We start from the raw sequence: 144,179 nt of genomic DNA, 5'->3' as shown, positions 1-144,179 counted from the left end.
TTTCTCCTGACTCATAACTGGTCTGTAAGAGTTTCCCTGATACGCAGCCGTTACATAGCAACCTGTCGTATCGACCGCTGACTGAGGGGGAGATCAGTTCGCAGGGAAACCACAGCAACGTCTGCATCGCAGAGACAAATGCAAGGTCAGGTAAACTGAAAGGTTGCACACAACCGATGTCTTGTTTATCAAATCAGGCATCCAAGCAAACTCATGATATAGTGGTATCCATGGCAACTGCATAATAACTTAACTACTTCTGGTCATTTTGTGCAGGAAAGCATTTATAAACCAAACTGGGGTTTCATGGTTTAGTAACCTTGGTGTGATGTGTGGCGGGCTGGAGCTCTGTGATTGGTCAGTCTGGAGGAGAAACTGGAACACAGGAAAAACCAGTGCGTCTGGAGGAAAAACCTCTCCTACAACAGAGATACAAACACATGCAGCATGAGCAGAAAGCTGACAGCGTGCACAAAAGCTACAGCGACTCGGAGCAAACGCACAACTTCACATCAAATTAAACAGATTTGCTGCACAAACAAAAGCATAACAAGCCGCTAGTTTTCTAACAAAGTTCTCAATAAATGTTTTCTTAATGTGCAGCTCAACTTCATGCAGATGTTGAACCTTATAGTCAGCCTGCAGACGTGATGTTTCCATGCAGACATGATGTTTCCATGCAGACGTGACGTTTCCATGCAGACGTGACGTTTCCATGCAGACGTGACGTTTCCATGCAGACGTGAAGTTTCCATGCAGACGTCATGTTTCCATGCAGACGTCATGTTTCCATGCAGACATGACGTTTCCATGCAGACGTGATGTTTCCATGCAGACGTGAAGTTTCCATGCAGACGTCATGTTTCCATGCAGACGTGATGTTTCCATGCAGACATGACATTTCCATGCAGACGTCATGTTTCCATGCACACGTGACGTTTCCATGCAGACGTGACGTTTCCATGCAGACGTGACGTTTCCATGCAGACGTGACGTTTCCATGCAGACATGATGTTTCCATGCACACGTGACGTTTCCATGCAGACGTGACGTTTCCATGCAGACGTGACGTTTCCATGCAGACGTGAAGTTTCCATGCAGATGTGATGTTTCCATGCAGATGTGATGTTTCCATGCAGACATGATGTTTCCATGCAGACGTGACGTTTCCATGCAGATGTGATGTTTCCATACAGACGTCATGTTTCCATGTAGACGTGACGTTTCCATGCAGATGTGATGTTTCCATACAGACGTCATGTTTTCATGCAGACGTGATGTTTCCATGCAGACATGACGTTTCCATGCAGACGTCATGTTTCCATGCACACGTGACGTTTCCATGCAGACGTGATGTTTCCATGCAAACGTCATGTTTCCATGCAGACATGATGTTTCCATTAGGGCTGCAACTAACGATTATTTTAATAGTCGACTAATCTGTAAATCATTTTTCCGATTAGTCCTAATTATTTCTGTCCCGCCCACCATCTGTGCTTCCAGTTGACGCAGCTCTTTTTACTGGTTCCAGTGTGTTTTAGCCAACTCTCTCCATCTGCATCATATGAACGTCCCCTGATTCCCAGTCAGTCCCAACATAATCTCCTTTAGTAAGTTAAAAGAACGACTCCTGAACCAGTTGAATATTAAATTTAAGCTTCACAGCTTACTACTAATTTTTTGTGAAACTTCCAAACTTAGTTATAGTGTCATATCCAAGCTGTACAGAATTTACCTCAAAAGGAAAACAAAATAAATAAAATATTTTAACATCTTAATTTTGGTAGAATTACATTGAAATGATTATTTACATCTTGAAAAAGCCTTTTTTGCAGGTAAACAAGAGAATCCTTTAAAACATTCCTGAATCCAAACGGTGATCCAGATCACCACCAACATTAAATCACTTTTTCCTTTTCACATTTCCAACAACTCCTGAAAATGTCATTAAAATCTCTCCATAACTTTCTGAGTTATCTTGAACACAAACAGATAAACGGCGGTAAAAACAGAAGCTCTTTGGCAGAGGTAACAACAGCACATCGCTATTCGCTAATGCTAACTTTACCATCTGGAACGCTGGAAACCATGACTCTGGGCTCCTTTCTTTCCAGATGCTCATGCATGACTGTCGCGCTGCCGTGGTACGCCAACTCTGCGCGGCAGAAGACACATTTCACCTGTTTGACACTTAGCTTAGCGTGAAATATCCCCAAACTTTGGAAACAGGTCGCGCCGCCGTCAGTTTCTTCTTCGTTGTTTAAACAAAGACACTGCAGGACGATGCTGCCCCCAGCACTTCCTGTGCTGCTTTGCGTCGTTTGCTCGATGTTTAGAGTTGTTCTACTGTCTGAAAAGCTGTGGTTGGTAAATAATAGGGCTGTGCTTTTGTTCCGATTCGGTTTGATTCCGATTTTTTGGGTGCCGATACGATTTAAATTGCGATTCTCAAAATTCTTTGATATTAATGACTTTTGATCAGATTAAAAACAAAATGAATGTATAAAACTGTTTTTTATTTTCTTCATTTTTCTTGATTTCAATCAGGAAAAAACAACCCAGTAGCCAGACCATATTTCTGCTGCTATAATCCCCAAGAAAACGAGTTAAAAGATCAATAAAAACAATAAAAATTACAAAAATTTTATAATGGATTATTTTTATTCATTTGGAAAAAAAAAAAGATTTTTTTTTTTTTTTTAACAATAAATTGATTTTAAAATTGTTAAGCAAAAAAATCCAGATTTTATTTTTTTCTTATCAATTTTCCCAGCCGTAGTAAATGGCATTAAGTTATGTGGTGGAACTGGAGATTCTCATTGCAGGACGCTTCATGTCAGTATGGAGCAAAATCTCAGGAATGTTTCCACCTGGTTGAATCTATCTCACCCAGAGTTAAAGCAGTTCTGGAGGAAAAAGGGTCCGACCTGGTACCTGGGGGGGGATCTGATAAAGAGAAAGTCTAGAGTAAAATCAGGATTGATCTGGAGTTTATAGCTTTTGATTTGTTTTGTATCGAGGCTGGAGCTCGATCAGAACATTCAGTCATTCATTCTGTGATGCATCTTCGACTGGTTTCCACTTTGCATTCCAGTAAGTCTGGTGTTTGTTTGGAGGACATTCCGGCTCCCACTTGACTGGAGCGACGAGTTGACGATGCAGAAGAGTCTACATTGTTACCACAGCAACGGAGACGGCCTACAATCGGGTTTAACATTTACATTTCATACAGTAGCAGCATTAAGGTCACCGCCTTCCAGAAATAGACCTCAACGTCATGACAGGACGAGATAACAGCTGATGAGTGATGACCCTGATGACCCCGCCGACCCTGTTCAGATCAGTAAAGAGAAACACGTCCACGTCACTGGGTTCTGTGAGAGTCAGCCTTTGATTGGTCCATTCAAACAGAAAAAGGAGGCTGATAAATGTTTATAGTAAATCACACACACACACACACACACACACACACACACACACACACACACACACACACACACACAGGCAGCGGCTTTTAGCTGTAAAACCATTAAGTATTAATTAAACATCTCTGTAAATGAGTCGGTCCCTCCACATGTGCTTACACCTGACATTTAGGTAAATGCCAGTCCCCGTCACTCAGTCTGGGCGTCACGGACAAGACTCGCCGACGCCCAAATTATACGGTTTGGGGCCGCCAGGTCTCACCCCCTGCACCTGATTAATTCTAAAAAGTCCGTCCGCGAGGTTTTTTCTGCAACGCTGGGCTTCATGGAGGAATATTTCTGAGGGAAGACCGTCGGACAGTTTATCCAAAGTCCATTTTCTCTCAGATTGGTTTCTGAGCACAAAGACGCTCCAGAGATGATGGGAATGTAGAAAAGGAGAAAATAATCATCTTTCGAGTCTTTAGTCCTTCATTAAAGAGACGTGCAACATGTTCTGTGTTTACAGGCCAGAATGGATGTCTGCGTCTATATGTGTGTCATCGTTGGTGTTTCGCTAATAATCTGACATGTTCTCAGAAGAATTTTAATTTGTTACTTTAAACGACGGGTAAGCTCGTAGGGAAGCGCCACGACAGTCTGCCATTGTGAAACTACAGCAGCCTGTAAGGGACAAATAGCAGCAACATGGAGGAAAAGAAGCTTTTTTCCCTGCGAGCCAGCACAAAGTGAAGGAGACGGCAGAGAAGATCAGCAAGAGGCTTTCTACCCTGAAGCCATCTTCACCATGACGAAGAAATACGATGGACCGGAGCGTCAACATGCAGACTAACCCCGGTGGAACGAGCTCCAGAAGAAGAAAGATGAAGAGATGCTGAAGTTGCAGCTTTCTCCCAGCTGAACTGCCTGAATCAGCTTTCATTGGGTTTTGTTAGACAGTGTTGCTCGTTACCATGGCAGCATAGCAGCAGATCCTGCTAAAATACACCAGCCTCGTTGCCACAACGTGGATGTTTCAGTGGCGCTTATGAAGCATTGCCATCGCCACTGAAAGCCGCCGTTTACCGCCACTATGAAGACACGTAAGAATAGCATTCCACCAGAGGAGGTGACTGAAGCATTGGATGACACGGCTTCATCTGTGCTGTCGAAGCTTTTTGATCCACGGTGGCGGCCGTTGTTGCAACAGGGGTTTGGAAAGATGAGGCGCTACAATGCGCTAGCCATTGGAATGCTATTTCAGCATCAGATGGGAGTAATTCTTACAGCAATGGCCAATATATAAAGATGTTAAAGACGCATTCCGTAACTTTCTGACCTTAAAACTCGGCGTCCGCGACTTGTTCGATGACACAGTGACATCTATCGTGTATTTCTAGATCCGCTGCTGCCCGGCAGCATCCTGAGGCTGAGAAACCGACAAGATACAATGTTAGATCCAGGACACAACCTGACGCTTTGTTTCACGGTAAAATAAGGAACTGGATGCTTTGAACACACAACGTTGCTGATTCAGCAAAGAAACTCAAGAAGATTAAAAGAGAGAAAGAGACAAAACAAGAGTCATGGTAAGATCATCCTTCTGCTGGCTGGCTGGGGGGGGGGGGGGGGGGGGGGGGGGGGCGTGGCAGGGAAAATGGATGAAGTTCTGTCATGTTTAAGATCAGTATCAGCAGATTTTTTTTAATACATCGGTCTAATAGAAAAGGCCGGGCCGACATTAACAGCCGATTTTTATTTCCAGCTGTTTGTGTTGCATAGACTGTAAAGAAAGGTGGGCGGAGCCTCCGTGACGTCACCCGTAGGTTTCTGAAGAGCTGAATTGAAGCTCGGTGGGTGGTTCCTACCATCACCATCTTGACAGGGGCATGCATGTCGTCTCGCCTGGAAAATACAAATATGGGCACAGATGTGGAGCTGAGAGGGGGCCTGTGAGCGTCATGGTGGATGATTGACATCGAGCGAACATCGAGCTTTCTGTAGCTAAGAGCTAACCGAGCTAACCCGGAGATAACAGGAGCTAACCAGCTAACGGAGGTAAGCGGGATAAAGCTAAGTCACGTTGTTAACCGGCTAAAAACCGCGGTTGTTCTACGTTCTTCGGACTTGAAGCAAGATATCGGGTACCTGTCAATCAAAAGGACACGCCCATAAATATGCCAATGCATTGAGTTTATCACAGCCGGGCTCTCCCTTAGAGATAGGGTGAGGAGCTCGGTCATCCTGGAGGAGATCAGAGTAGAGCCGCTGCTCCTCCACATCGAGAGGAACCAGTTGAGGTGGCTCGGGCATCTGGTCAGGATGCCTCCTGGACCTCCCTGGTGAGGTGTTCCAGGCACGTCCCTCTGGGAGGAGACCCCGGGGAAGACCCAGGACACGCTGGAGGGATTATATCACTTGGCTGGCCTGGGAACGCCTCGGGATCCCCCCCGCAAACTTATTGCGTTCCTTTATTCTTTTAGTGCTAGACTTATTGCTAATTGCGACAGGCTTATCACCAACAACAGGAAGCTAACGCTGCTAACTTTAACTTTCATCTTGCCTACAATCTGATCGTTTTGACCTTTAGGAGAAAAAATATGGGTAAATCAGTCATCAGCCATAATGACAACATGTGTAATTCTTACACAATGTCCCTTTAATGAAGCTGGTAATGAAATAATGATGCAACTATGTCTATGGATGATGAATCCTTCACCGGAGCCATCAGGAGGATCTTCGGCTTTTCTGGGTTTATTATCATAAGGACATTACGTTAAAGGGTTCCACCACTCTGCTATTAATAACAGCATTAAATAGTACCAATAATTAACTGCAAGAATCCCTCCATATCGTCTCTTTCTATAAAGAGTCACGTGTGAATCGTGACAGTAGATCAGAGAAACCTGCTAACAAAGTTCCATCTGTGTGTTGCTGCTTGTGCTGCCATGTTTTGGTTCCCTGTGAGCTGCAGAAGAAGAAGGTATTCCCTCCAAACAAAGAGATTAGTCGTACTTGTCTGACTTTTTTTGCTCTTATAATCTGTCAAAACCGGCTCATTAGCTGCAGATTATTAGCATCATTATTGCAAACAGAGAAAACATCCAAAGTCAGTGTAAGCCAACAGCGTTTTTATTAATCCAATAATGCTGCATGCTCAGTAAACTGGGATAATATAAGTCTGCAAATATCAAACTAGAAATAATTTTCAACAACCTGCCAGCGATGTGAACTGCCTCACAAAAAGCAAAGTGACTCAACAAGTCAAGAGCTGTAATGGAACAGGCGCTGAGCTCTTAATGCCGCTCAAATTAATTTCTGTTACCAACACAGAACTGATCAAATCTGAGTCATTTTCCAGGTGTTCGGTTACACCGCAGGGCGCAGTGCCACCAGAAGACAAGAGGCTGTTCTAAGACTAAAGCAGTCACTTGAAACCTTTTTTATGAATGAACAGAGACGTGCGCGGAGGCTTCGCCTGCTGCGAGCAACAGATGACAAGAAGGAGCCACAAGGTGCAGAAAAAGAGATAAAACAGACGTCTGAAGGTGTTTTCATGCTGTGTTATATCAGCTTTTAAAGACTTCACAAGCAAAGTGATGGACTGATAAGTGAATGTGCACAATTCCAAAGCATCCTGACGATGCCGAAACCCGGCTGCCGGTTTCTCCCAGCTGCAACAAACAAGTGGTCAGTATCGATATCCAACAAAGATCCGGTACCAAACCCAGACAATTAGCTGGGATTCTTCAGCTGAAACCGGCAGAGAAACTTAAAGTGAAAGAATGAAAACAAGGCCCATCCATCCATCTTCACCACTTATCCACGGTCGGGTCGCGGGGGCAGAAGTGTATAAAACTGCAGTTCCCCCTTCATCCACTAGGGGCTGCAAAACAGAGCAAATCCCCATAGACTCCCATGTTAAAAATACCAACTTGCCACGCCATCTTCATGCTGCTTATCTGGGGTCGGGTCGCGGGGGCAGCAGCCTAAGCAGGGAAGCCCAGACTTCCCTCTCCCCAGCCACATTTGCCAACTCTGTGGGGGGGATCCCGAGGCGTTCCCAGGCCAGCCGAGAGATATAATCCCTCCAGCGTGTCCTGGGTCTTCCCCGGGGTCTCCTCCCAGAGGGACGTGCCTGGAACACCTCACCAGGGAGGTCCAGGAGGCATCCTGACCAGATGCCCGGGCCACCTCAACTGGTTCCTCTCGATGTGGAGGAGCAGCGGCTCTACTCTGATCTCCTCCCGGATGACCGAGCTCCTCACCCTATCTCTAAGGGAGAGCCCGGCCACCCTGCGGAGGAAACTCATTTCAGCCGCCTGTATACGAGATCTGGTTCTTTCGGTCACGACCCACAGCTCATGACCATAGGTGAGGGTAGGAACGTAGATCGACTGGTAAATCCAGAGCTTCACCTTCTGGCTCAGTTCCGTCTTCACCACGACAGACCGGCGCAGAGTCCGCATTACTGCAGACGCCACACCGATCCGTCTGTCGATCTCACACTCCATCCTTCCCTCACTCGTGAACAAGACCCCGAGATATTTAAACTCCTCCACTTGAGGCAGGACCTGACTCCCGACCCGGAGAGGGCAATCCACCCTATTCCGGCTGAGGACCATGGTCTCAGATTTGGAGGTGCTGATTCTCATCCCAGCCGCTTCACACTCGGCCGCGAATCGCTCAAGCGAGAGCTGGAGATCACGACCAGATGAAGCCAACAGGACCACGTCATCCGCAAAAAGCAGGGACCCAATCCTGAGGCCACCAACACCTCGGCTGCACCTAGAAATTCTGTCCAATAAGTTATGAACAGAATCGGTGATAAAGGGCAGCCTTGGCGGAGTCCAACCCTCACCGGAAACAAATCCGACTTACTACCAGCAAAGCTCTGACACCTGTCGTACAGAGACCGGACAGCTCGCACAAGGGGGTCCGGTACCCCATACTCCCAGAGTACCCCCCACAGGACTCCCCGGGGGACACGGTCGAACACCTTCTCCAGGTCCACAAAACACATGTAGACTGGTTGGGCAAACTCCCATCCCCCCTCTAGGACCCCAAAGAGGGTATAGAGCTGGTCCACTGTTCCGCGACCAGGACGAAAACCACACTGCTTCTCCTCAATCCGAGATCCGACTATCTAACGGACCCTCCTCTCCAGGACCCCTGAATAAACATTAACAGGGAGGCTGAGGAGTGGGATTCCCCTGAAACTGAAAGGCCACTGTGTCCTGAGTCAGTCGACTAAGTTGGATGATCTGCATTGTCGTCTCAAACATGGGATTGGGGTCCATGCTTGGGCCTGGAGCGCCACCTACAAGGCTGCAAAACCTTTCAGTTTTGCACCTGTACGCCATTAGGGCCACGGGATCGTGTAAGAGACCGTCATCCATGAGAAGCTCAGCTAAAATGCAGCTTCCCATCACTTGGTGGCGGTAAGGTGCCAGTTTGTTGTTTAAGAACCTCCACGTGTGAAGAACATGTAAATTACACGTGGCCGACACACTGAACCACAGGTAAAGGTCACATGCAATCTACATGACATTCACACGTTTGTTATATGTGGATCACACTGAAATCGTTACAAATGCACGTGTTTTTTCTGTAAGAGAGAAAGATGATAGAAAGCCAACAGAAAGTCCAATCAGCACCAGTTCCTACCAAGATCTGCAGAACATCGTCTCTGAACACGCAACACATCCAAACAAGAAGCAGATGGTCTCCAGCAGCAGAAGACCACACTGTAGATACCAATATCAGTCAATACAAATATCAGTCGATACAAATATCTGTCAATACAAATATCTGTCAATACCAATATCACTCAATACCAATATTAGTCGATACGATATCAGTTGATGCCGAAATTGGTCCATACAATATCATTCAATATCAATGTTGGTCGATGTCAATATAAGTTGATCTGATGTCAGTCAATAAAATATCAGTCGTGTTGGGGGAGGGAGGGTATGCATGTATATGTGTGTGTGGTTTGGTGGTGGGGGGGTGGTGTCCTGTACCCGGGGAGCGCAGCTGGTGCAGTGGGGTGCGACCTGGCTGCCACTAGGTGGCGGTCTGGGGATCCTGGTCCTCCATCGGTGTGGGCTGTGCCCTCTGCTTGTGGGGGCGGGGGGCTGCTCTCGGGTTCTTGGGGCCCTGGGGCCTGCGCTCTGTCTGCCCTGGGTGGCCGGTGCCCGGCGGGATCGGCCCTTGCCGGCCTGGGCCTGCTGGGGCCTGGCGGGGTCACATTGGCATGATCACTCTTCTCTGAACACGTTCCACTCTAAATGTTCTGCATGAATGTTCTGCATGTGTCACAGTCACTGAGTCATCCAGCAAGTTTATTCATTAACAGCAGGTACCTCTCTCTCTGTCTTTTTTATTTAACTTGCTAGTTTCTGGTCCTCCTGATTGTCAATGGTTTTGTTCTCCACAGGGACCATGAATCTAGAGTTGGCTTGTGTGGGTGTATATATTTATGTGTGTGGGTGGGTATGTGTGTGTACATATGTATGTACGTATATGTATGTATGTATGTGTATGGATATGTATGTATATGTATGTATATGTGTGTATTTGTATGTATGCGTGTGTGTGTGTGTGTGTGTGTATATATATGTATATGTATATATATATATATATATATATATATATATATATATATATATATATATATATATACATATATATATGTGTGTATATATATATATATATATATATATATATATATATATATATATATACATACATATATATATGTATGTATATATATGTATATGTATGTATGTATATCTATCTATATATATGTATGTATGTATGTACGTGTATGTATGTATATATGTATGTATGTATATATGTATACATACATATATACATATATATATATGCGAGTGTATATACATGTATATGTAGGTGGGTATGTATGTGCATATACGTGTATGCATTGATCTCTTTCTTTTGTTTTTTATGTTCTCTTTTCTGTTCTCTTTCTCCCCCTTTCCTGTCCTTTCCGGTCAGGTCCAGCAGCATAAACTCTGTAATACAAACTATTATCCAAAGCAAATAAAAAAATAAAATAAGAATCAAGAAATACAAGGGGGTCATTACATCTATAAAAGTTCCCCTTGGCAAAATAAATTTGCTCAGCAGAACACAGCATCCAGAACATCAGTCTGCTTGCTTAAATACTGGACAAGACAAAAAACAAACCAAAAAAAAACATCAGTATCAGTTGATACCAATCACAGTCGATACAGATATCAGTTGATACAAATATCAGGCGATACCAATATTGGTCAGTATCAATATTAGTTGATATGATATGAGTTGATACCAATATTGGTCAACACCAATATTAGTAGATGCAATTTTAAGTGATACGATATCAGTCACTACCAATGTCAGTCGATACCAATATTAGTTTATGCAATATCATGTTGATGCCAATATTGGTTGATGTGATACCAGTCAAAACCTATATTGGTCAATTCCAAAATCAGTCAATACCAATGATATCAGTCAATACCAATAACAGTCGATACAAATAATCATTGGTACAACAATATCGGTACAATGATAATATCGGTACGATATGATATAGTGTCGATAATATTTTTTCCCTTTTTTTTTGCATTTTTTTGTTCAATATTTCGCGCCGCTGTGCTTATAATAGGTGTAGGAGATCATTTCTTCTTTGTGAGGAAAACCGTAACTTCCGGCCTTTAAACGGCTACTTTTTTCACACGACTTGAATCCTACGAAGCAGATTTTAAGCTTCATGCACACACAGTCATCATGAAAAACACACAAAGAAAAGCATACGACCGGAGTTAAAGCCATCGATGTGGCGGCTGAACAAGGAAAAAGAGCAGCTGCAGCTCGGTGAAGGTGCCTTTATAGCCTGGAAATCAACTTGAAATTAAATAAATCCGATTTTTTTGCACGACTGAATCGACACATTTATCAGGTTTTATACGTGATGGTCTGATCCGTCACAAAGCTGTTAACATGCGATCTTTCCAATAAACAATCCCATGAGAAGGATTTCACTTGATGACAGCTGTCTGAGTCAGAAACATCAATACTTCTCTCCGCTCAGACCTTCTAAATGTCAGAACGACGGTGACACTAATGATGAAGCAAGTAAAAGCTTTTTACATCTCAGAACGCATTTCCAACGTTCATGATGTTTAGAAAAGAAGAAAAATCTCATTTCAAACCGTTCTGATCCTTTAAATAAAACTGTTTACCAAACAACAGTTCATGTAAATAAATGTCTGCATCAAATCGCTGGCGGCATCCCAGAACCCCGTCGTAAAAATCAGTAATAACTCGTCTTCATGTGTGCATGGAGGTTAAAAAACATGCAAACATTTGTGTTTTTAATGATTTCATGTGGCTCACATGTGAGTCACATCATTCAAACACACGTGATTCACATTTTTTTTCCCTTTTTATTCACATGTGAACCATGTTATCTACATGCGGTTTTCAGGTTCTTCACATCAAAATGTTCCACAAACCCTTTGAGCCACATGTGCATGCACACGTGACATGAAATAACATGTGAAAAACGTGATTGCACATGAGCCATGTGGTTTCCCGAGGCTTGTAAGCGTGCTGGAATTAAAGGGTTAATAATTCTTATTTGCTGTTTTAACGGGACAACAAACGTCTCCGGCTCGGTTCGCCTCGTCCCACCGGCTCAGCACCGTCTGCTTTGGGATGTAATAAAGCTGCGTTTTCAGGAGCAGGTTGCGTGTTTCTTATTGATCCTGAAACCTTTATTTGTGCAGATCAATGTTCAGCCATTAATAGCAGCGACATTTGGTCTGACAAGCTGTGACTCTTTCCTCCTGAAAGCAACTGAGTGAATACGGAGACGATGGATCCAGAAGATTGTTGGGTCGATTCTGCAGCTGATAATCACTTTTACTTGTTGTGGAATCGTTCCTTCCCTATAAAGACCTAACGGGACGTTTAAACAGAAAAATATGTGTTCAATAAAACCAAACAGAAACGATCTCCTGTCAGCGTTTCCCTGCTGCCGATATCAATATTTAATCTCAATCTTTCAAGTTAAACATAGTCCAACAAGAAGGTTTGTTCTTATTGTAACAGGATGATGTTACATACAGTCGTACTCATTTTATTCATATTTATTCAGACCCTTTCATTAAAGAAGGAAAACAACAGCTGCCTGTAAAATAAGCTGAAATTGACTAAAGTAATAATAAATAAAAATTTTATTAAAAAATCATGACATTATTTTCTAATTCTGGTTCAATAGATTTTTTTTTTTTTTAAAAGCAAACAAATAAGATAATTTATTACATATTCCATCAGTCATAAAGTAATATTTAGTGGAACAATCCTTTAATGTTTCCGCTCCAGTCAGGTGTTTTCTGTTCCTCTCAGTCAGACTTCTGCACCTGTTGACAGGTATTTTGTCCCACTGTTCAACAGAAAAGTCTCTAGTTTGTCCAATTTGTTTTTTTTCTTTCTTTCTTAAACTCAAATGAAAAAAACATTATCTTATATTACTAAATTATATTTTTGCAAATTTTTAGTCATTGTTCCTTTTTTAGGTCTCCAGTTATTTGAGTGACTGCTGTAAATTCAGCTTTGAAAGGGGGGTGAATACATATGAACACAACTGTAGATAGATAGATAGATAGATAGATAGATAGATAGATAGATAGATAGATAGATAGATAGATAGATAGATAGATAGATAGATAGATAGATAGAATGAAAGGGGATGAATACATATAATCTTATTTATGATCCATCACACGATATGTCACATCAACCTTTTGTCTGAAAACAAAACTCATATCAATAAGATAAGAAGACAAAATGAAAATCTTTGTGCCATTAATTTCAGCCTGATTAGTTTTCGGAACGCTTTTGGGAAACCAAACAGTGATCCTACTGTGGGCATACGGAGCCACCTGATGGAGGGGACACACAGAATGAAGGAAATTATGACCAATATTTCACAATAATTCCCACCAAAAGAGACAGGTTTATTTGTAAAGCACCTTTCAGGTACAAGACAGTTCAAAGTGCTCTCCATTAAAACATTAGAATTACAGATGGTGTAAAAAATACCATAAAAGACAACACAAATAGCAAAATCACAATAAAATCATAAATTATATTTAAATAGTTAAAGAAGGAGGATATATTGGTGCAGTGTGCATGTTTGAATCGTTCTGATCTAAATTTTGCTGCATAACTGCTACGACTGACTATTTTCCCTGATTTAACAGAAAAGAAAAACAATTAAAAATAAGAAGGAGCCCGTCTTTGGAATGGTGACTTCTCAACATCTAATTCCCTAGAAAGAGCTGTAAACCCCACCTTTCCCTCAAACCTTCCACTCATTCCACCAACTCCACTGAGACCTCCCACTCTGCCAAATATCCACCTTCAGACACAATCAGCAGCAAAACACCAACAGCAAAGTCTGGACCAGGATGAGTTGATCCAGAAGTACCAGTCAGGGTGATGCTGCCGCTCCATCAGATGCTCATTCTTCCACCTGCCCTGGTAGGACACCATGCGTCAGCATCACGATACCAGCTCAGCATCACGATACCAGCTCAGCATCATGATACCAGCTCAGCATCACGATACCAGCTCAGCATCATGATACCAGCTCAGCATCACGATACCAGCTCAGCATCACGATACCAGCTCAGCATCACGATACCAGCTCAGCATCACGATACCAGCTCAGCATCACGATACCAGCTCAGCATCATGATACCAGCTCAGCATCACGATACCAGCTCAGCATCACGATACCAGCTCAGCATCACGATACCAGCTCAGCATCACGATACCAGCTCAGCATCACGATACCAGCTCAGCATCACGATACCAGCTCAGCATCATGATACCAGCTCAGCATCACGATACCAGCTCAGCATCATGATACCAGCTCAGCATCATGATACCAGCTCAGCATCACGATACCAGCTCAGCATCATGATACCAGCTCAGCATCATGATACCAGCTCAGCATCACGATACCAGCTCAGCATCACGATACCAGCTCAGCATCACGATACCAGCTCAGCATCATGATACCAGCTCAGCATCACGATACCAGCTCAGCATCACGATACCAGCTCAGCATCACGATACCAGCTCAGCATCACGATACCAGCTCAGCATCATGATACCAGCTCAGCATCACGATACCAGCTCAGCATCACGATACCAGCTCAGCATCATGATACCAGCTCAGCATCACGATACCAGCTCAGCATCATGATACCAGCTCAGCATCATGATACCAGCTCAGCATCACGATACCAGCTCAGCATCACAACACCAGCTCAGCATCATGATACCAGCTCAACATCACGATACCAGCTCAGCATCACAACACCAGCTCAGCATCATGATACCAGCTCAGCATCACAACACCAGCTCAGCATCACGATACCAGCTCAGCATCACAACACCAGCTCAGCATCATGATACCAGCTCAGCATCACAACACCAGCTCAACATCACGATACCAGCTCAGCATCACAATACCAGCTCAGCATCATGATACCAGCTCAGCATCACAATACCAGCTCAACATCACGATACCAGCTCAGCATCATGATACCTGCTCAGCATCACGACACCAGCTCAGCATCAAGATACCAGCTCAGCATCATGATACCTGCTCAGCATCACGACACCAGCTCAGCATCATGATACCAGCTCAGCATCACGATACCAGCTCAACATCACGATACCAGCTCAGCATCATGATACCTGCTCAGCATCACGACACCAGCTCAGCATCAAGATACCAGCTCAGCATCACAACACCAGCTCAGCATCACGATACCAGCTCAGCATCACGATACCAGCTCAGCATCAAGATACCAGCTCAACATCATGATACCAGCTCAGCATCACGATACCAGCTCAACATCACGATACCAGCTCAGCATCATGATACCAGCTCAGCATCATGATACCAGCTCAGCATCACGATACCAGCTCAACATCACGATACCAGCTCAGCATCATGATACCTGCTCAGCATCACGATACCAGCTCAGCATCATGATACCAGCTCAGCATCAAGATACCAGCTCAGCATCACGATACCAGCTCAGCATCACGATACCAGCTCAGCATCACGATACCAGCTCAGCATCAAGATACCAGCTCAGCATCACGATACCAGTTCAGCATCAAGATACCAGCTCAGCACCATGATACCAGCTCAACATCATGATGCCAGCTCAGCATCACGATACCAGCTCAGCATCACGACACCAGCTCAGCATCACGATACCAGCTCAGCATCACGATACCAGCTCGGCATCACGATACCAGCTCGGCATCACGATACCAGCTCAGCATCACGATACCAGCTCAGCATCACGATACCAGCTCAGCATCACGACACCAGCTCAGCATCATGATACCAGCTCAGCATCACGATACCAGCTCAGCATCACGACACCAGCTCAGCATCACGATCCCAGCTCAGCATCACGATACCAGCTCAGCATCATGATACCAGCTCGGCATCATGATACCAGCTCAGCATCATGATACCAGCTCGGCATCATGATACCAGCTCAGCATCATGATACCAGCTCAGCACCATGATACCCACTCAGCATCACGATACCAGCTCAGCACCATGATACCAGCTCAGCATCATTATACCAGCTCAGCATCACGATACCAGCTCGGCATCACGACACCAGCTCAGCACCATGATACCAGCTCAGCATCATTATACCAGCTCAGCACCATGATATGAGCTGAGCATCATGATACCAGCTCAGCATCACGACACCAGCTCGGCATCATGATACCAGCTCAACATCACGATACCAGCTCAGCATCATGATACCAGCTCAGCACCATGATATGAGCTGAGCATCATGATACCAGCTCGGCATCACAACACCAGCTCAGCATCACGACACCAGCTCAGCATCACGATACCAGCTCAGCATCATGATACCAGCTCAACATCACGATACCAGCTCAGCACCATGATACCAGCTCAGCATCACGACACCAGCTCGGCATCATGATACCAGCTCAACATCACGATACCAGCTCAGCATCACGATACCAGCTCAGCACCATGATACCAGCTCAGCATCAAGATACCAGCTCAGCATCAAGATACCAGCTCAGCATCACGATACCAGCTCAGCATCACGATACCAGCTCAGCATCACGATACCAGCTCAGCATCACGACACCAGCTCAGCATCACGATACCAGCTCAGCATCACGATACCAGCTCAGCATCACGATACCAGCTCAGCATCATGATACCAGCTCAGCATCACGACACCAGCTCAGCATCAAGATACCAGCTCAGCATCACAACACCAGCTCAGCATCATGATACCAGCTCAGCATCACGACACCAGCTCAGCATCAAGATACCAGCTCAGCATCACAACACCAGCTCAGCATCATGATACCTGCTCAGCATCACGACACCAGTTCAGCATCAAGATACCAGCTCAGCATCATGATACCAGCTCAGCATCATGATACTAGCTTGGCACCATGATACCAGCTCAGCATCACGATACCAGCTCAGCGTCACGATACCAGCTCAGCACCATGATACCAGCTTAGCACCATGATACCAGCTCAGCATCACAATACCAGCTCAGCATCACGATACTAGCTTGGCACCATGATACCAGCTCAGCATCACGATACCAGCTCAGCGTCACGATACCAGCTCAGCATCATGATACCAGCTCAGCATCACGATACCAGCTCAGCATCATGATACCAGCTCGGCATCATGATACCAGCTCAGCATCATGATACCAGCTCAGCACCATGATACCAGCTCAGCATCATGATACCAGCTCAGCACCATGATACCAGCTCAGCATCATGATACCAGCTCAGCATCATGATACCAGCTCAGCACCATGATACCAGCTCAGCATCATGATACCAGCTCAGCACCATGATACCAGCTCAGCATCATGATACCAGCTCAGCATCATGATACCAGCTCGGCATCACGACACCAGCTCGGCATCATGATACCAGCTCAGCACCAGGATACCAGCTCGGCATCACGACACCAGCTCGGCATCATGATACCAGCTCAACATCACGATACCAGCTCAGCATCAAGATACCAGCTCAGCATCACGACACCAGCTCAGCATCACGACACCAGCTCAGCATCACGATACCAGCTCAGCATCACGATACCAGCTCAGCATCATTATACCAGTTCAGCACCATGATACCAGTTCAGCAGAATGATACCAGTTCAGCAGAATGATACTAGTTCCACAGAATACCAGTTTATCAGAGTGATACCAGTTTATCAGAATGGTACCAGTTTATCAGAATGATAACAGTTCATCAGAATGATACCAGTTTATCAGAATGATAACAGTTCAGCAGAATGATACCAGTTCAGCAAAATGATACCAGTTTATCAGAATGATACCAGTTCAGCAGAATGATACCAGTTTATTAGAATGATACCAGTTCAGCAGAATGATACCAGTTTATCAGAATGATACCAGTTCAGCAGAATGATACCAGTTTATTAGAATGATACCAGTTCAGCAGAGTGATACCAGTTTATCAGAATGATACCATTTCAGCAGAATGATACCAGTTTATCAGAATGATACCAGTTCAGCAGAATGATACCAGTTTATCAGAATGATACCAGTTCAGCAGAATGATACCAGTTTATCAGAATGATACCAGTTCAGCAGAATGATACCAATTTATCAGAATGATACCAGTTTATCAGAATGATACCAGTTCAGCAGAATGATACCAGTTTATCAGAATGATACCAGTTCAGAATGATACCAATTCATCAGAATGATACCAGTTTATCAGAATGATACCAGTTCATCAGAATGATACCAGTTCAGCAGAATGATACCAGTTCAGCAGAATGATACCAGTTTATCAGAATGATACCATTTCAGCAGAATGATACCAGTTTATCAGAATGATACCAGTTCAGCAGAATGATACCAGTTTATCAGAATGATACCAGTTCAGCAGAATGATACTAGTTTATCAGAATGATACCAGTTCAGCAGAATGATACCAATTTATCAGAATGATACTAGTTTATCAGAATGATACCAGTTCAGCAGAATGATACCAGTTTATCAGAATGATACCAGTTCAGAATGATACCAATTCATCAGAATGATACCAGTTTATCAGAATGATACCAGTTTATCAGAATGATACCAGCTCAGCAGAATGATACCAGTTCAGCAGAATGATACTAGTTTATCAGAATGATACCAGTTCAGCAGAATGATACCAATTTATCAGAATGATACTAGTTTATCAGAATGATACCAGTTCAGCAGAATGATACCAGTTTATCAGAATGATACCAGTTCAGAATGATACCAATTCATCAGAATGATACCAGTTTATCAGAATGATACCAGTTTATCAGAATGATACCAGTTCAGCAGAATGATACCAGTTCAGCAGAATGATACTAGTTCCACAGAATACCAGTTTATCAGAATGATACCAGTTTATCAGAATGATACCAGTTCAGCAGAATGATACCAATTTATCAGAATGATACCAGTTTATCAGAATGATACCAGTTCAGCAGAATGATACCAGTTTATCAGAATGATACCAGTTCAGAATGATACCAATTCATCAGAATGATACCAGTTTATCAGAATGATACCAGTTTATCAGAATGATACCAGTTCAGCAGAATGATACCAGTTCAGCAGAATGATACCAGTTTATCAGAATGATACCAGTTCAGAATGATACCAATTCATCAGAATGATACCAATTCATCAGAATGATACCAGTTTATCAGAATGATACCAGTTTATCAGAATGATACCAGTTCAGCAGAATGATACCAGTTCAGCAGAATGATACTAGTTCCACAGAATACCAGTTTATCAGAATGATACCAGTTTATCAGAATGATACTAGTCTATCAGAATGATACCAGTTTATCAGAATGATACCAGTTCAGCAGAATGATACCAGTTTATCAGAATGATACCAGTTCAGCAGAATGATACCAGTTTATCAGAATGATACCAGTTCAGCAGAATGATACCAGTTTATCAGAATGATACCAGTTCAGTTCCAGATACCAGCCATGTCTACGATCCAGACCCAAACTACCAGAAGTTGTTCGGTTCTTCTACCGACACAAACAGCAGCTGCACGTGCGGACGGCCAGCTGTGGACCAGGTGTGGATCACCGTGGAAAGTAAAGATGCTTCAAACTCCGCGTGAAGCGCAGCAGCGCCGCGAGACGCAGCGGAGAAACTCACCTCTTCTTCCCGTGTTCCGCGTCTCCTCACGCCGCTCCGTGGCTCCGGGCGCACGCGGCTCTGCCGGTGGGGGGGCGGAGGAAAACACAGCCAGGTCGGGGGAGGACGGACCGACACTTTCACCCTGATCTCCGTTTGGGGGGGGGGGGGGACAGAAACCCGAGAAGCTCCGCGGAAATTCAATACGAGGCGGCGACAGCCACTGCGCGCGGCTCCGAGCAGCACGTCTCCCCGCGTGCCACGGAAACACCGAGCCGGAGGGAGGGGAGAGGGGAGGGAAGGGGAGGGGAGACAGGTGGATGTGTGCGCGTGAAAACCAGGAGCAAACAGTGTCCCAAAGTGCGCGCGCAAGATTTTTTTTTTTTTTTTTTTTTTTTTAAAGTGGAATTCCAGGTCATTGAGATCCATATCTGCTGCAGTTTCCATGTAGTCCTGCTCCAACACAGCTGGATCAAATGGATCCAACAGCCTGTTCTGTTGGAGCAGGGACACATGGGAAACCTGCTGGATTGTGGACCAGATCCAACTGGGTTCAGTAGTCCTGCATGTATAAAGTCAGCTGATTTCAGGTTTGAGGGGACTGAGGAGAGGAACCTTTCTGGGGTTTCATGAAGCTGGAGAAAGGTTCCAACTCAGGCAGACAGCTGGACAGAGGGGACAGCGGGTCAGAGGGGACAGCGGGACAGAGGGGACACCGGGACAGAGGGGACAGCGGGTCAGAGGGGACAGCGGGACAGAGGGGACAATGGGACAGAGGGGACAGCGGGACAGAGGGGACAGCGGGTCAGAGGGGACAGCGGGACAGAGGGGACAGCGGGTCAGAGGGGACAGCGGGACAGAGGGGACAGCGGGTCAGAGGGGACAGCGGGACAGAGGGGACAGCGGGTCAGAGGGGACAGCGGGTCAGAGGGGACAACGGGACAGAGGGGACAGCTGGACAGAGGGGACAACGGGACAGAGGGGACAGCTGGACAGAGGGGACAACGGGACAGAGGGGACAGCTGGACAGAGGGGACAGCGGGACAGAGGGGACAACGGGACAGAGGGGACAGCTGGACAGAGGGGACAGCGGGACAGAGGGGACAACGGGACAGAGGGGACAACGGGACAGAGGGGACAGCTGGACAGAGGGGACAACGGGTCAGAGGGGACAGAGGGGACAACGGGACAGAGGGGACAGCTGGACAGAGGGGACAGCTGGACAGAGGGGACAACGGGACAGAGGGGACAGCGGGTCAGAGGGGACAATGGGACAGCGGGTCAGAGGGGACAACGGGACAGCGGGTCAGAGGGGACAACGGGACAGAGGGGACAACGGGACAGAGGGGACAGCGGGACAGAGGGGACAACGGGACAGAGGGGACAGCGGGAAAGAGGGGACAGCTGGACAGAGGGGACAACGGGACAGAGGGGACAGCGGGTCAGAGGGGACAGCGGGACAGAGGGGACAGCGGGTCAGAGGGGACAGCTGGACAGTGGGGACAGAGGGACAGACGGGAAAGAGGGGACAGCGGGGACAGCTGGACAGAGGGGATAGCGGGGGACAGCTGGACAGAGGGGACATCGGGACAGAGGGGATAGCGGGGGACAGCTGGACAGAGGGGACAGACGGGACAGAGGGGTAAGCAGGACAGAGGGGACAGCTGGACGGCGGGGACAGAGGAGACAGCGGGACAGCGGGGACAGAGGAGACAGCGGGGACAGAGGAGACAGCGGGGACAGACAGGACAGAGGGGACAGCAGGGACAGACGGGACAGAGGGGAAAGCTGGACAGAGGGGACAGCGGGACAGACGGAACAGCCTAAAAACTAAAGGCAATGTTTCTGACCTGAAAACTACTTCAGACTGGTTTTTCTGACTGGAATGTTTGAGAAAATACAATCTGCAGCTGTTTCCATTGACCAGTTTTCCCTGCTCCAACACACCTGATCCAAATCAAGCTGGTATGACTTTGAATCAGGAGTGTTGGAGCAGGGAAACAACAAAACCCTGCAGGACAGCGGTCCTTCAGAACCAAAGATGGACATCCCTGAATAAAAATAACAGTTCTATCAATTTTTAAATCTATTTTATACATAAAACTTTATTTTTTATTTTATTTATTACATATTATATTTTTTTTTTATTTTTATTAAAATCAGATTGATTTTATTTTTATTATGTATTATAATTTTACTTTATTTTTTATCATATATACATATATATACATATATATACATATATATACATATATATACATATATGCTGGTTTACTTGCTGCGACAGGAATTCTCTACCTCTGATGTCAGGAAAAGACTTGGACACAAACTAAAGGGCAGGAATCTGTCAGATCCCAGATGGAGGATCAGACCAGCTGATCCACCTGTCTACTGACCCCCCCCCCCCCCCCCCCCCCCACACACACACACACACATCCTCTCTGCGGCTGCATGTGTCCCAGAAACATCGGAGACAAGAGCCCCCTCCCCTGCAAATAAGCGGTCATTACCATGACAACGCCGGTAGAAGATGGATGATGTTGATCATGGCAACGGTGGCAGGCAGCCAGACCAACAGCCCGGCTCTACCCCGGAGGCCGTCTGAACTCCAGCTTCTCAGAGTGTGTACACACACACACACACTGACACACACACACACACACACACACACACATTTTTATTCCCAGAGCAAACATACAGACGGCTTCGGAGGCAAAAGAAAATCCCGGGAATGGAAACCCAGCGACAAGCTTTTCCCTCCATAGTAGATATGAGCGGATCAGAACCGGATCAGAACCGGACCACCACGGTGACGTCAGCTGACCCGTACTCAGCTGGTTCATGATGGAGATGTGGATGTCGGCCTTTCCTCTCGTTCCACGGCGAGAAGCTGTCAGACGTCTGACTTCCACCGGCTGCAGGCCGCTCCTCATCAGCCAATCAGATTTAAGAACATGGACTTTATTTCCTTCCCATCACAGTTATTCAAGTCGTTTTACTGAAACCAAAACCAGACGAAGGAACTTTAATGGATGAGAACGTCGCCGTCGCGACTACTTTTATCGACATTCGAATGAAACTGGATGCACCTGCAGCATCCTGCAGGACTTCCCTCGGTCTTCTGGACTTTCAGTCTGAGACTGAATCCATCGTGTTGTCTCATCCAACCAGGAGGAAACTAGGCGTCGCCATGGCAACGAAGCCTCATCGCTATTAAATGTCTTCAACACGTTTAGAACAAAAACAGATTGGAGTCTGGGTCACCTTATATCAGTCTGGAGTTCCCCAAGGCTCCATCTGGGCCCCTTCATCCAGCATCCACGTCCAGAGGGTAAACCAGCCCACAGTCCCAGACCAGAGTCTCAGTCCAGAATCCCCAACCACAGTCCCCAACCAGAGTCCCAGACCAGAGTTCAAGTCCTGAGTCCCAGTCCAGAGTCCCAGTCCAGAGTCCCAGACCAGAGTCCCAGTCCAGAGTCCCAGACTACAGTCCTGGTCCAGAGTCCCAGACCAGAGTCCCAGTCCAGAGTCCCAGACCAGAGTTCAAGTCCTGAGTCCAAGTCCAGAGTCCCAGACCAAAGTCCCAGACCAGAGTCCCCGTCCAGAGGGTAAACCAGCCCACAGTCCCAGACCAGAGTCCCAGACCAGAGTCCCCGTCCAGAGTCCCAGACCCCAGTCCCAGATAAGCAACAATACAGGAAACCAAAACACACATCATGACAGAGTGTATGTTCAGCCAGAGGCTTCTTCAGCTCGGGACGTCATACCTGTCAAGTCCAAAGTGTTTATTTATTGTGACTGAGGAGACATAATTAAAGAATCAGAATTACTTGTCCTGTAATTTCCTGGTGTTTCTGGGAGCAGGTCCAGACTCTGGCTGTCAGTCCAGGACTCCAGTTTTCCTGAAGCCACCCTGTTTTCCTTTCCTGGTTAATGCAGGTTTGTACACCTGCAGCCGTAAGAACCTGCATTACGGCAGGTTTTCTTCGTGTCTGCTGCATGCAGCGGAGCAGGACGGCCGGGTGGAGCGCTGCCTGGCTGACGGTCCGTCCGCCACATGGTCTGACAGCTGACTGGGACTTTGGGACTGCAGCTGAAAATCATGTCTATGAGGGATTAAACATCTCTTTTATGATTCATTAACTGTCTTTTCTACTGAAGAAACTGTTTCAACTCTTTAGTTCTTTAACAGAAAAAAGCTCAAAAGTTTTGTTTGAAGTAAAAATGAAAATCTGATTGAATTTATTTTTCTTGTTTTCACCTTTTTAGAATTTATGTTGATTAAAATTATTGGTTTATGATACTCCATTTATATCCTCGTTTTTTTTCCTCAGCTCCTTGGGGGAGAGGGTCCGACAGGTGATGGTTCCGGTTCCTGGAGCCAGACCAGGTTCAGGCAGAACCTTCCGTCTGACTTCCGTAAACTGCTTCTGCATGCAGAGTTTCCAGCTGATGAAGATGACTTTCTAACTTCGATGCAGGTGAAGCTGACTGCAAGCGCCCTGACCTCAGCCCTGTAAGTCCGGATTTACTGGCCCACATCAGAGCTGGATCTCATTAATTGTCCTGCTACTCAGGGAGAGCCAATCCCCCGATGTCAGGCTGAAAAATCAGCTGTAAAACAACTACAGACTGAAACCAAAATGAGTGGAGGTAAAAGGTCGTGGCTCTGGAACAATCACTTCCACACACTCTTCGGCATTTAGTGTGTGATTTCCTCTGGACCTGACAACGTTGTTCTGTGATAAGAGATGTTTTATCTGAAGGAAATGAGTTCATACCAGAATATTCCACGTCTATGTGTTTCTGTAAACTCTGGCTCTGAATGAAGGCGTTTATTAAACAAACAAACAAACACAGCGCATCAGTGCAAAGACCTCGTTCCAACAGTAAAGCACAGTGGTGGTGGGACGATGATATAGGCTTGTTCTACAGCTGCAGGACCTGGACACCTTGGAGTCATTGAGTGGACCATGAACTCATCTGGAGACCAAAGTCAGATGTGATCCCAAAACTAGCAGCAGGTCTACAACAGGATCAAGGTGCTGACAAGATCCAGTCAGGGCGAGTGTTCCAGAGTGTTCCAGGGCCCCTTCCCGACCGCAGCATTGTGAAAATTGTAAATGAAACACTGTGAAACAACATTTCTGACATCTCTCAGCCATTAGCAGTACACTAGACACTGTGGTGTAACTATCTGGCTTTTATATACATTTTGTTTGGATCAAGCAACGTTCTGGATACTACCATCCAGAACAGGAATAACATTCTGGATACAATCATCCAGAACAGGAACAATGCTCTGGATACTGCCATCCAGAACAGGAACAATGTTCTGGATACTACCATCAAGAACAGGAACAACATTCTGGATACAATCATCCAGAACAGGAACAACGTTCTGGATACTGCCATCCAGAACAGGAACAACATTCTGGATACGACCATCAAGAACAGGAACAACATTCTGGATACAATTATCCAGAACAGGAACAACGTTCTGGATACAACCATCAAGAACAGGAACAACATTCTGGATACTACCATCCAGAACAGGAATAACATTCTGGATACAATCATCCAGAACAGGAACAATGCTCTGGATACTGCCATCCAGAACAGGAACAACAATCTGGATACTACCATCAAGAACAGGAACAACAATCTGGATACTACCATCAAAAACAGGAACAACATTCTGGATACTACCATCAAGAACAGGAACAACATTCTGGATACAATTATCCAGAACAGGAACAACGTTCTGGATACAACCATCAAGAACAGGAACAACATTCTGGATACTACCATCAAGAACAGGAACAACATTCTGGATACTATCATCCAAAACAGGAACAACATTCTGGATACTACCATCCAGAACAGGAACAATGTTCCAGAAACTACCATCCAGAAAAGGAAGAAAATTCTGGATACTACAATCCAGAACAGGAACAACATTCTGGATACTACCATCCAGAACAGGAACAATGTTCTGGATACTACCATCCAGAACAGGAAGAACACTCTGGATACTACCATCAAGAACAGGAACAAAATTCTGGATACTACCATCAAGAACAGGAACAAGATTCTGGATTCTACTAACCAGAAAAGGAACAACATTCTGGATGGTAGTATCCAGAACAGGAATGACATTCCAGATACTACCATCAAGAACAGGAACAATATTCTGGATACTACCATCAAGAACAGGAACAACATTCTGGATACTACCATCAAGAACAGGAACAACATTCTGTATACTACCATCCAGATCAGGAACAACATTCTGGATACTACCATCAAGAACAGGAACCATGTTCTGGATTCTACCATCCAGAACAGGAACAACGTTCTGGATACTACCATCAAGAACAGGAACAACGTTCTGGATTCTACCATCCAGAACAGGAACAATGTTCTGGATACTACCATCAAGAACAGGAACAACATTCTGGATACTACCATCCAGAACAGGAAGAACATTCTGGATACTACCATCAAGAACAGGAATAACATTCTGGATACAATCATCCAGATCAGGAACAACATTCTGGATACTGCCATCCAGAACAGGAACAATGTTCTGGATACTACCATCAAGAACAGGAACAACATTCTGGATACTACCAGCAAGAACAGGAACAACATTCTGGATACTATCATCCAAAACAGGAACAACCTTCTGGATACTACCATCAGGAACAGGAATAACATTCTGGATACTACCATCCAGAACTGGAAATGTTCCAGAAACTACCATCCAGAAAAGGAAGAAAATTATGGATACTACAATCCAGAACAGGAACAACATTCTGGATACTACCATCCAGAACAGGAACAATGTTCTGGATACTACCATCCAGAACAGGAAGAACATTCTGGATACTACCATCAAGAACAGGAAGAACATTCTGGATACTACCATCAAGAACAGGAACAACATCCTGGATACTACCATCAAGAACAGGAACAACATTCTGGATACTATCATCCAAAACAGGAACAACCTTCTGGATACTACCATCAGGAACAGGAATAACATTCTGAATACTACCATCCAGAACTGGAACAATGTTCCAGAAACTACCATCCAGAAAAGGAAGAAAATTATGGATACTACAATCCAGAACAGGAACAACATTCTGGATACTACCATCAAGAACAGGAACAACATTCTGGATACTACCATCAAGAACAGGAACAACATCCTGGATACTACCATCAAGAACACTAACAACATTCTGGATTCTACTAACCAGAAATGGAACAACATTCTGGATGGTAGTATCCAGAACAGGAATAACATTCCAGATACTACCATCAAGAACAGGAACAACATTCTGTATACTACCATCCAGATCAGGAACAACATTCTGGATACTACCATCCAGATCAGGAACAACATTCTGGATACTACCATCAAGAACAGGAACAACATTCTGGATACTACCATCAAGAACAGGAACAACATTCTGGATACTATCATCCAAAACAGGAACAACCTTCTGGATACTACCATCAGGAACAGGAATAACATTCTGGATACTACCATCCAGAACTGGAACAATGTTCCAGAAACTACCATCCAGAAAAGGAAGAAAATTCTGGATACTACAATCCAGAACAGGAACAACATTCTGGATACTACCATCCAGAACAGGAACAATGTTCTGGATACTACCATCCAGAACAGGAAGAACATCCTGGATACTACCATCAAGAACACTAACAACATTCTGGATTCTACTAACCAGAAAAGGAACAATGTTCTGGATGGTAGTATCCAGAACAGGAATAACATTCCAGATATTACCATCAAGAACAGGAACAATATTCTGGATACTACCATCAAGAACAGGAACAACATTCTGGATACTACCATCAAGAACAGGAACAACATTCTGTATACTACCATCAAGAACAGGAACAACATTCTGTATACTACCATCAAGAACAGGAACAACATTCTGGATACTACCATCCAGATCAGGAACAACATTCTGGATTCTACCATCCAGAACAGGAACAACGTTCTGGATTCTACCATCCAGAACAGGAACAATGTTCTGGATACTACCATCAAGAACAGGAACAACATCCTGGATACTACCATCCAGAACATGAACAATGTTCCGGATACTACCATCAAGAACAGGAACAACAATCTGGATATTACCATCCAGAACAGGAACAACATCCTGGATACTACCATCCAGAACAGGAACAACATCCTGGATACTACCATCAAGAACAGGAACAACATTCTGGATTCTACTAACTAGAAAAGGAACAACATTCTGGATGGTAGTATCCAGAACAGGAATAACATTCCAGATACTACCATCCAGAACAGGAACAACATTCTGGATACTACCATCAAGAACAGGAACAACATTCTGGATACTACCATCAAGAACAGGAACAACATTCTGGATACTACCATCAAGAACAGGAACATTCTGGATACTACCATCAAGAACAGGAACAACATTCTGGATACTACCATCAAGAACAGGAACAACATTCTGGATACTACCATCCAGAACAGGAACATTCTGGATACTACCATCAAGAACAGGATCAACATTCTGGATACTATCATCAAGAACAGGAACAACATTCTGAATACTACCATCAAGAACAGGAACATTCTGGATACTACCATCAAGAACAGGAACAACATTCTGGATACTACCATCAAGAACAGGAACAATGTTCTGGATACTACCATCCAGAACAGGAACAACATTCCATCATTGCAAGAGAACAAACATGCAACAAACACCACAATGTGACCAAGACACTTTGGATTCATTATGAATAGATCTGGAATCTGATAGTGGATCAGAGTGCTTTTGTACTTTTAATCCCATTACTGTCCCGGTGCTGTTCTACTCGTCGGAGATCGTTGTCATCTGTGATAACGGCAGAACCTTCAGACCATCTGGAGGTCTCGAGGTGGAGATATAAACAATGAGCTGATCAGGCTCCTAAACCATCAAAAAAAAACTGCCTCTGGACTCAAATAAAATAGATCCAACAAACTATGAAGTTTGCAGGATAACCTAATTATTTAAGTCAGGTGTGTTGGAGCAGGGACACAGAAAAAAATCTGCAGGTTTGTGACCGGAGCGGGACACCCTGTCTTACAAGCTGCTGGAGTGATTCTGAATGTTTTTACCCGGTATGATAACGCGTTGCTGGAAAGACCTGATCAGGACATATTAATCATCTGATCACTTTGTCCTGGAATATCAATCTGAGCTGCAGTTTCTTCTGCATGACTGTAAACACGTCGTCACCCCCGCGGACCGTCGTGCTCTGACGGGAACGGTCAGGACCATTAAAGAGCAAAACAAGATCTAAACAAGTGAAAATGCATTACTGTAACAATAACTTTCCCAACACACAACAGGAAATCCTCCACACACACTCCGACATGAATAAACATGTACTAAGAATCAAGGACCAGAACAAAACCTCACCAGCAGCTTCACAGCTTCTCCTGTATGTTTCTGTGTGTATGAAATGCATTCAGAGCTCATTATTGTGGAAATGAAAGAATCTTTTTAATTTTTTTTCCAGAGAAATTCCTGCAGGGGAGAAAAAGAGCGAAACTGACTTAATCTGAAGGAGAAATGTGGCAATTAGCAGAAGCTTCTCCACCCAGCAAGGCTCTGCCCTGCATTCCCTCTTTGAAAAGTCGAGTTTTTCTGGGTGCCTGCACATGTAAGTAAATAAACAATTAAGATCTGGAATGTAAGATGAGAGGAAGTTGCTTGTGCTGATCTGTACCATGGTAACCTCACCCTCTATGTTGGTGTTTTCCTAAACTCTCCAGCTTTCTTTCTGGTTTTTATCGTCTTCAAATCCCTCTGATCACATCCATCACGACATGGTGCTGATGTGTGATGTTTATCTTTGTTTACACAACCATCTCCTTGCGTATTTGTTTCTGAAGGAAGTTAGATATATGTACGGTTACATGATGTCTTTAATTTTAAATGATCAATTAGGAATTATTATTCTCCTACAAGTTTACATGGAAATACTAATTCTGAAAGGTTCACATGAAACACATCCTTACTTAATTCCTCTGTAGTTCTGCAGGTTGGGAAGGGTTCTGATTGGACAGTGACGTACTTACGTTTACCGTTAAAGTCGGTAAAAACATAACCTCCTTGGTGGAGGTAATTATGCTACCATGTAAAACTTTCTTTATGAGGCATCAATATCATATTTTTCAATAAACACCTCATTGGCGTAAAATTTATCATTTAGTAGATTATTCACTGTGTTAACATTATTTATAAACCAGTTATGTAGAAAAGTGTTTTGTTTGTGTGTAATATATACGTGTTGTTCCACAGAAAACAGTTATGTGGGGAAACTACGTCGACTCTGCAGCAAGACTCGAATCAGAGACCCATCCAATATGGCGGAGACCCATCCAATATGGCGGCAACTCATCCAATATGGTGGCGACACTTGTTCCCTCTCCAGTGCACAATGAGGAGTCTATGGGTGTTTCTCAATTCAGGGTCTGCACACACCGAAGTGCGCTTACTGCCAGTAAAATGAGACGGCCTCTCTAGTGGATGAGAATTACCCATAGTGCTCCAGTCCTCCGTTGTCTGGCAACTACATATGACAAGTTCATCTAACTACTGATCCCATTCTTCCACAAAAAGACACAAAACTATTTTTAAATGACAGAAAATGGTGCCAGTAATTAAACTTTGATTTATTTTTATTTTCCTCTGTGTGTAAATAAGCAACATGAGGCGGTTTAGACGAGCTCTCCTCTGGCTGACAGCTCATCCTGTCAAGCTGACGGTAACTTCAGGGGAAAATAATTCTTGTTAGACACATATACAGAAGTGTGCGGACCCTGAATTGAGAAACAGCCAATGTAAATATGATGTCTCCGGGTCGTAACATGGAAAACTACGCAATAAGAACTAGTTTCACTGTTATTCTGATTTTTTTTTTTTTATTATTTTTTTGCAGAGAAGGAAGACTATCAAACACAGGAGACAAAACCACAGACATCATATATATGTCTTGGATATGATGTCTACGGACAAAACAATGTGTGGAATATGTGCATCATCAGGACGGGACGAGGTAGGGAGCATGTGCAGAACAATCGGAACAAAGGTTTACGTGACAGAAGAATGAATCAGTTCAGATTAAAAATGTGAATAAACCAGCTACGTACTTCTGAATTAAGTTTAATTCCAAATTAACTTTTTCATTCGGAATTAGGTGTTTATATGCTCATTTTTCACCAGTTTAAAGTGGAATGAACTTTTATTTGAAATTAAAGAGGACTTAAAACTTCCATGTAAACGTGGTCTATGTGGCACATGACACATTTAACATGTGCTCCACATGTACAACCCAATAAGAACCACTGGTTTTTGCAAACTTGTCGTAATCAGTGTGTGAATCACATGTTCTTCACATGTCAAACACATGTTTTTGGAACATTTTCATGAAGAAAATGTTGATCAAATGTAAAAAGATAAAGCACATGTGAACATATGTGAATAACATATAGATCACGTGTTTGAAACATTTATTTTACATGTGATTCAAATGTTTTTTACATATGTGCAACATGCGACCCACATGTACCATTTTCATGTAATACATGTGAAAACATGTGAATAACGTGCTTGCCATGAACATGTGAAGTACATGTTTTTGTAACATTTCATGTCACCCACATGAAAGGAACATGTGAGTCATTTGTAAAGAGCACAAGCAGTTTACATGTGAATCAAATGTGTTTTACACATTGGTCAGGTGTTTGACATGTGAAAACCACATGTAATTTACATTTGATTCACATGTTATTTACATGTTCCACATGTACATGCAAATGTGAACCATATGTGAAGATGTATTTTTGGACCCTGAAAACCACACATCAACCACATGTGAACCACATGTGCATCTCATTTAAAATGCCAAAACCACACGTGGTTCTCATGTGTCTAGACATGTGAATATAGATCTGGAAGCTGTAGTCCGCGTGTGGTTTTCTGAAAGGGAAACCATAACATGGCTTTTATATTCTATGAGCTGGCAGGAATAATTTACTCATTTTAATGTTTTATGGTTCAACCGTCACATTCAGAACACTTCCTGCCATATTTTATTCATTTCTTCTCTTATTTTGAACCATTTTTTTTAAACATTTATGTTTGAATTATTATATAACATGAATACACAAAGCAGATCTGCACGTGAGGTCACCAGAAGATCAAATGACATGATGGGAAATAATAATTTAGTGATGGAATCAGTCACTGAAAGCCGCTTTACCTTCAACAGTTCCATTCATTCTTCCTCAGCATGAAGAGTTCAGGTAAAAGCAGACACTAGAACTTCAAATCAGATTAAACTAACATGAAAAACTTCAACCTTCTCCATGTGACGGCCCCTACATGAACAGCACAGGCCTAATTTCATCTTCATGGACGACAATGCTCCTGCTCATCGAGGCCGCGTCATCAGGGAACGGCTGTTGGAGACTGGTGTACCTCAAATGGAACGGCCTGCACTCTCTCCAGACCTGAATCCCATTGAAAACCTGTGGGATCAGCTGAGCCGTCGTGTAGAGGCTCGAGACCCTGCACCCCAGAACCTCAATGACCTGAGGGCTGCCCTTCAAGAAGAGTGGGATGCCATGCCTCAGCAGGCAATAAGTTGCCTTGTGAACAGCATGAGACGTCGTTGTCAAGCTGTAATTGATGCTCAAGGGCACATGACCAGATATTGAGACGTTCACATTTTTTGTTGTGGTGTAACTACCATTGTTGTTACCTTTTGTGTTGGATGAATTTTTTGAGATGAGGAAATCAGTAGTGCATCCTTCTACTTAAATGTCTTACTTTTATGATATTATATCACTGTAGCATGAACATATTGCATTTTCCATACATTTCCCCTGAAAGCCAAATATCTCTAACTTTTTGTGAGTAGTGTATATGTGTGTGTGTGTGTGTGTGTGTGTGTGTGTGTGTGTGTGTGTATGTACATGTATGTATATACATATGTATGTGCATATACATGTATGCATTGATCTCTTTCTCTTGTTTTCTCTGTTTTCTTTTCCGTTCTCTTTCTGTCTCTCTTCTGTCCTTTCTGGTCAGATCCAGCAGCATAAACTCTGTAACACAAACAATTATCCAAAACAAATAGAAAAATAAAATAAGAATCCAGAAATACAAGGGGATCATTACATCTATAAAAGTTCCCCTTGGCAAAATAAATTTGCTCAGCAGAACACAGCATCCAGAACATCAGTCTGCTGCTTAAATACTGGACAAGACAATTAAAAAAAAAAAAAACAGCCAGTAGAAGTGTAAAAACTTGTTAGCAATATTTAAATATTTTTCATGTGTATGTCTTTCCATCATCAGTTATTTATCGCGAAATTTAAATTTCGCGCAATTCTATCTTATGTTAAACTGATACCTGATTAAATAAAATTCTGTTTATTTGTTGTCATTGCGATCTGATTATACCATCATCTTTTTTTAAATAAACTTTAATAGTTTTGCCATTTTAACTGCGTCTATGCCCCCCCAAAAAATATTTCTTTCTTCTTTTTTCTTCATTATTTCTTCACAGTTTATATAAATATTACTCTGTGTTAACAGCTGAGATAGGCCTGGATTAAAACTTGAATTTCTACTCTGAACCACATCCATGAACACTTCTTGATGAAAAACGTCCGACTGACTTGTTTGCCCCCCACCGAGCTCCAGAACCACAAGCCCCCCCCCCCCCCCCCCCCCCCCCCCCCCCCCCCCCTCCCGGAGCTGCAGGTGCACCAAGGGTTCATTAGTCAGTAGTGATTTAATGCAGCGTTAAATTAGGTTGTAAAGTACGACACACACAGTGTGAGCTGCTGTACTGTCACACAGCAGGCCGCTTGCTGTTTTCTTTCCTTTTACTATCAAACTGCTGTGTTTAGAGATCAGTGAACATCCCAACTACACACACAGTGTTCGCTCAGTCAGAAGCCACAACTATGTCCACAACTTTCAACTTTGTTCAACATTTTTTGTTCGAGGGTTAGCCTCGAAATAACAGGATTGCTGGTTGAGGCGGCAGATTATGGACTATGATCCCGGTTAGAGAATCAAGGCCATTTTATGTTGTTTACAGGCCAAAATGGACGACTGCATTTCCATACGTCTTATCACAGGTGATGACCTCCAATCATCGGACACATTATCAGACGCAGAGAATTTTAGATTTGTTTCTACATGCGACAGGTGAGCTGGTCAAGAAGCACCATAACAGTCTGCTATCTTGAAACTACTGCTGCTGTTAAGGGACAAACAGCACCAATGTGGAATAAGAAGGCGTTATGTTGACTGGTTAAAAGCTCAGAGCTTAAATTTAAAGTCTTTCTGAACTAAAACATCTTATTGAAAGGGAGAAGAGGATTTTATGTATCATTCATCAACATTAGTGGTGACTCAGCAGATTTCTGACTCTCTTAATCAGCCGGTTTAACATCGGTGATGGGCCGATGGTCGGATGCTTTTGGGTGTTCGCAGCTGTTTCTAGGTGTTGATGGACAAAATGTACACTTGTCCTCAAATGTACTCATATCGTTTCATTAAAGAAAAAGCTCAATTTAAAACAGTCACTGAAATAACCAGATACCAAAGTAATGAACAATAACTAAAAATGTGCAAAATTATAATTTAGTCATAAAAGAAAGTGTTTTTAATTTAATTTAGCTGAAAAAACAAAACAAACACATCAGTTCTGGACTAAATAAAGCACTTTTCTGATAAACAGTGGGACAAAATACCTTCCAACAGGTGCGGAAAACACCTGACTGGAGTGGAAACATCAGTAGATCTTTCAACTAAATATTAGTTATGAGTAATGTTACATTTTTTTACTTTATCATTTTTGTTTACCTTTAAAAATATTTCTATTTAACCAGAATTGGAAAATAATACAGTGATTTCCATAAATTGTTTATTTATTATTACTTTAGTCCATTTCAGCTTATTTCCCAGGCAGCTGCTTTTTTTCCTTCTTTCATGGGAGGGTATGAATACATACGATGACGACTGTAATATTTATTTACTTGTATTTGAGGGAAAATGATACAAGTTTGACTCTTTATCAGAGAATCTGATAACTCTACATGACTGCAGCATTATGTTAAAAAGAAAAAAATCTATTCAAGCTTTAGTTAGAAATCAGATAGACAGTCTAATTTACATTTATTTAGAAAAAAAATCACAGTTTTTTGGAAGACTACTGATGTTGTTGTTGATAAAGAGGGTTGTTGGTTTTGAGCATAGATTAGAAATAAGCAACCAGACAGACAGCAGATCCATCTAGGTGTGGCAGCTCTATGTTACCCTACAGGGCTTGTTAGGTGTGTTCATCTCACATCAGGCAGAAAGTCTCATCAGCTGGTGATGAGACGCTCCGAGTGACGTGCAAAGACAACGGAAGCCCGTGTTCACATCCTGAGTCTCATGCGGTTACTTACCGCCAACATGTTTAATTTGACTTGGATGCCGTGTTCGGTTCGGAGTTTTTCTAATAAATACTGCATCACCGCACCAGTGTGCTTACTTTAACTATCACTTTGTGTTTCCTTAGGAGGATATTGATGTTGAAGGAACACTGCTGTTTTATCAGGTTTTCCTCCACAGAGTAGTGAGCAAGGCGTCATGATGCAGGTCGTTTACTACGACAGGAAATGATGTTTTCTTCTCCAACGCTGCTCTGATACTGCAGACACATGAGAGGTACATGTGACGTAAAACATCTCTGCATGAATAATCTGGAAAGCAAATGGAAATATTTTCAAGGTAAAAATATGACGCTTGATATGAAATAAGGGGAAACATGGGGGTGGACTGGATCCTTGTGTGGCTAGCTCCACATTAGCAGCTGTCGAGCTGCTGATACTGGAGTCTGTCTTGTCTTTTACTAAAGAGTCGGGTACATCTGAATTTTCTCTATATTCTTATATCTCCCTCAAGACTCAGATGGTTACACGAAACATTTCCTTCACATTTTCATGCTGTAGCTACTTTAAAACCAGCCAGCAGCCTTGCTAACCTTCTGTTTAAATTAAATAGGATCATATAGTGCTAGCTTAGACAATGCTAAGCTAATAGTTAGCATCTTTATAGTTTATTTTCAGCTCTAATGTGAACTGAGTTCATACACTGTCCCTAAATACACTCACTGAAAACTAAATAAGAAATGGTTTGTCCTCATTAGCCTACATTATTTTAGTGCTAGCATAGAAACATATTAGCACGACTTAGTATGCATATCATAAGTGTTTGTACTTTCACAGGACAAAATGTCATTTAGAAACATTAGGGATGTTTTAAAAGGGTTGATAATTGAACTAATTTAATATTTACTTTAAACTGGCTAGTGCCACCCACAGACTGTATATAAAAGATGGGCGGAGCCTCCGTGACGTCACTCGTAGGTTTCTGAAGAGCTGAATTGAAGCTCGGTGGGCGGTTCCTACCATCACCATCTTAGCAGGGGCATGCGTGTCGTCTCACCCGGAAAATACAAATATGGGCAAAGAGGTGGAGCTGAGAGGGGGGCTGTGAGCGTCATGGTGGATGATTGACATCGAGCAAACTCCGACCTGCCTGTAGCTAAGAGCTAACCGAGCTAACCTGGAGATAACGGGAGCTAACCAGCTAACGGAGGTAAGCGTACTAAAGCTAAGTCACTTTGTTAACTGGTTAAAACTGGTTGTTCTACGTTCTTCTGACTTGAAGCGGGAGGTCGGGTACCTGTCAATCAAAAGGACACGCCCCCAAATATGCTGCATTTTGAGAATAAATTACTTTTAAACGGGCGAGTTAGAAAAAATTCACTCCCCCCACAGTTGTCATGTAGGTAAATCTGACCTATTAAACCTAAAATGGATTTTTGAATCAGGCTGTAAACATGTTTATTCCTGCTGTAAACATGTTAAGTTCTGCTGTGAAGTTGGTCTTTTTAACATGGGAGTCTATGGGGATTTGCTCTGTTTTGCAGCCCCTAGTGGATGAAGGGGGAACTGCAGTTTCATGCACTTCCACATAGGCTTCACTTTTAACCACTGGAAGTTGCTGCTTGGTGCCACCCTGGCGAACCCTCCAGCTCCGCCTCTGGCTCTGACTTATAAGCATACAAGAGTGACGTATTTCTGAGGGGAAAAAAAACAATTTTCTTGTTAGATATTAGGAAAAATCGATTTGATAAAACAGGGGCTCAGATTGTTTTTACTCTTTTGATCCAGATCTGATGATGAAAGGAATTTAACAGTCTTCACCTGGAGACTTTCTGAGCTGCTGCATCGTTTTACAACAATCTTCGCATCTCAACCTTTTTTTTATTTATTTATTTTTTATTAAATCTCTTTCCTAGAAATCCCTGCGCTCCTTTCTGGCTCAGACTTTCTCGGTGTATAAATATCTTCTGGACCTGCTTTATCATGTACAGTAGAAGGAGTTTGGGGTCTTATTGGTATCCAGGGAGGACACTGTTGCTATGGCAACTAATGAGCCACACTGGAAGTGGTGGGGGGGTCATGCATGTAGTAGAGGAGGTAAAGCTGCTGAAGTGGGTCGTTTTACTTAATATTTCTATGGAGATCGATGATGAAATTAAACCTGTGATGGTTTTTATCACATTAGCATGTTTAGATTTCTGGACAGCAGGTGGTCGTTTCCATGGCTGCATAAGAAACTGTAAAACCACAGCCTCAGACCGACAAGGTGTCTGTAAGGACATGTCCGCAAGCAAAACCAATTCCCAAGGCGATGAAAAGCAGTCTGATGGCTGAGAACGGTGGAGCGCTGGATCACAGATGACCTAACACTCCCTCTCACATCCAGCAGTCTGCAGAGCAGGAGGGATCTCCATGCAGCCGTCTCTCAACACCCGCAGCAGACCTAATTCCAAAGTGGGACATTATATAGGGCACACTGTAAAAACTGTAGAGCTAAAACAGGAGCAGAAGGTGAGAGAAGCAATGCAATGAAGTGTTGCATCCAAACAAAAAGCACACACAGGCACATGTAGCGGAGTAAAAATGTCTGTTGCAATAATAATTTATTATGAAAACTGTTGAGTTATTTTATTATTGTCAGACCGTCCATTTGTTTCGTACTGTTACCACGGTTCCTAGGAACCGGTTGTAGTGTGGGGGCCGTAATTAACGATGCACCATCGCTGCATGTGTGACTTTTTGCAGCTTTGTGGGAAAAGCTCGGAAATCATTGCATGGGTAAGATGTGCTGCAGTTCCGTCTCTTTTATTAAACTAACTGGATGAAGGAAGTCTTGTATTAACGTAAACTTTCGAAGGACGCAATTGCATTACTGCCGTTCTGTTCCTTTGGTTTTCTCGTACGCTTCGGTCGGTACAAACGGCTGCTAACGTAGCTAAACGTGTCGGGAACTATGCCTCGTTCCCCTCTGAGCGGCTGCTGGAGACAGAGACCATGTCACTAGCTGTGTTTCCATTACACCTTGAGTTACGCAAAAAATATCACAATAAAAAATACAGCAAATGAAGAAAAACCTACATTTCGAAAAAAGACTGAAATGTAGCTAAAATGTTTTTCCGCTCTCATGATGAGGTTTTTCGGACGTTTTGAAATAGAAATGTATTGCAAAAGTGAAATGGAAACCCTTTTTTCACATTAACGTGTCCGAGACGTGATGTGGAGGGTCATGTGACCAGTTTATTTTCGGTAAAGATGACGCGGTGCGGAAAACAATCAGCAGCAAACTTTATAGTTTTAGAAAACAAAATGAGGGAGAAAAGCTTCAGAAAGCCGCAACAAAATCTCTGCAGCAAGTAGAAAACCCCAAAATAACGCGACGAGGCTACCTCGCATTAGCTATAGTTCTCGTAAAGTCTCATTTGGCCAACAAGATTTTCAGAAATTTTAGGTTTTTAAACACTGTTTAATGGAAACGCATGCAAATCGCAGTTGCTTGTCAAAACTCACAAATGTTGCTTTTATTTTGCAAAAAAATGAATGGAAACGCAGCTCTTGTTTGAGACTTTACTGCACCCTTCATGCTTTACGCACCTGCGTGTTACGCTACTTAACCGTTGTTCCCGTTATGTGTCCTGTTGTTCTGGACTGCACAAGCGAAGTCGGTGACTGTTAAAGGAAATATTTAGTCGAAAAAGAAAACTCAACATTGAGCACAGACATTTTATTGTTTTGTATCATCTTTTCACCTATTTTAATGTTTCATCTCATGGTATTTGGTCTAAAAGATATTTGAAGTACCTTGATGGCTTGTAAGTTACTCTTTTATTTCTATTTTATATTATTAGATGGTTTATTAAAAAAAAGCAGCTGGGAAACCATAGTATGGGGAGCAGAGAGAGACGATGCCACTGCATCTTAACTGCACCCCTCATGCAGAATAAATGTGCCGACTCTGATCCCTGGTGTGGCGTTGTTATCTGTCAGCAACCATTCAAGAGCTGCTACACACAGGTACCATGGTAATGGTTACCAGCATCTTTACTTCAGATGATCCAATATAGTCATTTACTTCAGATTAAAGTCAGAATATCATTTTATTCATAGCCTGGAAGGTCATGCTGGACATGCATCTCTTCTTCCAGGGACTTCTAGTGAAATTAGAAACAGATGAGACTGGTTCTAATCAGATGTACCAATGAGAACACCAGAGCTTCAGGTAAAATAACATTTTACTTTATTTACTTAACATAAAGTTAGAAAAACACAAACTATAAAATCCCTCCAGAGGAAGGGAGAGTCAGTAGCAGCCAGCTAATCAATACTCTGATTACCTCTAAAAGCAGAAGTTAGCATCAGCAATGACCCCAGAACAACAGCTGTTGCTGGATGTGAAGGTTTAAGGCCTTTTAACACCAGGACCGACACGAATACACGACACAAAACTGCAAACATTTTGGAGGTGAAATATCGCCGTTTTGTCTGAGTGGTGAATTTATGGAGATTAAATTCCCACTCAGAAAGTGTGTTGTTATGAATGATGGATGAAATCAGAGCAGACTATCAGCTTCACAAACCCAGAAGACATCAGAGATCAGACTTTCGATCAGATGTCACTCCAGTAAGAGACGATCGACCCGGACCGGATAATTAATAAAGATTTATTACAATATGGTAGAAATACAAGCTTGTATTCTCACGTTGGGAAGCAGAGAAAAAGCCTCACAGAAACGGCACATTTATCACATTGCTTTTACACGATCTACTCAGAGTCAGGTCACACTGCTCTCCTTGATGCTGTCCATCTGACTTAAAGTACGCTGCCAGAAAAGCATTTTCTACAACATCTGCGAATAAATGAAGAAGATTCTCATGTTCACATCAGCCTTTCTGATCCGAGTCCGTTTGCTTGGAAAATCCACTTTCTGTGTGGAAATGTGAATTTACAAAACTAATTCTGATTTGGATCAAAGAACTTGACGTCTATAAACTATAGAATGTATATAACGGAACGGCGTTGCTGCTTTTGAAAAACGAATGGTAATAATAAAAGTATCTCTGCTGGGTTTTTACCACAGACTGTATATAAAAGATGGGCGGAGCCTCCGTGACATCACCGATTAGTTTCTGAAGAGCTTAATTGAAGCTCGGTGGGCGGTTCCTACCATCTCCATCTTGGCAGGGGCATGCGCGTTGTCTCGCCTGGAAAATACAAATATGGACAAAGAGGTGGAGCTGAGAGGGGGGCTGTGAGCGTCATGGTGGATGATTGACATCCAGTGAACTCCGCGCTTTCTGTAGCTAAGAGCTAACCGAGCTAACCCGGAGATAACAGGAGCTAACCAGCTAACGGAGGTAAGCGGGCTAAAGCTAAGTCACGTTGTTAACCGGCTAAAAACCGCAGTTGTTCTACGTTCTTCGGACTTGAAGCAAGATATCGGGTACCTGTCAATCAAAAGGACACGCCCATAAATATGCCAATGCATTGAGTTTATCACAGCCGGGCTCTCCCTTAGAGATAGGGTGAGGAGCTCGGTCATCCTGGAGGAGATCAGAGTAGAGCCGCTGCTCCTTCGCATCGAGAGGAACCAGTTGAGGTGGCTCGGGCATCTGGTCAGGATGCCTCCTGGACCTCCCTGGTGAGGTGTTCCAGGCACGTCCCTCTGGGAGGAGACCCCGGGGAAGACCCAGGACACGCTGGAGGGATTATATCTCTCGGCTGGCCTGGGAACGCCTCGGGATCCCCCCGCAGAGTTGGCAAATGTGGCTGGGGAGAGGGAAGTCTGGGCTTCCCTGCTTAGGCTGCTGCCCCCGCGACCCGACCCCGGATAAGCGGCAGAAGATGAATGAAAATAACCAAATATAAAGTCATCATAAAATAATTATAATTTAAAAAAAAAAAGCTCAATAATTTGGATTCAACCAGTAAAATATTAAAACAAAACATCGTCTCCAGTAAAACCAGAATCTTCATCATGACATCTGATTGGCTGGAGCAACATGCAGCTGGTTTTTACCTCCGTCAGCTCAGAGTCGCTACAACATTTACAGCAGAATTTATCCCAATATTTTGACTGATAGATATGAAAGTATCGATACACCCATACCAGGCCAGAGGATGGAAGGTCACACTTTGTTTGCAGATGTACTTAAACTTTAAATCTGCTAAACTTTCCTGCATCTATTAACCGGTTCCCCAGCGAGCATGCTGTTTGGGACCACGAGGATTAAACATCTCCTCGTTCACGTGGAGGAGGTTACCGTTGATGCCATCCATCCTGTGGTTGCCAGGGTGATGAAAGTGGGACGACTGGTGATGGTATCTCAGCTGATTTTCTGCCTGCTTCCATGGGGTCTTCAGCTAGTCTGGGTGGACTGGCAACGACTAAACAGCAGCAGAAACTGACATGTTTTGTGTTTCACACACACTGAGGTCATTTTTTCGCCACCAGCAGAACACACCATCGTCTCTCTCCATCCATCTCTGAAAGCACATTAATCACAGCGGTCTCCCACGTTTTCACCTCCACCTCCTCTCCACCCCTCCTCCAGTCAGAGGACTGGTGCAGGAGGCAAGTGGGTCACCAGCAACCAGAGGACCGAGAGATAGATGGAGGGCTGCAGATCTGCTTTCATGAGAGCCGAGTCTGAGCAGCTCGGGTTTGTAAAGGCGGTGATTCATCTCCATCAGCAGCAGAAGCCTGAACCAGGACTTCATCACGTCAGTCAAACCATGGAACTGAGATTTATTTCACCTCTGATCAGAACCTAAAAGCCTTTTATAGCAGGAGGAGCAGAGGGTTCCCTGAGGAAGACCCACCCTTCCTCTAACAGGACATCATGTCGTACAAGTCACATGAGAGAGGAAAGAGGAGGAAGCTCTTCATTAATATTCATGACTGAAGACTGGCCTCAGAGCCATAAATTAGTGATCATATCCTGGAAAAACTGGGAAACTGGGCCAAGTCCGTAAGCAGAGGAGGAGACACAGGACTCACCTCTTTGACTCGCCCATTTCAGGGCTGAGTCAGGTGAGATTAAACAGAAAAGCTTCCACTACATGTTGGTAGACTTCGCCCTCTGGTGGCTTCATGTGGACATCACATCCAACATGAAGTTTCCTCGCCCATCCATGTTCTAGTCCACATGTTCCAGTTCAGGGTCAAGGCTGGAGTCTAGCTCAGGAATCACCAGAATCTGGTGTAGAGGACGGCTTCAGCTCACTGTCTACATAAAATCGACACTGTTTGCATCTCTGAGGTTTATTACAAACTGTAAAAGCATGACCCATCATTGTGAATGTATTCTAGAGTAGGATGGCCTTCGTTGTCCATCAGGAGACCGGAGCATTGGTATATTTTTATTTATAAGGCTGCTGCCCTATATCTGGGATTTAATCACACAGAGATGTGTTGATTCTTAGTTTTTGCAATCGAACGATCATTTGATGCTTTCTGTTCCATTTTCCGGCACAGAACTGGGAAAACGGGTCTTTGTCTACTCCGCTCTGTCTACGTGGAACTCTTTGCAGAGACTGGAAATCGTCCCAACTTATACCTTTGAACAGTTTTAAGTTTAGAGTGAGAGATTTTGAGATGTCCTCCTTTAGTTGTTAGTGCTTTTAATTATTTGTTCTGTTTAAGTGGTAACATGTAAACTGCCTGGAACTCTTGGCCAGGACTCCCTGGAGAAAGAGGTTCTTAACCTCAATGGGACTTTCCTGGTGAAATAAAGGTTAAATAAAAAAATAAAGATGAGAGACGGGGACAACCTGGACAGGTGAGCGGTCCAACAGAGTGAGACAACCCCTGAGTGACCAGGCAGCCTTCTGATACGTCTTTGGATGGTGGGAGGAAGCCGGAGAACACATCTGTAGGAGCCATAAATGTAGTTTATGTGGGGAATTATCACCTGGTGGATGGTTGGTGTTACTGTTGTCATGGTAATATGGATTGGGGTCGTGTGGATCGGTGTCGGGCTGAGAAGTTAAAAGGGCACTGTCAGCCAGTCACTCAGGTTCTACTGGAGAGGAGGGCTGGGAGGCTGTAATTTTTGTTGAGCGCTCTAGTTGGTGCATATTTTACGTTGCTCACTGACATATTAAACTGGTGAAGTTCCATCGTATCCAATAATCAGGCGGTTTATGTAACAGTTTCCAATAAACAAGTCTACTATATCTGTGACCTATGTGCGTCATTTGGGAACCACCAACAGCGCGTAAAACACACAGACCGGACCCAGTCGTCGCCAACATCCACGAGGAGAACGTGGAAACTCCACACAGCAAGGCCGCCGCTCGAGCTCAGGGCTCCAGCTGACTGAAACCTCCACCTCCACCCCACCTGGTGAAAATGGAAGCAACACATCCACCAGGGCAACATGCTGTAAGAACAACGTCCAATGTTCTTCCATTATTACCATTATTATTACTGCTATATTGATGTTACACACTGTCCAATGCCAGTCGTTCTTCATGTTTACACACCTGGACTTCATCTTGCACTTGTCCCTGCCTTTTGGCCCATCATGGCTGGGATAGACTCCAGCGTCCTGCTACCCGGTTAGGACAATGGATGGAAGGCTGGATTATCCAATGGGCTTTATGGACACGGGCCCAGGGGCCCACACACCCTTAGGGCCCATGTAGGGTATAACCCAGCAGTTCCATTTTACTGGAATGGATCTTGGACAACTGAATAAAATAATATCATCAATGTAGGCTCTATTAATGTCTGGAAAATGCATTTTATTTAAAACAGTAAAAAAATATATATATTCAATTCTGTTCTGTTCTACAGTGATACAGGAGATGCTTTTCTCCAAAGCGACCCACATCTGAGAGGGAGAACAACACAAGCAAACAGTAGAGGATCATTAATACGTTAAAGTCCAAGTTAAAATACAGATATTTTATCACAGGATGGTAGTAAATAAATTCTACGCAGTTGGTAGGAACTACTTTTCCTTCCGCCTGCCATTCATCTGTGAAATAAGCATCAAGTTAGCATCAGAATATTGTGTATACAGTGAGGTCATGATGAGGAAGAGGAGGAAGGAGGAAGAGGTGAGGTGAGGGTAAGCTAGACAGAGTCTTTTGAGACTGAAAGCAGGTACTATTAGTTACTAACTGGTACCACCAGGAAGAAAACGTGGAGCTGGGATTTTATGCCGTCAGCCAGGTTGAGGAGTTTTAGTTCATTTTTCAGACCAACACATCCTGTTTACTTGCGTGAAGTATGAAATATGTTTTAGAAGTAGTACTACAGTAAATATCAGTATGAGCTCAGCTTGGAGTGATACTGTGTGTGTCAGTCTGTACGGATGCTGCAGAGGCTGCATGTCATTAAATAATCAGTAAAACAGACGTTGTGGGGATTAAAATAAATAAAAATATGGCTAAAAAATATTCAACATGCAAATATTTCCCCTCAGGGATGAATAAAGTAGCTTTGATTTGATATTGTGGCATTTATATGATTTTATTCTGTTTTTTTTTTGTTAATTTAAGTTTAAATCAGAAATTATTCTCCACAGATGTACCCATCAGTATTTTTCCCTTCAATTTAGGCTGCTTTAAAGATCAAGTATCTGCATGAGCTCGGTATCGCTGATACTAGATTGGTGGTGATACCAGGTGATGGCTTTGTTCTCGGAGTGTGAAATGGTTTCTGCAGAACAGAAACGCTGAAGCCAGCCTTCCTACCATCTAACATCCACACCGACGCTTTAATTTAGCAACGTTCAGGTCGATACGGGAACAGCGATGCCTCCAATACGTCCCAGATGGATTTTCATGCTATAATGTTGATATTTTAGTCAGTTTGAGACAAAAATGAGATTCGCACGTTTGTTTTCTTTACAGTTTGTGACTTTATCGGCCAAAATAAAACTCAGTTTCCTGACAGAAGAGAATTTAATCTTTCCTGAAGTGGCTTTGCTTTGAGGTTCTGCACTGCAGGTCAGAAACCGCTAAATAAAAACAGGAGACAGTGAAGAGGTCTTCAACAGAGTTTATTGTGTTGGAGACATTAAAGTTCACCTCCAGTCAGTATTGCACAAAGTTCACGTCGTCATGGAGACGACTGCGTCGCTAACTCTTAAAAACAGAGGCAGTAGACAAAATATGTCCTTTTTCAGTAGTTTCTTTCATAAATAGATTCAATGTTTTCGCCCAACTTTATGTACAGATCATCGCCCCAGAAACCGAGAAGTCCGCCATTATTATTAATATCTTTAAATTAAAACAACATCAGCAGGAAAATATACAGTCAGAGAAGATATGAAAGGCAAATATACACACCTACTGTACAGCAAACAAATACAGGAAAACCTTAAATCATACAGTATGTACTTTTGTTTGAACGTATACCGCGGTGTCCCGCCCGTTAGCGGAGCGAGACGCTCCACCGGCTTTCCAGGTTAAAGGTGTCGCACTTCAGTGCATAGTGTCAACTCAGCATTATGATTCTGTGCAACGTACGAACATCAGGCGGGAAAACGACGCAGCAGCTGCTGCCAACGTTTGACTTTTGGGTTTGACAGCTGAGGAAGGCATCGGAGATGGAGAGGTGACTAAAAACAAGCCCGACTGAAAAACAAAACGCTTTAAGGCTCGTTTTACCTGCTGTGAGATCAGGAGGGAGCGACGGCGTTTCTCTGTGGCTGTAAAACCGAAGTGAAAGCACCTCCTTTCTGCCTCGCCCTGCAGATTGTGTGCATGAAGTAAAAGCGTGTGTTTGGCGTTCCTACAAGCCGCCGGAGAGGCACATGAGGACGAGCACGTGCAACGTGAGCAGATACGCCAGGAAGAAGTAGCGCGAGCGGGCGCGGCTCGTCAGGAGTCTGGAGAAGTAGAGGCTGCGGCCTCGGAGCCACCGGCGACACGCCACCACGCCGCCTTTCACCTGCAGGAGCGAGCAGTGAACAGGTTTAGAGGAGGAAGAGGATGCTGTCAGTGCACATGCTGAAGATAAGATGCTGCCGGAGCAACACCAAACAGAAAAATGTCATTTTCATTTTCATTTTCATGACAAGCTGCAAACAGATTTCCTGCAGAAATCCAGACAAAACAAACATGAAATAATTTTATTCTTCTGCAGAATAAAAACAGCAAATATTCATAAAAACTCTCCTGCACCAGTTTGCTTTGTTTCTTCTTCTCTGTTTTCTTGCTGCGACTCTTTATCGCAGAAGAAGAATGAAGCATGCACCTCCACCACTTCTCTCATTCCCAGGTTTCATTCATTCATTCAACATCCTAACCGCTTATTAGGGCGAAAGGCGGGTTACACCCTGGACAGCTTGCTAGTCCATCGCAGGGCTCATTCCCAGCTTCTAAAATCTAATCCAACTTTATTTATAAAGCACTTTAAGAACAAAATGTTGCATAAAACAGCAAAAACTAAACAAATAGGAGCCAATAAAATCAGATCAGTAAACAGGCTGCGGGTCCTCGGAGCATCCGATCGACTGATCTGAAACATTCTGCAGCATCAATGAGCTAAAAAGAGATTTTATTTTCTTTGCTTGGTTTGAACCAAAGCTGCATGAAGAAAACTTCATGCAGAAACTTCATGCAGAAAAAAGAGCCAAATTAAAAGGTATCATGTTGGATAACGTCAAATAAACAATGAAAAATATAATAACTAGGATGGAAAGTGTCCTATCAGGACTCTGTCAGCAGACGCCTCTGGAGCAGCTATCCTGCAGGTTGTTGTTCCTGCGCTGAAACAAACCCGACTGAAATCAACGTGAAGAGATTGACAACAAGCTGCTGGATCCATCTGACCTGAATGAGGTGTGTTAGAGCAGGGAAACAACACACACCTGCAGGACAGCGGCGATGGAGGACCAGAGTTTTGACTCGGAGGCCTCCAGTGGTGGAGGCCAGGACTACCGTCTCAACATGCTGCTTCTGATTCGTTGCTGCTTTAAGTGGAAAAATCTCGTCTTTACGACCGTTTTTATCGACTATCAGGCTGGAAACCGTTTGAGGCCCAGGTGTCTGAAGACCTGAAAGCTGAAAGAATGTGTGAATTCTTCTGTACCTTCCGGGTTAGCAGAGGCTGGTTTGGGTTGAGACTGAGAGTTTCCCACTCCTCCTCTGTTTCCATGTCGATGCTGAAGTCCCGCAGAGCGTCTCTGGTCGGGCTGGAGGCGACGCTGAGCCACAAAGACACACTTTCAGAACCACGACAGTCTATCATGAAACCAGGAGGCTCCTATCGACTCACCTCTTTGCTCGGTCTTCAGCGAGACGCAGAGCCTCCTCAGTCGTCTCTCTCCTGGCTCTCTCTTCGGCCAAACTCAGCTCCATTTCGAGCAGCCTTCACACACAAACATTGATATTTCCATGACGTCAAGCAGTTCAGAGACAGTCAGCGGGTTAAAGGAACGAGGACTTATATGGTCACCTTTCTCTGAGCTGAGTGGCTTCAGCAGGATCAGGGATCACAGAGTCGTTGCTCCTCTCCTGTGGAGCTCCTGGAGCAACTTCAGTATATGCTGAACTCTGCTGGGAGGCACAAAAACAGGTATGAACAGGTAGGAACGGGTAAGAAACATGTAGGAACAATCAGGAACAGGTAGTAAATAAGAAGTAAACAGGTAGAAAACAGGTAGGAACAGGCAGTAAACAAGTAGGAAACAGGGAGGAATAGGAGGGAACAGGTAGGATTTGGTGGGAACAGGTAGATAACAGGTAGGAATAGGTGGGAACAGGGAGGAAACAGGTAGGACTTGTTGGGAACAGGTAGGATTTGTTGGGAACAGGTAGGAAACAAGTAGGAATAGGTGGGAACAGGTAGGATTTGTTGGGAACAGGTAGGAAACAGGTAGGAATAGGTGGGAACAGGTAGGATTTGGTGGGAACAGGTAGATAACAGGTAGGAATAGGTGGGAACAGGGAGGAAACAGGTAGGACTTGTTGGGAACAGGTAGGATTTGTTGGGAACAGGTAGGAAACAAGTAGGAATAGGTGGGAACAGGTAGGATTTGTTGGGAACAGGTAGGAAACAGGTAGGAATAGGTGGGAACAGGGAGGAAACAGGTGGGACTTGTTGGGAACAGGTAGGATTTGTTGGGAACAGGTAGGAAACAAGTAGGAATAGGTGGGAACAGGTAGGATTTGTTGGGAACAGGTAGGAAACAGGTAGGAATAGGTGGGAACAGGTAGGAAACAAGTAGAAATAGGTGGGAACAGGGAGGAATAGGTGGGAATTGGTAGGATTTGGTGGGAACAGGTAGGAAACAGGCAGGAATAGGTGGGAACAGGGAGGAATAGGTGGGAACAGGTAGGATTTATTGGGAACAGGTAGGATTTGGTGGGAACAGGTAGGATTTATTGGGAACAGGTAGGATTTGGTGGGAACAGGTAGGAAACAGGTAGGAATAGGTGGGAACAGGTAGGAATAGATGGGAACAGGTAGGAAACAGGCAGGAATAGGTGGGAACAGGTAGGAATAGATGGGAACAGGTAGGAAACAGGCAGGAATAGGTGGGAACAGGTAGGAAACAGGCAGGAATGGGTGGGAACAGGCAGGAATAGGTGGGAATTGGTAGGATTTGGTGGGAACAGGTAGGAAACAGGCAGGAATAGGTGGGAACAGGTAGGATTTATTGGGAACAGGTAGGATTTGGTGGGAACAGGTAGGAAACAGGCAGGAATAGGTGGGAACAGGTAGGAATAGATGGGAACAGGTAGGAAACAGGCAGGAATAGGTGGGAACAGGTAGGAAACAGGCAGGAATGGGTGGGAACAGGCAGGAATAGGTGGGAACAGGGAGGAATAGGTGGGAACAGGTAGGATTTATTGGGAACAGGTAGGATTTGGTGGGAACAGGTAGGAAACAGGCAGGAATAGGTGGGAACAGGTAGGAAACAGGCAGGAATAGGTGGGAACAGGTAGAAAACAGGTATGAACAGGTAGATGGAAAGATCCTCCATGGGTTTCAGTCCCGAATCCCATGGAGGATCTTTGATCCGATACCAGATCTTGGAGAAAAACTACTGCAGCTGGATGGAAATAAATCTTGTGAGGTTGCAGAATTTTCATAGAGAAAGATGCTGGAATCAAAGGCGGTCCAATCAGATAAAGAATATTTGAGGTCATGAGGCCTATGCAGGTGGTGAGAGCAGCATGCAGGTGTTCCATATTTTTTACCTGTGCTTGGCCTTGGATCTGGCTTTCCAGCCAGTGGCAGCGGTTCTGGGTGTCCCTCAGCGTTTGGGAAACGGCCCTCAGCTGAGCTGCGACAGAACCTCTCTCCTCCACTGCCTGCTGCAGCTGCGAGGAAACACAAACACTCCATGGTCAGTGATGCTGCTGCATCCTGATCGACATCGACCGAAGATCAGCAGAAGATCAGCAGCAGATCTGTTCTCAGGCTAAAAAACCACCCTACAACTGGTCAATATGCAGAAGCATCACGGTAAACTGTTGATTTACAAATTGCAGCTCTTGATACAACCTGTCAACCTGATTCTAATGACCAAAATTTACCTCCTCAATTATCTTATAATGAATAGTTTCTCCTTTTGGTTTTTTAACTTTTCTGAGCCTCCGTTGACTAAAACTAAAATTAATACGCATTTTCATCCAAAGAACACGGTTTCCTACCTTGGTGTTGATCTGCTGCAGGTACTGGTCCCGCTGTTGGATCTCATAAATACAGCGCTGCAGGTCTCGATGCAGCTGGATCCTCTCCGCCTCCTCTAGTCTGCCCGGCGCTGCCGAAGCGACGGCTTCCTGCTGCGTAGAGGGGAGAAAAAAACCACCATAAATAATTCACTTCATTCTCCAGCTCAGAAAATACAGATAAAAAACTATTTCTTTCATATTTAAACATGAAACTGTGTTAAGGGTGTGACATGAATTAATAAAAATCCAACCAACTCGACACAAAAACATGGATTAGTTTGATTTCTGCGAATGCGCCGTTAGTTTGAGTCGGGCGTGTTGCGGCTGAGAAACCTATAAAACCTGCAGGATCTTTGAATTCACCGAGTGAAAGAGTAAAGTCGAGGCGGTGGAAGATTTCAGGCTCTAACAGAGATACTCTGCATGAACTGTGAAGCTTTAACTGTCGGTGCAACAGACACACTGTCCCAAATATTTCACTCAAACTGATGAATATAAGTTTATATCTGGTAAAAAGGGAATTATGAGACGTGGAATAAAAGTAGTTTAATTCCAGTGGATTTGTTTTGTATCTGATGAGCACGACGAGTCACCTGAAAACCTGCAGAACTGGTGGGACTGAATTTTTCATTCCTTTATTCTAGCGGATTTTATAGCTTGACGTAATGTCTGGAGATCTGTCTGTAAATAAAGTTTATCATGGAGGAAAATAAACTTCACGTAAGAAGAACAAAACTGAAAGACGTGCACGGATCTGCAGGACGAACTTCTCTGACGACTTATTCACATCATTATCGACATGAAGCGACTCAAAGTTCTGCTGGGAGGGAATCCAGAAGCTTCTCTGGTGGAAACCAGTAACCTTAACCAGTTTAACTCACCTTAACTGGAGGAGGTTCCTTCTTCTCAGCCTCAGACCTGCAGAACAAAAAACCTTCAGTATCATGAAAAGTCAATGTGTGGCAGACAACCGCTTGCAAAAATATTACAGTAGATCTGGGAAATGAAATGAAATAAAATTCAATTAAAACATGTAAAATAAAAAAAAAATATTAAAAAGTTGTTATGTAATAAATTAAAAGAAATTAAGTATATAGATAAAAGAAAATAAACAAATACAGGTACCAGACAGAGATAAATAGAACTGATCAGTAAAAACAGATGAACAAATCAAAATAATCAACTTAAAGCAGGAAATAAATAGGTGAATAAAGAGATGACTAAAATACAGAAAGTCAAATGAACAAAACAAAATAAAAAAGAGGAACAGAGGAAAAATGAGAGAATCTACAGAAGAGTAGAGAAAAAGTAAATGCAGGTACTGGATAAACTGATAAATAGAATAAATAAATAAAAAGTAGATCATTTGAACAAAATATAAAATATAAAAACCAGATGAATAAAGAGAATAATGAATAAATACAGTGACTCATTAAACAAACAAGTAGAAAAATAAAAATACCGACAAACACATTTAAAACCACTAAGTTAGTGGAAAAGAAGAGAAAAATAGAATAAAAGTTGTTTTTACTTCGTCTCTGCAGCTTCCTGGTGTCGGCTGACTTCAAGGTGTTGCTCTTCGGCCTTCGGCCTCCTCTCCTGCAAACAGCAAACAAACAAACGATGTGAAAACGCCGCGGCGGTCCGAGAGGAAGCGTCCAGCAGCGTCCCAGTGAACAGAAAGCCCATGCCAGTGGAAGTGATGGTTCGTCTGCAGACCCAGCATGCCGGTGATGGAATGAAGTGCAAGCAGGAACAACACCCAGATGAAGCCGAGGACTCGACTTACCGGCCCGCCTTCCCGACCGTCCACGCCGCTTTCCGGGCCGGACCCCCGCTCCGCCTGGGCGGCCCGTTTGGCGCCCGCCAGCTCCTCTACCAGCCTGTCGCGATCGTCTTGCAGGCTGGCCATGGACCTGGAGAATGCCGCCAGCTGCCGGCCGTAAGCGTTCTTCTCTCCGGCCAGCTGGTTCAGCTCTCGCTCCTTCTCCGTCAAAGCCTTCGACGCCTCGTCCAACAACCTGCTGAGCTCTGCGTGCGCGTCGTCGCTCCCCGCGGCCTGCAGTCTCTGAACCAGGACGTCCCTCTCTTTGGCGAAGACGGCGGCGTCCTGCAGGCTGCGCTCCGCCTTGTTCAAGGCCGTCCGAGTCTCTCTGAGCTCTTCGTTGTACTTGTTCCTGAGGACCTTAAAGTCCTGGATGAGCTGGTCGCGGTCGTTCTGCAGGGCGGCCATGGCTTTGCACAGCGCCTCGTTCTGAGTCTTTGCGTCCTTGTTTTGGGATTTTGCCGCCGACAGCTGCTGCTCCACATCCAGCAGCTCCTTGGCGAGCTCGGCCAGCCTGCGATCCGCCGTTTCCCGCTCGTTCCTCATCAGCTCCACGTCGCGCTCAAACCTCTGCAGCCCCCGGCTGAATCCACCCTCAGCTTCGCCGAGCTTCTTCTGGCTTTCGTCCTCCGGCTGCTGCAGCTTCTCCTTCAGCTGGTCAGCCGAGGCTTTCTGGGACAGGAGCGTTTGCTGCAGGTCGTTGCACTCCGCCGCCTTGGCCGCCACGGCCTCCTGCAGGTCTGCGATCACCCTCCCCTCCTCCGTCGCCGCTCTTTTCTTGTTCAGAGTCGACATTTCCGCCTCAAGCTTCGACACTTGAGCTCGAAGCTTTGAATTCTGGGTTTTTAAGGCGCTGCCGGCTTCTTCTTCCCTCTGGAGTTCCAGCTGCGACTCTCGCTGCTGCTTCTCGGCCGCGGCCTTCTGGGTCTCCAGGGTTCTGATGACATCTTGTTGCTTCTTAAGCAGCACCTTCAGCTGGTTGTCTTTGAGAGACAAAACCTGATTTAGATCCTCTCTGTAGCGAACCAGCTGAGCCCTGAGCATGGCGTTCTCCGAGTTCAGGTCGTCCATTTGATGCAGCAGCTTCCGGATCTCGTGCTTCAGGCCTTTGTTTGCACCGGTCTCCCCATCGGAAGAGCCTTCTGGACCCTTCAGACTCAGCTGGCTCTTCGCTTCCAGGATTCTGTACTCGGACACGAGCCGCTCCCGCTCGCTCTGCAAGGACGCCATCGAGTTCTTGAAGGACTCCATCTTCGCTGCCATCTGCTCCTTTTCCTGGACGGATCTGTTGGCCTGGATTTGCAGACTTTTGACCTTGGCCTCCAGCGTTCTCAGCTCTTTGTCGGTCTTGTCCTTCTGGTAGCGTAAAGACGTCAGCCTGTCCTCGTAAACGGAAACCTGGCGGCGGTAGTTGGCCTGGAGCTGCTCCAGGTACCCGGACATCTGCCCGTCCCTGCAGGACAGCAGCGAGGAGATCTCGGCGTCTTTGCTCTGCAGGAGCGTTTTCAGCTGCAGGGAGATTCCCTCCTGCTTCTGGAAGTCGGCCTGAACGCGGTCGTGTTGGGCTTGCAGGAGGCGCAGCTGAGCGTCTGCTTCGGCGCTCGTTGTCTCCATCTGCTGCAGGAGAAGCTGCAGCCGGGAAACGGCGTCTTCGCTGTCGGCGAGCCGGCGGTTTATGGCGTTCTTCTCTTGCTCTTTTCTCTCCACCTGAGCGGCGAGCTCCTTCTCCTGCGCCGCCATGAGCTCCGCCGTCTCGCTCAGCTCGGCGTTGGTGGCGCTCAGGACGAACAGCTGCCTCTGCTGGGCGGCGGCGGCGACAGAGTACTCGTTCAACGTCCTCTCCAGTCGCGACTTCGTGACTCGTAGTTCGTTCGCCTCCTTATCTTTCCTCCTCATGTCCTCCAGGAACCGGGTGATCATGAAGCCTTGCTCCAGGAGCTGCTTGTCCTTCTCGTGCAAACTCTTTTGGTACAAATCGTTCCAGAGCTTGGCGGCGTCGGCGCCTTGAGGAGCGGCAGATAAAGCAGAGAGCTTGGCTTCGGTGCTTTCGGCAGCTCGTTTCAGAGTGTTTATCTGCAGATCCTGATGGTCCAGCTGCTGCGTCAGCTCCTCAACTCTCTGACTTTCCTTATCTTTAAGATTCTTCAGCTCGTCCAGCTGCTGCTGCAACACAAACTGACTCTCAATGAAAGGCGGTTCACCAGGACTTTCTGGTGGATTCAGTCTCTCCGGGGTCTCGGACCGTTTCTGATGTTGGGATACCTCCGAAGCCAGCTGGTCTCTTTCAGATTCCACCACCAGCATCCTTTCTTCAGCCTCCTGCAGGAGCTTCCTCTGTCCGACTAACTCCGCCTCAGCTTGTTCACTTCTCTCCTCTAGGGTCGATATCTTCTCAGAGCTGGTCTTCAGATCCTTCTGCAGCTGTTCGCAGGTCGACTGCAAGCTCTTTAAGGAACTCTCCAGGTCTAAAATCACCTCCTGGTATCGGATGCAGTTTTGTTGCAGCTGATTGATCTCCTGGTGTTTCTCCTTCAGCAGCTCCTGCAGCTCTCTCCTCACATTCTTGGAGCCTTCGTTGCCTCTCTGAACGTTCTTGAGTTTCTCCTCGAACTCCCGGACCAGCTTGAGCTGCTCCTGCTCCTTTTCTCGCCGGACTCGGTCGGTGGCGTCCGTAGCAGCTGCAAGGCGAGCGGACAGCTGCGCGTTCTGCGTCTGCAGGGCGTTGACGGACTCCGTCAGCTCGTCGATTCGCTCGGAGTTCTTCAGGATGACGGTTTCCAAATATTCGTTTTCATTCTTCACTTTGTCGGAAATCTCCTGAGCGTTCTCCAGCTCCTCCTGCAGGAGCGTCTTGTCGTCCTCCAGGATCCTCACCGTCTCGTTCAGGCTCACCGCCTCCTGGCTGTGCTTGGCGATGACGTCCTTCAGCTCTCTGACGGCATCTTCTTTCGCTACCAGCTGCGACTCGTGATCATTCTGAATGCTTTCAATTCTTTCCGACAGATGCTGCTTCTCTTTTCGTAATAACTCGCTGATTTCCAGCTGGACGCCGAGTTCCGTCTTCTGGGCCTCAATCTGAGCAGACAGGGAATTATTTAAACTAAGAGCTTCGTCCAGTTTAAGCTGCATGTCGCTTGCATACGAGTTGGACTGCAAGCTCCTGTCTTCCAGCGAGCGGCTGGCTGCGGCCAGTTGTTCTTCCAGTTGGGCTTTTTCAGCCTGAATCTCGGCTACTTTCCCTCGGAGATCCTCTCTGAGTTGGCACACTTCTGCTTCCAGTTGCTGGTTTCTGTCTCCCAGCTCAGTCAGATCCCTGTTGTGGTTTCCGCTGAGCTCCGTCAGCTCCTTCCTCACCCTCTGGTTCTCCACCTCCAGCTCCTCCACCTTCTGCCGCTTCTCTTTGGTAAACTTGTGCATCCTCTCTTTAAGTCGGAGGTTCTCGTCCTCTGCGTCTCTGGCTTGCTTCTCCAGATCGGCCACCATGGCCTGGTGGTGGTGCAGGTTTCTGAGGGCGTCCTGCCTGTCCCGCTTGGCTCCCTCTAAGAGCTGCCTCATCTTGTCCATTTCACTGCTGACGTTTTCGTACGCCTCCAGCAGAGCCTCGTACTCCTGCTTCAGCTCTGCGTGCTTCGACTTCCACTTGGTCAGCTCCTCCGTCTGCGAGTCTTTCAGGGATTCCAGCTGGCAGGAAAAGGCCTGTTTCTGCTGAGTGATGCTTTCGATGGTGAGTTTCAGGCTGTCGCAGGCGGCAGAGAGGCTGCGGTTTTCCCCGCGGATGTTCTCCACCTCCCGGCTGAGTTTGTCTCGCTCTTCGCCGACGGACGATGCAGATCGTTGCAGCTCGGCGTTTTGTTCCTTTAGCTTCAGCACAGACGACTCTAGATCCGAACACTTGGCTTCTTTTGCGTCTCGCCTTGCAGACAGATTTTCCATCCCTTCCTTGAGCGTGGAGTTTTCTTTCAGGAGTTCTTTCCTGGAGACCAAAGCCGCCTGAAGCTTCCTGGTTAGAAGAGCCACTTTGCTTTTGCTATCCTGATCGTTCGCTCTGCTTCCATCTTCTTGAGACTTCTGGATCCTCTCCGTCTCTGCTCTCATGTTTTCCAGAGTAGCTTCATGCATTTTCATCTGCTGCTGCAGCTGCCGCTCCAGCGCAGCCATCAGCTCTTCTTTTTCTGACATTTGAGCCTGAAGAGCTCGCAGAGCATCGTCTCTTTCCTTCAGCTTCGCCTCCACGCTGTCGGCATGTTCGCAGGAGTTCCAGACGCCATCTTGGTCTTCACGTGGACGTTCCCAGATGCCATCCTGGTCTTCACGCGGACGTTCCCAGACGCCATCCTGGTCTTCACGCGGACGTTCCCAGACGCCATCCTGGTCTTCACGCGGACGTTCCCAGACGCCATCCTGGTCTTCACGCGGACGTTCCCAGACGCCATCCTGACGTTTCTGTGACTGGTTCAGCGCCGCCAACTCGTCTCGGAGTTTACAGATTAATCTCTCAGAGTCTTCCCGTTCCTGTCTCAGTGAGTCCAGTTCCGCCTGGGACTCGGCAACACGCCGCTGGGCCGTGTCCAGCTCCTCTCCGAGCGTCTTCTGGACGGATGAACTTTCTGTTTCCAGCTTTAACTGATTCATTTGGTCCAGAAGAGCCTTCCTCTCTTCTGCTACCATCTGATTCTTCGCATGTTTTTCCTGCTCCAGTTCAGCCTGGCGGAGGTCCAGCTGGGCCTGTAGGGCTGCGTTCTCATCGGCTTTCCACTGCAGCTCTGTGCGAGCCGTCTCCAACTCCTTCTGTGCCGACTGCAGTCTGGATTCGAGAGCTTCCGCTCTTTGCTGCGTCTCTCCGAGAACCTCGTCTTTCCTCGCCGCTTCAGAAGAAACACTTTCCAGTCTGGAGCTGAGATCTTCCAGCTCCGCCTGGAGGTTCGGCAGAGAACGGAGCCGACTTTCCTTCTCCGCCAAAGTTGTTTCTAAATCTCTCAGAGTTTCGTCTCGTTCTGCAACAAGCTGCTTCAGAGTGTTTAACTCATCCAGATGGGAGGAAGAGGCGTCGTGGAGGTCCTGCAGCTGCCGGACCTTCTGGTCCAGAGTCAGCTGGACGGCGTTGAGCTCGTTGGTCTGCTGGCAGCGCTGCTCCAGCAGAGCCTTGTAGTCGTCCTTCAGCTCCGCCAGCTCCTGACTCAACTTGGCCTCCTCTTCTTGAGCCTTCTTCATGGTTTCTTTGCGAGCCAGCAACGCAGCCTGCGCCTTCTTCTGCAGCGTCGCCTTTTCAAGCTTCAGCTGTGCCAGCTCGGTTTCCACGTCCACCACGCTCGCCGTGGAGGAGGACTTGTCTTTCAGCTCGTCTTTACACGTCTGGATTTCGCTCTGAAGCTCCTCTAATCGCTGCTGCAGCCGCTGCAGGACCGAGTCCTTCTCCCTCAAACAAGCTTCTCTCTCCTTTAAGGTGCTTCTCAGGGTTTGTTGTTCCAGCTCCAGCTGCGCCACCTTGTTTCCACCTTCTGCTTTGGCTTCTAACATCTCTCTGTCCTTCTGAAGAATCTCCGTTTCCAGAAGAGAGACCTTTTCTTCGTACCTTCGGGCAGCAGCTTGAGCCTGTTCGCCCTCATGGTCTCGTTGCTTTTCGTACTCTTCAACTCTCTTCATCAGGTCTTTCCTGACGAGCAGAGCGGCTTGAAGCTTCTTCTTCATCGCTTCTTTTTCTTTCGTCGCCTTGGCGAGCTGGCCCTGCAGATCGGCCTTTTCCTTCGCCAGCTGAAGGTTCTCTGAATTCGACATTTGTTCTTCTAGCTGCTGGGAAACGTCTGCGAGCCTCTTGGTGGCGGCCTGCTGCTCTCGCTCCACGCTTTCTAGCTGCCTTAACAGCGAGCAGTTCTCCTCGCTGAGCTTCAGCCGCTCATTTGAGGCCGACTCCATGACCTGGGCGATGGATGCGTCTTTGTCCTTCACCTGCTGACTAAGTGAGGCGAGCAGCTCCTTCTGCTGACCGATCTGAACGCTCAAACGGACGATTTGCTCCTCCTTCGCCTCCAGCTCAGCGTGTAAAGTTACAGAAGCTGCTTTTGTTTCCTCCTCTTCTGCTTGGAGGCGAGTCTGTAACGCCTCTAAGGTCTCTTGCAAACCGGAGATCTTCTCCTCGTCCTCCTGCAGCTGTGCAACGCGTCTGTCCAGCTCCCCTTTCAATGCTCGAACCTCCTCCTGGTGACTTTCTTGCAGCCGTCTTATCATGTCCCGTAAACAGAACTTTTCCGTGTCCGAAGCAGCGGTCCTCTGAGGTGCAGAGTCGCCGTTGTTTCCTCTCATTGCAGGATGCAGCAGCTGGTCTTCTGCAGCTTTCAGAGCCTCCTGCAAGCCGCGCTTCTCCTCCTCCTCTTCTCGGATAGCTGCTAAAACCTTCTCCAGCTGAATTCTGGAGGTGGATGCCTCCGACTCTTTGGCGGTCAGCTGATCGGAGCCGCGTCGCACGGCGGCCGAAGCTTCGGACAGTTTCTCCTGCAAACTCTCCAAGTCTTGTTTCAAAGCATTAACTTTAACATCTTTAGTTTTCATCTCATCTTCAACCCTTCCTAATTGTTCTGAAAGCAGGTTTTTCTGCTGCTTCTCTCTATCCAGCACTAACAGCCACTCCCTCTCAGAATCCTGCAGGATCTGTTCTATCTTCTGAACGTTTTCTTTTAAGCGGGAAATCTCTCCGTCTTTGGCACTAACCTCGGCTTGAAGGCTCTGCTTCTCGGACTCCATGCTCTCCATGATTAGCTTGGTGCTGCTGGACTCCTGCTCCAGTGACATCTGGGCTTGGCGACGGCTCCTCTCCAGCTCCTCCTTCTCTGCAACGAGCTTCCGGACTTCTCCCTGCAAACATGCCTTTTCGTTACCGACCTCCTGCTTGGAGGAGCGGAGCTCCTCGCTGAGCCGCCGGTTCTGCTCCTGGAGCTTCTGGATCTCCGACAGCAGCTGCGCCGCCTGCTTGGCCTGCGCGGCGTACTGACTGTTTATGGCGTGCAGCGCCATCTCTCTCTGCTCCAGGTTCTCCGTCAGCGCCTTCATTTGCGTGGCGACCTGAAGATGTTGGGATTTGAGTCTTTCTATTTCGACGGTCAGCAGAGACACGCTCGCCTGGTGAGAAGCAAACGCTTCGTCCTTCTCCTGCGCCAGGCGGCGGTTCAAGGCTTCTGCTAAGGCCTTCTCCTTCCTCATGGTCTGCTCCTCCTCTCTGGACTCCTCCAGCAGCGTTCGCAGGCTGGACACCTCCTCTGTCCGTTCGGAGAGCAGCTGGCCCAGCTCCTGCAGCTCCTCCAGCTTAGCGGCGTGTTGCTCCTGCAGGTTGCTGAGGGCTCGCTGCGTTTCGCCTTCAGACGTGGTGAGTTTCTGGATCTGACTCTGCAGCTGCGACACCAGCTCCGTGCTTTCCATCAGCTGAGTTCTGAAGAGCGAAGCCTCGTCCGCTCGCCTCTGGACGTCCTCCAGAGACGTAGACCGCTCCAGAAGCGCTGCTTCTTTCTCCTCCAAGGCCTTTCGGAGACGTTCGGCTTCGCCGGTTTGGACTCGGAGGGAGTCGGCGAGCTTGGCGGCGGATTCCTCCAGGTGTGAAATCTGCTCCTTCAAGCTCTGGCACTCTGCCTGCTTGTCGTGCAGCTGTGAGCTGAGGCTCTCCACGGTGGCCGAAGAGCGAGCGTGATGTTGGAGACTAGACTGCTCGCTCGCCTCCAGCGTGCGTTTCAGCGTGCACAACTCCGCCGTGAGGCCGTCGACTTGACCTTCCAGCTCTGAAAGCCGCCTCTGTGAGGCGAGGTTGTCCTGGGCTTTCTGCTGCAGCTGCTCCGTCTGCTGGGAGACGGCTCCGTTGAGCCGCTGGATCAGCGCCTCCTGCTGCTTCAGGGCCTCGTCTTTTCCCTGCACGGCCGCGCTCAGCGCCGCCTTCTCGCCGGCTTCTGCTCGGAGATCAGCGACGAGCCGCCGGGCTTCCGACAGCTCCGTTACGGTTCTCTGAAGCTCAGACTCGATGCTGCCGTTCTGCTCGCGGAGAGCCTGGATGCCGTCTCTGAGACGGAGGAGCTCCGCCTCCTTCTGGTCCTCCTCCTGCTGCAGACGGAGATTTTCTGCAGCGGCGTCCTGAACGGACTCCTTCAGCCGGCTGATCTCTGCTTCCATGTCGGCGGCGCTGTCGTTCACGGCCGCCAGCTGACCGCTGAGTGACATCACAGACTGGTTTCGTTTGTCCAGCTCATCTTTCTGGTCCTGCAGTTCTTTAGTTACCCCCCTGAAAGCCTCGTCTCGGCCCTGAATGTCTCTCCGGAGCAACTCGACGTCGCTGTGCAGCTTTGATATGACTTCCTTCTGCAGCTCCACTTCGCCGGCTTTCTGCTGGAGCGCCGCGTCTTTCTCCATCAGCCCCGACTTCAGGACCGCCCCCTGCTGCTGAAGCATAGCCAGCGTGTCCTGCAGCTGCAGCAGCTGGTCCTGCTGAGCCTGCGCGGTGGCGTTGAGCTCGCCGACCCGCTCCTGTAAACGCTGAAGCTGCGTCTCTTTGTCGCTCAGAGTTCGGGACAGATGAGAACACTGCTCGGTTTTCTCCAGCAGAGCTGCAGAGCTGGACTCTTCGCTCTCCTTCAGGATCTTCTTCAGCTCCTCCTTCTCCCTCCGCAGGCCCTCCGTTACTCTCTGACTGTCTGAGATCTGGGTTTCCAGCCTGGACGTCATCTCTCGGAGGGAACTCCTCTGGGCGGTCAGCTCCGACACACATTTATCCTGCGTTGCGAGCTCTTCCTGTAATCTCTGCTTGTCTTCTGCCAGGCTGCTCAGCTGCTCGGCCAAGCTGGAGTTCTGCTGGACGGCAGCTTCAAGCTGCGACTTCAGGTGGGAAACAGCCTGTACCTGCTCCAACAGCTGCGTCTCTCGCTCCGCCTCCTCTGCTCTCCTCATTTCAGACTCGGACTCAGACTTTCTGCGCTTCTCTTCCATGACTCTGAGTTGCTCGCTGAGAGACTTGACCACCGCGTTCCTTTCATCCAGCTCATCTTTAGCCGTCTGTAACGTTCCCTCGCTGTCTCCCAGTCGCCGCTGGAGGCGTGAGCGCTCCTGGCTGAGCGCCTGGGCTTCGGCTTGCAGCTCGGACACAGATTTCCTCAGAGAAACCACTTCATCCTGCAGCTTCTGGACCTCCTCCTGCCTCCGGTTCAACGCTTCCTCCAGCTGCCGTTTGGCTTCCAGCTCAGCCTGAAGCTCGCCGGCAGTTTGCAGCTTCTCTGAGGTTAAACTCTGCACGCGTTCCCGCAGCTCGCGGACCTCCTGGTCCCTCTCTCTGAGCAGCTGGTCGAGGCGACGGCACTCGTCTGTTTTAGCCAGCAGGATCTCGGAGTTTGAGTTGGAGCTTTGCTCCAGGACCCGTCTCACCTCGCTCAGTTCCTCCTTTTCTCTTCGCAGCGCTGCCATGATTTCCTGGCTTTCTGAAAGCTGCGTTTCCAGAGCAGCTACGGCTGCTTGCAACGAGCCCAGCTCAGCGGCGGCGTGTGAGAGGTCTGCTGCTCGTTGGGTTGCCTCCACCTCCAGCGCCTCCTTCTGCTCCGCCAGCCGCTGCAGCTCCTCCTGCAGGCGGCGGCTCAGCTGGACGGCGGTCGCAGCCTGTTGGTCCAGATCTCCGGCTCGCTGCCTCTGCAGCTCCAGCTCCTCGCTCTGCCCGCTCAGCTTCTCCTCCAGCTCCTGCTTTTCAGCCTTCAGGCTTTTCAAGAGGCTCTTGACTTTAGAGAAACTCTCCGTCTTGCTCTTCAGTTCTTCGCTCAGTCTCAGCCTTTCTGAATCGCTGAGCTGCAGCTCCGTGTTGAACTTCATCCTCTCGTCCTTCAGCTTGTCTTCCAGTGATGCTGAAGCCTCCAGCTTCTCCTGCAGGGCCGTCTGGAGGCGCTCCTCGCTCTCCTTCTGCTCCTCTAGCTGTTTGGACAGCGTCTGCAGCTGCTTGTTATATTTCTCCACCTGAGCCAGAAGTTGGTTTTGTTCCTCCTTGCAGGATTTCAGCTCCTTCTCCTGCAGCTGCTGTTGATGCCGGAGCTCCTGCTGCAGCTCCTCGTTGCTCCTGTTTCGCTCCTTCAGCTGGGAAACGAGCTGCTCCGCCTCCTGGAGCTTCTGGCCAGATGAACCCAGCTGCTCCTTCAGAGACGAGACGTGTGTTTCACATTCAGACAGATGATTACGATGACTCCCCATCTGTCTCTGGATCTCCCCTCGCAGCTCCTGGATGGTTCTCTGGTCCTCCTCAGCCTGCTTCATCAGCAGCGTCGCCTCCGCCGCCTGCACCTCCCGTTCCTCCTTCACGCTAACCAGCTCCTCCTCGGCGTCTTTCAGTTTGCCGACCAGCTCGGCCAGCTTGCCGTTCAGGCTTTGTTGGTCTGAAGTCTGCGAGTCTCGGATGACCATGGCCTCCCGCTCCGCCCTACTCAGAGCGGTTTCTACCTGGACCAGGCTCTCCTCTTTGGCCTTTATCTCCTGCTTCAGAACGGTGACCTGCTCCGCGTACTCGGCCATGTTGCCAGCCAGGCTCGTTATCTCCTTGTCCTTCTCCGACAGAACGTCCTTCAGACTGTCGATTTCGCGCTCGCAGCTCTGAAGGTCGTGGATGAGCTGGGCGCGCTCCTCCAGGTGGGCGGAGTTTAGCTTGTCCAGGTCCTCGTTCGTCTGATCCAGCTCCGTTTGCAGCATTTCTATGGTGGCTTCTTGTTTTTGTGCCTGGAAACAGAGAAAATAAACGTCAGACTGAAAGATGACGTGAAATAAAGACGTCCCCCGACATCTTTACAGCAACAACTAGCATGAACGTTCGTAAAACTTTTCCCCCACTGGTGCATTTTTAATCCTTTGTGGCCAAAAATGTTGCATAAAACATAAAAATCCTCAGTATTCTGATCAGAGTCTGCTGCGGTAAGCTGGCATTGAAGGGTTAAATGAGACAAAGGGAAGCCGACCTTCTCCTTCATCAGACTCAGCTTCTGCGCCAGGTCAGCAGCTTCCGTCTTCAGCTCAGAGCAGCGTTTCTCCGAGCTGCTGCATTTCTTGTTCATGTCCTCCAGCTGGAGGGAGGAAAACGGGAGAATTAAGCTTCGCTGGAGGCGGAAGAGTCTCTTCATAAATAAACAGGAGAGGCAGCATCTTACGGCGAGTTCGGCCTGCAGGAGCTTCTCAGACAGCTCTCTGTGCTGGGTTTCCTTCTCGCTCAGCGATTCTCTCATGCTGCTGATGAGCTCCAGCTTCTCCGACGTCTCCGCCAACGTGTTCTCCTTCTCAATCAGGGAACTTTCCAGGCACTCCTGTGTTTCCGTCAGGCTGAAAACAACAAACACAGGATTATTTAGACTGTTTGCAGCCGAGAAGGAACGTTGCCTGCTCGACAGATACGTTAAATCTTCCTCTCATCCAAACCGACTCCAGACAGTCAGCGGTTACATGAAGAGCAACTAAACTTTATATTTCTCATGCTTCTACATGGATGTTTTCCTTCATCTGGGACGAGGAAGAGGAGCTAATGTTGCTTTGTCGAGGGAAATAATCAGATCTTTGACACATGAAGATGCAGAAGAACACGGTTATATTTTTAATGTGAGATAAAATGAACTGTTTAAAGCCTGATCTATGAAAAACTGGGGAAAAAAACTCTTTTTTTATTTTAGGTCTTTATTTAATCCTTTAACAGAATCTAAAAACAATTTTGGCTGAATTCGAACTGTTTAACCAAATGATTGTAGTGTGATGTTCTGCTTCTGGTGTCCATTAGCATCACATAAAGTACAACCATGTTTTCAGCCGAGTTTCCACCATAAAGTCATGCAAAATGTCTCAGAAACTACATGCAGGTCAGTTTGGCTTCATAGGGTTGAGCTTTGAGTCAAAAATAACTTCTTTGCTTTGTCTGAGGGATTAAAAGATTTAACCTTTAGAAACTATTCTTATCTGTGTGCTTCAGCGACGATGGTTTAAACGTGTGTTTTGACCTGGTCGAGCAGAAGGAAGTGTCGAGAAGACACAGCCATGTAACGCTGCGCTTCGTCAGCAGAACTCTGGAAGTTCCTGCTCTGCTTCCAGGTGGTGAAAAACAAGAAGGATGTAAAAGGAGTTGGGCCTAAAACTGAGCCTTGGGGAACGCCATACATCACCGTGGACATCTTGGAAATCAATGCTTCGGCAATAAAATTCTCTAAGATGAGACCCGAACCTTTTTAAGCCGCACCAGAGAGACCAGCTTGGTTCTGGAGTCCACAGTCAACATTTACAATCCATAAATGCTTAAAAAAGACTATTTTTCTCAGAATAATAAAGTGACATAACGGTCAGGTGTAACCAGACCAGGTTTCCAGCGATGCAGTGCCCATGCCAGGTCTCCAGGGGGCAGTAAAGCTTGCAGACGACACATCCAGGTGAGCGTTGTATTCTGATCAGACCGGAAAGCACAACAGAAGCGTTGCGTACCAACCATGAGTTGTCTCACACATGTAAACTCTGCGTCTAGCAGAAACAGGTTCTGCTGCAACTGAACCAATGAATTAAGTTGCAGCAGTGCCAACGTGACCCAGAGATCCATTGTTCTGTGTAGGGACGCACCAATCCACTTTCTGGGAGATCCGATACCGATATCTGCCAATACCAGATGTGTTTATGTGAACATTATTATGGTTATTACTGCTGTTATAACTGTGTAAGATTTCATCAGGTTGTAATAAACGACCCATCCTTTCTGAAGTTACCTCACCAACACAAATAAAATAACATTACAGATCGAACAATTTAAACAAGTTTTATTCTAAAACACACATTTTACCTAAATACAACTATAAATGTGTGGTTTTGGAACAAAGATCCAGCTTTTAGTGCCGTGTTCCTCATCGCATGCGGCTCACCGACTCTTGCCTTGCGGCTCGTGAAGCAGCCTCTGGCTTTCTGGAAATGCATCTAAACAAGTCATAATGATCCTAAACGCTGCAGTTCTCTCCACAAACAAGAGCTGCAGGCTGCTTGCAGAAACTCTGCTGTCCTAACGGCCCTAACTGACCCTGTCAGAGTTGCCAGTTCTGGATGATTTCAGCTGCAGCGAACTCCACCAAAGAGCTGCTCCGTCGGTAGCTCCGTATATATAATGAAAAAGAAACGCCCACATTCTGGATTATTGTATTTTCACCAGATACTGTTGCATAAGAATGCCATTACTCCGTGTAATATTTAGGATAACCATTCCTGCTAAAAAGCTGAATTGGCAACGTAGCAGGATGCGTAGTGTGGGAACGCTTTGTTTGTGGTGTGGCGGCTCGCCTCTTGTCTTGGTATATTGAGTTCAGCTCTTGTTGAATTAACAGCGAGGATCACTGTTTTAGTGGAACAAAAATGTCACATTTTAACATTCAAGGGTTTTATTTCTTTTAAAACACGTCTTAAGTGCCAAACACATCTGCGTTGGCTTGACTAGTGTGGTATCGGTACACTTTTATTCATACCAAGTACGAGTACACACATGGTATTGAGCCGATACCAGTATGGGTATGGGTATTGGTGCATCCCTAGTTTTGTGCTTCTCGCGGGTGAATTATTCTGTTCATACTGGTGCAAGCTGATGTGACAGACGTCAACTTCGCCAGTTTATGCAGAAACCTCCAGGTTCTGCCGGAGGTTTCCTTCCTGTTAAAAGGGAGTTTTTTCCTTCCCACTGTCGCCAGTGTGCTTGCTCAGGATGGGAGATTGAGTTGGACTCAACTCAATCTGTTGGTTTCCTTATATAGGCTGTTATGAATTGGCCTTCATTATGTTTTTTATTCCTGTCTGTAAAGCGTCTTGAGATGGCGTTGCCGTGATTTGACGCTATATAAATAAAGTTGAATTGAACTGAATTATTCACTCTGTTACCATGGAAACGAGAGCCAAAACTCTCCCGTCTAAGAGCGTCAGCATTAAATCTCCTGGAAGTAAACGCAGGATGGACCAAACGTTTATCTGACGGCGCCGCTTACCCTTTCAGCTTCTCGTTCAGGCTGGTCACCAGCAGCTGATGCTTCTCTGCGTCTCGGCCTTGCTGGCTTCGGACGCTGGCGAGCTGGCTCTGAAGCTTCTCGCTCTCGTTCTGCAGCGATGGAGGGAAAAAAAACATCAGTATGAAACGATGAACCTCTGGGAGCGCTGAGTGAAGCCAGCACCGCACACAGACAGACACTTCGCCATGTTAAATAAGCACAGCACACCGTTAGCGGTCACCGCCGGAGGTGTTCTCCAGCGCACACTCACATGAGCGAGCCAACACACCTGCGAGACCCAACATGGCTGCTCATCTTCATCTACATCAAACGTCACCTGTGTTGGAAGGGTCAGTTACAAAATCCAGTCCTTGGTGGAATCATGCTGTTACTGATAGCTAGGTTAAGGATAACTAGGAAGGAACTGCAGCGACACGGTGGAGTTACCTGCAACGCCTCTATCCGCGCCTGCAGCTGCAGACGGTCCTCCAGGTCTTGGCAGCGCTCCTCCAGGCTCAGGATCTGCTCCTGCAACTGGTTCCGCTCCAGCTCCAGTTCCTCCACGACAGACCGCAAGCCGTCTGGAATCACCGTGAGACGCAGAATGAGCATCTGAGGCTCAACAACAAGCCGATACAGACCACGGGGAACGTACAGCGACAGGCAGAAATGTTTCCACAGCAGCGCGTTTACCAGAGCAAGATTTCCTCTACAGAAGCGTCACCGTCAAATTCTTCTAAACCAGCAGAACCGGAAGTTATCTGTCAGGCGGAAGCGGCGTGAAAACCATAGACCGTACATGAAAGATGGATGGAGCCTCCGGCGGTTAAAAGTGAAGCCTATGTGGAAGTGTATAAAACTGCAGTTCCCCCCTCATCCACTAGGGGCTGCAAAACAACGCAAATCCCCATAGACTCCCATATTACCAACTTGCCACGCCATCTTCATGCCGCTTATCCAGAGTCGGGTCGCGGGGGAAGCAGCCTAAGCAGGGAAGCCCAGACTTCCCTCTCCCCAGCCACATTTGCCAACTCTGCGGGGGGGATCCCGAGGCGTTCCCAGGCCAGCCGAGAGATATAATCCCTCCAGCGTGTCCTGGGTCTTCCCCGGGGTCTCCTCCCAGAGGGACGTGCCTGGAACACCTCACCAGGGAGGTCCAGGAGGCATCCTGACCAGATGCCCGAGCCACCTCAACTGGTTCCTCTCGATGCGGAGGAGCAGCGGCTCTACTCTGATCTCCTCCCGGATGACCGAGCTTCTCACCCTATCTCTAAGGGAGAGCCCGGCCACCCTGCGGAGGAAACTCATTTCAGCCGCCTGTATACGAGATCTCCTTCTTTCGGTCACGACCCACAGCTCATGACCATAGGTGAGGGTAGGAACGTAGATCGACTGGTAAATGGAGAGCTTCGCCTTCTGGCTCAGCTCCTTCTTCACCACGACAGACCGGCGCAGAGTCCGCATTACTGCAGACGCCGCACCGATCCGTCTGTCGATCTCAGACTCCATCCTTCCCTCACTGCTGAACAAGACCCCGAGATATTTAAACTCCTCCACTTGAGGCAGGACCTGACTCCCGGCCCGGAGAGGGCAATCCACCCTATTCCGGCTGTGAAGACCAACTTCACAGCAGAAATAAACATGTTTATAGCCTGGTTCAAAAATCCATTTTAGGTTTAATAGGTCAGGTTTACCTTCATGACAACTGTGGGGGGAGTGAATTTTTTTTCTAACTCGCCCGTTTAAAAGTAATTTAATCTCAATATTCGGCATATTTAGGGGTGTGTCGCTTTGATTGACAGGTACCCGATCTCCCGCTTCAAGTCAGAAGAACGTAGAAGAACCGCGGTTTTAGCCGGTTAACAACGTGACTTAGCTTTAGCCCGCTTACCTCTGTTAGCTGGTTAGCTCCTGTTATCTCCAGGTTAGCTTGGTTAGCTTTTAGCTACAGAAAGCTCGGAGTTCGCTCGATGTCAATCATCCACCATGACGCTTACAGCCCCCCTCTCAGCTCCACCTCTTTGCCCATATTTGTATTTTCCGGGCGAGACGACGCGCATGCCCCTGCCAAGATGGTGATGGTAGGAACCGCCCACCGAGCTTCAAGTCAGCTCTGCAGAAACCTACCGATGACGTCACGGAGGCTCCACCCATCTTTTATATACAGTCTGTGGTAAAAACCCAGCGGAGATACTTTTATTCTTATCATTTGTTTTTAAAAACGAAAAGCATCAATGCCGTTCTGGTAAACACACAGGACTCATCGCTCATTAATGACAAAAATACAGAATATTTGCAGAGTTCAGAAGACAATCAGCTACATGGAACTTCTGAGTTTAGCCTCAAGCAACCAAAAATTACACAGAGAATTCTCCATTTTATAATTTATTACTTGAATGTTTTGGACTCTCTGCTGCCACTGCTCTGCTTGACAACAATCTTTTTATTTATTCACCACCTTTCTTTTGATATGTGTGTGACTGCAGAACAGCAAATGACCCCTCAGGGACAATAAAGACTCTTTGAAAGTCTCTGATGTAGTTTTTGGTTTGATGACAAATGACAAGACGAGAGGAAATGAGGGAAAAAGAAGCCAGACAAGTGAACAGTTAAACCAAACCAACTTACCACAGACAGAGCATCGTTCCACCTACATTTAACACCAGTCCTGCACTCTGACAAACACTAGCCAGCTCAACCAGCATGCACGTGTCGAAATAAAACTGATGAGCATGACAAGGCGACATGTAAATGTGTAAATATTACCAAAGTTACATTAAACATGACTGAACTTAACGTGACCCAGAGTTCACAAACAGAAAGAGATGCTGAACCGTGTTATGGAGTCACAACAAGCCAGATGCAGCCGGATTTCCCAGTGATGTGCAGATGACCGAGTGCATGCCGGTGACACCGTCTAGCGGCTCTCACACCTGGGTCAGGGGTACTGTACTCGGGCCACCAACCTCCCATGTTCTCTCCCTCCATCGGGGTCGTGCTCTCCGAGGCGCTGCGAGGGTCCTGGAAGGGGGAATGTCCATCAAACTCAAAGTCCTCCTGCAGGTGGGACAAAGATCACAGCTGGGGTTGTTTTCAACGTTTCAACGTGACGGTTTGGGTAGAAAACAAACCATTTCCACTGCTCTGTGCAAACCAGAATAAGACGTAAAAAGGATGTTTATCTGGTGTAAATTCCATCTTTTTCTAGCCTCCAGCTCCTCAGACAGATCTGTTTCTGACAGAAGTCCTGTCCCCTCTTTAACCCCGAAGCAGAATATTTAGCATATTTGATGCACGAGATGTGTGCACGGGATCAAAATATTTCTTTTCAACAACTGGATCGCCAATTCTCGCTCCCTAAAGAACAACTTTTTCAGATTTCATCCGTAGCTCGTTCCCAAGCTTCCCGGTTCTTCCTGGATACTCAGGTACGGACACATTCCTGAAGCCTCTTCCTTATTAAAGGGGACCATAGCTTCTATTTATCTGGATATCTTTAACCTCGTCAGGGATCTGCTTCCACTCTAAAAAATAGTTTAGGGGACAGACCTGGGAGAGGCGATTGGGGATGTTGAGAGTACACAAGTCCTCAATCTGTGCTGGACACAGCTTCATGCGGTGCCAAATCCTCCATCGAGCTCTAAAACTCGGCTTGCCAGGATATTTAATACGCTGTCCTTATGTGAGGCAAGCCACTGCAAATTACTGCCACTTGTTCTGGAACTGTCCCTCTTTGACTGGGTTCTGGTCTAAGATCTTCAGCACCTTCTCCAGGTAATCAGTAGGGAGGACCCTCTTACTGCCCTGTTGGGGGTACGGCCCTTCGCAACAACTCTTTCCCTCGCTAAAAAAGACTTGATAGTATTTACAACTCTTTTGGCGAGAAGATTGGTATTAAAATGAAAATCCCAGTTCCAGGTAACTAAACACACTGGGTTAGAGAGGTACTCCATTTTCTCAAGATAGAAAAATTTAGACTGACTTTGACTGGAAAGGCTGCTTCATTGGAGAGGACGTGGAAGCCCTTCAGGGGTGCCAGATTACTGTGGACCAAGTTTTTTCCCCCCTTTCTTCCATATTAATAGTTTGTCTTTTAACCATGTATGTTCGTCTACTGGGCTTGGTGCCCAGGGTGGGGGTGGGAAACTTATCTGTTCTGTGATTAAATTTACATCTGCGAGTACAAACAATACATTTCATGGTTACCTCTGTATCGAATGCCATTACTGTTCACTGTGTAAACTTAAATAAACAAAGTGTCAAAAAATAAAAAAATAAAGAAAATGTCTCTTAAAAGCTTGTTGTATGATTTGAGTTTTAGTTGTGGATGTAATCTGATGCGACAGCTGCTTATTGGTTGAATGAAAGCTGTGTAAATTGCATATTTTTAATAAACATATGAGTCTTTACTCCACAGCAGAACAGAGGTGCCGATGGCGCCGGCGGCCCACCTACCTGCAGGCTTCGCTGGGCCGGAGCTGCCAGCTTCTTGGCTCCGTGTTGGCCGAGCCCCCGAGCCTGAGCCAACTCGTCCTCCAACTCCTGCTGCCGGGTAGCCAGCGCTGGATCGGAGCAGCCAGGAAAGAACCAGTCATCCTCAATCAGTTTTGTGCCACAGGGAAAGGGGGGGTTTGGTTGGATGGATGATGTGTTTGTGGATGGGAAGGGTTGTAAAGAGGAGGGGACAGAAATGTTGCAGAAGGAAGAAGCTTGTAGACAGAATGAGAGAGACGGAGATGATGGCGTGAATGGTGTCGGTGGACATCGTGGCGAGGAGATGAGACACATCTGACACCGCAAATACACTGAAACGGTTTAAACCAACACTGGAAGCAAAGAGCGAGATGGAAAGACTGCAAGAGGAGGCAGGAGGATGGGAGGATCGGGCTTTAGCTACGTTTTCACTCCTGTAAAAAGGTTTATGAGACACTTCAGAAGCAACGTTGTGGTCAGAGCCATGCACACCTCATTTGCATATCAAAGGAAAACAGCGTTCAGACATGTGGGAGACGAGGAGTACAGGGTGGCGGTGGGAGGAAGGACACAGCTTCTGTGCTTCGTCTTGGTTAACCAGACAGTTATGCAGAAACACAGCAAACTTCTGGCACTTTCTCCCCCGAGCAGCGCGGGATGCAAGCAGGCAGACTGACAGAACAACACGTTCCCATCTGTTTTGTGACAACAGGCTGGATTTGGTGCGTGAAGGAGGGAAGGAAGGACGCAGCTCGAAGCAGAAGGGTGAGGAAGAGGAAGGAGTTCAGTGTGTTAAAGCGGTTATCACAGCGGGAGAAGCAGAAGCAGGCCACTCGGACCGCGCTGAAGGAGAGAGAGGGTGCGTTAGAGCGAGTCCTTCCAGCAACACAAAACACTCCGATTGCAGGCGGTGAAACACACACACACACACACACACACACACACACACACACACACACACACACACACACACACACACACACACACACACACACACACACTCTTAAATGTTTCTGATCATGTTTCCCTTCCAGAAGAGGTCGCCACGGCGAATCACCCGTACCGAAGCCACGTTCAGACGGTCGTACTGAGGAAGGCTTTACGCCGAACGCCCTTCCTGACACAACCCTCTGCTTTCAGCCGGACTGGAAGCAAAGCCGGACCTGCAGATCCGGGACTGCAGACAACCACAGCGAGTCAAAGACATGGAAACGGGGATGTCATGATTACTTCTTTTCACATTTAAACCGCAGCCTTAAACGCCACCATTATTCTTACAGATTGTTCATTATCGTCACTTTAAGTCAGTTCTGAACCTGAACGGCGGACCACTACAGTCCAGTTAACTGGGACATGGCCGCCAACAGGCTCTTTATGCCCCAAACCCTCCAATGTGGCTGAAAACCAAATCCCTCCACTGTGAAAATCCTTCAGGTTGGCTCGGACATGAAATGGTCGTTAAATAACGGCTTCATGGAGTCTGTTTGAAACTTTTAGGTGACAAACGTAAAAAAAAAAAAAAAAAAGGTTATTTATGGGAAAACTGCTGTTGTCAGCACCGTCAGGGAGGACAGAGGAAAATGTGCTCGGTATGAATGGATTTATGAGCTTTTCTCCTTCCAGACGTGTTCGGATGGACATTCTGGAAAACCAATGTGTCTGCGTATCGTTGGGAATGTAAACCAGTAAAACCATTTGGGATAAAGGTTGCAGAACATGCAGAAACTGGCAGGTTATAGTTAAACCTAAATCACCAGGGCTGCCTTGTTGGGGGGTGATTCATGGTCACACAACCTGATGATTTGTAAATGTTCAGAAACTACTTTGAAATGACAGAAACATAGATTCAAAGCGAGGCAGGAACATAAAAGATGCGGATGAACCGGACGCTTTAAGGACCAGAAGTCCGTCACCGGAAGGCAGGCCTCTTCAGATGGCGGCCCAGAACCAACCTCCATGTGGCCCAGCTTATGTAAAAGAATAAAGACATTAATAAAGAACCTTCAGTCATTCCTTCGCTTATTAAGTAGCCTATAATCCTACAGTTGTGCAGACCATGAATGCAACGCTTGGTTGCCTAGCAACATTAACCCCAGTTTTGTTGTGTTTTGAAGTTGTAGAGTAGCGCTAGCTAGCATGTCGCTCTCTGTCCCAAAACTCATAATTAACAACGAAAACTGCAGATTTCACCCTGCCTGGACTGATAAGTATTTATTTTTTATCCGTAACATTTGAGCGCCAAACCGACGTGTTTAATATGCAATGAGTGTGTGGCGGTGTGTAAAGATTATAATGTGAGGAGGCGCCACATCGAGAAGTTTAGTTGGATATGACTTTTTTATGTTAAAGGTGAGGAGAAAAATTGTCTCTGACTGGAATTTTTATTATTTTATTTTGTGCATTTGTCCTTTTCATGTGGGACTGAATTTAAAATAGAAAAATGAATAAACTACTTATTTTTCTAAATGTAAATGTAAATTTTTTTCAAAAAAATTATTTTTACTGATTCCTTTTCCCTTACTTTATTTACTCTGATCATTTTTTTTTTTTTTTTTTTTTTAAATCTGGCCCACCTGAATATCTAATTGAGTAGTCCTGCCTTAAAGCGTCCAGGTGGCAAACAGTAAACAGCAGAGCTAGCAAGAAGCTAGCAGCTCGCCTTGCAGCTACAGAGCACCAGATTTCCTCATCGGGTCTGAAGGCAGCGGTTTTATGGACTTCCTGCATATGAAGCTGTTTAAAGCCAAAATAAAATCTAATCAAACCAGCGGCAGCAGCTCCGTTCAGCCCAGTTAGAGGAGCTGCTTGTTCCAAACCACTGCCAACAGTTTCCCTGAAGATTCCCGGGAAACATTTAAAGACAACGTGAGGATTTATTTCTGGTTCCACATAAAGACAGGACAGTGGAGGAGTTTGGTAAGTTGCATTAGTGGATCCTGACTGGAGTATAGTCGTATGAAGGAGGAAAAACCTCAGTGGAGGAAAATCCTGATAACTGTTTAATAAAGTCGTAGCTCCTGAGTCGTAATGGAGCCGTGAGGTAGCTGAGAAGGAAAACCTCCAGGGAGTTAAAATCTGCATGTTTAAAAGCAGGGATCCCCGAGGACCAAAGATAAACACACACACACACACACACACACACACACACACACACACACACACACACACACACACACACACACACACACACACAGGTTAAAAAAAGGGGGATTTTGTTTCTAAACGACATGCAAGCTGCCATTCCTGCAGCCTGGTGGCAGCAGAGACGTGGATGAAGCTCATCTTAAAAGCCTAAAAGCAACAAACACACTCCACGTCTGCAGACACAACCACCTTCCTGCACATCACCAACTTTTACTAAAAACACAGCTTTTAATTCTCAGTACTTATCCAGAGTCCTTTACTCTCTTTATTTACTCCTGTAATTAAATAAGGAACCATTAACACACACACACACACAATAAAACTCACCTTAATGTTAAAGAGATTGTTAGTGGTTTTATTTCTACTCTGATTTGGTTTTATTTACTGGATCCACCTTAAAGTCAGGACAGCTGATAAATCCCTGCGTGTTAAAGAGCCAAGCAGGAACTTATGTCAGCTTCACATCCCAGAGTTAGTGAGAATTTTACCACAAAAACACTGACGTTTAGCCAAATCTGGCAGCAGAATATTGATGTTGGAGGAGCGTGTTAAATGATTTTAGTGTGTCCACACCGGAAACCAAAGGACAGACAGGAGAAAGGGTTAAACAGAGGACAAGAAAAGGGTAAAGAAATGTAAAGGGAGGGTGGGACTAGAGGAGCAGACTCTACGGTGCATCCTGTCACTGCACTGCCTGCAGCTCACCACGACGAAGACAAAGCTCAGGGCGGCTGCAGGCAGTGCAGTGTGCACGAGCTGCACCAGATGTTTGGAGGAGCCTGCGTGCACAAAACTGATGGGAAACCATTCTGTGTGGCTGCCCCCATCCGTGGAGCAGGGGCTGGAGAGGGAGTCAGGGGGGGCGAGGTCCACGAGATGGGAGGCAGCACAGAGTAAACCAAGTCTCCCACATGACAGCGGTGAGGGCGGAAAATAAAGCAAAAACAAAGTAAAGATGAGTCAGGACAGTAGAAAACATGAGCTGCACATCTGGAACGCTGATGCACGTTGCAGAACATCCACCGTCTCTTTACCGAAACGTACCGTCGGCTCTTTACCGAAACGTACCGTCGGCTCTTTACCGAAACGTACCGTCGGCTCTTTACCGAAACGTACCGTCGGCTCTTTACCGAAACGTACCGTCGGCTCTTTACCGAAACGTACCGTCGGCTCTTTACCGAAACGTACCGTCGGCTCTTTACCGAAACGTACCGTCTGCTCTTTACCGAAACGTACCGTCGGCTCTTTACCGAAACGTACCGTCGGCTCTTTACCGAAACGTACCGTCGGCTCTTTACCGAAACGTACCGTCGGCTCTTTACCGAAACGTACCGTCTGCTCTTTACCGAAACGTACCGTCGGCTCTTTACCGAAACGTACCGTCGGCTCTTTACCGAAACGTACCGTCGGCTCTTTACCGAAACGTACCGTCGGCTCTTTACCGAAACGTACCGTCTGCTCTTTACCGAAACGTACCGTCTGCTCTTTACCGAAACGTACCGTCGGCTCTTTACCGAAACGTACCGTCGGCTCTTTACCGAAACGTACCGTCGGCTCTTTACCGAAACGTACCGTCGGCTCTTTACCGAAACGTACCGTCGGCTCTTTACCGAAACGTACCGTCGGCTCTTTACCGAAACGTACCGTCGGCTCTTTACCGAAACGTACCGTCGGCTCTTTACCGAAACGTACCGTCGGCTCTTTACCGAAACGTACCGTCGGCTCTTTACCGAAACGTACCGTCGGCTCTTTACCGAAACGTACCGTCGGCTCTTTACCGAAACGTACCGTCGGCTCTTTACCGAAACGTACCGTCGGCTCTTTACCGAAACGTACCGTCGGCTCTTTACCGAAACGTACCGTCGGCTCTTTACCGAAACGTACCGTCGGCTCTTTACCGAAACGTACCGTCGGCTCTTTACCGAAACGTACCGTCGGCTCTTTACCGAAACGTACCGTCGGCTCTTTACCGAAACGTACCGTCGGCTCTTTACCGAAACGTACCGTCTTCTCTTTACCGAAACGTACCGTCGGCTCTTTACCGAAACGTACCGTCGGCTCTTTACCGAAACGTACCGTCGGCTCTTTACCGAAACGTACCGTCGGCTCTTTACCGAAACGTACCGTCGGCTCTTTACCGAAACGTACCGTCGGCTCTTTACCGAAACGTACCGTCGGCTCTTTACCGAAACGTACCGTCGGCTCTTTACCGAAACGTACCGTCGGCTCTTTACCGAAACGTACCGTCGGCTCTTTACCGAAACGTACCGTCGGCTCTTTACCGAAACGTACCGTCGGCTCTTTACCGAAACGTACCGTCGGCTCTTTACCGAAACGTACCGTCGGCTCTTTACCGACACGTACCGTCGGCTCTTTACCGACACGTACCGTCGGCTCTTTACCGAAACGTACCGTCGGCTCTTTACCGAAACGTACCGTCGGCTCTTTACCGAAACGTACCGTCGGCTCTTTACCGAAACGTACCGTCGGCTCTTTACCGAAACGTACCGTCGGCTCTTTACCGAAACGTACCGTCGGCTCTTTACCGAAACGTACCGTCGGCTCTTTACCGAAACGTACCGTCGGCTCTTTACCGAAACGTACCGTCGGCTCTTTACCGAAACGTACCGTCGGCTCTTTACCGAAACGTACCGTCTGCTCTTTACCGAAACGTACCGTCTGCTCTTTACCGAAACGTACCGTCGGCTCTTTACCGAAACGTACCGTCGGCTCTTTACCGAAACGTACCGTCGGCTCTTTACCGAAACGTACCGTCGGCTCTTTACCGAAACGTACCGTCGGCTCTTTACCGAAACGTACCGTCGGCTCTTTACCGAAACGTACCGTCGGCTCTTTACCGAAACGTACCGTCTGCTCTTTACCGAAACGTACCGTCTGCTCTTTACCGAAACGTACCGTCTGCTCTTTACCGAAACGTACCGTCTGCTCTTTACCGAAACGTACCGTCTGCTCTTTACCGAAACGTACCGTCTGCTCTTTACCGAAACGTACCGTCTGCTCTTTACCGAAACGTACCGTCTGCTCTTTACCGAAACGTACCGTCTGCTCTTTACCGAAACGTACCGTCTGCTCTTTACCGAAACGTACCGTCTGCTCTTTACCGAAACGTACCGTCGGCTCTTTACCGAAACGTACCGTCTGCTCTTTACCGAAACGTACCGTCTGCTCTTTACAGAAACGTACCGTCTTCTCTTTACCGAAACGTGCCGTCTGCTCTTTACCGAAACATACCGTCTGCTCTTTACCGAAACGTACCGTCTGCTCTTTACAGAAACGTACCGTCTTCTCTTTACAGAAATGTACCGTCTTCTCTTTACCGAAACGTGCCGTCTGCTCTTTACCGAAACATACCGTCTGCTCTTTACCGAAACGTACCGTCTGCTCTTTACCGAAACGTACCGTCTGCTCTTTACCGAAACATACCGTCTGCTCTTAACCTCCTTTACCGAAACATCAACTTCAGATCCGTTATAATAACATATTCCATTCACACTGGCGCGACACTGCCTTGCGAGGGTGGAAAGGTATACGGTCGAGTGAAACAGACCAAGTGTTTGTCTTCTTCGTGGAGGTCTTTTTCCAGACTGTTTCTGACTGATCAGATCGTCGACGTGAGAAGAAGAAGAAACACCCGCCTGGACAGCTTCCTACTCAGGATGCCGTCTCTCGCCTCCGTTTTCCCACCTGCAGACAGAAAACAGTCCGTGTGGTCGGAGAAGCGGAGGCGAGGTGGGAACTGCAGACCCTGTACCGGAGCACAGCTTCGACGGCTGCAGGAATCCAGGCAGCTCGCTGCAGTTTCTGCACAGCAAACGGGTAAAAACTTGTTCCCTGTTCGCGTCATGTCGACGTCTGATGAGTCAAAAACACAACTACAGCGCTAAAAAGCACAGAACTGGTCCTAAGCCTGACCGGGGTGTGGTGGGACTGACTGTCTGAGAGCAAACAACACATAAATGGGGCTCGCATGCATTTTTAACAACAGAAAAAAAAGTTTCTCCAGTCAGAAAATGTTTCAATGAATCTTCCAGCTCAGCAGAATTCTTTTCAGATGTGAACGATGAAAAACATCTCAGAGTTTTTCAGCAGAACCTGGTCTGATGCGGTAAAGGTTCCTAAAAGTCGTGGAATCGTCCTTTAAATCGCAAACCAGAAGCCAACTTCAGCATCGGGCTGCCTCTCTGAACAGTTTTCATCCAGGTTGCACACTGGAGTTTAATAAAATCATTTTCTTATTTAGATGACAGCGTGTCCTTTCTCAGTTCTCCTCCGCTCCGATGTGCAAAGGCGCGTGCACGTGCAGATGAAATGTGGCGTGAATAACAGATAATTAAGCCTGTTCCATCCTCCAGGAGAAGCCAGAACTTTATTCTTGTTCTCGAGGCTCCGAGAAGAAAATGATGTAATTTTGTTCTCGCAGACGCGTTTGAAGACAGTTCTCGACACATCGGGCTGCAGAAGTTTTTTCTTTCGGGGCTCCGAGAAGTACCATGTGATTGGTCGGACATGTGAGGTGGGCGTGGTTAACACGGAGAAAGCAGGAAGCGGAGTTGCTGCTTCCGCATGTTTGCTGTTGCAGGTATAAAGGATTGTTCTGATAAAACAGCTGATCGAGGTGGTGAGAAAGTACCAACATTTTTACATGTAGCATTAAAACACTCGGATCCAGCCGCGTGCACGACCCGCCCCGCCGCCGCGTGCACGACCCGCCCCGCCGCGGACGAAGCTGCTCGTTAAATATGAAACTAGAAACTCGGAGAGCAGAAACCTCCGCCGAGCACGATGTTAAAGAATCCTTTTAAAACATTCCTGGATCCAAACGGTGATCCGGATCACCCCCAGAATTTAATCAGTTCTTCATTTTTACATTTCCAACAACTCTAAAGTTTTTATAAAAATCCGTCCGTAACCTTTTGAGTTATCTTGAACACAAAGACGGCGGTAAAAACATGACCTGGTGGAGGAAACAACCGGGTTCATGGCACATAAAGCAGACATCGCCCCCCCGCAGTGACCCCTCCCCGCTGCAGACCTGCTTCTCCTGGAGGATGGATGGACCTGCCGAACAAGAATGTTTTTCTTCTTTTGCAGCTTCGAGAGACAGAACTCAGTTCTTGTTTCTCGTGGAGGATGGAACAAGCGTCCCCAGGCTTACACATTCGCCCCCGTCCTGCTGATAAAACTGACGTATCGCAGTTTAATCCCAGTTTTATTTAACGTTTACAGGAAATCATCAAGTGGTCCGGAGTTCAGCTGCAGCTGGATCTCATCTCATCAACTTCTGATTGGTCATCGCTGTTTAACCGAGAGCAGATGTGCACGTGCAGACATGCACGTGTGCAAACGTTACGGGAAGCTTCAACGTGTCTGCAGGAGGAAACTGCATTCAGCATCTGTGTTAAAGGCAGAAAAGATGAAGAGAACGTCTTTTCCATCGTTCTGCTTTTAGTTTCTGGTTTAAATAAAAAAATGTTGATAAACTGGAGTTTTCTGTTCAGCAACGGCTGCTGGTTTAGAAAGTCCACCTCAGTGGCAAACTGGAGCCTACTGGGATGAGCTGCAGCTCAGAGAAGACGGCGTTAGCATCACAAACGGCTTGTTTGTTGATGTAAATGATTTCTAAGCAGATGAGACATGCATCAGCTGGTTTCTCCTCTTTCGGTTTTATTCTCACCCTTTCCTGCTTCTAGTGATTCATCTACGGGTGTGCATGTCCACCTTACCCTCTCGCTCCTCCTCCATGTGGCTGATGCGAAGCGCCATGGCAGCCTTCTCCTCCCTGGCTCGGTCCCTGGCGCTGACCGCCTCTGCGACCATCTCCTGCCACTCCAGCACCTGACTCTGAGCGTCCTCGGCGCTGCCCGACTCGCTGGCCTGCGGTCAGGAGACCTTTCAGTGACGCCGTTCTCCCCGGATACGTTCAGATACAACCTGAATCCCTGACCTGAGACGCGGCCCTCTTGGTGAACTGCTCCAGGTCTGCCTGCAGCACTCGCTGTTGCTCCTCATACAAAACCAGCTTCGTCTCCAGCATTTCTGAGAGAAACACAACAAGAGTTTCTTCCACCGAATGAAGACCAGGTGTGGCAGACCGCCTCAGGTCTCATCGTACTACCGTTGTTTGCTTTCAGCTCCTCGTACTGCTCCACCTTCCACTGGTTTTCCTCCCGCTCCTCCTCCAGGGCCGTGACTCGACTCCGCAAGGCCGTCAGGTCAGGAGGAGCAACTCCAGCCTAAAGGCGACGGGGACAGAAGATATCTTAAACATGAGAGGAATCACTACTTTAATATAAATCATTTCTACTTTTACACATGTTTATGTGCTGCGACGTGTTTCGAGCCGGTTTGACAGGAAAGCAACTTGGACTGAAGATAAACGAAAAGGCCAAAATGTCACCAAAGAGAATATTCATCAGGAGGTCTGTTTCTATCTGTCTCCTGTCTGAAAGGACATCCTGACAACTTAAAGGGCTGTATGTTTAACCCTCGGCTGTCCAGAAAGCGGAGAGATGACACATTACTACAGAAGAATGAAGATGTGTCACTCTGTCACCTGAAGGAGATGTAAATATATACGTTATGTGGAAAATAGGTTTTATGGCCATCAACATTGGTTCTGGGTATGTAAAGGCTGATTAACAGGGCTGGGGGGGGGGGGGGGGGGGGGGAATCGATTCACATAAAAAAACACGATTTTTTTTTGTTTCATAATTTTAATAAATTTTTGTCTTTAGGTTTATTTGTTTTTATTTTGTATATTTATGTTTCTATGTTTAGAAGCCAGATGGAGAAGAAGTTTTGGTTTTTCTCCAGCAGGGGGCGACATGTTTCTCTCCGACCAGTAACACGACATTTTATCCGTTTAGGAAAACACATAAACAGAAGATGGAGAACGGCGACAACCTGCAGAAATGTGCAGATAAATCCTCCACCGTCACATTTTAAGTCCAAAGTCTGGACACATTTAGGATGTTTAGCTCTGAAGGGAAGAGCAGAGCTGGACATGTGGACAGCTGTAAACTCTGTAAAGCACATGTGGCGTCCAGCGGTAACACGACTAACGTTACCGCCCACCCAGCAGGACGCCGTCCTGAGCTAAATGCAGAGCTAACAGCTAAACGTAGCGCAGCAGGAACTTCATCAAGTTCTTTTTTTTTTTGCTCATTTTTTATTTCAACGAGGGAAAAAAAACAACACAATAGCCAACCATCATTCTGCGGCTATAAAGCCCAAGAACACAAGTAAAAAGATCAATAAAAAAATTACAAAAATTTTATTTTTGATTTTATTTGTTTATTTGAAAAAATAATCAATTTTTTAACAAAAAAATCTCTTAAAATTGTGAAGCAAACAAACCCCGATTGGATTTTCCCACCCCGAGTCTGCTGTTTAAAAAGTAAAAATCAGCAAAACGGAGGAATCGCAATTTAAATCAAATCGGCACCAAAATAAATCAGTAAAAGTGTAACAGAGAGAAAAGTGTATTGTTAAAAATCTAAATCTAGCGTATCATACCAGACCTTTAAAAAAAAAAACCCAGAAATGTAAGAAAAACCTCTGCAGAGAAACAATGGTTTTAAATTGTTGCAGGCTTTCAGGCGGCTCACCTGGCTTTTCTTCAACTCGTCCTCCAGCTGTCTGATTCGAGATTTAGACCACGCTTTCATTTTGAGGAACTTGGCCTCCGACCTGCTGGCTTCTTCTGTTTTCTGCTTTGCTTGAGCTGAAAGGAAATGAGGAAATGTCATTCCAACAGGCTGAAGAACTCGGCCACATCTGCTGAAGCTAGCTGAGACGTCAACACGCAGACCTTCCAGCTCCGCCATCCTCTGGACGGAGGCGGAATCGGCGGGCAGGTTTCCGCTCCCCGACGTCTCCTGACTGCCAGGTGGTGCCGTTAAGGAGGCTCGCTGGAGCTCCTCCAGCTGCCCCAGCAGGTCTTGCTGGATTTGCTCCATCTGCGCTTCATGCTGCTCAGTCATCAGTTGCACCTCAACCTGTTGCTTCTCCATCAGGTCGCGAAGCTGTGCTCGCATCACATGCTTCTCTGCCTCCATCTTGGATTCAAGGCTCTCTCGCTCTACTTGTAGGCGCCGCAGCCGCTCCATGAGCTCCTGTCGGGAATGAAATGGAAAGTTAGAGGTCAGCTACGTGTCGTCCAGCTCTTCTCCAGCAGGCGGGTTTGGAAAGTGAGGACCTGACCTTTATCTGCTGGTCCCTGCCATCCACCTCTCCCTGCAGGACGTCGATGACCTGGGTTTTACCCAGCAGCACCTCCTCCTTCTCATGAAGCTTCTGCTTCAGCGCCTTTAAAAGCTGAGGAAAAGAAAAATCAGCATTAAGTGTGAAGCTCAACTCTTTCATACTTGTTCCTACATCTGCTGCCCGGAATCTTGGTGTCATGATGGATGACCAGCTGACCTTTAAGGTCCATGTTGCCTCGGTTGCCCGTACCTGTCGATATTCTCTCTACAACATCAAGAGAATCAGACGTACCTGACAGAACACATGACTTAACTGTTGGTTCAGGCTCTGGTCATCTCACGCATCGATTACTGCAGTTCCCTACTGGCAGGTCTGCCTGCATGCTGGTTAAACCTCTGCAGATGATCCAGAATGCTGCAGTGCGTCTGGTCTTCAACCAACCCAAACGAGCTCATGTCACTCCGCTGCTAATCGCTCTTCATTGGCTTCCGGCAGCACGCGTCAAATTTAAAGCTTTGCTTCTGGTTTACAAAACAATAACTCAAACGGCTCCCGTCTACCTTCACTCCCTAATCCAGACCTACACTCCCTCTCCACAGCTACGTTCCACCAGTGAAAGACGCCTCGTGTTACCACCACAACGTGGGACTAAATCACCAGCCAGACTCTTTTCCTCTGTTGTTCCACGATGGTGGAATGATCTCCCAAACTGTCTGCTCTGCAGAGTCCCTGTCTACTTTTAAGAGCAAGCTGAAGACTCAGCTCTTCAAGGAGCACTTCAACACTTGGAAAGTTGGAGAACTTAGCCCAGTTCTTTGCAACAAACATTAAGGTATTAATTCTTTGTATTATCACATAGGTGAGATTATGGGGTGGGAAGGGAGGAAATGACAAAAAAACAAAAAGCCTGTAGCACTTCATGGAAGGATCTGCGTCCAACTGGACAGTCCACCAGCACCTTCCTACGATGTCTTCTACTGTTTGATTTCCTGCTTGTGCTGTTCTCACTCATATGTAAGTCGCTTTGGATAAAAGCGTCTAAATTACTGTAGAATAGAATAGAATAGAATAGAATAGAAAATGAGCTGTGAGGAAGAGCGGAAACAGCAGCAAAGCAGAGCGCCTCTACCTGCTCCAGGTCTGCGCTGGCGTCCGACTTGGCGGCTAGCTTAAACAGTTCCTGCTCGTGCATCTTGTTCATCTCCGTCAGCTGATTATCTTTCTGAATTATGATGTCTTTGAATGTCTGGATCTGAAAACAAACATGGCAACAGCGTCAGACAGCGGCGAGGAATTCTGCCGTAGAGCATCAGACTGCCGTCATGCACCTACGTTCTGTTTGAACATGCTCTCCTTCTGACTGTACTGCTCCTTCTCGGACGCCAGCAGCTCTTTCAGGCTGTCCGCCTGCTCCTGCAGCAAGCTGAAGCGCTCCTCTGCTTCTCCCACCTTCTTGGTCAGGCTCTGCACCAGCAGCTGCAGCTCCTCTGCCGCCGCTCCGCCGCCCTGAACCGTCTGAGGACGACCACACGGGTTAGCGTTGCAGCGAAACGTTGCAGACGACTTTATTGCAGTGAAAAACAGCTGAGATGATGTCTGCAGGACGTGCTGAAGAGGAGACCGACCTGTGCTGCAGGTGTGATGGGCTGATCTCCTGCCAAACCCGTCTGCAGGTGGACGATGTAGGCCTCCTTCTCCGCCAGTCTCTTCTCCTTCTCCGTCAACATGGCGTCCATTTCCTCCCCTCGCTGCCGCTGACAATCCAGCTCTCTTTTCTGCAGATGTTTACAAACGTTTGGGACACTTTCCCTCAGGATTTAACGGAAAACATCACAAAAACAACTCAGTTCAAACAACTTCACAGCTGAACGTCTGATTTATTAGTATGTCATTTAATTTAGATTTAAAAAGCTGAACAAGTAGAATTAAGTTAAAATAAAACTAAAATCATTAAGTTTTCTCTTTTTAAGCTTTTTGTTTCATTTAAAATCATCCAAATATAAATATTTAAGCAACCAATATAAATTTAACTGTACATTAAATAACTTCATTTCAAACAAAAGAAGATTATATATAAAAAGAAATAATAATGCATCATCAAATAAAACTTTAAAGAAGATTTTTCATTAACAATAAATATTGACATAGTTCTCCTAATTTAAATGGCAGAAAAAAATCTAAATCCATTTAACCCATAAAGACACAACACACAAAATATAAAATTAGCGCCCATTGGAACCTTAATTTTTTTTTTTACGGAATATTTCCTATTCATTACCTTTATTGACATTCATTAAGTTTTTATTAAATTTATAATTTTTTTCCTTTTTCTTTTTAATTATTTATATATACATATTAAATTATATACCACTGTAGGATTTAAAAAATAATAATAAATAAACTGTATATAACCTACGTCTATTTACATATTAACATATTAACTAACATATTAATAGATTTTTTGCTAATTTATTTACATATATTAGAAAATATGATGCCAACATGCCTTTCCTACAACACTAATACTACTACTACTACTAATAATAATAATAATAATGACAGAAAAACAAGCCTATGAGGTCGAAGCATAAATCTTTGCTCATGAGGGGAAAATAAATGCATTTACTTCCTGCTCCAGGAAAAGATTCAGGGACAGTTTCTACCGCAGTCGGTCCTGGAGGGCCACAATCCTGCAGGTTTTCCATGTAGCCCTGCTCCAACACACCTGACTTCCACTAAATGGATCCAACAGCCAATGAACATGACTGATTATTCTGAGGATTGTGGCCCTCGGGGACCCCTGCGGCTCATTAACGCCTTGTACGGCGACTTTAACGCCCTCTGCGGCAACTTTAACGCCCTCTGCGGCGACTTTAAAGCCCTCTGCGGCGACTTTAACGCCCTCTGCGGCGACTTTAACGCCCTCTGCGGCGACTTTAACGCCCTCTGCGGCGACTTTAACTTTAACGCCCTCTGCGGCGACTTTAACTTTAACGCCCTCTGCAGCGACCTTAACTTTAACGCCTCAGCGGCGACTTTAACGCCCTCTGCGGCGACTTTAACGCCCTCTGCGGTGACTTTAACGCCCTCTGCGGCGACTTTAACTTTAACGCCCTCTGCAGCGACCTTAACTTTAACGCCTCAGCGGCGACTTTAACGCCCTCTGCAGCGACCTTAACTTTAACGCCTCAGCGGCGACTTTAACGCCCTCTGCGGCGACTTTAACGCCCTCTGCGGCGACTTTGACGCCCTCTGCGGCGACTTTGACGCCCTCAGCGGCGACTTTAACGCCCTCTGCGGCGACTTTAACGCCCTCTGCGGCGACTGTATCGCCCTCTGCGGTGACTGTATCGCCCTCTGCGGCAACTTTAACGCCTCAGCGGCGACTTTAACGCCTCAGCGGCGACTTTAACGCCTCAGCGGCGACTTTAACGCCCTCTGCGGCGACTTTAACGCCCTCTGCGGCGACTTTAACTTTAACGCCCTCTGCGGCGACTTTAACTTTAACGCCTCAGCGGCGACTTTAACGCCCTCTGCGGCGACTTTAACGCCCTCTGCGGCGACTTTAACGCCCTCTGCGGTGACTTTTACGCCCTCTGTGGCGACCTTAACTTTAACGCCTCAGCGGCGACTTTAACGCCCTCTGCGGCGACTTTAACGCCCTCTGCGGTGACTTTTACGCCCTCTGCGGCGACTTTGACGCCCTCTGCGGCGACTTTGACGCCCTCTGCGGCGACTTTGACGCCCTCTGCGGCGACTTTAACGCCCTCTGCGGCGACTTTAACTTTAACGCCTCAGCGGCGACTTTAACTTTAACGCCTCAGCGGCGACTTTAACGCCCTCTGCGGCGACTTTAACGCCCTCTGCGGCGACTTTAACTTTAACGCCTCAGCGGCGACTTTAACGCCCTCTGCGGCGACTTTAACGCCCTCTGCGGCGACTTTAACGCCCTCTGCGGCGACTTTAACGCCCTCTGCGGTGACTGTATCGCCCTCTGCGGTGACTGTATCGCCCTCTGCGGCGACTGTATCGCCCTCTGCGGCAACTTTAACGCCTCAGCGGCGACTTTAACGCCCTCTGCGGCGACTTTAACTTTTAACGCCTCAGCGGCGACTTTAATACCCTCTGCGGCGACTTTAACGCCCTCTGCGGCGACTTTAACGCCCTCTGCGGCGACTTTAACGCCCTCTGCGGTGACTGTATCGCCCTCAGCGGCGACTGTATCGCCCTCAGCGGCGACTTTAACGCCCTCAGCGGCGACTTTAACGCCCTCAGCGGCGACTTTAACTTTAACGCCTCAGCGGCGACTTTAACGCCCTCTGCGGCGACTTTAACGCCCTCTGCGGTGACTGTATCGCCCTCTGCGGTGACTGTATCGCCCTCTGCGGCAACTTTAACGCCTCAGCGGCGACTTTAACGCCCTCTGCGGCGACTTTAACGCCCTCTGCGGCGACTTTAACGCCCTCTGTGGCGACTTTAACTTTAACGCCTCAGCGGCGACTTTAACGCCCTCTGCGGCGACTTTAACTTTAACGCCTCAGCGGCGACTTTAACGCCCTCTGCGGCGACTTTAACGCCCTCTGTGGCGACTTTAACTTTAACGCCCTCTGCGGCGACTTTGACGCCCTCAGCGGCGACTTTGACGCCCTCAGCGGCGACTTTGACGCCCTCTGCGGCGACTTTAACGCCCTCTGCGGCGACTTTAACGCCCTCTGCGGCGACTGTATCGCCCTCTGCGGTGACTGTATCGCCCTCTGCGGCAACTTTAACGCCTCAGCGGCGACTTTAACGCCTCAGCGGCGACTTTAACGCCTCAGCGGCGACTTTAACGCCCTCTGCGGCGACTTTAACGCCCTCTGCGGCGACTTTAACTTTAACGCCCTCTGCGGCGACTTTAACTTTAACGCCTCAGCGGCGACTTTAACGCCCTCTGCGGCGACTTTAACGCCCTCTGCGGCGACTTTAACGCCCTCTGCGGTGACTTTTACGCCCTCTGTGGCGACCTTAACTTTAACGCCTCAGCGGCGACTTTAACGCCCTCTGCGGCGACTTTAACGCCCTCTGCGGTGACTTTTACGCCCTCTGCGGCGACTTGGACGCCCTCTGCGGCGACTTTGACGCCCTCTGCGGCGACTTTAACGCCCTCTGCGGCGACTTTAACTTTAACGCCTCAGCGGCGACTTTAACTTTAACGCCTCAGCGGCGACTTTAACGCCCTCTGCGGCGACTTTAACGCCCTCTGCGGCGACTTTAACGCCCTCTGCGGCGACTTTAACGCCCTCTGCGGCGACTTTAACTTTAACGCCTCAGCGGCGACTTTAACGCCCTCTGCGGCGACTTTAACGCCCTCTGTGGCGACCTTAACTTTAACGCCTCAGCGGCGACTTTAACGCCCTCTGCGGCGACTTTAACGCCCTCTAGGGCGACTTTTACGCCCTCTGCGGCGACTATAACGCCCTCAGCGGCGACTTTAACGCCCTCTGCGGCGACTTTGACGCCCTCTGCGGCGACTTTAACGCCCTCTGCGGCGACTTTGACGCCCTCTGTGGCGACTTTGACGCCCTCTGCGGCGACTTTAACGCCCTCTGTGGCGACTTTAACTTTAACGCCTCAGCGGCGACTTTAACGCCCTCAGAGGCGACTTTAACTTTAACGCCTCAGCGGCGACTTTAACGCCCTCAGCGGCGACTTTAACTTTAACGCCTCAGCGGCGACTTTAACGCCCTCTGCGGCGACTTTAACGCCCTGTGCGGCGACTTTAACGCCCTCTGCGGCGACTGTATCGCCCTCTGCGGTGACTGTATCGCCCTCTGCGGCAACTTTAACGCCTCAGCGGCGACTTTAACGCCCTCTGCGGCGACTTTAACGCCCTCTGTGGCGACTTTAACTTTAACGCCTCAGCGGCGACTTTAACGCCCTCTGCGGCGACTTTAACGCCCTCTGCGGCGACTTTAACGCCCTCTGCGGCGACTTTAACTTTAACGCCTCAGCGGCGACTTTAACGCCCTCTGCGGCGACTTTAACGCCCTCTGCGGTGACTGTATCGCCCTCTGCGGTGACTGTATCGCCCTCTGCGGCAACTTTAACGCCCTCAGCGGCGACTTTAACTTTAACGCCTCAGCGGCGACTTTAACGCCCTCTGCGGCGACTTTAACGCCCTCTGCGGCGACTTTAACGCCCTCTGCGGCGACTGTATCGCCCTCTGCGGTGACTGTATCGCCCTCTGCGGTGACTGTATCGCCCTCTGCGGCAACTTTAACGCCTCAGCGGGAACTTTAACGCCCTCTGCGGCGACTTTAACGCCCTCTGCGGCGACTTTAACGCCCTCTGCGGCGACTTTAACTTTAACGCCTCCGCGGTGACTTTAACGCCCTCTGCGGCGACTTTAACTTTAATGCCTCAGTTACGACTTTAACGCCCTCTGTGGCGACTTTAACGCCTCTGCGGCGACTTTAACGCCCTCTGCGGCGACTTTAACGCCCTCTGCGGCGACTTTAACTTTAACGCCCTCTGCGGCGACTTTAACTTTAACGCCTCAGCGGCAACTTTAACGCCCTCAGCGGCGACTTTAACTTTAACGCCTCAGCGGCGACTTTAACGCCCTCTGCGGCGACTTTAACGCCCTCTGCGGCGACTTTAACGCCCTCTGCGGCGACTTTAACGCCCTCTGCGGCGACTGTATCGCCCTCTGCGGCGACTTTAACTTTAACGCCTCAGCGGCGACTTTAACGCCTCAGCGGCGACTTTAACGCCTCAGCGGCGACTTTAACGCCCTCTGCGGCGACTTTAACGCCCTCTGCGGCGACTTTAACGCCCTCTGTGGCGACTTTAACTTTAACGCCCTCTGCGGCGACTTTAACGCCCTCTGTGGCGACTTTAACTTTAACGCCTCAGCGGCGACTTTAACGCCCTCAGCGGCGACTGTATCGCCCTCTGCGGTGACTGTATCGCCCTCTGCGGCAACTTTAACACCTCAGCGGCGACTTTAACGCCCTCTGCGGCGACTTTAACTTTAACGCCTCAGCAGCGACTTTAATACCCTCTGCGGCGACTTTAACGCCCTCTGCGGCGACTTTAACTTTAACGCCTCAGCGGCGACTTTTACGCCCTCTGCGGCGACTTTAACGCCCTCTGCGGCGACTTTAACGCCTCAGCGGCAACTTTAACGCCCTCTGCGGTGACTTTAACTTTAACGCCTCAGCGGCGACTTTAATGCCCTCTGCGGTGACTTTAACTTTAACGCCTCAGCGGCAACTTTAACGCCCTCTGCGGCGACTTTAACGCCCTCTGCGGCGACTTTAACGCCCTCTGCGGCGACTTTAACTTTAACGCCTCCGCGGTGACTTTAACGCCCTCTGCGGCGACTTTAACTTTAATGCCTCAGTTACGACTTTAACGCCCTCTGTGGCGACTTTAACGCCTCTGCGGCGACTTTAACGCCCTCTGCGGCGACTTTAACGCCCTCTGCGGCGACTTTAACTTTAACGCCCTCTGCGGCGACTTTGACGCCCTCAGCGGCGACTTTAACGCCCTCTGCGGCGACTTTAACGCCCTCTGCGGCGACTTTAACGCCCTCTGCGGCGACTGTATCGCCCTCTGCGGTGACTGTATCGCCCTCTGCGGCAACTTTAACGCCTCAGCGGCGACTTTAACGCCTCAGCGGCGACTTTAACGCCCTCTGCGGCGACTTTAACGCCCTCTGCGGCGACTTTAACTTTAACGCCTCCGCGGTGACTTTAACGCCCTCTGCGGCGACTTTAACTTTAATGCCTCAGTTACGACTTTAACGCCCTCTGTGGCAACTTTAACGCCTCTGCGGCAACTTTAACGCCCTCTGCGGCGACTTTAACGCCCTCTGCGGCGACTGTATCGCCCTCTGCGGTGACTGTATCGCCCTCTGCGGCAACTTTAACGCCTCAGCGGCGACTTTAACGCCCTCTGCGGCGACTTTAACGCCCTCTGTGGCGACTTTAACTTTAACGCCTCAGCGGCGACTTTAACGCCCTCTGCGGCGACTTTAACGCCCTCTGCGGCGACTTTAACGCCCTCTGCGGCGACTTTAACTTTAACGCCTCAGCGGCGACTTTAACGCCCTCTGCGGCGACTTTAACGCCCTCTGCGGTGACTGTATCGCCCTCTGCGGTGACTGTATCGCCCTCTGCGGCAACTTTAACGCCCTCAGCGGCGACTTTAACTTTAACGCCTCAGCGGCGACTTTAACGCCCTCTGCGGCGACTTTAACGCCCTCTGCGGCGACTTTAACGCCCTCTGCGGCGACTGTATCGCCCTCTGCGGTGACTGTATCGCCCTCTGCGGTGACTGTATCGCCCTCTGCGGCAACTTTAACGCCTCAGCGGCGACTTTAACGCCCTCTGCGGCGACTTTAACGCCCTCTGTGGCGACTTTAACTTTAACGCCTCAGCGGCGACTTTAATGCCCTCTACGGCGACTTTAACGCCCTCTGCGGCGACTTTAACGCCCTCTGCGGCGACTTTAACTTTAACGCCTCAGCGGCGACTTTAACGCCTCAGCGGCGACTTTAACGCCTCAGCGGCGACTTTAACGCCCTCTGCGGCGACTTTAACGCCCTCTGTGGCGACTTTAACTTTAACGCCCTCTGCGGCGACTTTAACGCCCTCTGTGGCGACTTTAACTTTAACGCCTCAGCGGCGACTTTAACGCCCTCAGCGGCGACTGTATCGCCCTCTGCGGTGACTGTATCGCCCTCTGCGGCAACTTTAACACCTCAGCGGCGACTTTAACGCCCTCTGCGGCGACTTTAACTTTAACGCCTCAGCAGCGACTTTAATACCCTCTGCGGCGACTTTAACGCCCTCTGCGGCGACTTTAACTTTAACGCCTCAGCGGCGACTTTTACGCCCTCTGCGGCGACTTTAACGCCCTCTGCGGCGACTTTAACGCCTCAGCGGCAACTTTAACGCCCTCTGCGGTGACTTTAACTTTAACGCCTCAGCGGCGACTTTAATGCCCTCTACGGCGACTTTAACACCTCAGCGGCGACTTTAACGCCCTCTGCGGTGACTTTAACTTTAACGCCTCAGCGGCGACTTTAACGCCCTCTGCGGTGACTTTAACTTTAACGCCTCAGCGGCGACTTTAACGCCCTCTGCGGTGACTTTAACTTTAACGCCTCAGCGGCAACTTTAACGCCCTCTGCGGCGACTTTAACGCCCTCTGCGGCGACTTTAACGCCCTCTGCGGCGACTTTAACTTTAACGCCTCCGCGGTGACTTTAACGCCCTCTGCGGCGACTTTAACTTTAATGCCTCAGTTACGACTTTAACGCCCTCTGTGGCGACTTTAACGCCTCTGCGGCGACTTTAACGCCCTCTGCGGCGACTTTAACTTTAACGCCCTCTGCGGCGACTTTAACTTTAACGCCCTCTGCGGCGACTTTAACTTTAACGCCTCAGCGGCGACTTTGACGCCCTCAGCGGCGACTTTAACGCCCTCTGCGGCGACTTTAACGCCCTCTGCGGCGACTTTAACGCCCTCTGCGGCGACTTTAACGCCCTCTGCGGCGACTTTAACGCCCTCTGCGGTGACTTTAACGCCCTCTGTGGCGACTTTAACTTTAACGCCTCAGCGGCGACTTTAACGCCCTCAGCGGCGACTGTATCGCCCTCTGCGGTGACTGTATCGCCCTCTGCGGCAACTTTAACACCTCAGCGGCGACTTTAACGCCCTCTGCGGCGACTTTAACTTTAACGCCTCAGCAGCGACTTTAATACCCTCTGCGGCGACTTTAACGCCCTCTGCGGCGACTTTAACTTTAACGCCTCAGCGGCGACTTTTACGCCCTCTGCGGCGACTTTAACGCCCTCTGCGGCGACTTTAACGCCCTCTGCGGCGACTTTAACGCCCTCTGCGGTGACTTTAACTTTAACGCCTCAGCGGCGACTTTAATGCCCTCTACGGCGACTTTAACACCTCAGCGGCGACTTTAACGCCCTCTGCGGTGACTTTAACTTTAACGCCTCAGCGGCGACTTTAACGCCCTCTGCGGTGACTTTAACTTTAACGCCTCAGCGGCGACTTTAACGCCCTCTGCGGTGACTTTAACTTTAACGCCTCAGCGGCAACTTTAACGCCCTCTGCGGCGACTTTAACGCCCTCTGCGGCGACTTTAACGCCCTCTGCGGCGACTTTAACTTTAACGCCTCCGCGGTGACTTTAACGCCCTCTGCGGCGACTTTAACTTTAATGCCTCAGTTACGACTTTAACGCCCTCTGTGGCGACTTTAACGCCTCTGCGGCGACTTTAACGCCCTCTGCGGCGACTTTAACGCCCTCTGCGGCGACTTTAACTTTAACGCCCTCTGCGGCGACTTTAACTTTAACGCCTCAGCGGCGACTTTGACGCCCTCAGCGGCGACTTTAACGCCCTCTGCGGCGACTTTAACGCCCTCTGCGGCGACTTTAACGCCCTCTGCGGCGACTTTAACGCCCTCTGCGGCGACTTTAACGCCCTCTGCGGTGACTGTATCGCCCTCTGCGGCAACTTTAACGCCTCAGCGGCGACTTTAACGCCTCAGCGGCGACTTTAACGCCCTCTGCGGCGACTTTAACGCCCTCTGCGGCGACTTTAACTTTAACGCCTCCGCGGTGACTTTAACGCCCTCTGCGGCGACTTTAACTTTAATGCCTCAGTTACGACTTTAACGCCCTCTGTGGCGACTTTAACGCCTCTGCGGCGACTTTAACGCCCTCTGCGGCGACTTTAACGCCCTCTGCGGTGACTTTAACGCCCTCTGCGGCGACTTTAACGCCCTCTGCGGCGACTTTAACGCCCTCTGCGGCGACTTTAACTTTAACGCCCTCTGCGGCGACTTTAACTTTAACGCCTCAGCGGCGACTTTGACGCCCTCAGCGGCGACTTTAACGCCCTCTGCGGCGACTTTAACGCCCTCTGCGGCGACTTTAACGCCCTCTGCGGCGACTTTAACGCCCTCTGCGGCGACTGTATCGCCCTCTGCGGTGACTGTATCGCCCTCTGCGGCAACTTTAACGCCTCAGCGGCGACTTTAACGCCTCAGCGGCGACTTTAACGCCCTCTGCGGCGACTTTAACGCCCTCTGCGGCGACTTTAACTTTAACGCCCTCTGCGGCGACTTTAACTTTAACGCCTCAGCGGCGACTTTAACGCCCTCAGCGGCGACTTTAACGCCCTCTGCGGCGACTTTAACGCCCTCTGCGGCGACTTTAACGCCCTCTGCGGCGACTGTATCGCCCTCTGCGGTGACTGTATCGCCCTCTGCGGCGACTGTATCGCCCTCTGCGGCGACTGTATTGCCCTCTGCGGCAACTTTAACGCCCTCTGCGGCGACTTTAACGCCCTCTGCGGTGACTGTATCGCCCTCTGCGGTGACTGTATCGCCCTCTGCGGCGACTGTATCGCCCTCTGCGGCAACTTTAACGCCTCAGCGGCGACTTTAACGCCCTCTGCGGCGACTTTAACTTTTAACGCCTCAGCGGCGACTTTAACGCCCTCTGCGGCGACTTTAACGCCCTCTGCGGCGACTTTAACGCCCTCTGCGGCGACTTTAACGCCCTCTGCGGCGACTTTAACGCCCTCTGCGGTGACTGTATCGCCCTCAGCGGCGACTGTATCGCCCTCAGCGGCGACTTTAACGCCCTCAGCGGCGACTTTAACGCCCTCTGCGGCGACTTTAACGCCCTCTGCGGTGACTGTATCGCCCTCTGCGGTGACTGTATCGCCCTCTGCGGCAACTTTAACGCCTCAGCGGCGACTTTAACGCCCTCTGCGGCGACTTTAACGCCCTCTGCGGCGACTTTAACTTTAACGCCTCAGCGGCGACTTTAACGCCCTCTGCGGCGACTTTAACGCCCTCTGTGGCGACTTTAACTTTAACGCCCTCTGCGGCGACTTTAACGCCCTCAGCGGCGACTTTGACGCCCTCAGCGGCGACTTTGACGCCCTCAGCGGCGACTTTGACGCCCTCAGCGGCGACTTTGACGCCCTCTGCGGCGACTTTAACGCCCTCTGCGGCGACTTTAACGCCCTCTGCGGCGACTTTAACGCCCTCTGCGGTGACTGTATCGCCCTCTGCGGTGACTGTATCGCCCTCTGCGGCAACTTTAACGCCTCAGCGGCGACTTTAACGCCCTCTGCGGCGACTTTAACGCCCTCTGCGGCGACTTTAACGCCCTCTGCGGCGACTTTAACTTTAACGCCTCAGCGGCGACTTTTACGCCCTCTGCGGCGACTTTAACGCCCTCTGCGGCGACTTTAACGCCCTCTGCGGCGACTTTAACGCCCTCTGCGGTGACTTTAACTTTAACGCCTCAGCGGCGACTTTAATGCCCTCTACGGCGACTTTAACACCTCAGCGGCGACTTTAACGCCCTCTGCGGTGACTTTAACTTTAACGCCTCAGCGGCGACTTTAACGCCCTCTGCGGTGACTTTAACTTTAACGCCTCAGCGGCGACTTTAACGCCCTCTGCGGTGACTTTAACTTTAACGCCTCAGCGGCAACTTTAACGCCCTCTGCGGCGACTTTAACGCCCTCTGCGGCGACTTTAACGCCCTCTGCGGCGACTTTAACTTTAACGCCTCCGCGGTGACTTTAACGCCCTCTGCGGCGACTTTAACTTTAATGCCTCAGTTACGACTTTAACGCCATCTGTGGCGACTTTAACGCCTCTGCGGCGACTTTAACGCCCTCTGCGGCGACTTTAACGCCCTCTGCGGCGACTTTAACTTTAACGCCCTCTGCGGCGACTTTAACTTTAACGCCTCAGCGGCGACTTTGACGCCCTCAGCGGCGACTTTAACGCCCTCTGCGGCGACTTTAACGCCCTCTGCGGCGACTTTAACGCCCTCTGCGGCGACTTTAACGCCCTCTGCGGCGACTTTAACGCCCTCTGCGGTGACTGTATCGCCCTCTGCGGCAACTTTAACGCCTCAGCGGCGACTTTAACGCCTCAGCGGCGACTTTAACGCCCTCTGCGGCGACTTTAACGCCCTCTGCGGCGACTTTAACTTTAACGCCTCCGCGGTGACTTTAACGCCCTCTGCGGCGACTTTAACTTTAATGCCTCAGTTACGACTTTAACGCCCTCTGTGGCGACTTTAACGCCTCTGCGGCGACTTTAACGCCCTCTGCGGCGACTTTAACGCCCTCTGCGGTGACTTTAACGCCCTCTGCGGCGACTTTAACGCCCTCTGCGGCGACTTTAACGCCCTCTGCGGCGACTTTAACGCCCTCTGCGGCGACTTTAACTTTAACGCCCTCTGCGGCGACTTTAACTTTAACGCCTCAGCGGCGACTTTGACGCCCTCAGCGGCGACTTTAACGCCCTCTGCGGCGACTTTAACGCCCTCTGCGGCGACTTTAACGCCCTCTGCGGCGACTTTAACGCCCTCTGCGGCGACTGTATCGCCCTCTGCGGTGACTGTATCGCCCTCTGCGGCAACTTTAACGCCTCAGCGGCGACTTTAACGCCTCAGCGGCGACTTTAACGCCCTCTGCGGCGACTTTAACGCCCTCTGCGGCGACTTTAACTTTAACGCCCTCTGCGGCGACTTTAACTTTAACGCCTCAGCGGCGACTTTAACGCCCTCAGCGGCGACTTTAACGCCCTCTGCGGCGACTTTAACGCCCTCTGCGGCGACTTTAACGCCCTCTGCGGCGACTGTATCGCCCTCTGCGGTGACTGTATCGCCCTCTGCGGCGACTGTATCGCCCTCTGCGGCGACTGTATTGCCCTCTGCGGCAACTTTAACGCCCTCTGCGGCGACTTTAACGCCCTCTGCGGTGACTGTATCGCCCTCTGCGGTGACTGTATCGCCCTCTGCGGCGACTGTATCGCCCTCTGCGGCAACTTTAACGCCTCAGCGGCGACTTTAACGCCCTCTGCGGCGACTTTAACTTTTAACGCCTCAGCGGCGACTTTAACGCCCTCTGCGGCGACTTTAACGCCCTCTGCGGCGACTTTAACGCCCTCTGCGGCGACTTTAACGCCCTCTGCGGCGACTTTAACGCCCTCTGCGGTGACTGTATCGCCCTCAGCGGCGACTGTATCGCCCTCAGCGGCGACTTTAACGCCCTCAGCGGCGACTTTAACGCCCTCTGCGGCGACTTTAACGCCCTCTGCGGTGACTGTATCGCCCTCTGCGGTGACTGTATCGCCCTCTGCGGCAACTTTAACGCCTCAGCGGCGACTTTAACGCCCTCTGCGGCGACTTTAACGCCCTCTGCGGCGACTTTAACTTTAACGCCTCAGCGGCGACTTTAACGCCCTCTGCGGCGACTTTAACGCCCTCTGTGGCGACTTTAACTTTAACGCCCTCTGCGGCGACTTTAACGCCCTCAGCGGCGACTTTGACGCCCTCAGCGGCGACTTTGACGCCCTCAGCGGCGACTTTGACGCCCTCAGCGGCGACTTTGACGCCCTCTGCGGCGACTTTAACGCCCTCTGCGGCGACTTTAACGCCCTCTGCGGCGACTTTAACGCCCTCTGCGGCGACTTTAACGCCCTCTGCGGTGACTGTATCGCCCTCTGCGGTGACTGTATCGCCCTCTGCGGCAACTTTAACGCCTCAGCGGCGACTTTAACGCCCTCTGCGGCGACTTTAACGCCCTCTGCGGCGACTTTAACTTTAACGCCTCAGCGGCGACTTTAACGCCCTCTGCGGCGACTTTAACGCCCTCTGTGGCGACCTTAACTTTAACGCCTCAGCGGCGACTTTAACGCCCTCTGCGGCGACTTTAACGCCCTCTAGGGCGACTTTTACGCCCTCTGCGGCGACTATAACGCCCTCAGCGGCGACTTTAACGCCCTCTGCGGCGACTTTGACGCCCTCTGCGGCGACTTTAACGCCCTCTGCGGCGACTTTAACGCCCTCTGTGGCGACTTTGACGCCCTCTGCGGCGACTTTAACGCCCTCTGTGGCGACTTTAACTTTAACGCCTCAGCGGCGACTTTAACGCCCTCAGAGGCGACTTTAACTTTAACGCCTCAGCGGCGACTTTAACGCCCTCAGCGGCGACTTTAACTTTAACGCCTCAGCGGCGACTTTAACGCCCTCTGCGGCGACTTTAACGCCCTGTGCGGCGACTTTAACGCCCTCTGCGGCGACTGTATCGCCCTCTGCGGTGACTGTATCGCCCTCTGCGGCAACTTTAACGCCTCAGCGGCGACTTTAACGCCCTCTGCGGCGACTTTAACGCCCTCTGTGGCGACTTTAACTTTAACGCCTCAGCGGCGACTTTAACGCCCTCAGCGGCGACTTTAACGCCCTCTGCGGCGACTTTAACGCCCTCTGCGGCGACTTTAACTTTAACGCCTCAGCGGCGACTTTAACTTTAACGCCTCAGCGGCGACTTTAACGCCCTCTGCGGCGACTTTAACGCCCTCTGCGGTGACTGTATCGCCCTCTGCGGTGACTGTATCGCCCTCTGCGGCAACTTTAACGCCCTCAGCGGCGACTTTAACTTTAACGCCTCAGCGGCGACTTTAACGCCCTCTGCGGCGACTTTAACGCCCTCTGCGGCGACTTTAACGCCCTCTGCGGCGACTGTATCGCCCTCTGCGGTGACTGTATCGCCCTCTGCGGTGACTGTATCGCCCTCTGCGGCAACTTTAACGCCCTCAGCGGCGACTTTAACTTTAACGCCTCAGCGGCGACTTTAACGCCCTCTGCGGCGACTTTAACGCCCTCTGCGGCGACTTTAACGCCCTCTGCGGCGACTGTATCGCCCTCTGCGGTGACTGTATCGCCCTCTGCGGTGACTGTATCGCCCTCTGCGGCAACTTTAACGCCTCAGCGGCGACTTTAACGCCCTCTGCGGCGACTTTAACGCCCTCTGTGGCGACTTTAACTTTAACGCCTCAGCGGCGACTTTAATGCCCTCTGCGGCGACTTTAACGCCCTCTGCGGCGACTTTAACGCCCTCTGCGGCGACTTTAACTTTAACGCCTCAGCGGCGACTTTAACGCCTCAGCGGCGACTTTAACGCCTCAGCGGCGACTTTAACGCCCTCTGCGGCGACTTTAACGCCCTCTGTGGCGACTTTAACTTTAACGCCTCAGCGGCGACTTTAATACCCTCTGCGGCGACTTTAACGCCCTCTGCGGCGACTTTAACGCCCTCTGCGGCGACTTTAACGCCCTCTGCGGCGACTTTAACGCCCTCTGCGGCGACTGTATCGCCCTCTGCGGTGACTGTATCGCCCTCTGCGGCGACTGTATCGCCCTCTGCGGCGACTGTATCGCCCTCAGCGGCGACTTTAACTTTAACGCCTCAGCGGCGACTTTAACGCCCTCTGCGGCGACTTTAACGCCCTCTGCGGTGACTGTATCGCCCTCTGCGGCAACTTTAACGCCTCAGCGGCGACTTTAACGCCTCAGCGGCGACTTTAACGCCCTCTGCGGCGACTTTAACGCCCTCTGCGGCGACTTTAACGCCCTCTGTGGCGACTTTAACTTTAACGCCTCAGCGGCGACTTTAACGCCCTCTGCGGCGACTTTAACGCCCTCTGCGGTGACTGTATCGCCCTCTGCGGTGACTGTATCGCCCTCAGTGGCGACTTTAACGCCCTCAGCGGCGACATTAACGCCCTCTGCGGCGACTTTAACGCCCTCTGCGGCGACTTTAACGCCCTCTGCGGCGACTTTAACGCCCTCTGCGGTGACTGTATCGCCCTCTGCGGCAACTTTAACGCCTCAGCGGCGACTTTAACGCCTCAGCGGCGACTTTAACGCCCTCTGCGGCGACTTTAACGCCCTCTGCGGCGACTTTAACGCCCTCTGTGGCGACTTTGACGCCCTCTGCGGCGACTTTAACGCCCTCTGCGGCGACTTTAACGCCCTCTGCGGTGACTGTATCGCCCTCTGCGGTGACTGTATCGCCCTCTGCGGTGACTGTATCGCCCTCTGCGGTGACTGTATCGCCCTCTGCGGCAACTTTAACGCCTCAGCGGCGACTTTAACGCCTCAGCGGCGACTTTAACGCCCTCTGCGGCGACTTTAACGCCCTCTGCGGCGACTTTAACGCCTCAGCGGCGACTTTAACGCCTCAGCGGCGACTTTAACGCCTCAGCGGCGACTTTAACGCCCTCTGCGGCGACTTTAACGCCCTCTGTGGCGACTTTAACTTTAACGCCCTCTGCGGCGACTTTGACGCCCTCAGCGGCGACTTTGACGCCCTCAGCGGCGACTTTGACGCCCTCTGCGGCGACTTTGACGCCCTCTGCGGCGACTTTAACGCCCTCTGCGGTGACTGTATCGCCCTCTGCGGTGACTGTATCGCCCTCTGCGGTGACTGTATCGCCCTCTGCGGTGACTGTATCGCCCTCTGCGGCAACTTTAACGCCTCAGCGGCGACTTTAACGCCTCAGCGGCGACTTTAACGCCCTCTGCGGCGACTTTAACGCCCTCTGCGGCGACTTTAACTTTAACGCCTCAGCGGCGACTTTAACGCCCTCTGCGGCGACTTTAACGCCCTCTGCGGCGACTTTAACGCCCTCTGTGGCGACCTTAACTTTAACGCCTCAGCGGCGACTTTAACGCCCTCTGCGGCGACTTTAACGCCCTCTGGGGCGACTTTTACGCCCTCTGCGGCGACTATAACGCCCTCAGCGGCGACTTTAACGCCCTCAGCGGCGACTTTGACGCCCTCTGCGGCGACTTTGACGCCCTCTGTGGCGAATTTGACGCCCTCTGCGGCGACTTTAACGCCCTCTGTGGCGACTTTAACGCCCTCTGCGGCGACTTTAACTTTAACGCCTCAGCGGCGACTTTAACGCCCTCTGCGGCGACTTTAACGCCCTCTGCGGTGACTGTATCGCCCTCTGCGGTGACTGTATCGCCCTCTGCGGTGACTGTATCGCCCTCTGCGGCGACTGTATCGCCCTCTGCGGCGACTTTAACGCCCTCTGCGGCGACTGTAACGCCTCAGCGGCAACTTTAACGCCCTCTGCGGTGACTTTAACTTTAACGCCTCAGCGGCGACTTTAACGCCCTCTGCGGTGACTTTAACTTTAACGCCTCAGCGGCGACTTTAACGCCTTCTGCGGTGACTTTAACGCCTCAGCGGCGACTTTTACGCCCTCTGCGGCGACTTTAACGCCCTCTGCGGCGACTTTAACACCTCAGCGGCGACTTTAACGCCCTCTGCGGTGACTTTAACTTTAACGCCTCAGCGGCGACTTTAACGCCCTCAGCGGCGACTGTATCGCCCTCAGCGGCGACTGTATCGCCCTCAGCGGCGACTGTATCGCCCTCAGCGGCGACTGTATCGCCCTCTGCGGCAACTTTAACACCTCAGCGGCGACTTTAACGCCCTCTGCGGCGACTTTAACTTTAACGCCTCAGCAGCGACTTTAATACCCTCTGCGGCGACTTTAACGCCCTCTGCGGCGACTTTAACTTTAACGCCTCAGCGGCGACTTTTACGCCCTCTGCGGCGACTTTAACGCCCTCTGCGGCGACTTTAACGCCTCAGCGGCAACTTTAACGCCCTCTGCGGTGACTTTAACTTTAACGCCTCAGCGGCGACTTTAACGCCCTCTGCGGTGACTTTAACTTTAACGCCTCAGCGGCGACTTTAACGCCCTCTGCGGTGACTTTAACTTTAACGCCTCAGCGGCGACTTTAACGCCCTCTGCGGTGACTTTAACGCCTCAGCGGCGACTTTAACTTTAACGCCCTCTGCGGCGACTTTAACGCCCTCTGTGGCGACTTTAACTTTAACGCCTCAGCGGCGACTTTAACGCCCTCAGCGGCGACTGTATCGCCCTCTGCGGCGACTGTATCGCCCTCAGCGGCGACTGTATCGCCCTCTGCGGCAACTTTAACACCTCAGCGGCGACTTTAACGCCCTCTGCGGCGACTTTAACTTTAACGCCTCAGCAGCGACTTTAATACCCTCTGCGGCAACTTTAACGCCTCAGCGGCGACTTTAACGCCTCAGCGGCGACTTTAACGCCCTCTGCGGCGACTTTAACGCCCTCTGCGGCGACTTTAACTTTAACGCCTCAGCGGCGACTTTAACGCCCTCTGCGGCGACTTTAACGCCCTCTGTGGCGACCTTAACTTTAACGCCTCAGCGGCGACTTTAACGCCCTCTGCGGCGACTTTAACGCCCTCTGGGGCGACTTTTACGCCCTCTGCGGCGACTTTGACGCCCTCTGCGGCGACTTTAACGCCCTCAGCGGCGACTTTAACGCCCTCTGCGGCGACTTTAACGCCCTCTGTGGCGAATTTGACGCCCTCTGCGGCGACTTTAACGCCCTCTGTGGCGACTTTAACTTTAACGCCTCAGCGGCGACTTTAACGCCCTCAGCGGCGACTTTAACTTTAACGCCTCAGCGGCGACTTTAACGCCCTCTGCGGCGACTTTAACGCCCTGTGCGGCGACTTTAACGCCCTCTGCGGCGACTGTATCGCCCTCTGCGGTGACTGTATCGCCCTCTGCGGCAACTTTAACGCCTCAGCGGCGACTTTAACGCCCTCTGCGGCGACTTTAACGCCCTCTGTGGCGACTTTAACTTTAACGCCTCAGCGGCGACTTTAATACCCTCTGCGGCGACTTTAACGCCCTCTGCGGCGACTTTAACGCCCTCTGCGGCGACTTTAACTTTAACGCCTCAGCGGCGACTTTAACGCCCTCTGCGGCGACTTTAACGCCCTCTGCGGCGACTTTAACGCCCTCTGCGGTGACTGTATCGCCCTCTGCGGTGACTGTATCGCCCTCTGCGGCAACTTTAACGCCCTCAGCGGCGACTTTAACTTTAACGCCTCAGCGGCGACTTTAACGCCCTCTGCGGCGACTTTAACGCCCTCTGCGGCGACTGTATCGCCCTCTGCGGTGACTGTATCGCCCTCTGCGGTGACTGTATCGCCCTCTGCGGCAACTTTAACGCCTCAGCGGCGACTGTAACGCCCTCTGCGGCGACTTTAACGCCCTCTGTGGCGACTTTAACTTTAACGCCTCAGCGGCGACTTTAATGCCCTCTACGGCGACTTTAACGCCCTCTGCGGCGACTTTAACGCCCTCTGCGGCGACTTTAACGCCCTCTGCGGCGACTTTAACTTTAACGCCTCAGCGGCGACTTTAACGCCTCAGCGGCGACTTTAACGCCCTCTGCGGCGACTTTAACGCCCTCTGTGGCGACATTAACTTTAACGCCCTCTGCGGCGACTTTAACGCCCTCTGTGGCGACTTTAACTTTAACGCCTCAGCGGCGACTTTAACGCCCTCAGCGGCGACTGTATCGCCCTCTGCGGTGACTGTATCGCCCTCTGCGGCAACTTTAACACCTCAGCGGCGACTTTAACGCCCTCTGCGGCGACTTTAACTTTAACGCCTCAGCAGCGACTTTAATGCCCTCTGCGGCGACTTTAACGCCCTCTGCGGCGACTTTAACTTTAACGCCTCAGCGGCGACTTTTACGCCCTCTGCGGCGACTTTAACGCCCTCTGCGGTGACTGTATCGCCCTCTGCGGTGACTGTATCGCCCTCTGCGGCAACTTTAACGCCCTCAGCGGCGACTTTAACTTTAACGCCTCAGCGGCGACTTTAACGCCCTCTGCGGCGACTTTAACGCCCTCTGCGGCGACTGTATCGCCCTCTGCGGTGACTGTATCGCCCTCTGCGGTGACTGTATCGCCCTCTGCGGTGACTGTATCGCCCTCAGCGGCGACTTTAACGCCCTCTGCGGCGACTTTAACGCCCTCTGCGGCGACTTTAACGCCCTCTGTGGCGACTTTAACTTTAACGCCTCAGCGGCGACTTTAATGCCCTCTACGGCGACTTTAACGCCCTCTGCGGCGACTTTAACGCCCTCTGCGGCGACTTTAACGCCCTCTGCGGCGACTTTAACTTTAACGCCTCAGCGGCGACTTTAACGCCTCAGCGGCGACTTTAACGCCCTCTGCGGCGACTTTAACGCCCTCTGTGGCGACATTAACTTTAACGCCCTCTGCGGCGACTTTAACGCCCTCTGTGGCGACTTTAACTTTAACGCCTCAGCGGCGACTTTAACGCCCTCAGCGGCGACTGTATCGCCCTCTGCGGTGACTGTATCGCCCTCTGCGGCAACTTTAACACCTCAGCGGCGACTTTAACGCCCTCTGCGGCGACTTTAACTTTAACACCTCAGCAGCGACTTTAATGCCCTCTGCGGCGACTTTAACGCCCTCTGCGGCGACTTTAACTTTAACGCCTCAGCGGCGACTTTTACGCCCTCTGCGGCGACTTTAACGCCCTCTGCGGCGACTTTAACGCCCTCTGCGGCGACTGTATCGCCCTCTGCGGCGACTGTATCGCCCTCTGCGGTGACTGTATCGCCCTCTGCGGTGACTTTAACGCCTCAGCGGCGACTTTAACGCCCTCTGCGGCGACTTTAACGCCCTCTGTGGCGACTTTAACTTTAACGCCTCAGCGGCGACTTTAATGCCCTCTACGGCGACTTTAACGCCCTCTGCGGCGACTTTAACGCCCTCTGCGGCGACTTTAACTTTAACGCCTCAGCGGCGACTTTAACGCCTCAGCGGCGACTTTAACGCCCTCTGCGGCGACTTTAACGCCCTCTGTGGCGACTTTAACTTTAACGCCCTCTGCGGCGACTTTAACGCCCTCTGTGGCGACTTTAACTTTAACGCCTCAGCGGCGACTTTAACGCCCTCAGCGGCGACTGTATCGCCCTCTGCGGTGACTGTATCGCCCTCTGCGGTGACTTTAACGCCTCAGCGGCGACTTTTACGCCCTCTGCGGCGACTTTAACGCCCTCTGCGGCGACTTTAACACCTCAGCGGCGACTTTAACGCCCTCTGCGGTGACTTTAACTTTAACGCCTCAGCGGCGACTTTAACGCCCTCTGCGGTGACTTTAACTTTAACGCCTCAGCGGCAACTTTAACGCCCTCTGCGGCGACTTTAACGCCCTCTGCGGCGACTTTAACTTTAACGCCTCCGCGGTGACTTTAACGCCCTCTGCGGCGACTTTAACTTTAATGCCTCAGTTACGACTTTAACGCCCTCTGCGGCGACTTTAACGCCTCGGCGGTGACTTTAACGCCCTCTGCGGTGACTTTAACGCCTTCTGCGGTGACTTTAACGCCCTCTGCGGCGACTTTAACGCCCTCTGCGGCGACTTTAGCGCCTCAGCGGCGACTTTAGCGCCTCAGCGGCGACTTTAGCGCCCTCAGCGGCGACTTTAACGCCCTCTGCGGCGACTTTAACGCCCTCAGCGGCGACTTTAACGCCCTCAGCGGCGACTTTAACGCCCTCAGCAGCGACTTTAACGCCCTCTGCGGTGACTTTAACGCCCTCTGCGGTGACTTTAACGCCCTCTGCGGTGACTTTAACGCCCTCTGCGGTGACTTTAACGCCCTCTGCGGTGACTTTAACGCCCTCTGCGGTGACTTTAACGCCCTCTGCGGTGACTTTAACGCCTTCTGCGGTGACTTTAACGCCCTCTGCGGTGACGGAGGGACAAAAGGAGTCTAACAAACCAGCTAACCGCCGCCATGACAAGTCCTTACTTTGGTTTCCAGTTCCTCTTCTCTCTGTGCCAGCTGCTGCTCCAGCTCTTCCACCTTCCTCTTCAGCAACACAATCTTTCCCCGGCTGGCTTGATCTCCTTCTGATGAACCCTAAAACGAGGCATGAGTGTCTTTAGACCTTCTCCATGATCATTTCTGCTCCCTACTGGTGAAAATCATCAGTCGTCTCGTACCTTCTTGCTGTGCGTTGGCGTGCCAGGCTCTCCGTGTTGTTTCTTCAGCTCCTCCAGCTGCGCCGTCAGAGACGTGACTTTGGCCTTGTTTTGGAGACGGAGTTTGGACAGTTTGGCCTCACAGGCTTCCTTCTCCACCTGAGTCGAGATCAATACATTCCTTACTGCGACTTTACTTATCGGCCTAAATCAGCAATCAGCTGTTCCACCTCATGGAGCAAAAGGAGGCCACTACTGAGTGAGCAGGTGTTTGCATGCTTCTGGTGAGGCTTCCAGACGTTTTACTCAGCTCACATTCCTCTACAGCTGAACAGTTGCCATGTTCTGGGTTTCTGACTGAAGGTTCAACAGACCGGGTTAATCCAGAAACAGATCAGTGGAAGAGGACCTCCAGAACGTCCACACTGTCTGCAGCAGTGGGATAGTTTGATTCAACTCACAGCAGTCATCGTTAAACCATTTTATAGGATACAAACACACAGAAACAGCCATCTATCATGTGTGTTTGGTTTGTGTGGAATATCACAATATTAGAACTAAAACCAAATAACATGAAATAATATATAAAACGCATAAAAAATTAATTAGAAATATTAAACAAAAGTAAATAAAATACGCTGAAAATCAAATAAAACAACAAAGTGGAATTATAAATAAAACAAAAATAATAAATGAAATGATCAAATATATAAATAGATATAAATAAAAAAAGAAGAAAAAAAAACATATTGATATTTATGAGACAAATGTCCTGCCTTGAAGGGACAATAAAGTATTTCTGACGTAATAGAACAAAAATTAAAAAATTAAGCTAAATATATAACAAAATAAATAAAATACGCTGATATCAAATAAAACAACAAAGTAAAGTGGAATTATAAATAAAACAAAATTAATAAATGAAATGATCAAATATATAAACAGATATACAATAAAACAATAAAAACTTATTGCTATTTATAAGATAAATATCCTGCCTTGATGGGAAAAAGTATTTCTGACCAAGTAGAACAAAAATTAAAAAACTAAACTAAATATAAAACAAAATGAATAAAAAGCTAAATAATATATTTTTTAACTAAAATAAAGTCAAATAAAAAAAAACTATCAAAATAAATACAAAAAAAAAGTAAAAACAAGGAATCAAATTGTAAAAATGACACAATCCCAAAACAAAATATAAAGACAAACAAATTAGATATGAATCAAATAAATAAACTAAAAAGCGGATTTATAGACTAGCACATTTTGCATTAAGGTTTAGTTGATCCCAGAACCATTAAGAGAAGCCAGTTTGGCCCGACTGGTCCTGTATCTGATGGAGCAACACCTGAGCCCACCTTAAGCTGGTCATCTTTGGAGCGAAGTGCTGCGTCCTTCTCCCGGATCATCTCCTTCAGCTGGGAGACAAGCTGCTCCGTCTGCGCCAGCCTTTCCGCCATTTCTTCAGCGGCGACCTCTCCGCCTCCAGCAGCGCTGTGGGGGGGGTCTGGACCCTACAGGAGAGACGATGCATGACTGGTCAACATCTACCTCCAGTACGGTTGCTTTACAGACTCCGTTCACATTTACACATTTATTCAGTCAACGTGGTTTTTCTACACCAAGTCCATCGCAGTGACCGGGGGGGGGGGGGGGGGGGGGGTACAGGGCGACTAGTGGTTCCCCCCCCCACAGGAAGCAGGATCAGACTGTCCCAGTAAAGCCCAGTATGCTCAGCAGTCCAACTAATCCCAGTTTATCTGAATGTGAAGCAGGCTGCAGAGCTTCCAGCGGGTCGACAGGAAACGTCTGAAAACTCGTCACGTCTGTTTGAGACTACGATGGAAACATCGGTGGGATCCGTTACAGCCGCCATGCCGGCGACGACCACAAACACATGGACTCACTCCAGATCCAGCCTCTCCCTCTTCTCCAGAAAACCACTTCAGCATGGCTGCGGCCCCACCTGAAAGACAGACACATACTTTGTTCGTTATTCAGGAACCAATAAAACACAAACCAAACAAGAGCAGCGTTCCTGATCCATCTGGCTGGGACTCTATCGTCACAGAATTTCTCTTCCTGATCCCCATCGCTCCCTGCTGCAGAGGAAAAATCTCCTTTTCCCTTCAAGGAAGCAAACAGAGCTGCAACTATCGATTATTTCTTCGAGTAATCGAATACTCTACTGATACAACCGGTCGCAAATTTCTGCATTTTAAAAGATTAAAAAGAAGAATTCCCGTAGAAAGAAGGAGTGACTTTTAAACATGTACACAGTAAGAAGTAGCCGATGTCTTGGTGGACGACACGCCTGTTAAAAGTGTGTCTGTTTAATCCGGAATAAAAGTTTGCTGCAGGAACAGAGGCTGCCTAAAACATGCGCTTTGACTCTGCGTGTGTGCAGGAGAGACAGATGAGGGACGGATTACCAGACGGTTAACGTGCGTTAGCAGCCGACACCTCGCCATGCCTCGTCACTGCTGACTGATATCACACGTTATAACACTGTACATTTAACAGCCGCTGCTGCTGCTGGTATAAATCAGAAAGCTGGATCTCCTCCTGGAGCGGTGAAGTGGGGGGGTTTCCTTCCAGCTGCTGCAGCATTAAGACCTGCTTTACAGCACACACACTGCACTACGTTTTCTGTCCTTTTCAGTGTGAAATGGTCCCACACTGCCACTTTTTGGTCTTTTCCTCCCCTCTTCTTCATTCTCTGCTATTAGAGACCAAAGCAAGGAGGATCTTCAGACAGAAAGCAAAGCGCTCGCCGCTGCTGGTGGAAACGTCCGTCATCAGTCCGGGTGAAACAGTCAGACTGTACAGACACACCGTAGGCCACAGGCTCTGCTTTTATAGATTTTATACATGTTTAGATGTTTTATATGTTTACTGAAACGGTGATGTCGTCCCTCCGAACAGCGCAGTGGTCTGAGAATGCTGCGATGATGCAGAAATTAAAATATATCTCCATGTGATATTAGTTTTTTTTTTTACTTGTCTTTTTGGGCATTAAAGCAGCAGAATGATGGTCTGGCTACTGTGATGTTTTTTCCTCATTGAAATAAAGAAAAATGACGAGGAAAACAAAAGTTTTCAATATTTTTTTGTTTGTTTTTAATCTACAAAAATCAGCAATATCGAAGAATTGTGAGAATCGCAATTTAAATCGAATCGGCACCCAAAAAAAATCTGAATCGAATCAGGACAAAAGTATATCATAGCAGCCCGATTAGATATTATTCTTCCAGGGAGAAACCATGTTGGCGAGGAAGCGCTCAGTTTGCTCTCATTGCAAAACATGACAAGTATTTCATCCTTTCAGAGGAAATATTCTCATGATCATCACACAAAAAAAGGAATTAGTTCAGATTTGCTCTGTGATGATGTGCAGATACTGACTGAAGAAGGAGCGCTGGAATTTATTGTCCTTAGAATAAATAAATACATGTATCATTGCTCATTTTTAACGTTTTACTACATAATAATATAATGATATAATCCTGTGTATTTACACATCTGTCTCTTGCTTTTATAAAAGGCAGAATGACTGAACTGAACATAAAGGTGGAGAGATAATATATTTACTGTCAGGATAATAAATATCTGAGGTGCAAAAGATGAGCCTGATGTTGTAGTCGCAGGTTTTTATCTGTTTGCAAAGGATTTTCACATTTCTTTGTAGCTTCTGGATGTGAACGTCGCTGATTGCTGGAAGTATTAATTAGTGCTGTTTTTCATCTTTATGACCCTTTGCTTCTCCTGTGAGCTTATATCTGCAGGATGTTTCTCTCCAGTGTCTTAAAAAATGTTTTAACCTGGGATACTTGAGAGAAACCTGAAAGTCTTGATAGAAACATGGTCGGCTGCTGCACAGCCCCGTTGTGCCTTCTCTAGGGACTGGTTTGGTGAAGCAACCATTAGATGCCATAAAAAATGCAGCTTGATAAAAGGTAAACCTTCTGTGTGATACAGAAAACCCAGAAGTGATAAATAAACCTTCAGATTATTTTAGATGCAACCAAACGCTTCTGACAACTGACAGACGACAACATTGATGATGAACACAACTCCAGATGTATTAAATTTCCTGGGATTAATTTAACCTCGTAACAACATTTATGAACACCAGCTCCCTAACTGTGACTGCATTTAGACTTAGACTTAGACTTTATTGTCCCCAAAGGGAAATTCTTTTTCACGTACACAGCACATGTTTGACAACAAAAAGGACAATGACAACAGACCACAGAAACAACATACAAATACAATGAACAGAGTACACTCAGCGCCCCCTGCTGTTTAGAAATGTTATGACTGAGGGGATTTAAGTATCCTGGTTAAATGTTGCTTATATGAACATTTTTTCCTGCTTTCAGAAAACTGGACATGATACGTAGGGACTGGAACCTGCCTGTTGACACCTAATCCAGGTTTCCTAAACATAAATCTAGATTTATGTATGATTACAACCCTGCATAGCTCAATGGCCACTGATGCATATAAATAAATAACCAGCTTTCTCATCAAACATAAACATTATGGTATTAAAAACAAAGAGACGACACAAAGCTGGGAGACACATGCTACGGTCTCTGTGCTTCCTCAATGAAATATTTATGACCGCTCTACTTCATGATAAACCTGAGGAGTTCCAGCTCTCAGGTCATTTAATCAGGCTGCCTGGAAAAGCAAGCCAAAGGTCTGCCAAGGCAGTCATGTGACTATAAAAGCCAGGATTTATTCGTTACAAATTAAACAAAGGGAGGTAAAACCCTCGGTATTCCTTCAGCCTGGAATGTAGGCCTGGTTTAACCCTGTCAGACTGCATGGCCACATCCATTCAGCTGCTGAGAGGTCCAGCCACGTGACCCAGCAGGAAAATTCAGGTCAAACTGGTTGTCTGAGACAAACCACAGCCAGCAGGTTACACAGCTTCATGCTCTGCTGGCGCTTTCTGCTGAATATCTATTAGTTCCAGCATCATAATGCCAGAAAGACAAGTCATTTGGCATCTTATGGTGAAGAAATGGTAGAAAGGAAGGAGCTAACAGAGTTTATTCATCCTATTTACTGATTAATCTTCAAGTCTACGACATTAACTGCTGAATATCTACTAGTTCCAGCATTATGATCCCAGAAGTAAAATATAATTTGGCATCTAATGCTGAGTAAATGGTAGAAAGCAAGAAACTGTTTAGTCATCCTATTTACTGATTAATCTTCCAGTCTCAGACATAAGCAGGTGAACCCAGCTCAGTGAGAGCTAGGTCACTTTGTAAAACAAGCAGAGACTTGTAAAGCTGCTGAATGTATAGCTTGTAAGGGCCCAAAAGGCCACACACAACACAGACACACACAGCACAGACAGCACACACACATTAACATCATGAGTCCAGAAACTTGCTCATGTTTGTACATGAGCTAAGTTACTAGCATGGATGTCCAATCAGCTGTCCATGCTTCTGGGTTGACCAGTAGCTTCAGGGAAAAGGCCTCTGGAACTGAAGTGGACCAGTCAGTCATGTGTTGCAGCAAATAAAGCTAAAGCTAAAGCAGCTAATTTAGTCCTGGTCATGTCGTAGCAACAAGCTAACTGACTAGCTGGTTTTTTCATTAAATTCTGTCATGTCATGCATCTCGTAAGCGGAAAAATATTACTTTTAAGTACTTACCTGTTTCACAAGTTCATGTAGAATCTACCTTTAACGTCGCTTTAGCGAGAAAAAGTCCCTGAATTACATTTTATTCTGTTTCGCGACGAAATTGCAAACGGGACAGAGAAACGCATTGGTCACGTGTGTCAACAGACAGCGTCTGCGCATGCGCGGTTTGGTCACGTGGTAGAAGAGCGGAAACTCATCGGTTTCTTTTCATCAGCTACAAAAACAAATAATTTATGAAAATATAATCGATATAACGAAACCCAGGGGAAAACAGCATCAATATTAAGTCTTTGTTTGGTTTAGGGCGCATTGTTACCTAAAGAATATTCTTGTTTGATCTTTTAAATGTGTATCAAAGACGAAAGAAATGCCAAGAAAATTCACCATTTACAACTTCCGCTTTCGCTTAACCTCCTTTAAACCAATAAATATACATAAAAATATAGTCATTCAAGCTGTAATGCAGCTTTACATTAGAAGACGTGTCTACAAAATAGTCTATGAAATATCTATACATAAGGCTAGAGCTATTTCCATTTAGAAAAATATTCAAGAAAAATATTCAAGAAAATTGAATTAAGCCGAACTTCATTGGCTGTTGGATCCAATTAATGCAAGCCGGGTGTGGCTCTTATTAACTGGATCCAATCTGCAGGACCCTGAGGACTACCTTTGAACAACCTGATCTACATGAATAACTGCAAACATGAAATATAGCCTTCTTTATGCTCAGTCAAAACTAAGGTACAACTGTTGTGTTGTCTACAGTCTAGTGGTAAACTCTGATTTGTCCCTCCTGGTATTCAACACCCCTGTCCTGGAGCAACACACACATAGAAGAACCACCATCCTTATTAATATATAAAATAAACACCCACGCAAAGCTGAGATCATGATAAGACTAGTTTGCTATTCCAAAAATGTTTCGTAAGCAACGCAAGATGTAAAACAGTCTTTACCAGCTGGACTCAAACTACTGAACAGCCAGAGACCTGGAGGTAAACAAAAACATCAGTAAATAACATGATAATAAAGCTGTTCTTTTTCTATCTGTATTTGAACAAAAGCTGCATCTAGAAACAAAACTTTCAACACTAATGGGAAAGCTGTTTCACCATACATAAACACACGCATGCACACTTACAGCAGCACCTCCTCTTAGAGGTTAAGCAGCACCTCCTAGGTTAGATTATGGGTAATTGGGGATTTTTTCCAGCTACTCAACTGAAATGGATTGCAAATGTCTATGAGAGAAAAAGGCAACGGTTCTGCAATGCTTCCTTAATCTTCGATGTATCAAGAGGGAGGAAATGGTGATGAATGAATGCCTCTGTCCAATCAAAGGAATAAAATCAGACGCAAAATAACAACTCTGGACCAAAACTGCAACCAAAAAAAAAACATTGGAGATGGAGAAAATTCTCTGACCAACCCATTTATTGTATTTTATTTATTTATTCAACCTTTATTTATGCAGGTAGTCCAACTGAGACATGCAATCTCATTTGGACAAACAGTTCTGACAGTAAAAAAATGTCAGCCAAGTAAAATCCCTCCAATCCATGTTTAAAACACTAATACATGTGCTTGTTGTGTAAATAACTTGTCCTGAGGGGAAAATGTAAATAAAGTTGAAGAAGAATGTTTTCAAATATATTGTTTAAGATGGCAAATAGATCTCAAGCAGTTATCAGAACGTCAGCCCTGCAGGTGTTACAGGTAATCCTACTTTAACACACCTGGATTAAATTAACAGTTTGTTTATAGGCTGCAAGGAATTTAAATACAACCAGTTAAATAAGTTTTAGAGCCACTTTTTTAATGCTTCTGTAGAAATGTATAATTGTGTAGTAGCATGATGTAACTTTCTGAGCCTAAAAACGTGTTTCTGACTTGTTTTCATGGAGTACAAATATTTATGTGCGATAAATGAGACACTCTGTCAAAGTTTGATAAATAATTAATTTTAATCATGAACACATTTTGATGCACTGAACTTATTTCCTACATGTGTGCAACTGCTGTTACCAACGTCTGTTTAACCTGACAAAGTAAAGCCAGCAAGCCACATGCCGACACCACTCATACACCAAGGTTAGTTCTTTCATCCATTCATTTTTTTTTATTTATAGTTTTCTGATCTTTTCAACGATAACTGACACTTTAACCAATTTAGGTTTGTTTCTTATTATCGGAAAAGCCAAATTTTCTCCCCTTAATTTAGTTACAAAACTACAGTTATTGACTTAAACAGCAACACTTCATTTTACAACTATTCCATTCTATTCTATTCTATTCTATTCTATTCTACAGTCATTTAGACGCTTTTATCCAAAGCGACTTACATATGAGTGAGAACAACACAAGCAGGAAATCAAATAGAGGGCATCGTAGGAAAGTTCAGGTGGACTGTCCAGGTCCTTCCATGAAGTCCTTACAGGCTTGTGGGGTTTTTTTTGTTGTTGTTTTTTTTGTTGTTTACTCCCTTCCCACCCCATAGCTAAAATACAAAGAATTAACAGCTAGCATCTATTCCTCAGAAAATGTTTCCATTAGCAGTTTTCTGATGGGTGTGTTGCATCCCTGTGGCCAGGTTCCTTGGAAGAGTGTGAGGTTTTATTTGCATGACCAACCTCATAGATGATGAACACATCTCATCCTCTTTACTCTCTTGAATGCTTCTACAGTTACTGTATTGAGTAGTTTTAATACTAAAAGTTCATCAAGTTTCAATACTGTTGCTTTTCTTATCCACGTTTTTCTCAGGTACTCCAGATGATTGTCTGCTTTGCTCTTTTCTTAAAGAGGCTGTTGTGTTTCTCTCCAGGTGTGGTCAGGAAGTTGATGAAGTTACTTTTGGGATCTCTTTCCACCTCCACACACTCCTCCCTTCTCGTGTTTCCTCGTCAGGTTGTTGTTGTTCCCTTTGTGGTTGTCCCTCTAAATGCCACAGCACATGTTAAGTGACACGTTTTCTGTTTTTATCCAGGTTTGGAAGAACAGTCCTCCTCAGGGCTCAAACCGCCAGCCGTCAGGTCACAATATATATATTGTAGGGGGCATATATATATATATATATATATATATATATATATATATATATATATATATATATATATATATATATATAGTTATTGTATTAATTTTTACCATTAATGAAATACAATTATTGAATGAAATTTAATAAGTTGCTGAGTGTGGAGTTAATAGAAGTTTTTTAAATAGTCTTTTAAGAAAGCATGTTATAGAGATGTACATTTGATATTTATCAGATGTAGTGTGCAACATAAACATCATATAAAAATATATTTATGTATATATGATGTCTATGTTGGCAACATGCTTTTTCTTTTTCCTCTTAGACCCGCAACGTCCGACGCGTTGCCATAGAAACGACGTAAAAAGGGCCCGGCGTGCAAAACTATAAACAACCATTTTACTGTTGAAAAGCCAGGAGGAAAGTCGTCCTGAAGACCCCGCATCGTGTGGAAAACTGAACAAGAAAACAGAACCATGTTCTCGAAGCTCAGGAGGCCGTGTGCTGAGTGAGTTGTGTCCGCGGAGGGTGTTTGTGCAGCCCGGAGCAGAACCTCAACCACCACGCTAACTAGCTGTGGCCATGGCTGCGTGTGTTTACAGGTGGAAAAGCGGGTCCCGCAGACCCCCCAAACCAGTGGATGATGTCCCTGTCTGGTTAAAGTTTCACCAGGTACAAAAGGAGATGAAAGCGCTGGGCCGGCAGTACGAGGAGCGCAAACAGGTGAGAAATCAGACCCACGTGAAGTCTCGCAGGTAGACTACTTTAGATCTCGCGATGTTTCCGAACTAAAGTTGCGTTTGGTTACATTTCTTCATTGTGGTTTTATTCATTATCAAAATATAACAAGTATAATAACACGGGTACCTTTCAACTTCATTCATAAACCCAGTTTTACACTCAGCCATGACTAATAACGCAAAAAAACAACAACATTTATTTATGGAGATTTTATGTGATATAAAGCAAATAACGTGCATCGGAAAGGTAGAAGCCAACATACATCAGAAAAACCCATATACGAATATAAGTTTTCATTTAAAACATTTATATATGGAGATTTTATGTGATATAAACACACAGTCTATGGATATAAAGCAAATAACACGTGCATGGGAGAGGTAGAAGCCAACATACATCAGAAAAACCCTTATACTAATATATGTTTTAATTCAAAACATTTAAAAACAAGAAACAGTGAAGCAGTGTTGCACAAGTAAAAGTAAAACATTACATAAGTTGTGTGTTTTTATGTTTAACTATTGCAGACAAGGAAGGGTTAAATAATAAAAGTAATTTTTAACTTTTAATAATATCCAGGCCAGGAGCAGCCCTGGTATGTGGGAGGGGTTGATCCACAGTTTGGGGGGCAGCAACTGCTAAGGAACGACCTCCATGGAGGCTCCAGAGTTGTTGGCTGGAGGAGGGGTCCTAGAAAGCTACAAATCCTGCAGCATTTAGATGCGTTTCTTCTCCAACACACCTGAATCAAAAGGCTGAATTCCCTCATCTGCATGTCGTCCAGCCCTGCAGAAAACCAGCCATTCACTCGATGTGAGATGTGTTGGACAAAGGATGGATCTGCAGGAGAGTAGATGTTGGGGGCCGGACTTGGACACCGCTGGGATGTGAGGAGGCTTTTAAATAAACCGTAAAATCCTAAAATCAACCCTCAGCTTGACGCAGAGCCTGTGGGAAGAAGCCAGGATTGGGGTGATGTGGAAACATTGATGTGCATCTTAAAAGCTGTGCAGCCAAAGTTTGGACCACCTGGAGGCAGTTAGAGCAAGACTGGTCTGTACTTTACATATAGAGCTGCAATAATCTAATGAGGAAAGATAAAACGACCTTCTCAGCGTAACAGAAAGAAGTGGCCTGATCCCAGAAACTTAAGAGTCAAAAACTTTTCACATTCTGGGAAATGGAACAAAGATGAGTAGAGGAGTGTTCAGAGACCAACAAGATGTTTTGTCTTCATTTAATTTAATTTAATCTTTAGCATCTTGCAGGCAAGCTAACGGGGTCAAAAGAGAGTGGGAGATAAATCTTAGCCTCAACTGCATAAATATGAGACGAAGTTTAGTGTTTCTGAAAAATAAATCTTGACTCTTGATGACGTCCACAGGAAGGAAGCGCTGTCTGAAACACCTGTACCCCTACAGGCCTCGTAAACGCACCGATCAGACGACTGCATTCAGGTGATGCTCATGAACACTGACTCGTTTCTGCTTTTGTCTCTCAGTATTTGGAGCATGTGAAGCAGCGTATCAAGGAGCTGGAAAAGAACATTGAAGAAATAGATGTGCGCCACTACAGCTGGGAAATGTTCCATAAGGTTTGCTGGAGCGACACACAACTCGGGCTGGACTTCACCTCCCAGGCTGGAACAGGTCATGATGCTGATTGGTGTCATTGATGTCCAGGATAAAGACAACACGGCGCAAATGCAGAAAGTAGAGCGGGAGAGGAGAAGCTTGCAGGAAAACCAGGAGATGATCGTGAAGCTGAGGAAGGAGAACATGGAAATGGCTGAACGGAAACTGGAACTGCAGCGTCAGGTGGAGAAATACTCTGTGTACAAGGACGTAATGGAGAAGGTGCTTCCACAAACTCAGGTACTGCAGACCTGCCTGTCCGACAGGGAGACACATTTACTGAATAATGTCTAAACACACAACACCCAGCCTGGCTTCCTCCGGCCCTGGAGCTCAGAGCAGAGGGTTGGCTGTCGGGAGGCCGGAGGCGGAGCTGCAGCTGGTTAAATATGACCATAAAAATGATTGATTTGTCAGGTGTTCAGTAAAGAAACTGACCTTTTATCACCTTCAGAACATCTGGAGGATTAGAAGACTGATGACTCAGCAGGATTTCTGCTTTAATCTCGAGCAGACTGGACTCAGTGTGACGGTGTCATCAGACGGCTGCTCCAGTCCTCAGTAGGACCAGGAGAGGTTGTCACACTGACTCCTGCTGAACAGTTTCAGGTTCTTCTGGGTTGTTCAGAACCAACCGGATCCCCCAGGCCGTCAGGACCCGGTCTACTCCCTGGTCCCGGAGTCAGAACCAACCGGATCCCCCAGGCCGTCAGGACCCGGTCTACTCCCTGGTCCCGGAGTCAGGACCAACCGGATCCCCCAGGCCGTCAGGACCCGGTCTACTCCCTGGTCCCGGAGTCAGAACCAACCGGATCCCCCAGGCCGTCAGGATCCGGTCTCCCTGGTCCCAGAGTCAGAACCAACCGGATCCCCCAGGCCGTCAGGATCCGGTCTCCCTGGTCCCAGAGTCAGAACCAACCGGATCCCCCAGGCCGTCAGGACCCGGTCTACTCCCTGGTCCCAGAGTCAGAACCAACCGGATCCCCCAGGCCGTCAGGATCCGGTCTCCCTGGTCCCAGAGTCAGAACCAACCGGATCCCCCAGGCCGTCAGGACCCGGTCTACTCCCTGGTCCCAGAGTCAGAACCAACCGGATCCCCCAGGCCGCCAGGACCCGGTCTCCCTGGTCCCAGAGTCAGAACCAACCGGATCCCCCAGGCTGTCAGGATCCGGTCTACTCCCTGGTCCCAGAGTCAGAACCAACCGGATCCCCCAGGCCGCCAGGACCCGGTCTCCCTGGTCCCAGAGTCAGAACCAACCGGATCCCCCAGGCCGCCAGGATCCGGTCTCCCTGGTCCCAGAGTCAGAACCAACCGGATCCCCCAGGCCATCAGGATCCGGTCTACTCCCTGGTCCCAGAGTCAGAACCAACCAGATCCCCCAGGCCGTCAGGATCCGGTCTCCCTGGTCCCGGAGTCAGAACCAACCGGATCCCCCAGGCCGTCAGGATCCGGTCTCCCTGGTCCCAGAGTCAGGACCAACCGGATCCCCCAGGCCGTCAGGACCCGGTCTCCCTGGTCCCGGAGTCAGAACCAACCGGATCCCCCAGGCCGCCAGGACCCGGTCTCCCTGGTCCCAGAGTCAGAACCAACCGGATCCCCCAGGCCGTCAGAATCCGGTCTCCCTGGTCCCGGAGTCAGAACCAACCAGATCCCCCAGGCCGTCAGAATCCGGTCTCCCTGGTCCCGGAGTCAGAACCAACCGGATCCCCCAGGCCGTCAGGATCCGGTCTCCCTGGTCCCAGAGTCAGAACCAACCGGATCCCCCAGGCCGCCAGGACCCGGTCTCCCTGGTCCCAGAGTCAGAACCAACCGGATCCCCCAGGCCATCAGGACCCGGTCTACTCCCTGGTCCCAGAGTCAGAACCAACCGGATCCCCCAGGCCGTCAGAATCCGGTCTCCCTGGTCCCGGAGTCAGAACCAACCGGATCCCCCAGGCCGTCAGGATCCGGTCTCCCTGGTCCCGGAGTCAGAACCAACCGGATCCCCCAGGCCATCAGGACCCGGTCTACTCCCTGGTCCCAGAGTCAGAACCAACCGGATCCCCCAGGCCGTCAGGATCCGGTCTCCCTGGTCCCGGAGTCAGAACCAACCGGATCCCCCAGGCCGTCAGGACCCGGTCTACTCCCTGGTCCCAGAGTCAGAACCAACCGGATCCCCCAGGCCATCAGGACCCGGTCTACTCCCTGGTCCCAGAGTCAGAACCAACCGGATCCCCCAGGCCGTCAGGATCCGGTCTCCCTGGTCCCAGAGTCAGAACCAACCGGATCCCCCAGGCCGTCAGGACCCGGTCTCCCTGGTCCCAGAGTCAGAACCAACCGGATCCCCCAGGCCGTCAGGACCCGGTCTACTCCCTGGTCCCAGAGTCCGAACCAACTGGATCCCCCAGGCCATCAGGACCCGGTCTACTCCCTGGTCCCAGAGTCAGAACCAACCGGATCCCCCAGGCCGTCAGGACCCGGTCTACTCCCTGGTCCCAGAGTCAGAACCAACCGGATCCCCCAGGCCGTCAGGACCCGGTCTACTCCCTGGTCCCAGAGTCAGAACCAACCGGATCCCCCAGGCCGTCAGGACCCGGTCTACTCCCTGGTCCCAGAGTCAGAACCAACCGGATCCCCCAGGCCGTCAGGACCCGGTCTACTCCCTGGTCCCAGAGTCAGAACCAACCGGATCCCCCAGGCCGTCAGGACCCGGTCTACTCCCTGGTCCCAGAGTCAGAACCAACCGGATCCCCCAGGCCGTCAGGATCCGGTCTCCCTGGTCCCAGAGTCAGAACCAACCGGATCCCCCAGGCCGTCAGGACCCGGTCTACTCCCTGGTCCCAGAGTCAGAACCAACCGGATCCCCCAGGCCATCAGGACCCGGTCTACTCCCTGGTCCCAGAGTCCGAACCAACCGGATCCCCCAGGCCGTCAGGATCCGGTCTCCCTGGTCCCAGAGTCAGAACCAACCGGATCCCCCAGGCCATCTGGACCCGGTCTACTCCCTGGTCCCAGAGTCAGAACCAACCGGATCCCCCAGGCCATCAGGATCCGGTCTCCCTGGTCCCAGAGTCAGAACCAACCGGATCCCCCAGGCCATCAGGACCCGGTCTACTCCCTGGTCCCAGAGTCAGAACCAACCGGATCCCCCAGGCCGTCAGGACCCGGTCTACTCCCTGGTCCCAGAGTCAGAACCAACCGGATCCCCCAGGCCGTCAGGACCCGGTCTACTCCCTGGTCCCAGAGTCAGAACCAACCGGATCCCCCAGGCCGTCAGGATCCGGTCTACTCCCTGGTCCCAGAGTCAGAACCAACCGGATCCCCCAGGCCGTCAGGATCCGGTCTCCCTGGTCCCAGAGTCAGAACCAACCGGATCCCCCAGGCCGTCAGGATCCGGTCTACTCCCTGGTCCCAGAGTCAGAACCAACCGGATCCCCCAGGCCGTCAGGATCCGGTCTACTCCCTGGTCCCAGAGTCAGAACCAACCGGATCCCCCAGGCCGTCAGAACCCGGTCTACTCCCTGGTCCCAGAGTCAGAACCAACCGGATCCCCCAGGCCGTCAGGATCCGGTCTCCCTGGTCCCAGAGTCAGAACCAACCGGATCCCCCAGGCCGTCAGGATCCGGTCTCCCTGGTCCCAGAGTCAGAACCAACCGGATCCCCCAGGCCGTCAGGATCCGGTCTACTCCCTGGTCCCAGAGTCAGAACCAACCGGATCCCCCAGGCCGTCAGGACCCGGTCTACTCCCTGGTCCCGGAGTCAGAACCAACCGGATCCCCCAGGCCGTCAGGACCCGGTCTACTCCCTGGTCCCGGAGTCAGAACCAACCGGATCCCCCAGGCCGTCAGGACCCGGTCTACTCCCTGGTCCCAGAGTCAGAACCAACCGGATCCCCCAGGCCGTCAGGACCCGGTCTACTCCCTGGTCCCAGAGTCAGAACCAACCGGATCCCCCAGGCTGTCAGGACCCGGTCTACTCCCTGGTCCCAGAGTCAGAACCAACCGGATCCCCCAGGCCGTCAGGACCCGGTCTCCCTGGTCCCGGAGTCAGAACCAACCGGATCCCCCAGGCCGTCAGGACCCGGTCTACTCCCTGGTCCCAGAGTCAGAACCAACCGGATCCCCCAGGCCGTCAGGACCCGGTCTACTCCCTGGTCCCAGAGTCAGAACCAACCGGATCCCCCAGGCCATCAGGATCCGGTCTCCCTGGTCCCGGAGTCAGAACCAACCGGATCCCCCAGGCCGTCTGGACCCGGTCTACTCCCTGGTCCCAGAGTCAGAACCAACTGGATCCCCCAGGCCGTCAGGACCCGGTCTACTCCCTGGTCCCAGAGTCAGAACCAACCGGATCCCCCAGGCCGTCAGGACCCGGTCTACTCCCTGGTCCCAGAGTCAGAACCAACCGGATCCCCCAGGCCGTCAGGATCAGGTCTCCCTGGTCCCAGAGTCAGAACCAACCGGATCCCCCAGGCCGTCAGGACCCGGTCTACTCCCTGGTCCCAGAGTCAGAACCAACCGGATCCCCCAGGCCATCAGGACCCGGTCTACTCCCTGGTCCCAGAGTCCGAACCAACCGGATCCCCCAGGCCATCAGGACCCGGTCTACTCCCTGGTCCCAGAGTCAGAACCAACCGGATCCCCCAGGCCGTCAGGACCCGGTCTACTCCCTGGTCCCAGAGTCAGAACCAACCGGATCCCCCAGGCCGTCAGGATCCGGTCTCCCTGGTCCCAGAGTCAGAACCAACCGGATCCCCCAGGCCATCAGGACCCGGTCTACTCCCTGGTCCCAGAGTCAGAACCAACCGGATCCCCCAGGCCGTCAGGATCCGGTCTACTCCCTGGTCCCAGAGTCAGAACCAACCGGATCCCCCAGGCCGTCAGGATCCGGTCTACTCCCTGGTCCCAGAGTCAGAACCAACCGGATCCCCCAGGCCGTCAGAACCCAGTCTACTCCCTGGTCCCAGAGTCAGAACCAACCGGATCCCCCAGGCCATCAGGACCCGGTCTACTCCCTGGTCCCGGAGTCAGAACCAACCGGATCCCCCAGGCCATCAGGACCCGGTCTACTCCCTGGTCCCAGAGTCAGAACCAACCGGATCCCCCAGGCCGTCAGGACCCGGTCTCCCTGGTCCCAGAGTCAGAACCAACCGGATCCCCCAGGCCGTCAGGATCCGGTCTCCCTGGTCCCAGAGTCAGAACCAACCGGATCCCCCAGGCCGTCAGGATCCGGTCTACTCCCTGGTCCCAGAGTCAGAACCAACCGGATCCCCCAGGCCGTCAGGACCCGGTCTACTCCCTGGTCCCAGAGTCAGAACCAACCGGATCCCCCAGGCCGTCAGGATCCGGTCTCCCTGGTCCCAGAGTCAGAACCAACCGGATCCCCCAGGCCGTCAGGATCCGGTCTCCCTGGTCCCAGAGTCAGAACCAACCGGATCCCCCAGGCCATCAGGACCCGGTCTACTCCCTGGTCCCAGAGTCAGAACCAACCGGATCCCCCAGGCCATCAGGACCCGGTCTCCCTGGTCCTAGAGTCAGAACCAACCGGATCCCCCAGGCCGTCAGAATCCGGTCTCCCTGGTCCCAGAGTCAGAACCAACCGGATCCCCCAGGCCATCAGGACCCGGTCTACTCCCTGGTCCCAGAGTCAGAACCAACCAGATCCCCCAGGCCGTCAGGATCCGGTCTCCCTGGTCCTAGAGTCAGAACCAACCGGATCCCCCAGGCCGTCAGAATCCGGTCTCCCTGGTCCCAGAGTCAGAACCAACCGGATCCCCCAGGCCGTCAGGACCCGGTCTACTCCCTGGTCCCGGAGTCAGAACCAACCGGATCCCCCAGGCCGTCAGGACCCGGTCTACTCCCTGGTCCCAGAGTCAGAACCAACCGGATCCCCCAGGCCGTCAGGACCCGGTCTACTCCCTGGTCCCAGAGTCAGAACCAACCGGATCCCCCAGGCCGTCAGGATCCGGTCTCCCTGGTCCCGGAGTCAGAACCAACCGGATCCCCCAGGCCGTCAGGATCCGGTCTCCCTGGTCCCGGAGTCAGAACCAACCGGATCCCCCAGGCCGTCAGGACCCGGTCTACTCCCTGGTCCCGGAGTCAGAACCAACCGGATCCCCCAGGCCGTCAGGACCCGGTCTACTCCCTGGTCCCGGAGTCAGAACCAACCGGATCCCCCAGGCCGTCAGGACCCGGTCTACTCCCTGGTCCCAGAGTCAGAACCAACCGGATCCCCCAGGCTGTCAGGACCCGGTCTACTCCCTGGTCCCAGAGTCAGAACCAACCGGATCCCCCAGGCCGTCAGGACCCGGTCTCCCTGGTCCCGGAGTCAGAACCAACCGGATCCCCCAGGCCGTCAGGACCCGGTCTACTCCCTGGTCCCAGAGTCAGAACCAACCGGATCCCCCAGGCCGTCAGGACCCGGTCTACTCCCTGGTCCCAGAGTCAGAACCAACCGGATCCCCCAGGCCATCAGGATCCGGTCTCCCTGGTCCCGGAGTCAGAACCAACCGGATCCCCCAGGCCGTCAGGACCCGGTCTACTCCCTGGTCCCAGAGTCAGAACCAACCGGATCCCCCAGGCCGTCAGGACCCGGTCTACTCCCTGGTCCCAGAGTCAGAACCAACCGGATCCCCCAGGCCGTCAGGACCCGGTCTACTCCCTGGTCCCAGAGTCAGAACCAACCGGATCCCCCAGGCCATCAGGATCCGGTCTCCCTGGTCCCAGAGTCAGAACCAACCGGATCCCCCAGGCCGTCAGGACCCGGTCTACTCCCTGGTCCCAGAGTCAGAACCAACCGGATCCCCCAGGCCGTCAGGACCCGGTCTACTCCCTGGTCCCAGAGTCAGAACCAACCGGATCCCCCAGGCCGTCAGGACCCGGTCTACTCCCTGGTCCCAGAGTCAGAACCAACCGGATCCCCCAGGCCGTCAGGACCCGGTCTACTCCCTGGTCCCAGAGTCAGAACCAACCGGATCCCCCAGGCCGTCAGGACCCGGTCTACTCCCTGGTCCCAGAGTCCGAACCAACCGGATCCCCCAGGCCGTCAGGACCCGGTCTACTCCCTGGTCCCAGAGTCCGAACCAACCGGATCCCCCAGGCCGTCAGGACCCGGTCTACTCCCTGGTCCCAGAGTCCGAACCAACCGGATCCCCCAGGCCATCAGGACCCGGTCTACTCCCTGGTCCCAGAGTCAGAACCAACCGGATCCCCCAGGCCATCAGGACCCGGTCTACTCCCTGGTCCCAGAGTCAGAACCAACCGGATCCCCCAGGCCGTCAGGACCCGGTCTACTCCCTGGTCCCAGAGTCAGAACCAACCGGATCCCCCAGGCCGTCAGGATCCGGTCTCCCTGGTCCCAGAGTCAGAACCAACCGGATCCCCCAGGCCATCAGGATCCGGTCTCCCTGGTCCCAGAGTCAGAACCAACCGGATCCCCCAGGCCGTCAGGATCCGGTCTCCCTGGTCCCAGAGTCAGAACCAACCGGATCCCCCAGGCCATCAGGACCCGGTCTACTCCCTGGTCCCAGAGTCAGAACCAACCGGATCCCCCAGGCCATCAGGATCCGGTCTCCCTGGTCCCAGAGTCAGAACCAACCGGATCCCCCAGGCCGTCAGGATCCGGTCTCCCTGGTCCCAGAGTCAGAACCAACCGGATCCCCCAGGCCATCAGGACCCGGTCTACTCCCTGGTCCCGGAGTCAGAACCAACCGGATCCCCCAGGCCATCAGGACCCGGTCTACTCCCTGGTCCCAGAGTCCGAACCAACCGGATCCCCCAGGCCGTCAGGACCCGGTCTCCCTGGTCCCAGAGTCAGAACCAACCGGATCCCCCAGGCCGTCAGGATCCGGTATCCCTGGTCCCAGAGTCAGAACCAACCGGATCCCCCAGGCCGTCAGGATCCGGTCTACTCCCTGGTCCCAGAGTCAGAACCAACCGGATCCCCCAGGCCGTCAGGACCCGGTCTACTCCCTGGTCCCAGAGTCAGAACCAACCGGATCCCCCAGGCCGTCAGGATCCGGTCTCCCTGGTCCCAGAGTCAGAACCAACCGGATCCCCCAGGCCGTCAGGATCCGGTCTCCCTGGTCCCAGAGTCAGAACCAACCGGATCCCCCAGGCCATCAGGACCCGGTCTACTCCCTGGTCCCAGAGTCAGAACCAACCGGATCCCCCAGGCCATCAGGACCCGGTCTACTCCCTGGTCCCAGAGTCAGAACCAACCGGATCCCCCAGGCCATCAGGACCCGGTCTACTCCCTGGTCCCAGAGTCAGAACCAACCATGGAGAAGCAGCTGTCAGGTTTTCTGCTCCTCACATGTGGAAACAAACTCCTGCAGCTCCACTGAAACTCTCAGTCGAGCTGAGCGTTAACAACTGTTCCATTTGCTGTTTTTTATCAAAATAACTTCATACTTTATTATTACTTCAAATAATTAATCTACTTTTAGCTTATTTCTCTTTTTAATTCCTTTACTTTCTTTTTAATGTTTTTTTTAACACATCATTCTTTCTGTTGCCATGATTATAAGGTTTTATGGAAAGTAACATAAAAAGTGCTGGAACTAAACATGGATAATGGATGGATGGGTAGAGGGATGGATGGATGGATGAATGAATGGACAGATGGATAGAGGGATGGATGGATGTATGGATGAATGAATGGATGGATGGATGGGTGGATGGATGGATAGAGGGATGTATGGATGGATGGGTGGATGGATGAATGGATGGATGGATGTATGGATGGATGGATAGAGGGATGGATGGATGGATGGGTGGATGGATAATGGATGGATGGATAGAGGGATGGATGGATGGATGGATAGAGGGATGGATGGATGAATGGGTGGATGGATAATGGATGGATGGATAGAGGGATGGATGGATGGACGGATGGATGGGTGGATGGATGGATAGATGGATGGATGGAGGGATGGACGGATTGATGGATGAATGAATGGATGGATGAATGGAGGGATGGATGGAGGGATGGATGGGTGGATGGAGGGATGGATGGATGTATGGATGGAGGGATGGATGGAGGGATGGATGGATGAATGGAGGGATGGATGGATGGGTGGATGGAGGGATGGATGGATGGCTGGATGAATGAATGGATGGACGGATGAAGTTCTCAGGGTCTATATCCTGTCCTGTATCTGTGAGATAAGCCAGACGTTTCTCTCCTCCTCCAGGAGGATTAACAGAGAAGATGTTGTTGTGGAACATTCTGATGTTCTGACTGCAGCGTTTCTCCTCCGGGGTTTTGTGTCTAAAGTTTAAAGACGTGGAGGAGCTGGCCGGTAATCTGGAGAACCTGCTCTGCACCAGAGACAAGCTGCTGGAGAAGAGGAAGCAGGTGGAGGAGCAGACGGACCAGAAGAAACAGACTCTGCAGGCTCTGAAGGACCAGCACCACCTCATGCTTCTGCAGAAGAACAACGAGCTCTCCCAGCTCCAGGCCAAGCTGGACAAGGCTCGCACCGAGAGCCGAACATTGGTACCAGACGGGATCTGGTAATCTGGTCTGGTCAGTCTGAGCCAGACGTCCTCAGAACCAAGCTCAGTGTTTCTGTCTTCATGCAGGAGAAGAAGTGGGACCACATCCAGGAAACGGCTGCTAAGAAAGTGGTGGAACTGGGCCAGATTAAGATGGCTGTGGTCAACCTGTATGAGCAGACGGGTGGGGTGGTTGGAGCAGAAGGCGTGGACATCAGTGACACAGACATACAGCTGAACCAGGTAGGCGTTAGCAGGAAGAGCCAGCACCACAGAAAACCATGAAATTAACCTGTTTCCTGTCGTCTCGCTCCCAGATCCAGTTTTACATGAAGGACCTGAACGACATCGTCAAGCAGTACCAGATGTCGTTGTTAGAAAAGAACAGTGACAGGAGAAAACAGAAGACATAAAGATTTCATCTCATTACATCCATTAAATCTGCATTAAAGTTCCATCCGTTAAATAAAGCTGCTGGGTTTATTTACTGTCTTTTTCTTTTCTCTGCTTTCACTCACAATCACCAGATCTGGACCTTGACGGCCACCATCCTGCAGCTTTTCCACGGTGACTGCTGAGGCGTCGAGCTCAGCCGCCACTCAGCATATTATATTATATTACATTGTATTATTGTTCTGCCCCTTTGTAAAGTGGCATTTAAGTTTTTTTTACAAGTTTTTATTTTATACATTGGTCTGCAGTGCCCCCTTGTGGTTTATAGTGCTGTTGTTTTATTTTGAAGAAGCCAAACGTAAAAAAGTCAAGATGGCTGAACACAGTGACGAGTCGCTCGTGTGTGAATTTGTATAAAAAAGAACGATTGTTGCCTTGGACAATATGTGTCGTTAAGTATGGAAATGTGCATATGTTCATTTTGTGTTTATTTTGGTGTGTAGCATATGTGTATTTTTTTGTGCAAGTTATGAGCCTAAGTGAGGTTAGCTTTAAATTAGCATGTCATTCATCATTAGCATTTGGTACGGAGACTTGTGGTTAATACACGTTTTGTATTGTTTTCAGTTTTACGGTTGGTCAAAGAGGACAATGGCTGAACGTCATTCTTCAATAAATCAGCTCAAGGATACACAAGTCTGTTTATTGGAGCACCGTTATCTTGCAGTCTAGCCTTGCAAAAAGTCACTTGGGGCGAGGACAGCATAGTAAAAGGACACGTGCGCAGCGGGCACAACCACCACGAAGGAATACATACAGCGAAACCATTATGAGCCTACGATCAGGACGGCAAAATCAGCAAAGCCTTTCAGATTCTAATATGATGGAGCAAGGGTCTGAACAAAGACAATTCAGACAAGCAAAATGCAGAGAGCGTGCAGAGAGGGGGAAACATGGACACCACACCAGACAAGTCTATACGTTCACAAGTATCCACACGTTCATCCAAGTATTCTTCAACTAGCTCTGCAGCGCTAAAGGCACGAGCCAAAGCAGATGCTATACGTGCACGACTCGCATTTTCTGCAAAAGAAGCAGCCATAATAAAACAAAAAGCTGAACTAGAGGCCAGTCTACACATCTTAAACTGTGAAAAGGACGTTGCAGTTGCTGAGGCAGAAGCTGCTGCATATGAAAAGGAGGAAGAATCTGTTAGAACTGAAATCAGCCATGATTTTGTGGCTCCACCTGCCAATCCAGTTCAACGCACTGCAGAATACGTACGACAGTTCTCAGAACACTGCTATGAGGGATTCACAGCCACAGTAGATCCACATGCTTGTTACAAAGCACATGATCAATGCGAAATTGCTATGGAGAACGAAAGCACACACAGTAAGGTGCACATCAAAGTAGAAGAACAGACATGCAACACAGAGATGTTGAATCCTCCCAAACTGCGTCCATATGACACCCCATGTTCACCTCCAGAAATCCAGGGTGTGCAAGACATCAGCTGGCACGCAGAGAAATGCTGAGCACAGGACTTTTGCAGTTTGATGATTGCCCAGAGAACTACTGGGCGTGGAAGTCATCGTTTCAAAATGCTATAAAAGACTTGAATGTTACAGCACAAGAAGAGCTAGATCTAATCATAAAGTGGCTTGGTGTAGAATCTAGTCAGCAGGCTAAAAGAATACGCTCAGTCTATGTCTTCAACCCTGCAGCAGCTCTCGGACTTGTGTGGGAAAGACTCGAGGAAAGTTACGGGTCTCCTGAAGCAGTGGAAAATGCACTTCTAAAAAAGACCGAACAATTTCCTAAACTAAATAACAAAGACAACGTGAAGTTAAGAGAGCTAGGTGACATTCTACAGGAAATAGAATGTGCTAAAGAAGGAGGATATCTGCCGGGCCTCTCATATCTGGACACCGCTCGTGGAGTGAACCCCATTGTGGAGAAACTGCCCTACAGACTACAAGAGAAATGGATCACCACAGGAGCAGGGTACAAGGAGGAGCACAGAGTGGCGTTCCCCCTTTCAGCACCTTCGCCAGCTTCGTGAGACAACAGGCAAAAATAAGAAACGACCTGAGTTTTGTCATCACGTCTCCTATCAGTGACAGCACAAGCTACAAAAAAGAGAAAAGCATCAGAGGTAATAACAGGCAAGTGATAAGCGTACATAAAACAGATATCCCCACAGATCCTAATTCAACACAAAACAGTCACAGTAAGCTGACAGAAAGTCCTGATAAGCTCTGTCCAATACACAAAAAACCACATCCTCTTAAAAAGTGCAAAAGCTTTAGAGGAAAACCAATAGATGAGCGCAAGGCATTTCTTAAAGACAACAAAATCTTTTATAAATGCTGTGGCTCGACTCAACATATAGCAAAAGACTGTAAAGTACAAATAAAGTGTATGGACTGTGGTAGTTTGACAGCGTTACACCCAAGTCCACCTCCTGCCCCAGCCGAGAGCACAGAGCCTGACAAAGATGACGGCGGGGAGACACAGGATAGTGCAAGTGTCTCAATAGTTTCTAAATGCACCACAATCTGTGGTGATGCAGACAGCCCACACTCATGCTCTAAAATAAGCCCAGTGTTAGTTTATCCCAAGGGTAAAAGAGAACAAGCCAGAAGAGTGTACGCAGTGCTTGACGAACAAAGTAACAAGTCATTAGCTAAGTCACAGTTTTTTGAGCTCTTTAACATTGAGACTCCTTCAGACACACACACACTAAGAACATGTTCAGGACTGTCAGATAATGTCAGAAGAACAGCAGTTAATTTTGTGATAGAGTCAGTTGATGGCAAAGTAAAGCTCCCACTACCAAACCTGATTGAGTGCGACATGATTCCTGACAATAGGAAAGAAATTCCATCTCCACAAGTGGCAGCGCAGTTCCCACACCTACAAAAGGTAGCTGACAAAATACCTCCAGTAGAAGAGCACATTCCTATCCTACTGCTCTTGGGAAGGGACATAATACAAGTACACAAAGTCAGAGAGAGAATCAATGGTCCCCACAGTATGCCCTATGCACAACGTTTGGATTTAGGGTGGGTTATAGTGGGCGAAGCCTGCCTTGGGAAAACTCACAAGCCTCTAAACGTGAATGTGATGAAAACACACGTCCTTCATAATGGTCGAGCTTCTTTTCTCAGCCCATGTCCAAACACATTTCGAATTAAAGAGTCGCCAAGTGGCTCCGACTCTCAGCCTACCACCATGCCTGTGCTTTACTCTGAAAAAGACCATGTAAACGGACATGCAGACCACTTGGGGCAAACTGTTTTTGACAGAACAAAGGATGATGAGAAACCAGCACTGTCAGTAGAAGATAAAAACTTTATTGACATAATGGAAAAAGAAGTGTATCAGAACAAAGGTAACAGCTGGGTGGCACCGTTGCTGTTTCGCTCGCCCAGACCACGCCTTCCAAGCAATAGAGAGCAAGCTCTCACACGTCTCCAGTCCCTCCGAAAGACACTGGACCGCAAACCTGAAATGAAAAGACAATATTCAGAGTTCATGCAAAGTATGCTGGACAATGACCATGCTGAGCTCGCTCCACCTTTGGACTCGGAACAAGAGCACTGGTACTTACCATCCTTTGGTGTGTACCACCCTAAGAAACCCGACCAGCTGAGAGTAGTTTTTGACTCAAGTGCAGAGTTTGAAGGACAGTCACTAAACAAAGTCTTACTACGTGGACCGGACCTCAACAACACACTACTAGGTGTATTAATACGGTTTAGGAAGGAACCTGTAGCGTTCTCAGCTGATGTGCAACAAATGTTCTATTGTTTTGTCGTGAGAGAGGATCATAGGGACTATCTCAGATTCCTTTGGTATGAGGACAATGATCTGAGCAAAGACATTCGAGACTACAGGATGAAGGTCCACGTTTTTGGAAATAGTCCTTCCCCGGCTGTAGCAATTCACTGTATGAGGCGCGCTGCAGCTGAAGGAGAGATAGAACATGGGCATGATGCGAAACAGTTTGTCATGAGACATTTTTATGTAGATGATGGACTTGCATCCACAGCAACATCAGAGGAAGCTGTCAAGATACTGACAAATACACAGAACATGTTGGCACAGTCAAACTTAAAACTGCACAAAATAGCCTCCAACGACCGCAAAGTAGTGGAAGCGTTTCCTGTGGCTGAAAGAGCAAAGGATTTAAAGGACTTGGATTTGGAGTTGGACAATATACCTCTGCAGAGAAGTTTAGGAATCCTCTGGAATCTAAGAAATGACAGCTTTACATTTAATGTCAGTACAGAGCAAAGGCCATACACTAGGAGAGGTGTACTGGCCACTGTCAGCAGTTTATACGACCCACTAGGTTTTGTGTCACCCATCACCATGCAGGGAAAGGCTCTTCTTCGTGAACTCGCCACAGAGCAAAACGACTGGGATGAACCACTTTCTGCGAAAAGGGAAGAAGAATGGAACAACTGGAGAAACTCCTTAAAAGATCTGGAGCATCTACAGATACCGAGATGCTATCAGCCATTCGCCAGTGGCACTGCTGTGAGTAAAGAACTGTGCATACTCTCAGATGCATCCACTATGGCGATCGGAGCAGTAGCGTACCTGAGAACCCTGGACAGTGAAGGTCAGTGGCACACAGGCTTTATTATGGGCAAGTCTAAAGTAGCTCCACGACCTGCGCACACAGTACCTAGACTGGAGTTATGTGCAGCAGTCTTAGCTGTGGAGATGTATGAACTCATTCGGGATGAAATGGACACTGAAGCAGATACTGTCAAGTTTTTCACAGATAGTAAAATTGTCCTTGGCTACATACACAATAACACAAAGAGGTTTTACACTTACGTAGCAAACCGTGTGACAAGAATCAGAAAGACAACACATCCTGCACAGTGGCATCACATAGCTACCAGTGACAACCCAGCAGACAATGCCACCAGACCTATTTCAGCTTCCACTTTACCTCACACTAACTGGTTTAGTGGTCCTTCCTTTCCGACACAGCCAAGCTCAGAGACATTGCACTTCGATTCATTTAGTCTCGTAGAACCTGATTCAGACACAGAGATTAGACCTGAGGTCGAGACTTTTATCAACAAGGCTTCGGTAGCTCAACTACAGTCATCTCGTTTTGAGAGATTTTCTCATTGGATGAGACTGTGTCGTACTATAGCATCACTTAGACATGTAGCAGTATCATACAAGAAAGCATCAAGGATGGCAGTGTTTTAATGACAGTAACACTGCAGAGGAGCTGTCCAAAGCAGCCAAGTTTATTATTCACACAGTACAAAGTGAAACATTCAGGGAAGAATACAGGTGCTTGAAAGAAAATCTGCCACTCTTAAACCAAAGCAGTTTGAAAAAGCTATACCCAGTCATTGATGAAGAGGGCCTCCTCAGAATAGGAGGACGCTTGACATCTGCAAATCTGACCAAAGATGAGAAACATCCACTCATTGTTCCACATACTCATCACATAGCTGTACTTCTTGTGAGATATTTCCATGAGAAAGTAGCACATCAGGGTCGCCACATAACAGAAGGAGCACTCAGAGGAGCTGGATTCTGGATTATTGGCTGTAAAAGACTTGTATCTTCTGTTATTCACAAATGTGTGCTCTGTCGTAAGCTCCGAGGACAGCTGCAGACTCAAAAGATGGCAGACTTACCCGTTGATAGGCTGTCACCTTCGCCGCCTTTCACCAGTGTAGGACTGGACGTGTTTGGCCCCTGGTCAGTGTCAACTCGCCGCACCAGAGGAGGAAGTGCAGACAGTAAGCGCTGGGCTGTACTTTTTACCTGCATGTCTACAAGAGCTGTCCATGTAGAACTCATAGAATCAATGTCAACATCAAGCTTTATCAACGCACTGAGAAGGTTTTTCAGTGTCCGCGGACCAGCACAAATACTACGCTCCGACAGAGGTACCAATTTCACTGGAGCCTGTAGAGAACTAAAAATCAACCACAAGGACACAGCACTCAACACATTCTTGCAGGAAAAAGGGTGTACATGGCTGTTCAACCCCCCACACTCCTCACACATGGGTGGGGCCTGGGAGAGGCTCATTGGAGTCGCTAGACGGATTTTGGATGGACTCCTTTTAGCGTCACATATCTGACTCACACATGAAGTTCTAAGTACATTCATGGCTGAAGTAATGGCGATAATGAATGCAAGACCACTTGTACCAGTGTCAACGGACCCCGACAATCCAACACTTCTCACACCAGCAATGCTCCTCACCCAGAAAACCAATGCATTATCTGCACCAGCAGGGAGTTTTGCCCCGCCAGAACTTTATTCAAAGCAATGGAAGCAAGTACAGTGTCTTGTGGACTCTTTTTGGAAAAAATGGAGAACAGAATACCTCTCAACCCTACAACAGAGGAGAAAATGGACTGATGAGAAAGAGAACATTAATGTTGGAGACATTGTGTTACTGAAAGACTCTTTGGCACACAGAAATGATTAGTCGATGGGACGTGTCATGCAAACGATTAAGGGTAAAGACAATAAGATAAGGAAGGCAGAAGTCAGAGTTGTGAAGGATGGAAATGTTAAAGTGTTTTTGAGACCCGTTGCAGAAATGGTTTTACTTTTACCAGATGGTAACTAAGCTGTGTATATGACGTTTGTTTGATGTTCAAATGTCAATGGTAAACAATATTATTAGTGGCACAATTGTATTGTACCAGGCGGGGAGTGTTCTGCCCCTTTCTAAAGTGGCATTTAAGTTTTTTTTTTTTTACAAGTTTTTATTTTATACATTGGTCTGCAGTGCCCCCTTGTGGTTTATAGTGCAGTTGTTTTATTTTGAAGAAGCCAAACGTAAAAAAGTCAAGATGGCTGAACACAGTGACGAGTCGCTCGTGTGTGAATTTGTATAAAAAAGAACGATTGTTGCCTTGGACAATATCAAGGCAACCCTCTCCACAACACAGTGATGTTGTTTCATCACTGTGTTGTGGAGAGGGTGTGAAGAATCCTCCATCATCTTCATCAGCTTGTGCTGCATTCTTCTTTGGACAATCAGCTCCAGCGGCTCCAGAGTTACTCCAAGCACAGAAGCAGCTTTCTGGATCAGTTTGTTGATTCTCTTCAAGTCTCTGGTTCTGATGCTACTACCCCAGCAGATGCTGCAAAGCTGACTGCACTCTCCACAACAGACTTCTAGAAGATATGCAACATCTTGGTGCAGACGTTAAACCATCTCAGCTTCCTTAAGAAGTACAGTCTGCTCTGACCTTTCTTGTAGATGTAGTCAGTGTTGCATTTCCAGTCCAGTTTGTTGTCCAGCTGAACTCCAAGATACTTGTATTCCTCCACCACCTCCACCTCCTCTCCCAGGATGGAAACAGTGCTTTGTTTATTCTTCTTCCTCCTGAAGTCAACAATCATCTCTGTTGTTTTGCTGCTGTTTAATATGAGATGATTGTCACCGCACCATTTAACAAACTGACTGACCAGTTCTCTGTACTCTGCTTCTTGTCCATCCCTGATACACCCCACAACTGCAGAGTCATCAGAGTATTTCTGCAGATGGCAGGACTCAGAGTTGTACTGGAAGTCTGAGGTGTACAGAGTGAAGAGGAATGGCCAGAGTACAGTTCCTTGTGGTGCACCAGTGCTGCTGACCTCCATCTCAGACACACAACCTTTCAGTCTCACAAACTGGGGTCTGTTTGTGAGGTAGTCATAGATCCAGGTGGTTGTGGAGGTATCCACCTGGAATTTATGGAGCTTCTCACATAACAAAGTTTTTTAATGGTATTAAAAAAATGGATGCTGTTCAGTCTGAGACTGCTGATGGTCCCTGCAGCGATGGTCGTACTGGACGTCCTTACTGGTGAATCACCAGCTGATGGATCCCTCCCAGTCTGGCGTTTCAGGAGCTCCTCTTCATCTGCCTCCTGAACCAGTCGGAAGGCCCAAGGTCCAGTTTGAATTGCTCCAGCAGCCACGGGTCCTTTTGGGCGCCTTCGATGAACTCCTCTAAAGAAATCTGGTCTGGCAGGAAGCCAGAAGACCGATGTGAATAAACGTCAGCAGGGATTTATGATGAAACACATCCGGCTAAACTTTTATCTCTCTTCCTTTCAGGGATTCTTTTGTCTTCTTTTCTTCGCTGGTTTGTGTTTAAATGAAACGTTTCTCTAAACTGGACTGTAAACCTGGACTTTGTCGTTCACTGATTTTGTACAAATGAAACTAAAATAAATCTTAATTAAAATGAATTTAATATATTCTACATGTGGAACTCAGACCAAACACAACCAGAACTGGGTTCTGGGTCCAGAACTGGGTTCTGGGTCCAGAACTGGGTTTGGGTCCAGAACTGGGTTCTGGGTCCAGAGCTGGGTTTGGGTCCAGAACTGGGTTTGGGTCCAGAACTGGGTTCTGGGTCCAGAACTGGGTTTGGGTCCAGAACTGGGTTTGTGTCCAGAGCTGGGTTCTGGGTCCAGAGCTGGGTTTGGGTCCAGAACTGGGTTCTGGGTCCAGAACTGGGTTTGTGTCCAGAGCTGGGTTCTGGGTCCAGAGCTGGGTTCTGGGTCCAGAGCTGGGTTTGGGTCCAGAGCTGGGTTTGGGTCTAGAACTGGGTTCTGGGTCCAGAACTGGGTTTGGGTCCAGAACTGGGTTTGTGTCCAGAGCTGGGTTTGGGTCCAGAACTGGGTTTGGGTCCAGAACTGGGTTTGTGTCCAGAGCTGGGTTTGGGTCCAGAACTGGGTTTGTGTCCAGAGCTGGGTTTGGGTCCAGAGCTGGGTTCTGGGTCCAGAACTGGGTTTGGGTCCAGAACTGGGTTTGTATCCAGAGCTGGGTTTGGGTCCAGAACTGGGTTTGTGTCCAGAGCTGGGTTTGGGTCCAGAACTGGGTTTGTGTCCAGAACTGGGTTCTGGGTCCAGAACTGGGTTTGTGTCCAGAGCTGGGTTCTGGGTCCAGAGCTGGGTTTGGGTCCAGAACTGGGTTTGGGTCCAGAACTGGGTTCTGGGTCCAGAACTGGGTTTGTGTCCAGAGCTGGGTTCTGGGTCCAGAGCTGGGTTCTGGGTCCAGAGCTGGGTTTGGGTCCAGAGCTGGGTTTGGGTCTAGAACTGGGTTCTGGGTCCAGAACTGGGTTTGGGTCCAGAACTGGGTTTGTGTCCAGAGCTGGGTTTGGGTCCAGAACTGGGTTTGGGTCCAGAACTGGGTTTGTGTCCAGAGCTGGGTTTGGGTCCAGAACTGGGTTTGTGTCCAGAGCTGGGTTTGGGTCCAGAACTGGGTTCTGGGTCCAGAACTGGGTTTGGGTCCAGAACTGGGTTTGTATCCAGAGCTGGGTTTGGGTCCAGAACTGGGTTCTGTGTCCAGAGCTGGGTTTGGGTCCAGAACTGGGTTTGTGTCCAGAACTGGGTTCTGGGTCCAGAACTGGGTTTGTGTCCAGAACTGGGTTCTGGGTCCAGAACTGGGTTTGTGTCCAGAGCTGGGTTTGGGTCCAGAACTGGGTTTGGGTCCAGAACTGGGTTTGGGTCCAGCCATGTCTTCATGTAGTGACTGAACATTACGACATCACAACGTTTCTGCAGTAAAACATGTTTGGATCGTTTTGAGATGGATGTGAAGATAAAACATGATTCTGTCAAAGTGTTCATTAGGAAACTGGAACGTTTAGTGGCAGCAGGACTACTTTCTGTTCTATAGCTAAATCAAAGCAAGCAGTCGACTTACTGTCTCTGTTCTGGTCAACCAGTTGAAATATACGGTCACAGACGTCGTCGACGTTCTCCGTCACACTCGGGTCTCCGTGACGTTTTATCTTGTTGATAATCTGAAGAGATGAAAAAAGTAAAAACAGATGTCAAACTTTTCACATTAACTTCTATAATAAAACACATTATATGGAACAATTCAGAGTAACATGAGAAGAAAAACTGTAGCTATTTCTATATCACAGCTTAACTTAAATCTTTACCAAAAATAATAATATATTTTACATTTATTATTATGTTATTTACAATTCTACAACAAATATTTCCACCCAACTAATGAGCTTTCTCACATTCAGACTAAATTTACCTGAAATAATTCTGAGTAATCTGCAGGATCTGAATTATTCTGTATCCACATTCAGTGACATGTTATCAGTTTTTATATTTGTCCCTGTGATCAGGCGCCAACTTTAATATCAAATTATAAACAATATTTCACCAACTTTGTAAATGAAAAATGTAAATGAAAAAACTCTACTAAAGGTTGCATTTATGGATCTTTGCATAACTGTGACTGAACTGGTTCTGAACTGGTACTAAATGTCTGCAGCAGGTCTAACTGTTGACTTGAAATAACTAAACTATTTAAAAAGTTATTCCGTCAGGCATCATGACAGCAGGACGGTGGAGCTTTGTGGATGTGACTCCTCTTGAGAAAGATTTTTTCTCATCAAAAATAATGATTTTGATCGATTTTACTCCGAACCTTATTGGACACAATCTGATGCGCGTTTTTCTGCCCCCTGGCGGACACTTGTTGTACTACAATCAGCTGGATGTCTTATTTTCCTGTCAGGCTTTAAAATGTTTTTATATTTGAAAATCATTTTTAAAAAAAAACAAACAAAAACAAAACATTTCTAGATATAAATTATAAGACCAGAGGACTCACTCTGACAATATGTTTGACTTCCTCCCTGCTCAAGCTGCCGTTTCCATCCCTGTCATAAACCTTAAAAGACCATTTCAGTTTGTCTTCCAGCTTCCCACGAAGAACCAGATTCACGGCCGCCACGAACTCCAGAACTCCAGAAACTCTGAGCATCATGAACATCCAGCCAGAGCTTTTGGGAAGATGTGGTTGTCATGACAACGTACCTTATTGGCATCGATGGAGCGGAAGACATTCTCCACGTAGGCCAGCTCCTCTTCCGAAGAGCTGCTGTTCACACCGAAGATCTTCTTGAACTCGTGCAGGTGCAGGTTTCCACTGGGACACTCACTGGCAAACTTACAGTAGAGCTCCTGGATATCCTTAAGGGTCACCTCAGCGTGCGCGTGGCTCTCTGCTTGGCCCATAACTCCCAGTAAACAGCCATAAAATTATGTCCTCACCAGAGCATCGCGGTGTTGCTGTGAAACCTGTTGTCTCCAGCACTCTGAGCTATTTCCAGAGCTCTTCCTCAGCAAATCCAATTAACTCTTCACCTTTACTCACCAAATCCCAACCAGTGACACCAGTTTGATCACAAATTTAGGAGTTCTGGGAACCAGTCGGGTGACTTCATAGTGAGCTAAAAGGTTGTCTGATGAAACTATGAAACTTTACAGGTAATAAATCATCTCTAACAGCAGAGAGAAGCAGATTCTGTCCCCAGAAAAACACTCTGACAGATTAACAGACTGGATGCATTAAGGGGTTAAATGTGGTCCTGATCCAGAGAGCCTGTGTCTGTTTACCCAGTTTGGCCTATCAGGGTTAAACTGGACTCATACTGGAGCTGGACAGGACCTGCTTCTTCCTGCTGGTTTATCCAGACATGTCTTCTCCTCCACAGCTGGAAAAGGCGCCAAATCAAACCAGATGTGCGGGATTTGGACTCGGATTTGATTTGTTTTTCTTCCTGCATCCTCCTGTCATCCTCCTGTCAGACAGGGGGGGTCAGGCTGCAGGCAGGTTGCGCAACTTGGCGCAAACCTGCGGACAAACCGCTAAAAACCTGGTCGAGATGTGAAGACTTTTCTGAAGGTTTCTGCTCTTTCTACTCCTTTTGCTCAAACTCCTGAAGAAAACTCTGCTCTTTATTCATTGATTATTTCACATTGATTTTTAAAATCAATGTGAAATTGATATATTTCAGTAATAATAATGACTATATATATATATATATATATATATATATATATATATATATATATATATATATATATATATATATATATATAGTCATTATTATTACTGTTCCTATATTACTTTTTATGTAATCTCTCTTCCATTGTTAACTGAGTGAGCCTTTTCTACCATGCTGAAGAAATTCCTGCTTTTAAATTGTATCAGTACTTGTTTGCAATATTTGGGGAAAGTGCGCGTGCAGTGAATGAGAGAAATGACTCAACGGGCTTGAATTACAACTTTTATGTCGCAGCAGCAGCAGGAGTGTGTTGTGTTTCATCTTCCCGTAAAACTTATCACGTCATGACGTCATAAGCTCCCAGTAATGTTTTATTAAGATGTCAGCTCCGTAATAAAGCAACAAACAGTGAACCGAAAGAGACTTGGGATGATTTTCACCTCACTGAAGCTGCTGAATGCCGCATTTTCCCCACATTTCGGTCTGAGCTTCTCATGGACGCGTGGTGCAATACCTCCCACCTCCACCAGGTGTCGCCTTTCTGCAGGCTTCAGCCATGGTATGTGTCACTCTGTGACTGATCAAACTAAAAGACACGTTGCAAGTTCAGCCTTTTCGGGCTTGATTGGTGTAAAATAAGATGTATTGATCAGTGATAGTTCGATCTGACGTCAGACACAGCTGGCTTGACGGTATTGAGGAGTAACTACCAGTCTTAATCTAAATTTATGTGGAATTTACTATGATTGATCCCCACCAGAGGGCGCTATGGCGCAGAGGCGGGATTTAACATGCAGTAAAGTTGATTCTATGGGAAGCATAGACTGTAAATGGAAGTGATCTACAAAGGAGAAAGGAAAGCATGGACATGAGGTAAAGCCCTGAGGAGAAATAAGAAGAGAAGAAAAGAAACCAAGGCTAGTTCCTATCTCACTACTCAGCTGATGAAGTATCGTTTTTTTCTTTTTGCTGTTTTTGAACCTGTGTGTCTCCAAATACATACATACATACATATATATATCTCCCCGACATACCCCCATACACACACACCCCTAACCCCCCCAACCACACATGCACACACCCTAATATCCACTCACAGACCCCCACATCTACACACACACGCTGAAACCACCCACTCTATTTGTCCTGGGGCCACAACCAAGCCCACCACGGCAAATCCAGGTCAGCCCAGCCAACCCGACGCAGGCCGACCCCCCCGAGACATACTGTAACCTGTTGACTAATAAGTAGTAATGAAGGTTGGGTCGGTCTAAACCTCCAAAACTTCTCTTTCTGTAGAGTGTTTAAGATAATACATGGTTTGTTTTTCAAAAGAAATGTAGAAACCTGAGGGTGGAGTGACTTAAACCCCTTCCAAGTTCAGTGGGAAAATACAATGCAGGTCAAGTCTTCTGACCGGCACCGGAAGTTACACACATTAGTGACAGATGTATGAAAAGGTTTTTTTAAAAAAAAAAAATTTTTAGGATGATTATTCCAAAGTTTGTCACAATAATTGTTGGTTCTTACTTGAGTTTTAGAACATTTAGATGACCACTCGGATTAGTTTTCTCTCATTCTGAACAGCTTCTGGACACTGGGAGGTGATAGTTCAATCTTTGTTCATTACTTGGACTAATTGAAAATCCACTAACCACATCATGTAAAAAGAAACGCTATCTCTGATCGTCCTCAGAAATATTCTCTCAGAACGTCTTCTTGTTCTTTACAGCACCTCTGTGGCGTCTGCGTTCGCCTTTAAATGAGGAAAATGTGCCGCAGTACATCTGAGAAACTAACAAATAGCTTTCTGTTGTACGTCAGGGTTGTTGGAGAGCGGTTCAGATTCAGATTCAGAAAGTTCATTTGCCATTTGTACATATCTGTTGAAAGGAGTTTTAGTGCAAACAAGCCCAAAGTCCAAACTCTAAACTAAAATGATACAATAAAACAAATGCAGAAGTACCACAGACATTAATCAGTAAAAGAAACAGTAATAATACTTAAAATATACATTTAAAAACTCTCATCCTGAATATGGCACATCTCCCATCCAACTGCACAGGTCCGTCCTGGAGATCTGCCATCCTGCAGCTTGTCTGCATGTCATCCATCTCTGCAGAATGAAGTTTCATAAAGTTTATTAAAGAATTAAGAACATGTGTACATGGAGACCATCAGACAGGCTGATGGAACATCTGGATGCCAGTATGAACATCGTCATCCAGTCCAGACCAACATCTGCTCAAACATGCACATCATGGATAAAAGATGGACAGAGAAGATGGACGATGAATAAATGAACACAGTGTGATTGATTTAATAAGAATTAATGGAAGTGATTAAATGAAATGTGATAACTGAATGAATATATGATGAAACGTGAATAACTGCACTGAACACAGAACATAAAATATCCTCCAAACAGGTAAAACAGGTTAAGTAATGATTCCCACCAAACATCACAGCAAACATGTTTCCCACAGAATCAGAGTGTTTAATAAAAATAACCCAAATCCAGATAAAAACAGCAAAAACAAAGAGAGGAATAAATGGTTAAAGGTCAGACAAAGGATCAACTCAAACTGATTCTACGTTTTCCTGCGTTTCAGCAACAACTGCAGCTGCGATTCATTCGTTCAGGAATAAAATATCTTCCTCGCAGATGAAGTGCAGCGCCGTAGAACAGTCTTCATGACTCCACGTGAAGTTCTTATTGATGACTCCACACTGAGAAGTTGAGCCCAGCTCTGGCTGTTTTCCACCCTCCCAGTTGTCCCAGCGGACGATCCTGTCGCTCCAAATCCAGAACCCAAAGACAGAACTCTGCCTGGTACTGATCCAGAGCGGACCAGGGTCTGATGCTGCATGATAATGATAAGTGTAGTTTAACCACTGTTCAACAGCCTTCTGATCTTCCTCATCCTCTATCCACAGCAAGCGGGAATGGTTTTCCTCACAGTAGTCCAGAGCTTCTTCCCAACTTAATTCCAGCTCTGTGATGACTTTGATTCTCACGCTGCCTGGAAAACAAAGGAACATTCATCATGTATTGGATGAGTAAGAAGCTGATCTCCTCTGCTGCTGCGTTTCCTTCTGCTTTTCTAACAGCTTTACTGAAAACATGAGTTGTTTGTTTCTGTTTAGGAAGTTCAGATGAAACCTGCATATTTATAAAGTTATTCTTAGTGAATGCTGTCTGATGTGAACGCAGCTGTTTGTGATGAGAACAGCTTATTGCTTACCTCTGGAGCACAGTCCTATTGCATTAAATGTACAGTCAAATCCATTCATAGTATCGCCGTCCTCTCTGCGGATAGATGAACATTTATGATCTGTGAAGTTCCTCTGGTTTCTATGTGTCGAACAGCTTCGGTCCACCCACTCCCACTCATCATGCAGGAGTCCGATCCACAAGCTGTTGTCCCGACTTTTCTGTTTTACATCTTCAGCTTCCTGGTTGTTAGTAATGATGGCTAAATCAGTGAAGTGTCTCCTGCAGTACTGCAGGGCCCCGCACCAGTCCTTCTGTTCCTCCATCATGACGTAGGTTTTACCTGAACATGAAGATGAATCTGTTACAATATTAATACTTTCCTGTATGATCATCTGTCATCCGTTTTATATGTCCCGATAAACAGTTTATCCAACAAGCAAGACATAAAATGATTTCTATGCCAGAGCTCAGCGCTCCGTTTTACATGTGCAACTAGGATTTCAGCATTCAGACCTAAATGTAGCTATAATGATTAGTATATACACACACAAACACATAATATTCAGGTTTTTTAACCTACCCTTCTGGCAGATGAAGCTTCTTTTGTCTGAACACGTGTAAGCCTGCCATGCTCCGTTTTCAGCTGCTCCACATTTCTGCTCTCCCCCTGAAACTTCTGGAGGAGTTTTAAACTCAGGCATTGTAGGTACTGTACCATCTGACCAAGTGGTAACACTGGTCCGACTTTTGTGCAGCCCAAGCCACATATTTGGATTGCCTTTATCTCCAGCCTTTAAATAATTACTGACAAACTCAGCATCATCATCATCATACAGCGTGATCAATGATTCACCCGTTTTTTTACAACAGTCTAGAGTTTCATCCCACATAAGTCTTGGAACTGGTCTGAAAGATCGCAGACGATTTGTTGTCCAGACAAACTGCAGAAATCCTGTTTAACAGACAGAAAGATCACACAGAAATTCACCATTTACACACTAAACACACTGCAGTAAAGATCATTACAGTCATACAAAAGGCCAAATAAAGCGTGTTTACCTGAATGCAGAACCAAAAAGAAAAGGATCCTCATGACTGCAGCTATGACCACGCTTCCAGTGGAAACACTGAAGACAAATACATGAAAAGCAGAGATGACAACATGAACTAAGTCACCAACAAAGCTGCAAGAAATCACCTTTTTACCAGTTTTAACAGTGAAAAGTTCAGGAATGAAGTCCTAATCTCATCTTGTTCATCATAACTGCTAGATTTAGTATAATACATTCATCAGAGTGAAACATGGCTGAATATTTTAGATCTTCCAGCAGAAACATCTCCTACCTGCTGACTTCAGGGTTTGAGTGAGGATGGACTGAACGTCTGAAGCCACACGGTTTATATCCTCTTTGAGGCCGATGTAAGGCCGACTGAAGACAGCAGCTTCATCTGCGTGTGTGTACATAGTAAAAATAATGATGCTATAAGATTAATATTTAACTTGATGAGAGGCTTTAGAGCCTGAACAAAAAAAACCACACGGGTACTGTGGATCATTTATAGCTTTGAGAAGGACGTGTGTTTATTGTTGCATCATTTCATTAAGTTTTCACCAAAAATCCTTATTTGCTGAGTGTGAAAACTGAATCTTCTTCACGACACTCTGAATTAACCAATCACCATGTCACACTGAACATCTTTTCCCACAATTTGAGACTGATTTAAGTTGCTGCATCATCCTCATATCACGCTTCTTCATCGGTTCGTACAGTAGACACACATGATGGGTGAAGCGTGACATCAACTCGCACGGCATCCGGATATGGTAGGTTTGGAACTATTTCTTTCTATCTTTCACAAAATAAAACAATCTCAGAATAAAACAGTGTATGAAAAAGAAAATATTTGAATGAAAGTGTGTCAGAAGGAACTAATGAAACTTATAGATTCTGCACCGTGTCATGGTTTATGGTGGTGTAGGGACCCAGTTGCAGGAAGGAGAGGCAGGAGGCAGAAAACTAGCAGGAACCTGATTTCATCCTAAAATAAACTTTTATAAATAAACTAAACTCCGAAGCCAGAAGGGAGACGTCAGAGGCAACAAGCAAAGCACAAAAACCCAGCAAGTGAGAACAGAAACCAGGTTTTTATAAATGCAGGGAAACAGGTGTGATTGATGAGCTAATGAACAGGAAACGAGGCTTGACAGCAATCACAACTTCAAAATAAAGCAGGAAACAAGAAGCAAAGACACAAAAAGTCCAAACAACGACACCTCTTGTCCAAATAAAACCATGAAAACATCAATATCAACACAACAACAAATGAAAAAGTTGTCGTCCAATCAGCGATTTGTCTTGTTGCTAACGGCAACCTACGGCTTCTAGCAGGTTAATGCTGTTGTATTTTTAACTTCTTGTTGTCATTTTCGGTTTGTCGTTGTGTTTTTTTATTCGATGTTGTGGTTTGCACTTCAGCAGAAACATAGATCATGAAACTTCAACTCATTCAACATGCAGCACATAAAACCGTTTTACAGCATTTACAGCAGATGTGAATGTTCCAGACTTCATCGTGACGATTCCTCGCATCTTTTTCTCAGACATTCTCTGGATGTCTTCCGCACCGGAAGTTAACAGCTTACGCTTGTCCTCCACCATCTTTGGCAGGGATCTCAGATGGCAGATGCATCCCGTCTCTCTTGCACACATCTGCATGGTCACATCATCACCAGAGCAGTGGGGATCCATCTTCCACTGAAACATAAAGGTGTAAATGCAGCATGAAAATCATGCTGATAAGCAGAATGTACCTGCATTGTTCCTGTTCCTCTTTTCCAGCGACACACAGCAGCGCTTTCAAAATAAATTTGCATTCGCGTCATGAGCTGGTTCCAAAGACTTTTACTGTTCAGCTGATAAGTAGAAAGCACAAGGCGAGCTGTGGACGTCGGACAGGCTGGCCGTAATTAGACTCCTTTTATTCAAATTATATTGTAAACTGGATAATATGTTAGTGTTGCCCAGTCAGTAACTGGAAACATGTCCTTTTTATATGGTTGTATTACTGGCCTGCTGTTGGTTAACTGTATAATATCCTGTCTAACTTGCCTTTATTTTATTTAGCAAATGTCAGAAAATATAAGATGACTGAGAAATGCTTTATTCATCATCCAGCTGCATTAAAATACAATGTATAATCACCAAAAGTAGCGAATAAACTGCTGTTAAAGGCTCAGGAAAAGTCAGTCAGGTTATTTAGCAGAAAATCTTACATGAGAATAAAAGTTTCTGCAGAACTTTATTATTTTTTTGGCTTATCTGGAGATTAAAACTGTGATTCCTTCATATGTAAAGGATGAAAAGGAGGCACACATATTTTAGAGAATTAATGCGAGAGAAACTTTTTATTTTTTGCCACAATCACATTATTCTTTCTGAACCTCTGCATGGTTTTACTGTCCAGACTTGTGCAGGAGCTGACTCATCATCCGGTCAGAACTGGAGGGGTGTTTACGTGTGCTGGGAGGAGGAACTGAGACGTTTCCACCAGCTGCACCCCGACAGCGACCACAGCGCAGTGGATGTCTCCACCTCCAGGCTGGAAGTGAACCACAAAGGTGTGGGCCGAAGCCTTCGCTTATTTCACCTGCTTGTAAATCAGTCTTCAGTCTACTTGCTGTAGTTTAGGTTAATCCAATAATACACACCACATAGAGCAAAGTGAGCCTTTTTTCACTCCAACACCTCGAGCACACATTATGTTCTCAGATCTGGATTCTTCGTTTTAACAACTAAACTTAATGTTTGTTTGATGTTCTCTCTTTTCTGTTTCTACTCCATCCCTCAGACTAACTCCATCAACTTAAACACATCTTGCTTTAACGCTGGACTGTCCAGCTCCGGTCCTCAGGACCCTCTGCAAGGCATCTTTTAGACATGGTCCTCCT

The 144,179-nt window shown here is 48.0% G+C and overlaps 2 protein-coding genes and 1 pseudogene across 3 annotated transcripts; 1 reads left to right on the top strand and 2 right to left on the bottom strand.

Annotated features, from left to right (window-relative positions):
• Positions 1 to 45,251: 45,251 nt before the first annotated feature.
• Positions 45,252 to 110,052, bottom strand: LOC306755890 (uncharacterized protein). Its single transcript, XM_079240456.1, has 30 exons — positions 109,920 to 110,052; positions 106,149 to 106,207; positions 105,600 to 105,755; positions 104,260 to 104,397; positions 104,066 to 104,176; positions 83,157 to 83,306; positions 82,864 to 83,046; positions 82,661 to 82,783; positions 81,529 to 81,642; positions 81,137 to 81,440; positions 80,934 to 81,049; positions 79,442 to 79,559; positions 79,271 to 79,362; positions 79,050 to 79,200; positions 70,144 to 70,250; positions 68,622 to 68,745; positions 66,136 to 66,269; positions 65,978 to 66,025; positions 65,689 to 65,798; positions 62,851 to 63,019; positions 62,662 to 62,766; positions 51,674 to 62,425; positions 51,416 to 51,483; positions 50,766 to 50,802; positions 49,864 to 49,995; positions 49,408 to 49,530; positions 47,660 to 47,760; positions 47,480 to 47,572; positions 47,294 to 47,408; positions 45,252 to 46,150 (listed from the first exon to the last, which is right to left on the bottom strand). Exons 2-30 carry the CDS (start codon positions 106,191 to 106,193, stop codon positions 45,992 to 45,994), a joined length of 14,178 nt encoding a protein of 4,725 aa, XP_079096582.1. The 5' UTR covers positions 106,194 to 106,207; positions 109,920 to 110,052; the 3' UTR covers positions 45,252 to 45,991.
• Positions 110,053 to 113,631: 3,579 nt separating this feature from the next.
• On the top strand, positions 113,632 to 125,209 carry LOC306774731 (coiled-coil domain-containing protein 42 homolog; the record flags this gene model as incomplete). The annotated part of the gene is made up of 6 exons (XM_079264888.1): positions 113,632 to 113,670; positions 115,190 to 115,282; positions 115,371 to 115,562; positions 124,576 to 124,797; positions 124,884 to 125,039; positions 125,114 to 125,209. The coding sequence occupies 6 exons, from the start codon at positions 113,632 to 113,634 to the stop codon at positions 125,207 to 125,209; spliced, it is 798 nt and encodes a 265-aa protein (XP_079121014.1).
• Positions 125,210 to 133,089: 7,880 nt separating this feature from the next.
• LOC306774722 (guanylyl cyclase-activating protein 2-like) lies at positions 133,090 to 136,240 on the bottom strand (annotated as a pseudogene). The gene is made up of 3 exons: positions 135,834 to 136,240; positions 134,901 to 135,000; positions 133,090 to 133,211 (listed from the first exon to the last, which is right to left on the bottom strand). The product of its transcript is annotated as a guanylyl cyclase-activating protein 2-like (transcript).
• Positions 136,241 to 144,179: the final 7,939 nt, after the last annotated feature.

The sequence above is a fragment of the Telmatherina bonti genome, assembly GCF_933228915.1.
Source record: "Telmatherina bonti genome assembly, chromosome: 1".
NCBI lineage: Eukaryota > Metazoa > Chordata > Actinopteri > Atheriniformes > Telmatherinidae > Telmatherina > Telmatherina bonti.
This window is presented reverse-complemented; position numbering and strand designations above follow the sequence as displayed.

What these genes read in the sequence shown, in the direction of transcription:
- LOC306755890 (XM_079240456.1), bottom strand. Translation starts at nt 106,193, where the DNA reads ATGCTGAAGTGGTTTTCTGGAGAAGAGGGAGAGGCTGGATCTGGA. An exon ending in CCAGCGCAGACCTGGAGCAG is followed by an intron (nt 81,643 to 82,660) that starts GTAGAGGCGCTC and finishes TCTTTTCCTCAG; the next exon opens with CTTTTAAAGGCGCTGAAGCA. An exon ending in TGCAGCAGATCAACACCAAG is followed by an intron (nt 49,531 to 49,863) that starts GTAGGAAACCGT and finishes GTTTCCTCGCAG; the next exon opens with CTGCAGCAGGCAGTGGAGGA.